At 40.3% G+C, this 144,179-nt stretch overlaps 1 protein-coding gene and 1 long non-coding RNA gene across 2 annotated transcripts; one reads left to right on the top strand and one right to left on the bottom strand.

Moving 5' to 3' along the window:
• Positions 1-30,404: 30,404 nt before the first annotated feature.
• On the bottom strand, positions 30,405-121,320 carry MME (membrane metalloendopeptidase). Its single transcript, NM_001289066.1, is given in 24 exon segments — positions 30,405-31,383; positions 38,658-38,734; positions 39,063-39,158; positions 42,306-42,371; positions 43,183-43,316; positions 44,789-44,908; positions 50,447-50,505; positions 67,870-67,973; positions 69,283-69,363; positions 71,685-71,783; positions 72,547-72,675; positions 73,827-73,920; positions 74,030-74,166; positions 75,753-75,854; positions 77,861-77,995; positions 88,831-88,896; positions 90,835-90,953; positions 91,071-91,166; positions 91,254-91,334; positions 92,336-92,497; positions 120,174-120,209; positions 121,162-121,202; positions 121,204-121,259; positions 121,261-121,320. Coding segments are annotated over 24 exon segments (2,250 nt in total). The 3' UTR covers positions 30,405-31,283.
• Positions 121,321-128,601: 7,281 nt separating this feature from the next.
• Positions 128,602-141,675, top strand: LOC111092003. The gene is made up of 3 exons (XR_005377239.1): positions 128,602-128,681; positions 139,990-140,101; positions 141,149-141,675. It is a non-coding gene; the product is annotated as an uncharacterized LOC111092003 (long non-coding RNA).
• Positions 141,676-144,179: the final 2,504 nt, after the last annotated feature.

Below are 144,179 nucleotides of genomic sequence, written 5' to 3'. Positions count from 1 at the left end.
GGAGTATCCGCACACCCATCAAGTAGCTAACAGGTGAAAGAGGACCATAGCCAAAGCTCTAATGGAGAAATGAAGCTTGGTAGAACCCAGAGTAGGCAAAGCTTAAGTTGACCTGAGGGTATTAGAGAAGATGTCATAGAGGAAGGGACATCTGAGTTTGTGTTAAAGGATAAGCAAGATTTTGACTAGTAGAGAAAAGTAGTAGGTAGGAATTTCAAGTTTAAAAGAAGCTTCACTCAACAAGGAGTAGTGGGATTTGCAGGTGGTTAAAGGTTATATCTCCAGCTGAAGGATGCAAATCTAATTGAAAGGCAAAACAAAACACAAACACATTTGTTTCAGATTCAGCCTATGCGTTGCTAGTTTTCAACCCTTAGGTTACAGATCAAAGGGCATGAGCCCATGGTCAACAAATCCCGGCTTCAACTCAGGTTTTTCTCTTAAAAGGTGAACAGATAATTAGGTTACCTGAGGAAACAGCATAAAAGACAAAGGCTAAAAAACACACAAAAAATAGACAACTTGAGGAAACCAAAACCATGCAGAAACATGAGAACATTGAAAGGAAAACTATCGTTAGTAGCCTTAGCGAGATTAGAAAAGACATCTATCCCGTCTTTGAAGCATGAGCAAGATGCTATTATAAATGGAACATTAAAAATCCTAACTCTTAGAAATTAAAAAGATACTCTTAGAAATTAAAAAAATATATAGCATATATAAGATAATTTTAAGATTAATGTGGTAGAGTGGAGAAAACTCCTAGAAAGCAGACTTCGTTTGCCAGGGCTGCCATAGCAAGTACCACAGTCTGGGTGGCTTTAACAACCGAAATTTATTTTCCCACACTTCGGGTGTCCCGAGGTTGAAGATCAAGGTGTCAGTGGGATTGGTTTCTTCTGTGGCCTCTTTCCTCAGCTTGTAGATAACCACTTCATCTTCACATAGCATTCTCCCTCTGGGTGTGTCTGTATCCACATTTCCTTTTCTCATAAATACTAGTCACACTGGATTAAATCCCACCCTAATGACCTCATTTTAACTGACTTATCTCTTTAAAGACTCTATCTTCGCATACAGTCACATCCTGAGGTGCCAGCCAGGAGGACTTCAACGTATGAATATCTGGGGACCACAATCAGCCCATCACATAGACCAAAAAGCCTTAGAAATGGAAAACTGGAGAGAGAAGTAAAGAATAGTAGAGAACTAGGAGAGAAGATCCAATATCTGAAAAATATGAGCTCCAGAATAAGAGAACATAATAATAATAATAATAATAATAATAATAATAAGTCATTAATGAAGAAATTTAGGAAACATTTTAAGACCCAAGTTGCAAGATTAAAAGGTGTTTTATAGCAAGACAATGGATGAAAATAGACTCACACCGAAGCAATTACCAACAAATTTTAGAATACCAAAGGCAAAGGGAAGACCCCATACAAATGTAGAGGGAAAAGCACAGATCATATATGAAAGACTGGGAATCAAAACCCTTTCAGATTTCTCAAAAGCAACACCGAGAGCTAGAAAATAGTGAAGCAATGAAGCAGCACCTTCAAAAATTTGGAGAAAAAAAATATTTCCTAGTATGAATTCTACATTAGGCAAGTTATAATTTGAACAAGCAGAATATAAGCACGTTTAGATAAGTGAAGTCTCAACTTTTTATCTTTTAAGTACTCTTGCCCAGAGCTTCTGGAGGATTTGTGCCACCAAAATTGGAAGGCAAACAGAAAACTACAGTTGGAGCAATTGTTCTCATTCTTGACTGGAATTAAGTGGAACGCTTGATTGGTTTTTGTGTTCCACCTCCAAAAGTTCTGAATTAATTGGCCTTAGACAGGCCCCAGGCATCAGGATTTCCTAAAGTTCTCCAGACAATTTTTATGTACACTCAAGGTAGACATAGAAGAAACAAGAGACAGGAAGGGAATCCCCATGGTAAGAAATCAAGATTTAATGGTTAAAAAAAATTTAACCATTTTAGCCATACAAGTGTGCTATTTAGAAAGCCAAAATTTTGACAGCGTTTGCTTCTGGGGAATGGAAAGTAGGTTGGGAGGGTGGAGGATGGTTGTTTCTCATAACAAGTTTCATAAAAATATTTGACTCAGAAGCCATGTACATTTTTTTGCCGTGTACATTTTTGACTTTTATTAATATAAAAATGAAAATCTACACACACCAGAAGGACAAGAAAAGGACAAAGTAAACTACTGAGAGATGACAGAGACAAACATGAGAACAGACAGAAACTCAATCCTGCCTTGATTTAAACATTGGTAGTGGAGAGATCAACTAGATCTTTCTACAGAGAGCTCTTTGAGTTGAGATACCAATATGAAGGACTTATTTCATTATTTTAGGATGAAAGAACTGGAACTTCTTTCAGGGAATAGATCTGTTCCAGATTTCCTTTAAGGTCAGGGAATTTTATCAGAGAGTAGAGCTATCTATGACTTTTTATTTCGATTTTACATATAAGCGAAACCATGGAGTATTTTTCTTTCTCTGGCTTATTTCACTTAAGTATAACACCCTCAAGGTCCATCTGCATTGTTGGAAGCTACAGGATTTCCTTCTTTCTCACGGCTAAATAATATTCAATTGTGTATGTGTATCACATCTTTATTCGTTCATCCACTGATGGGCACTTAGGTTGTTTTTATATCATCTGTACTTTACCCAGAGAGAAACAGGGAGACATTAAGAATTGTATACAGAACTGCTATGTATGGAATGGATTAGAAAGGACAAGGATGGGTCAAGAAAGGTTTTTGGAACAGTCATGTAACAGAGGCTTCAACTAGGGAAGAGGGAGAGAAATGGTGAGTTGTAGATGGCTATAGGACATATTGGAAGGAAAAAATCCATGGGACTTAGGACTTCATGAGTGATTGGATGTGGGCAGTAAGGGAAAAGGAGGGGGGGGTAAACGTGGTACAGTGTGGGTACAGCAAGCTGAATGGCAGCACCATTCTCAAAGATATGAAGAGGAACAGATTCCAAGGAAAAATTTTAGTTCCATTTTGGGTGCATTGAGTTCCCTGTGAAAGTATAATAGCCAAGTGAAAATGTATGCTCAAAACATTTTTAAACCTTTTTAAAAAGATTTTATTTATTTATTCATGAGGGAGAGAGAGAGAGAGAGAGAGAGGCAGAGACACAGGCAGAGGGAGGAGCAGGCTCCATGCAGGGAGCCCGACGTGGGACTCGATCCTGGGTCTCCAGGATCACGCCCTGGGCTGAAGGCGGCGCTAAACCGCTGCACCACCCCGGCTGCCCTGTATGCTCAAATTTATGTGATTAGACCTCTAGAGAGAGAAGTGTATAGGTGACATAAAACTGAGAGTCTTAGATGATAGTTGGAAGCATAAATGTCAAAAAGGTTGTGAAAGGAAGGTATAGAGAGTAAGAAGAAAAGGCACTTAGAACCATGAGGATCAGCACTTAAGAAATAGAAAATTAGGTGGCTGGAAAAAGAAATGGAAAGAAGTAGCCCAATAGACAGGAAGAAAACTAGAAGTATTAAGGAAGGACCCAATTAAGAGGGACAGAGAAAATATAGAAGAGTGGGAATGATTAATAGAACAATGTACTTGAGGAAATGAGAAGTGGGCTTCAGATAGAGGAGGAGGCATGCTAGCTCCTCCAATTCAATAGGAGAGAAGAAGAAAAGGGTAGATGCAAATACGTATAAGCTTTTGTTTAAGATGGCAGTAAGTAGACTTGAGTCCGAATCCGGTCCTTTCTTGTCTTTAAGTAGGAACCTGGTCATCTGCTGAGAGTGAAAGAACATAGTAGGTTTGGAGGTCTGAGGAAAAGAGAGAAAGTTTGAAATTCCCTTGGTGGAAAATGAGAAATAAAGCTTATTAAGAAAATGTCAAAGGATTCCAGATACCTTTGAGGGCTCTGGTGCTATTGGAAACTTGGCAGTCTGTGCTACATGATTTTCTCCAGCGGCCTAAATCTAGCATTTAAATCTACCAGGCTTTAAAAAGAAAGAAAGAAAGAAAGAAAGAAAGAAAGAAAGAAAGAAAGAAAGAAAGAAAGAAAGAAAGAAAGAGAAAAAAAGGAAAGAAGAAGAAGAAAAAGAGAAAAAAATATATAAATAAATATATAAATCTACCAGGCCTCACAACATGCTGCCTTTAATTTCCTTGTCATTCTCAATCCACACTGTCACTTCCAAAGCATGCGCCATTTCTATCCATTGCTTTACTACAAAAAGTCCTGCCCCCTTCTATAGCCAGGGCTGGGGCGGAGGTGGGTGTTTACTCTGGATTTGCCTGAGGGATTTCTTCTTGTAGATGGAAAGGGAGGCTCTGGTAACTAGAAATAGTCGGTGGCTAAATTTTATTCTAAATGACACATATACATAAAGTTTAGAAAGTTGGGAATGATAACTCAGACCTCCTATGACAACAAGACTATCAAAACCTAAGTCAACACGATTTTATTGTTTGTTCCAGAAAAACTTTGTCTTGCAAAGATAAACCAATATTTAACTTTACTATTTGTTTCAGAAAATTCCTACAAATTAATTAAGTGGAGACAGTCCTGTCTGCTCAGCTGGGCAACTCTTACTTACAAGCAACTGTTTATGTATTAAGGCTTACTTCAAGACCGTTGCCTCATAGGGCTCACCGATTCTAAATTACTGTGTTATAAACTTTGTTGAATTTCAATCTTTTCCCTATCTTGAAAGATCTTCCTTAAACCACTTGACCTCAGACCCCAAAGCCTTATAAGTATCCCACTTCTGACTTTCCCATTGCTAAGATTCTGTTCATATTTGGAGGTGTTCAACTAGGGAAAACGTAGAGATATAGCAGAAGACAAATCATTGAAATTTAGAACTTCTCAGCACTTCTTAGTCATAAAATATGTCCTCTAAGGACCAGGTTAAACTATTTGCCATTCTCCAAACTCATATCTACTCCTCTTTGATGGAAGCTTGTTATAGAAGTTTCTCCCATCTAAACAATCTTCCTGCCAAATTCATTGTTCTCTATCTTCACCTCCCACAAAAACTTGATTACAAACATCTGTTAGTTTTACCTCATAAATTGCTCCCAAGTTCATGTGCTGTTCACCATCACCACAGCCACACTCTCATTCAGCTACCCTGGGCCTCTGCGACCGTGTCCTGATCCTCTGTCAGGGTTTCCCACTATTGCCACAGAATGGGACCCACAGTACACTGATATCAAGGGAGAAGGTGCTTATGGCTGGAGACAGTTGAACAGATATTCTGGTTATCCTAGTTTCCTCCTAGTTGCTCCCAAGGCTGAAGAGATCAATATTTTGATTTGAACAGAATAATTATGAGCAATGAAATTGAATAAGTAATCAATAGGCTCCCCAAAAACCAAAAAATTTAGGATGCGATGGCTTCACAGGTGATTTCTACCAAACGTTTAAAGAAGAGGTAATACTTATTCTTCTCAAACTATTCCAAAAAATAGAAAAGAAGGAAAGCTTTCAAATTCATGCTATGAGGCCAGCATTACCCTGATACCAAACCCAGAGAAGTACACTACAAAAAAGAGAACTATAGGTCAATATCTCTGAACATAAATGCGAAAATCGTCAACAAAATATTAGCAAACTGAATTCAACAATACATTGAAAAAAATCATTTGACCATAATCCAATGGGATATATTTTCAGGATGCAAGGGTGGCACAATATTTGCAAATCAATTGAGATGATGAATCACATTTTCAAGAGAAAAGATTAAAAGTATATGGCCAAAAAAAAAAAAAAAAAGTATATGGCCATTTCAATGGATACAGAAAAAGCATTTGACAAAATACAGTGTCCATTCATGATCACAACTCTCAACAAAGTAGGTTTAGAAGGAACATAATAAAGGCTATGTATTAAAAACCCACAGCTAACATCATCCTCAATGGGGAAAAACTGACAACTTTTTCTCAGAAACGAGACAAGCATGTCTACTCTCACCACTTTTATTCAGCATAGTACTGGAAGCCCTAGCCACAGTAATCAGATAAGAGAAAGGAATAAGAGGCCTCCAAATTTGTAAGGAAGAGGTAAAACTTTCACTATTTGCAGATGACATGATACTGCATATAGAAAACACTAAAGAGGGATGCCTGGGTGGCTCAGTGGTTGAGTGCTTGCCTTTGGCCCAGTGCGTGATCCTGGAGTCCCAGGATCGAGTCCGGCATTGGGCTCCCTGCATGGAGCCTGCTTCTCCCTTTGCCTATGTCTCTGCCTCTCTCTCTGTGTGTCTTTCATGAACAAATAAACAAAATCTTAAAAAAAAGAAAACCCTAAAGACTCCACCAAAAAACTATTATAAACGACAAATGAATTCAGTAAGGTCTCAGGAGACAAAATCAATATGCAGAAATCTATAGCACTTCTATACACTAATAATGAAGTAGCAGAAAGAGAAATTGAGGCAACAATCCCATTTACAATTGCACCAAAAATAAGAAGATACTTGGAAATAAATTTAACCAAGGAGGTGAAAGACCTGTATTCTGAAGACTATAAAACACTGATGAAAGAGACTGAAAATGACACAAATGAAAAGATATTCCATACTCATGGATTGGAAGAATTAATATTGTTAATAATATCCATACCACCCAAAGCCATCTACAGCTTTAATGCAATCCCTAACCAAATACCCAGAGCATTTTTAAAAGAACTAGGATGAATAATCCTAAAATTTGTATGGAACCACAAAAGACCCCAAATGACCCCACTGTTTTTTGAAAAAACAAAACAAAACAAAACAAAAACAAGATTGGAGGTATCACGACCCCAGATTTCAAGATATACTACAAAGCTGTAGTAATCAAACCAGTATGGTACTGGCACAAAAGCTGACACATAGATCAATAGAACAGAGTAGAGAGCCCGGAAATAAACCCATGATTATACGGTTAATTAATTTTTGACAAAAAGGAAAGAAAATGCAATGGAAAATGGTGTTCAGAAAACTGGATAGGTACAAGCAAAAGACAGAAACCGGTCCACTTTCTTACCTGTAAACAAAAATAAATTCAAAATGGATTAAGGACCTAAATGTGAGACCTGAAGCCATAAAACTCCTAGGAGAGAGCACAGGCAATAATTTCTCTGACATTGGCTGGAGCAACATTTTTCTAGATATGCCTTCTAAGGCAAAGGAAATAAAAGCAAAAATAAACTATTGGGACTACATCAAAATATAAAGCTTCTGCGCAACAAAGGAAACAGTCAACAAAAGTAAAAGACAAAAAAACAAAAACAAAAACAAAACAAAAGTAAAAGACAAACTACTGAATGGGAGAAGATATTTGCAAACAGCATATCCAGCAAAGGGTTAGTATCCAAAATATATAAAGAATTTATACAGCTCAATACCAACCTGCCCCCCACCCAATAATCCAATTAAAGATAGGGGGAAGATATGAACAGATATTTCTCCAAAGAAACCATCCAGATGGCTAACAGACATGTGAAAAGATGCTTAATAACATCACTTGCCATCAGGGACACGCAAGCGAAAACTGCAATGAGATGTTATCTCACACCTGTCAGAATGGCTAAAGTAAGAAACAGAGAAAACAAGTGCTGACAAGCATGTGGAGAATAAAGGAGCCCTGGTGCACTGTTGGTGGGAATGCAAACTGATGCAGCCACTGTAATAAATAGTATGGAAGTTCCTTAAAAAATTAAAAATAGTACTTCCACATGATCAGTAATTATACTATTGGGTGTTAAAATATGCAAAAACACTACCTGGAAAGGATACACGCGCCCCTATATTTATTGCAGCATTACTTACAATAGCCAGATTATGGAAGTAGCTCAAATGTCCATCAATAGGTGAATGGATTTTATATATATATATATATATATATATATATATATATATATATATATATATATAACTTTTTATATTTTATACTTATAAATATTTACTTTTACTAAAATATATATTATATATATGTTTTGTATATATATATATAAAATATTACTCAGCCATAGAAAAGAATGAAATCTCACCATTTGCAACAATATGGAGCTAGAGAGTATAATGCAAAGTGACATAAGCCAGTCAGGAAAAGATGAATTCCACTCACATGTGGAATTTAAGAGACAAAAACAAAGGGAAAAAAAAGACAAACCAAAAAATAGAGGGTGCTGGGTGGGGAGATGGGCAAAATAGGTGAACTCACCATGATGAGCGCCGGGTAACGTATAGAACTGTTGAATCACCACATTGTACACCTGACACTGAGACAACGCTGTCTGTTAATTACACCGGAATTAAAATTTTAAAAAAGAGATCAGAGTTCTGATGCATTACGGATGCAAATAACGTGTCTGTCCTGAAACAGCACATGGGAAGCTCTGCCCTAAACTCTTTGCAGTATATGAGCACCGTAAGCATTTATTCATCTTGTGTCGCCGATTCTTGGGCACGTGTCTGTCGCATACTGGGTACCTAATAAATGGTGCTGAATTGGTACCAACTCATTTCTCGAGCACAGATTACTCACGTCCCACAGATCACTCATGTCAAAGGGCAAAGGCTTCTGGGGAGCCATCATGAAGCCTTACTTCCATGGACCGTCTTTCAAGATCCCCTCTCTCCCTCACAAGGCCCCTTTTCAATCTGACCAGGAATTCTGCTTGTAGATACCCGGGAGCCTGCCCTGCCCTCCTACCTGTGTCTAGCCTTTCTGCGGTGATATCCTCAACGCAGGATGTCCGTCATCTCATTTTTGGCCTGAGAACACTTCCTGATCCTTTAAAACCCAACTAAATATTCCCTTATCACTGAAGTCTTCTCTAAATGACTTGTCTCCTTTCTATGTTTTTTTCCTAAGTACTCCATTCTTAGTCTGCAGTGGAGATTTAAAAATATCCTGTTAACACTTGACAGTATTCTTCTTAGGGAAGAGATTGCTTTTGTTTGGATAAGGTCTTCAAAATCCCCCCGAAACAAATAAAAGGAGAGCCAAAGACCTAGCGATAAAATAAGTTGCCCAACTGCTGAGTGTGAGACATGAACAGGAGCAGGTGAGTGCAGTGGGTTGGTGGGTGAGATTGGGGCCAAGCAACACGGCCGAGTATCCTAATGGGTTAGGAGAGGGACTTCAATATTTCATTTTAGGATGTTATATCATTATGGTATTTTAAACAATTCCAGTGAAGTATGCCACACATTCAAAAGCCTCATGGAGGTAGGCTTTAGTTCACTGGTTTTGAGTGTGTCTTACACTCCTAAGACAGAGTGAAAAAATAAGCCAGTAGAGCTGAACACGGGGTCTGGGGGTGCTATGAGGACAAGGGGATTTAAGTCGACCTTCTCTAGATCTCCAGGGACAGCAGCAAAGCCTTGGCTGCTCTCTGGTTTCAAGTCAATGACGGCATCATCATAACCCATTGTAGATGATAGATGATCATAGGTGATGCGTGTAGGCCCTGGGGCTGGATCCCATTGAAGCGGCGGCCTCTGCTACAGTCACGGATCTGAGACAATTCACTGAGGGGGGTCTAGGCAGAGAAGCAACGTGTGCTGTGACAAGCAATAGGTTTCCTCTTACAACTCGGCAGGAATTGTCTATGTCCCCCGCTGGACTGTTAATCCCGTGTCGTACGTTGTATTGCTCTGAGAGATCTTACATACAGATCTGGCCGTCACAATACACCATAAACTTCTTGTGGGAATATTACACTTCTACGCACTCTCTTTGCACCAATGCAAGTTTACAAACAAGCTCAAGGGTGGGCTTCCTGAGGACCGACATTGTACCTGTTCCGTGAACCACTGTAGCCAAGGATAGTGCCTGGCTTGCTCTACAAAGAAAATAAATACCTGTTAAAATAATGAAAAAAAAAAAATAAAACAAGAGTTGCTCGATCAAATTTTTAACTAGTTTCTTGAATGATGCACATTCGAATGAGCTGGAACTGGAAGAAATGTGATTGGCCGCCGACGAGAAATAAGGCACAGGAAAATACAGAAAGTGATGATGTATATAACATATTTTTAAAGTTGCTTTTCCCTCTCTTGGTGCCAACTGACCTCACTTGATCCACGATGAAAGCGTGGTTATCTTAAATCCGTGTTTGATGATTTCCCAATTAGTTCGTAAATGAATTTCGACGTTTGCTAACAAATTGAATTGGGCCCACTAAAACACAAACTTATTTCCCGTGCTATTTGACTTCTATTTCCTCTGTGCTTCAAAGCAAACTAGAAATGCATGTGAAAGTACGGCCTGAGGTGGGGGGTCGTCAGAGGCCACTCCTAACTGTCGGAGGGAGGGAAAGGTACCTACGAAGCGCGTCGTTGCCTGTTGCTGTTCGTTCCATAGGTTTTCAAAATCCTAACCCGCCTGCACTTAGCTGAAACTGTGACTAAGTTTCAGTAGTTAAATACCTTCCAGGGATCCCTGGGTGGCGCAGCGGTTTGGCGCCTGCCTTTGGCCCAGGGCGCGATCCTGGAGACCTGGGATCAAATCCCACGTCGGGCTCCCGGTGCATGGAGCCTGCTTCTCCCTCTGCCTGTGTCTCTGCCTCTCTCTCTCTCTCTCTGTGTGACTATCATAAATAAATAAAAATTAAAAAAAAAAAAGATAAATACCTTCCAGTTTCTGGGCGGTATCACTTTTCTCTTGAAAACTCAGTGGTCAATTTTATAGGCACGAATCTTGGAGAAGACCGTTCTAGAAGACATTAAAATTACCTGCCAGACGAGAAGCTTTTATTTTGGGAGCAATTAAAGTGCTTGGTTACCCCTGAGGGCCTCATTTCCTGAAAACTGTGATGACCGGAGACCGGAGTAGAATAAATACATATGGATCAAATATTGCATTATTTTTACCCTCTGAGTTTTTATTTGATTTCTCGGAATAATTTTGTGTTGTATAACTTGCAGCTGCTCTCTTGTTGCCCTATATACTATTAGTGGTTACTGTTTTCGCTTCCAAGGACATCCATGACAAAGTACCACTAAGGTTAGAGGCTTCTGGGCGGGGAGGGCAGGAGAATCTGCTCCATGCCTCTGTCCTGGTGGGTCGCTGACAAATGTTGGTGTTCCCGGCTCATAAGTGAGTCCCTCCAACTCCACCTGCACCTTCATGTGTCGTCCTCCCTGTGTGTGTGTTTGTCTTGGTGTCCAAATTTCCCCTTCTTCTAAGGACTCCAGTCATGTTGGATTAGGGCCCATCCTAATGAACTCAACTTGATCAACCACAAAGGCCCTCTTTCCAAATAAGGTCACGTTCATAGGTACCGTGGGTTAGCACTTCAGCATCTTTTGGGCGGACACAATCCGGCCCCTTACGGTGGCACAGCATTGTCAGAGACTGGTATAAGGCAAGGTAAGAAGTAGAAATTTCTTTGAAGCTCTGAGCTGGGCCCTTTTGGGACAAAGTACGAGGCCTGGGGGGAGGGAGACGGAATGCTTCACAAGCCGTGGGAATAGATTTACTGGGATTCCTTTGATTGCTGTCTAACACCTGAACCAGACACAAGCGAAAGGTTTTTCTGAGAGAGATAAGTAGAAAAAAAAAAAAAAAAAGAGCTGGATTTCACTCCGACTCTGCTGTTTTTTTCAGCCAAGTAACCTAGTATAAGGAAATTGAATTCTGCAAGCTTCTCTCTCTCCTTGTCTGTAAATGGAAGATCTAATAGCTTCTATTAAATGAAATACTTTATGCAAAGTACCCAGAGCCACACCTATAATTTAGCAGAACTCCAGAATAGTCTTCCTGGGGTGCCTGGGTGGCTCCGTGGGTTAAGTGTCAGAGTCTTGATTTTGGCTCAGGTCATGATCTCAGGGGCATTAGATTGAGCCTCACGTAGGGCTCCTCGCTGGGCCTGGAGCCTAAGATTCTCTCTCTTCCTCTGCCTCTCTCCTCCTCCCTGCACACACTCATGCTCTCTCTTAAAAAAATAAGTAAATAATAAAAAGATAGGTATTCTCTACCCCTTTCCTCCCATGAGAAGGGGTGTCTACACAGTTCTATATATGAGAGCTGGTTGAAGCCAGAGGGAGGGTACTGAGGCAAGTCATGGGTGACACGGGTAGGGCTCCAAGAGCATCACTTATGCCTTCGAACATTCCTGATAGAAGGGGAAAAAAGGAACTAGACACAAGGCTAGACACAGGAAACAATGTGCTATCAAGGAAATGAAGAGAAAACTGTGAATCTAGGTCCAAGAGGCCTCAATCAATGGTCAGAAAGGAAGAGAGCCTGGCTTCCCTTGGGCTGTTTCTTAGGGTTCACAGTGACACACCGTTCCTCTTAGTCACGCTGGGACTTCTCAGCTCAGTGAAATACGATGTGAGGCTTTAGACATCGTCTACCCAGCTCCCTCCATTTAGAAAAGAAATCGAAGCATGTAGAGACCAGGCAGCTTGCCCAAGGTCACAGCCTCCTTCGTGACAGGTTCCCTGCCCTCCACTCCTATTTTCTTTCCTTTTGGGGTTGTTAACAAGAAAGGGCATTTTAATTTTCTGATCATCAATTTCTCTGTATATATGTTTAAGTGGGGCTTGATTTTCTGCTTTCTTTTCCCTGCTTCTACCAAAATTGAGTTGTTTGTTGGTGATGAGATGCTCTGTGATTTAAGCTTGGATTATCTGAAATAGAATTCATTACCTCGGGAAGCTTGAATTTTTTTCCCCTTCTCCTTGCAGGGATCCTTCTTTTTTCTGTAAATAGTCATCTTGACATGGTTTATTACTATGTATTCCAACCATTCCTCTAGCTATTTCTTACCGTTTGCTTTTGATTTTCATTAACTACCAGGTGTTAGGCAGCTGCTCTGCTCATTTTGGGTTCATCCTAATTTTTGAGTTCCTTCTTTATTAGCCTGGACTGTTTTGTATAGGCTATCTTTAATGGCTTGGCCCAATTTCAAATTACAAAATAGGTTTTAATTAGTTAGATGCTTGCCAAATCCAGTTGAGTTCGGAATGAACCATGGTTTTAAAATATTTTTCACTATTTTTTATTACTGGCCTTATATGATGACTTTATTTGTAATGTTGGATTTAAAAAGAAGTTATCTCATAATGATCTAGACTAGGAATGCCAGATAATTCTAAATTTGTTTTTCATGGTGCATAAGACACAGGCATTCAAACAAAGGAATTATTATGTTAGTTTTATATTTCCTAATGAAGCTGGTATCTTACAGGAATTTATTACATACATACCCAGTTTTATTAGTTTCCAGAAAGCAATAGCCTCTGTCTTCTCTCAGTAGAACCAAGTCATAAATAACCTTATTAGTTACCAGGTCAACTTATGATAGACATTTTGGAAGTCTGTGTTGCCACAAATGTTTTATTTTGACGGTTGCATAGCATGTTGGTAAGTCTATTAAAGATTTCTTGGATGGACAAAGTCTTCACTAGCCCAGTTTATCTGTATTGATCTCTACATGACTTATCAAGGAAGACCTGGAGTCCTAAAAAGTGGGCAGTGTAGGTTGGTACTTGCCTGGCTAGACTGAGTCTGAGTTAAGGGGCCATGCATTTTCCTGCTCTTTCCTCAGGGTCACAGGATTCCTGAGCATAAAGTCCTTTGGAAGAAGTGCTGTTCCTTTCACAAATCCCTCAGTAGTGTTGACAGCTGGATTGCCCTTCTGGGTAATAGAGCAGATATATCTACTTTAGCAACAATTCTGTGTGGGGAGCTCATGAAAGATAGTGTGACATATTGACTGAGCAAACTCCTTCACCCTTTTGTAGGAAGGGTTCAACCTTCCTACAAATTTCTTTGGATCGGAGACCAGTTAGTCTGATAACCCATGTAATTTTTAAGATGTCTACTTCCCATTTTCTTGTACCTCAACTAGTGTAAACAATGTTTCCACATAAAACTAAGTCCCTTTTCAAACCTCTAGACCCATTTAAATATGCCTAACTTGCTCCCACGATCACATTCAGAGAACACTCAAGAACCATCAAGGTTGCTGACCCACATTGCTTGAATAGCTCTTGGCTTCCTCATCATGGTAGGCTACTTTTTCTACCAATCCTATTCTAGCTTCTTTGGTTTCCCAAGTGAGTGTAGTGACTTGTATATTCACTATTTTTAAAGAGTAGAGTATTTTAATATACACTCCATTCTATAGGAGCTCTGCATGATGGAGCCCACAGAACCATACTGGAATTTCTTTTGTGAGAATTTGGAGAATGAGTCTTTTTTTTTTTTTTTTTTTTGAGAATGATTCTTTGAAGGACTGATACTCTATTGATACAGCGTTGAGGTCAATAAACTATTTTAGGCTTGAAAAATGGTTTTGGCTCCAAAATATGAAAGTCATACATAAATTATATTTCATGTGGGATCTAAGTATATTTTGATATGTTTGATATATGAAGTAGAGTGGGGTGTCTGAAAGTAAGAATATTCAAAGTCCAGGAAGCTTTTAAAATGCCTTGGTTTTGCCCCTGCATGGCTCCCACAGCCCAGCCAAAGCTGATGGACCAGCATCTCACTGCCGTGCCATTTCCATAGTCCCGCCAAAGCTAGTGAGTGCAGGCGGCTTGCACAGGGGATGCTCCTTGGGTGCCTGGCTGTGGTGGCTGGTGGGGTAAGTGTCTCTGGGTCCCATGTGTCTGAAACAATCAAAAGACAGCTCCGGGCAGGCTGCCATAGGCAGGGCACTGCACAGACAGCAGACTGAAACACACCTCAGCCTTCTTCAGCCTGAGGGGTGGACTCACATCTAGAAGCTATGGAGATGCTCTTAGGGAACAGAGGCCACGAGATGCCATCTTTGCACTGTCCTTTGGCCTCAGTAGAGTTTGTCAGCGCCTCACAGAAAGGAATTCATACCTTCATTCCAAACCCCAATTTGTTTTGTATTGAGTTTTTATTTAAATTCTAGTTAGTTAACATATAGCGTAATAATGGTTTCAGGAGTAGAACTTAGTGATTCATCACTTACATACAACACCCAGGTGATGCTCATCAAAGTGCCCTACTCAATGCCCATCCACATTTAACCCGTCCCCCCCAATCCCCACCCCCACCAATACTCAGTTTATTCTCTATAGTTAAGAGTCTCTTATGGTTTGCCTCCCTCTCTTCTCTTTTTTTGTTTTCTCCCTTCCTCTGTGTTCATCTGTTTTGTTTCTTAAATTCCTCATATGAATGAAATCATATGGTATTTGTCTTTCTCTGACTGACTTATTTTGCTCAGCATAATACTCTCTGGCTCCATCCACGTTGTTGCAAATTGCAAGATTTCATTCTCTTTTATGGCTGAGCAATATTCCATTGTATACTATGTCACCTCTTCTTTACTTATTCATCAGTCCATGGACACTTGGGCGGTTTCCACAATTTGGCTATTGCTGTTAATGCTGCTATAAACATCAGGGTGCATGTGCCACTTTGAATCAGTAATATTGTATCCTTTGGGTAAATACCCAGTAGTCCAATTGCTGGGCTATAGGGCACTTCTTTTTTTAACTTTCTGAGGTATCTCCATATTGTTTTCCAGAGTGGCTGCACCAATTTGCATTTCCACCAACAGTGTAAGAGGGTTCCCCTTTCTCTGCATCCTCGCCAACATCTGTTGCTTCCCGTCTTGTTAATTTTAGCCATTATATTTTTGATTTTGATTTTGGTTTTGATTTATATTTCCCTGTTGTTTCCATCTGTTGTTTCCCGTCTTGTTAATTTTAGCCATTATATTTTTGATTTTGATTTTGGTTTTTATTTATATTTCCCTGATGATGAATGATATGGAGCAATTTTTTACCCCAAGTTTTGCAACTGTCTCTAAGAGACCACCCCGAGATTACCTAGTCTGGAAGCTAGCAGGGTTTATGACCAATTAGTGTGATATTCCTACATTAACAAAATGAAAGATTGAAATCATATAATCATTTCAATTGATGTAGAAAAATTATTTGACAAAATTCAACACCTATTTATAGTGAAAAAACTCTCAACAAAGTGGGTATTGATGGTAAGTACCTCAACATAATACAAAAGCGGTATATGTTAAGCCTATAGCTAACAGAACATTGAAAAGCTGAAAGTTTTCCCTTTATGATCAGGAGCAAGGCAAGGATGCCCACTCTTTCCACTTCTTTGTGTGGAAGTCCTGGCCACAGAAATTAAGCAGAAAAAAAAGAAATAAAAACCATCCAAACTGGAAAGGAAGAAGTAAAACTGTCATTGTTTGCAGATGACATGATTTTATATTTAGAAAACTCAGAGGATCTGAATAGACATTTTTTCAGAAAAGATATACAGATGGCCAACAAGCACATGAAAAGACACTCAACATCACACCTCATCAGGGAAATGCAAATCAAAAGCATAATGAGATATCACCTCACACCTGTCAGAATGGCTATTATCAAAAGGAAGAAGAAATAACACCTGTTGATGCAAATGTGGAGAAAAGGAAGCCCTCATGTGTCGTTGGTGAGATTGTAAATCTGTGCAGCCACCGTAGAAAATATGGAGGTTCCTTGAAAAAGTTAAAAAGAGAACTACCATGTGCTCTAGCAACTCTACTTCTGGGTATTTATCTACACTCCTCCGCCCACCAGTGAAAATGCTAATTCAAAAAAATATATATGCTCCCCTATATTTATTGTGGCCTTATTTACAATAGCCAAGATATGGAAACAACCAAAGTGTCCATCAATGGATGAATGGATAAAGAAGATCTGCCACGTGTGTATGCAACAGAATACTAGGATGAAATCTTGCTATTTGAGACAACATGGATAGAACTTGACGGTGTTATGCTAAGTTACACAGAGAAAGGCAAATACCATCTGATTTCACTTAAATGTGGAATCTAACAAACAAATAAAAAAATAAGCAAAATAAAACTCGTAGATACAGAGACCTGGTGGTTGCCAGAGGGGAGTGCGGTAGACGGGTGGGCAAGATGGGTGAAGGCAATCAAGAGAAAACAGATTTTAATCTCTTAACTTTCTTAAAATTAGGGCCAGTGTTGTAGAATGAGGGCTAGTCTGAGCCCTTCCTATCTGGCATATGTTACAGTGTATACTTCACAGCGTATTTCACAGAATTGCTGGGCACTGGGAGCTTCAGGAGACAACAGATTCTTACTGATATGCTAAGGGCTGTTGCCTTCCAGAGCATTCAAAATGACTGCCGTGGAAGAGACAGTGAATACTCATGAATATCAATGAGCTCTCTACATTTTTCAGCTTGGGACTAGCTCTGGTCAATAAAATGTGAGTGACAATTTTGGGTCTCACTCCTAGCCTAGGTGTCCTGTGTGATTTCCCGGGGATTTCTCTCTATGTCACTCCCAATCCATCTGGTGGGACGCAAAGACTCGCAAGATGAAGAGTAAAAATGCTAGAAGGAGCCCAGATAACAGTTACGAGTCAAAGAAGAACACCGGGGAAATGGCCAGCTGAGCTGGTTATCAGGTGAAGGAGAACAAAACTTCTATTGTGCTTTCCAGTTTGGGGGAATGTTTGTTACAGTAGTTAGCGTTGGTTACCAGGACATACCCACCTGTCCTTTAAATTTTATCTATTTATTCATTTGACTGTGAGGGCCTGGGGGTTCATGTGATGGCTACAAAGGACACCAGAAAATCTCTTTATTTTGCTATACCTCTCTTTTGTCATATTCAATCCCGAATGGGATTGATTTCCATACCGTTGTATGGTTTGTGGTGTCCAACATCTGACATTTAAGCCCACGGTTTTTCTTCTCAATAGTCTCACAGTGGCTGCATGATCCCTGAGGTTGTATCACATAGTTTTTCTGGTCATTCATATACAAATATTCAAACTTTTGTTTCTTCCCAAGACTGATGACTTTGTCATGAGTCCTTGTATGTGTTAGCACACAGGTCGAGCTGCTGTAAAAGCTGACTCTGGTCCCCCTAATAAAACAAACTCAGACCTAAACCAGATCGAAGTGTCTATCTGTCTTAACTCCACCTGCCCAGACTGAAACTAGCTCATCAACACCACATTTGTATGTTCCAGGATGTACTACGGAGGGCAAGCAATCTCCTTAAATAATATGGTCCAGAAGTTGTATATTCGGCTTCTGTTCACATTCTACTTGCTGAAACATAATTACATGTCCAACCACCTCTGACTGGAAAATATAGTCTCTAACTCAGTAGCCATGTGCTCACAAAACTCAGAAATTCTGTTATAAAAAGGAAAAACAAGGAGAATGGGCCCTGGGCCACAGCAGTTTTTGCCTGACCAATCACAATGGGACATCAGGCCACATGTCAGTCTCCAGAGGGACCTGTTTGTCATATTCTGTACTACTATAGTAACTATCCTTGCAGAGGAAAAGCACTGACATCCCTTGAAATAATCATCAATACATTTACTATCATACGGCAACTTTATATTTTTCTCATTAAAGAACTGATGCACAGAAAATGCATTTTCCTGCAATATGTTTAAAGTGCCATTTTGTGAGCCTCCACTCTATTTGGGGAATAGGATTTGGGGAATCCAAAATAATTTCAACCAACCAATTCGAATGGGTGCCAGCTGTAAGCACGTGGCACACTCATCACTCATATAGGCGCCTACCAGCTGAGGAGCAGCCCTGCCTAGGCGTGGGGCATGGCCATCAGGAGTTTGTTTAGAGTGAAGTGAGGAACCTAACAAAAGGTAATCATCCTAAGGGACGTGAGGGTTGGATTTTAAAGTTCGGTTTAGCAAAGACAAAACAAAACAAATTAAAAAAGGGAAGAAAAGAAAGAGACAAACCCTGAAGCAGTCTCTTAGCTGTAGAGAGCACGCGGATGGTCACCAGAGGAGAGGTGGGGCGGGTTGGGTGATATAGTTGAGGGGGATAAAGGAGGACACTTGTGATGAACACTAGGGATTGTACAGAGCTGTTGAATCACTTTGTGGTACACGAAATTAATGTAACACTGTGTGTTAACCATGCTGGAATTTAACAACAACAAAAAAATTTAAGTTTGGTTTTAGAGAAAGGAGATACTGAGCTCAGTACATTATCACTGAGAATGCTGCCTCTAGTTCTAATCTGAGTCTTCCGTTAAGAGGTCTGCAATAACAACGGAAATAAACACCATATATGTGTATATTCTATGCCATATAGCACCATATGTTCTTTTTTTGATAGCACCGTATATTCTATAATTAAAGCATGTATATATAATATATATTATATATACATGCTTTAATTATACATATTATATATAATAATTATAATTATATGTAATTATATATATAATACATGCTTTAATTATAGAATATACGGTACTATCAAAAATATATGTATATATTCCCCCTATAAAAATAAAAATCATTTGGGATGTGGGAAGAACATAAGGTGTCAATAACATAGTAGTTGATGCAATGGAAAGAGTCTACGCTGGAATCTTTGGCAGTAATAAGAGACAGAGCTCACAGGTCGGATGACAGTGCCCTCGGTGTCTGGCACCAGCACTCTGGGAGCTGTAGCACGGGGAACCGGTCGTGACATCTGTCCCATGGGGAACAGCAGGGGTAGCCCCCTTTGTGAGCACTGGAGCACAATTCTTGCTTTGGGAATTGGCATGAATAGGAAAAGTTTCTGCAGACGACGGGCCGGAGAGGAGGGAATCCTTCAGTGGTCAAGCACACTGGCCTTGGTTTGACATGGAACATGTGTGTGGTCCTCACAGGACCCTCAGAAATATTTGGGAGGAAGTTGAGAAGATCAGAAATTCGTTCCTATCTAACGAATGGAAGTTAAAGCAGAGGGAAAAGGTTTGGGGACATGGACTGTGACACTTTCCCCACCACCAGTCCCCGCTTTATAGAGTGAATGCTCTTCACCCACTGCATCTAGTGCTTGTGGCCTTAAGGGATCCAGCTCCAAGCCTTGCTGCCTCACTGCTCTTGGACTTTGTCATGGATTTGCCCTAATTCCCAGAAGAGGGAGGGGCTCCAGCACAGCACACTTTCTATTCAGGGAACAGGTAATCCCGAGGCTGAAATTAAATGAGCCTCCTCACTAAAATATCCTCCCCCGCTCCTCATTCTTTTCAACTCTACTGTTTCTTTTGTGCTGCCTTGACCTCCCTTGGAGGGTACTATTTGCTGCCTCTGATTCAAGGCTCTACAGCAGAATGAGAGCCACACTAATAAGCAAGTGTCCCTTGTTCTAGTCTTTGGTCACCATTTTCTATTCTAATTATGTTTGCTTATCCTTAGTCTTGACTCTTACCTTTAATTTGTTAATTTTAATCTGGCAAAATGTTTTACCAGAGGAAAGGATATATAAGTCATTTTATAAAATAACTCAAAAAATGGCTTTGAAATTGGTTTAGCTGGAATATATTGGAAATATTTTGACAGGTGTGCTTGGTGGTAGAAGGACTAAGTACAATGACATAAACTCAGCTCATGGTCTCCAAACAGAAAAGAATTTGAGTGCTACAATGTACTGGATGCTGTGCCAAGCCCAAACGGTACGGTGGTGAAGAGGTGGTGAAGAAAACAGACCTGAACTCTCGTGTTGTTCACTGTTACATCAGCACAATCCCTTTTCTTTCTTTCTTTCTTTCTTTCTTTCTTTCTTTCTTTCTTTCTTTCTTTCTTTCTTTCTTTCTTTCTTTCTTTTTTTTTTTTTTAAAGATTTTTAATTTATTTATTCCTGAGAGACACAGAGAGAGAGAAAGAGAGAGGCAGAGACACAGGCAGAGGGAGAAGCAGGCTCCATCCAGGGAGCCCGATGTGGGATTCGATCCTGGGTCTCCAGGATCACACCTTGGGCCGAAGGCGGCGCTAAACCACTGAGCCACCCGGGCTGCCCACAATTGCCTTTCCTGACAGAGAATCAGGCTTTACATTTCAAATGCACTTACAACATGTAAACTTCTTAGCCTGGAAGTCTAGATCCCCACAATTTGGCCTCAAACTACTTTGAGAAGTGAATTTTCTTCTGGTTAATTTTAGACAACCCAACTGGCTCTTTGAGGAACTGTCCCATTTATCCACTTTGACCCAAGTTGTTGTTCTCTTAGAATTCTTGTCTTGCTATTTTCCCTTTAAAAATCTGTCCATCTTGGGGCATCCGGGTGGCTCAGAAGGTGAAGGGTTTGCTTTCAGTTTCAGTGTTTGCCTTCAGCTCAGGTCCTGATCTCCAGGTCCTGGGAAGGGCTCTCTGCTCAGCGGGGAGTCTGCTTCACCCTCTCCCTCCCTCTCTCTTCGGTCCCCTCCCTCATTCATGCTCTCTCTCTTCTCTCTCTCTCTCCCTCTCTCAAATGAATAAATAAAATCTTCAAGGGCACCAGGGTGGCTCAGTGGTTGAGCATCTGCCTTTGGCACAGGTCATGATCCTGGGGTCCTGGGATCGAGTACCACATCAGGTTCCCTGCATGGAGCCTGCTTCTCCCTCTGCCTGTGTCTCTGCCTCTCTCTGGGTCTCTCATGAATAGATAAATAAAATATTTTTTAAAAATCTGTCCATCTTTAAAACCTAGCTTAATGATGTATCTTACTGAAGCCTTAGCTAATGATTACAAGGGGATGTAGCCTCCCCATTTGAACTTCTTTATCATTTCCATCATGACCAAATCCTGTATCATAGTTATTCTGACTTCAGTTAACCCTCTCAGGTTAGCATTAGCCCACATGTTGCTGTTGTGTGAACTGGAGGAAGGCGCCCCTTTCTCAAAACACCTTATGTTCATCTATTGGAAAATTGTGACATGTCAGAATAAGAAAGCTACAGCCGTCCGTGAGCAAAGTTACAAATACATAAATCTATTATATCTCAGACATATAAGAAGTCCCCTAGATTGTGTTCCTTCAGGTGGCCACCCTGGTTTCACTTACCGGATTTCGAGTTGCCTTTGGCCATGGCCAGTGTTGTGCTGGTAAATGATGGAACACCTGGCTCTCTGGGAAAAACAAAATCAATCAACCAACCAATCAATCAACCAGCCAACCCTGATTTGCAGTGTTGGCTGATCTCAAGCTTCCAAAATGATATCAACAGGCTCTCAGAATTCATAAAAATTTAAAAATCAGCTCTCATGAACTGGTCATAGCTGGCTCTAGCATAGCACAGGCTGGGCTTTGTTCATTTACTTTTCTATCTATAAAACTCAGCAAGAATGAGGAAGCCCTGAACAATGTACATATGGAACTTAACAGGTGTACATTGAAAAATCGGGAACATTCTTGGTATTGCTACCAAGGACAGCACACGCTTGCCAATGTGACTATCTCCTCTTTATTTTTAATGTTTGAGCACTGGGGCAATATGTCTTTTTTTATGACACACTCCTGAGGCTGAAGTACAGAAGTTCCTGAGAACACAGCAATTCATTAGCTTTGCCCTAAGGTAAAAATAATACCTATAAATAACCTTTCAGGAAAATGCAATATGCCAAGTGCAGTAAAATCTCAAGGCTGCTTTATGATTAGTATTTCCATGGTCCCGGGTTTCTATTTCCTCAAAGCTTTGCCTAAACAATCTCTATTTTAGTTACTTTAGTGGATAAAGCTATAAATATTTTCCTGACATATTCGTGCTTATGCAGGGAGGCCCTGTTGGTAGTTAATTGGTTTGCATGCTAAGATGCAAGGTGGGTGACAGGCAGGGCTTGTTAGGTGTCAAATGCCTACACTCTATAAGGTGAATTATATTTATTTTATAAAGGCCAATGTTTTAGTGTTGTGAGTGAATCAGTTATGACTTCCGATTAGTGGAGAATAATGAAAATTCCTATCCATTTATTTCAAATGGATGTCATACCATCGCAGATGATAGTAATCATTCTTTGGTTTTATATAGTCACGTACATTTTGCCGTTAAAGGATAATGTCTGAGCTTAGCCTAATTTTCAAAATATTTGAATATTTCTGAAGTATTATGTAATGAATATTTATTTATCTCATGTATTTCCTATGGCTCCTGTAACAAATCACCACAAATGGTTTGTGGTTGAAAACAACACAAATCTATCATTTTACAGTTTGGTACGTCAGAAATCTGATAGGGGTCTCCTTGGTTCAAAACAAAGGTGTCAACAGCGCTGTGTTCCTTCCAAAGGCTCTAGAGGACAATCTAGTGTCCCTTGTTTCTTCCACCTTCTAGAAGCTGACTGCATCCCTTCCTTGTGACACTCTCCCTCCACCTTCAGATCAGCCACAGCTGGTGGGTCTCAGTCTGGCCTTTGCTGCCTGTTTTCATTTTTAAGAACCCTTGGGATGGCGTTGGGCCTGCCTGGATAACCCAGGATAGTGTCAGGATAGTCGCAGGTCAGGTGAGCGGCAACCTTTCATTCCCCTTGCTCTGTACCCTAACATAGTCACAGGTTTTGGGAATTAGGATGTGACCTTCTTTGGAGGACAAAGGCACATTTACATTTTTACTCTTAACTTCACAGCAGATAAAGTTTCAAGAGAGTTAAATATCTTCCCCAAGATCTCTGGGCCAATGCCTTTTTCTGAGCAAGCTATCTGAAGAGAACTTGACTAAAATTGTTTTCCCCCAAATGATCGTCTCACTCAAATCCTCAATTTTGTTCTGAGTGTGTCCTTGCTTTTGCTCTTTACTTTTGAAGAAATCCTCTGCTGTTTAAAATTTGCACGTTTTGCGCCTTTTCTGTTTCAACAACGTCTAGTGAGGAAAATGATTTCAAAGGGATCAAGTGAACGACTCACTCAGAGCAACACGAAAGGCAACAGAGTAAAAAGAAAAAACCAACCACCCCCCCAAAAAAAACAAAAAAAAAGAAAAAGAAAAAAAACCCTAATACTAGCCTTTTAGCTAAAAGCCTCATGTTTTTAAAGACCTGCGGGCTTAGTTAGTGTCAAGGAAAAGTCAGAGGTGCCCCGACTTTAATACCTCAAGGTATTAATACCTTTAATTTAATACCTCAAAGTATCACATCTCAGTGCGGCCCTTGCTGGGGCTGGTATGGTGTTCATCCCTGGGAGGTGCATGTGATGATGAGGAAATTGAGGCAGAGAGGAGCCCAACGCTTGCCGTGTAGACATTTGGCTGGTCTTTGCTTTGACCTTGTGTGTCCCTGGGGCTATCTGGCTCTCTCTGGATTCAGATTTTTCCATAACACTGTGCCCTCGTTCCTCTGCATGATGACATCTTTTCACCATCCCGAAGGAGTTTGGTTTGCAAAATATCCCCATCTGCCTGCCTTCTGGTTTTGAAAAGGCTTTGATCTTGATTCTGATTTTTAACTCTTAGACCAGGGAAATGCAGAGAAAGAGTTATTTGCTAAATGTAGTGATTTAGCACCAGGACTGGAATGAGAGGGGAATTCCCAATTTCCAGGAGTAGGAGCAATATCCTCAGCACACAACTGCTAGCAGGTGCAAGAAATGCATGGGACTTCTTTCAGAGCGGAGTGATAATGAGTCAACTCTGGAAATAGCATAAGACACCTGAATAAATAAGGGAGGCTTCTCTTTCAAGAAATGCTCACAAGACCCATCAAAAAGCCAACGGTGAGCAATGGGTAGCTGTGTCAACAGTCTCAGAGCACATATTCCCCACAGCTGTGTCTGTCATCCCTCCATTGTGGAATTGTGGACTTCTTCCTCTTGTTGACTGATTTTATTTTATTTTATTTATTTATTTTTGACTGATTTTATATTTGAGATACACTTAGCCAATATATTTTCTTGCCTCCTTCCCCAAGTGTCCAAATCCCATCCATATTATCACGTGCAACTTCAATGTTACTCCTTCCAGCAATGCCTGGGCAAGGCCAGGAAAGAAAATTTTTCTGAATTCTCGAATTTTGTTTTCTTATGTCTCTTGGCACATCACACATTCAGCTGCATTTATTTGTGTACATTTTGGATGTCTCTACTATATTTAAAGGCCAGTTGTCTTCATTTATTTTTATCTTCTAGTGGGCCCAGCAAAAGATAATCTAATAGGCCTTTGTAAGTGTGATATGGTGCATCACACATAAAAAAAGTGCCTGATGTTTCATCAATGTATGAGTGAAAGGATGAAGGGAACAAGTGTAGTTGCCAGCCAGAGACTATTACTTTGTCTTGTTCTTCTTTTCTAATTATTTTTATTTTTGCTTCTAATATAGTGTCTTGAACACAGCAGATATTTTAGAAGTGTCTACTGATATAACTTCAAAATACTTAATGTTCTTTTAAAAATCAAAATGGCTTCTGTAAAGTCCTAAGAGAAATTGGAAAATACATTATTTTTCATTAATTTTTCTTAAAGGATGTGTTTTGGGAATTATTAGCCACAAATGAGTTTATTTTGATAAGCTGAAATGCATTTTATAGTGATATAGAGAGCTTTGAGAGTAAATTTATGTAATTTTGTTTCAACATACCCTGGTTTGGTCCCTGGCCTTATCATTTACTACCTGTGTAAATTTGGGCAAATTAGTTAACCTCTGCGAAACTCAAATTCACCATCTCTAAAACCAACAGTACCTCAAAGGTTAGTTATATTAAGTGGAAACTGTACAAACAACCTACACTATGTGCCTTACGATAAATACTAAGTATTATTTCTCTTCCTTTCCACCTTCTTTTATTCTTGACTTTAAATTTTCTTAAATACTAATTCTAACTAAAATGAGTGCCCTCATTTTGATTCCACAGAATTAAAGTTGACACTTCTTTAAAATTTAATAAGCACAATGTAATCCAAAGTGAGATGTCTTGCAATGCATTAGGAAGCATCTAGTATTACTAGTGTTTTGGGCATCGTTTTGGCTTTCTCTCTTAGGAATATAAGATTTTTCTTCTTTTGGGGAGCTACCTTTCTCTGAGGACAGGGTAAGGGGATCAACGATCATAATTTCCTCAACCTCACCCCTTCCCCATGCCCTATCCACTGAGGAAGACAGGTTTCCAAAAAGGGCTTTTTCTCTAGGATTTTCACTGGGTTTTCTGTAGGATATGAAGTGTGGATTGTAATGAGATCCTGTCCTTCACCTGTGAAGGAAGCAGAGACTCATGGTTGACCATCATGGCTTTCTTTTGGAGAAAGGAAGTCTGCAACAATAAGGTAGACCCATGGAAAGAAGGCCCAATTACTCACACATGCCCCACATTTGGTACTGTGGATCAAAAGTCTCCAACTTTGGCTAAACTAGCATTGAGTACGATCTTCACATTCACGACCAAAGTCAAAAATAACCACATGTAAGCAGGGAGTTACCTGAGATTCATTGTATCCTGCTGCCTCCTCCCTGTTCAACCTCTTTAGTTTCTGACCCCAGGTAAATCATGGTGCCTACCAAGTGGAGCATTTGGGTCCAGTCACTGTATAGCTTACTGGCTACTGTTTCAGTCATAGGCTGTAACCGTAACCTTGGCCAGGATTTGGTCAATGCTAGGATTTTGTATTGGGGGGGGGGGGGGAGACCAGGTGGGAGAGAGTGGCAAGATTAGCATTTTCGGTGGGGTTGAACAAAAGACCTCTGAAGCATATGTTTTGTTCTCAGTGAACCACTTGGAGCACAGTCAGTAGAAGGTCCGTTAAATTCCTCTGCTCTGTGTGGACAGTGTTTGTCAAAGCCACCTTGGGAAACAGTCCATGCTGTGGTGAAAGGGCTTCCTGACCAAAATCAACTTTACTGGATTCCTTGGGTCTAAATTGCCTGAGCTACCAAAACCGAATAGCTTCTTAAATAAACACATCTTAAATTCAAAGGAATCAGGTTTCCTTTTTTGAAGGTCAATTTTCCCTTCATTCTTCTCCATTTCATCTTCTCTCTCTTACTTCCTCCTTTCTTCCAAATACCATTTTCTTTTTTTTAATTTATTATTTATTTATTTATTTATTTATTTATTTTCAAATACCATTTTCAAGATGACTTTTAAGGTTAACATTTTCACCTCACAGAAATATTTTTTTTCTCTTAGAAATATTTAAAATGCACGAGAAAAAAGGAAATAAGAATCACTACCCTAATCGTTCCTTATTAATTTTGGGCACATAGTCTTCCAACTCTTTCTCTAGACAACAATATTTTAACACAATTGAAATCATAATGCATATCTAACTTGCCTCCTCTTCATATTTTCTTTGGACAAATCTAAGCATTTTCTCCTATTTCGTTTCTTCCTTCCCAATGCTTTGATATTAAACGTAAAGGTGCCTTGAACATCTTAGCATCACATCTTTGATGCCATATTTCAGGAGACACAGAGCATGTCAGCATGTGTGTTGAAAGATTTACACCAAGGTGATCAGATAACTCAGATACTACACTTGACCCCATTTTTGTCTTCCTGCATATAGAGTAAATAAACTTTGAGGATGCATTATACTTTGATGTGATCAGATCAGAGATGACATCAAGTGCATTTACAGGAGTCGAATCAGATGTTAAGAGGTCTGATACCTGAAAAAAAATTATCGTTAGTTTCGGGGTAAAAAGGAAATCCATAAATAGAAAACTTAGTTGCAATTGCTAGACTTCCAGCCTTTTTGCACTGTTCAGGCTGAGGGCCCATCATTAATTCTGGCAAGAGTCAATGATCATTTTTCTGCCAGGCTTCTCTTGCACAACCTAGAGGATCTGCTTTGTCAAAAATAAAATAGAAGCACAGTAATTTGGCTATAAGGTTGACAATAACAGTAGTATTTCTCACTGTTTTAGAAGAAATGTAAAATACAAAGCAGTTAAAATTAAGACAACCTTGTTAAGGAAGAGATTAGAATGCAATATATATGTGGCACTTTGACAACAGTCGTTCGCAGGCTCCTCTCTTCACCTGACTAACCAAAAGTCACATCCGTTAGCCCAGGGATGATGTGCAAAGGCAATTTTAGTTTCTGCCTAAGTCATCTGGTTATGCCTGTGACTCCTTATAACATTTGGCAACCTTTTCACTGAACTTTTGCAAAGAAATCAGATCAGAAAGCTGGTATCTTTGGAAGAATGGAGATAAATAAGAAAATATTGGTGTAATAGTTTATATCATTCACATTTAAAAGACCTGATTTGAAGCCAGCAGCAAGTGTGAGATTGCAGAAATGAAAGTTCTGTTTGGTCTTAACATTTTTTGAGACATAAATGCTGTGGAGGTTGACATGCGGGACAGGGGAGGCTGGATTAGGCATAAGTAATACTATCAAAATGTTTGTTTTTATTTTGTATTTTTGAGACTGGAACTGATAAAACTTTCTGAATTTCCATCTTTGACAGGGTGGAGTTTCATTTCCAAACTAACAGTTATCTTTTACTTGGATAACTCCATCTGTGACAACGGGAATAAAAGGACTTTCGAGAAAACCAGTAAGAGCAGCATTGACCCTAACAAGATACAACTTCAGTCCCTGTCCTTTGGACTACAATGTGGTCTAATTGGACTCAGGCATTTACATGAGGGTTTGGAAATTATCTTACCCAACAGTTCTTAACTGGGGAACAGATTACAAGCAAAGTCTCTTTCTCTCACTGAGAACTACTGATAGAATCGAATTTTCTTTTATTTCAGGTGGGAAAAGAATGACCCAAGAGAATGGATCAATGCCCAAGGTCACTTCGTCATTAATGGCAGGATAGGACTAGAATAGAAGACTCTTCTTCCAATATAGCAGCCTGTCCACCTTATACCCAGAATTCAGATGGACATTGATTGCAGCATAGAGGCTGACTCCTTAGCTTTGGTGTTGAGAACGTCTTTCTATCCTCATCCCTTGAGGATATTGGCTCCCAGCCCTTAGTGTCTCAGTTTCTAAACTCTTTCCTTGACCAGAATTCAGCCACAGTGAAATTGGGTTTATGTGTGAGATTACAAGTGGGCCTTACCTGATGGAACAATACCGAATGATTGAGAGTGGTTGGGAGAGACCAGTACAACTCAGCAACCATGCCATATGCAGTTAATAATGTCCTCGTGTGCGAGAGGGGGAGTATCGGTCTTTTCACTTTGGGGTATTCCTTAGTCCCAGGAAGTTTGGTATTTCTAGACCTAGGAGAGCCAGGCATTAGAAAGGTTTTTTGTTTTCCAGAAAATTTCACTCAAGTCCTTCCGTAAGAATGGGATGTCTGACATTTTAAAGAGTAAGGAATCTAGTGTCTTTTTATAATTTGTACTAGTTGCCCTTCTGCTGCTCTGATAGGATAGAAATGACATGATTAAAAGATAGTTGTTCCCTTCAGAACTGGACGCCCCTATTGCTCCAGCCACCAATATTACTTACAAGTGTTTTCAGTTTATTTAAGGAAATATGCCCAGAAGTATACTTCGAATTATCCCTAATAATGGTGGTAGTGAGATAAGAAGAACAAGATAAGGATATCCATGGCTAGTTTTAAAACTATATTTTCAATATTTATAATAACTTTATGAAATATTTATAGAAATGAGCTCATTAAAATCTCAAAGTAAAAAAAGATGGTATTATGCAAGTTTGGATGCTCATAACTGCACCATTTGTAACAGCCCCAAACTGGAAATTTCTCAAGTGCCTACCAACAATGGAATGGATGAACTGTGGTGTAATCACAATAGAATATTATAGAGCAATGACAAGAAAAGATCCACAATCAAATGCAACAATATAGATGAGTCTCAAAATGTAACACTGAGTGAAAGAAGCCAGACGCAAAAGAAAACATGCTAATTGATTAAAACTGATGTATGCTACCAGGAGTCAGGGCTGTACTCGTCCGTGGAGGAGAGAAGGGGTGGTTGGAAAAAAGGACTTCTAAGGCACCGGCAGTGTTTTGATTCTTAAAGGTGCTGGTTACAGGGCTGTGTTCAGCTAGAGAGAGTTCACTTTCTGAGCTGTATACTTACATTTAATGGAACTTTTGTGTATATACTTTAATGACTTTTTCAACAAAGGTAAATGGGCCTTTTTCAAGAAGAAAACCCGCACTCATATTTGGAATAGAAATTCCTAATTTTCATTTTTGTTAGGAAATACAAGGATTTTGGAAGCACGCCCCTTTTGTAAAATGCCAATCCAGTAATGAAATTAGCCAAACCAGCCAAAAGGATGGGGAAAGAGAAGAAAAAAGTCTCAAGAAATGAGTTCCTATCAGGGATGAGACAGTCCCCTCCCAGAACTCTATGTGAGTTAGGATTTTAGAAGCAGGTCTGTCCGGGGAGGGGAGGCCTCTCATCTATCTTCAGAAATGCACTTTCCAAAGCTAGACAGCTGGCACAACAGGCTTGGTGAGTAATGAGCTCACAATTTCAATTTATTATCAAAAAATTTCCATCAGATGACAAACCTGAAAAGATACGGAGATGCAGAGCTACAGAGATGCAATATTGTCCTTTTATCCTAGCCACCTCAGGGACAGGGTTTATTTTGAAAGTCCTGCCTGTAAACCACAGGTCTCATATCTTTAGACAACTGTCCAATGGCAAGTTTTAACCCAGACTTTGTGCTTAAAGCTTTTTATCAATATGATTTATAAGTTGAAAAAGTCTCAAATCTTCATCTGTACATCATTTTACAGATCTTGGTTCGTAACTATTTATCTCTGTCGGAAATGTCAATATTCAATGATTACCTATAATAATAATTACTTAGTCATAAATGTAGTTAATAATTAAATATAAAAATTATTATTTATACATTACTACAAATCTCTTAAAAAGGTCAAGTTTTGAGAGAGAGCAAGAACAAGAAATTGCTTAGAAAATTGCAGGGAGCCTCAAGAACTTCAGTATCCGTGAAAGCAGGTACAATGAAAAACAGTTTCAAGACATTCATTTTAGCCCTAAGAGTAGCTTAAAATAAAATGATCTCATAATGAATAACTGGTGATCGGCAAAATTGGTTTAAAATTACATTAAGTCCCAAGGCCCCAACATGTATAAGAATTCTTTGGAAGAGTTCTGTAGGAGCGGAAATGTTGCAAATAAACGTAAAAAATAAGTAGTTAGGCTACGTGTTTTCAACCCTCATGCCACTGCTGTGTTTGGAGCCAACCGTATGCTTCAATCTCTTTAATCTCCCTTTGATTAGCAATCCCAGTCTACATCAAGTGGTTAACACTGTTTTCAAGAGACGACATCAAATTGGCAGATCATATGAGAAACAGAAATGAATGGTAATATCTTTAGAGATCAAGCATTATTTACACAGTGAGAAGTGATTGGATAGACGCCAGACCCCCCCCCCCCACACCTTTTCCAGAATAACCTAACTTCATTTCTAATATGATGCTCTCTCATCTCTGTGCACTACCCCCATGTAATTACAGTGACTTCTGTGTCCCATTTTCTCTTCCTCAGGGTCCCCCATTTCTGTGGTGTTGGCAAGTCTAGCCAAGGGCTACATTGCTTTTTCTGAAGATCACCAAACTCGGCATTTCTTTTCTGGATTCATGTATGAATTCTTGCGGCAATGGAAGGCCTCTGAAAACTCAGGGGAGTTCTGCAAAGTCCCAATAATCCTGTGAAAGAAACAAAAGTCACTGTCAGTGTTCGATCCTTCTGCCCATACGACGTAGGAGCTCTACAGAGTTCCTCTATGTGAGCCTATTGAGGGAATTTGGAAGTCACAGCTTGAGAGGAAAAAAAAAAAAAGTTCTACTCATTAACAGGATTTTTAATGGACAGGTAACAAAGGACAGGAGTTCAGAGCACAGGTTTTGAAGACCGTCTGGCTTGAATCCTGGTTATGAGTTGTATTTATCTAGCGTTTCGGTGCTTCAGGTTCCTTTTCTGTAAAATGCATATAATAATCGTGCCTGCATCTTACGGTTGTCACGGGGAGTTAACTCATAAACACCCTCTGCATGTTGTAAAATAAATAATTCACATTCCGAATTGCAGTTGTTATAAGAAGGGTTTGGTCAAAGATAAAATCCTGATTTTTCATTAGATCTTGGAAGGGCTCAGACAGTAACTTAAACATAATAGACTTTAAATAGATACGTGTTGATTTGATCTAATAAGGAAGATCATTATTTTCTTTCTTTTTTCCAAAAGAAACTTCACAGATATCAGAAACTGGATTCAGCCGGAGTAACTGGAAAGGACTGGCAAAAAGTCAATTTCTTCTTATCTCTGACCCCAATGGGCAAAAACAACACTGTCCAACCCACTGTCGGCACCGAGCAGTATTTGTGGGGAGACCTAGGTCAGGACAGTGATGCGGAGTTGATGTTTTCACATCCACCCCAAACCAGCTCCTTCCCTTCTCTCCACCACACCCACCTTCGGTTGGGAGGGAGGGCAGGGAGGCAAACAGACTAGGGAGGTGGGAAGCCCTCAAGCAACTGGCAGGAGAGTATGTTCCAATTACTGAGATCTCTGTACGTGGCAGGTGTGCTAGGTATAAATATTTGCCCTCTTATCTCCTCTAACCCATTCTCCACATGGCTGAATGATCTTTAAAATTTAAATCAAGTCCCCTAATCCCCTTGTTTGATGGGGCTTGAATGAAATTCACCCTCCTTTCCATGGTCTCCAACATTCTGATGTCTCCGGCCTACCCTCCCGGCCTCCTCATTGTACGTTTCTCTTCGTGTTTCTCATTAGGCTCAAACGACACAGACCTACGTTCCATTCATCCAACCAGCCGATTTCTTTCCCTCTTCAGGGCCTACTGCTCCTATAGACCCCACTCCCTGGAAAGATATTGCCCGGTGATGACATGATTTACTCCTCCTCAGCCTTCGTGCTTCTACTTAAATACTCCTCTTCAGAGGCTTTCTTCAAATAATGTCCCAACTAGGTCCTCCCACCTGTAGTAGTCCTATCAGCTTGCAATGATTTGTTTTTCTTTACTTCCTGACATTCACCACGCTGTAACCTGAGGGCACAGCTCTGTGCATCTCTTGTTCCCTGCTGCCCCCCGCCCCCCACTCAAGTCCAGCACAGTGCTTTGTATATTGTAGGGCTTGGGATATACCTACTGAATAAATGAGCCTGTCACTGGTCATGGTGATCACAAGTATAGGAGGGATGGGGCATTATAAAGAAAAATACTGGTTAGCATTTTTGTGTTTATTTGCTACTATGGACCAACTATGAGAAAAGAAAGCAAGCATTTCTTTTCCTCACCCCCATTCCAGGAAAGACAGATCCATATCTAATTTCTCAAAGGCTGACTTCCTAACGTGTCAACAATTACCACATCAACTATCTCTCAATCCTCAATATCACAACTTCCGTATCCTTCGGGGAGAATGTAAACTTTGTGTGTGTGTGTGTGTGTTTTAGTATTCCTAGAGGAGTCCTAAAGATTAAGAGATATCTTCTTGGTATGGGAGTGTTGAAGTGGGGTGGGGGCTAGCGCTGGGGAATTTACACCTATTAGTCCACCTGAGATGGAGAAAGCTGGCCTCCCCAGTGCTGAGGAGGGGCCCGGTATTGGTGGGTTGTGTGAGTGACCAAGACGTGCCTCCCACACTGAGCAGGGCCCTGAGAGGACCTCTGAAAGGATGGGATGTAATGTGGGGGAGCCTAAGCATCAGGAGCAGTGGTTCCTGAGGCCCTTACCCACAACCACCAGAAGGAAATGGAGCCACCTGATTTCAGATAGAGCCCTTGAACTGCAGGCATAGCAGGAGTGGCCACGGCAGACAGGAGATGAAGGCTAATTCCCTAATTTCTGGGTCTTGGGATTCCTGTATGACTCTAAAATGGAGTATACTTAAACTACTAAAATTAAACTTCTTACCTCTCTGCTTAGGGTGGGAACTTGGAATTGAATTAATTTTCTAAAATAATAATAATAATAATAATAATAATAATAATGTCTTTTCTTAAATCTGAAGGTTCAAGAACAAATTCACTTGATACTTGGTCAAAAATGGTCATATATGTGGGAATAAAAATATTTTATTTTTAGTCATCTCTATACCCAACATGGGGCTCTAATTCACAACCAACCCCAAGATCAAGAGTCCCATGCTCTACTGACTGAGCCAGTCAGGCGCCCCAAAGAATAAAAAGATTTTAGGCATCAGGTGTTTGTATTAGTCTTTAAGTTCCTAGGCTCATAGACTCTGAGACAGAAGCTTTGATTTATTTAATTTAATCCCCTTTCCACTTGAGGAAGCCTTATGTCCTGGCTTAGTGACAGTCATCATGGTGGCCTGATGGTTCCTCAAATTGAGCAGGAAGCTCCCTGATGGACAGGGAAGGCATCTGAGAGCCACTGACTGGAAGAGCTGCACTTTTTTGTTTTCGTTTCAATAAACTTTTCTTTTTTTTTTGAAGAAATGTATCCTAGATGTAATCATATGGAGACAAGTACTTCAGTAAAATGTCCAGACCCATGACTTAATTCTATAGTTGTCATAAAAACATTAGGGAAATGAAAAAAACCCAGACGCCTCAAAGAAGGGAAGTCTTCACAGAGCACCAATGGCAGTTAGCGACATCGCGACACTCAACCTAATGCGCACTCAGCTCTCCATTTCCATTTCAGCTCTTCTCTTTCCATCCAAAGGCTTCACTCAGATAATTTGGTTCTGGATAATTAGGTCAACGTTATACCAGGATTTCGCTTACCTTCCCAGCACTCTAATTAATGTCTTATAGTTCACATCAAATCTTTGGATGGATGATGTAAATAATCTATTTCAGAAAGCGGTTACATTATTTAATCAAATGAATCCCTCCTCTTAAGAGTGGGGTTATATTTCACTAATATTATATAAGCGACTTACTTGAATTCCATGGTATATGAAAACTGTGCAGTATTTTATTATAACTGAAGATAAATGGCTTTTGTTGATTATTTCTTAAAGTGATTTACTTGAAATTTTACTTTATTATATAAAATATTTTATTGTACTGTTGTTGTCTATTCCTCTGGCAAATAACCACTTGTTTTAAAAACATCTGAGCGATATGGGGTTGAACATCAGGTGACCGAGAAGACTACTCCTGCCTGCGCTTAACTGGATTTTTTAATTACTAAATGAGCTTTTTGCAATTAATAGGTCTTCTGACAACCCTTTGTTCCTTCTTTTCAATGAATGACTTGGTTACAAGGTTAACAAGCTTCATTCATAAATAAACTATCTAATCTTTACCGTTAACTGTTGTTCATGATTTTGTTAATTAATGTAAGGTCACATTGATCAGCATATGTCCCACTATAAATTCACAAAGAAATAAATGTCTGAATAGATTCCCAGATATGAAGATGAACAAGTGCTACAAGGTCCACCAAGATCCAAACTGACATTTACAAAATATCAGAAACCGAAGCTAATATTTAAGGGAAAGAGAGGAGACATTAGTATTTCAGAGGATTTAGCATGCACATACTAAATCATGGAATAGTAGGGAACAAAATCACCATAATGCTTGAAAATGTCTACATAACACACTAGAAAAAATATCTTACAAAAAGGACTAGGAATTAAGCTCTGGGAAAAAATGCCTTGCTTTATTAGTGGTGTTAGTTCTATAGAGCGTCCTTTTATTCTGACTGGAAGATGACGTTGAGCAAATTAAGCACCTAAATTAGCACCTTTTCTGTTTAGGTAGCATACACACTGATATCACTTTGTCCCTTTGGACTAGCTTTAAAAAAATTATCAGGTATATATTGTTTAGAAGTATGACATCTGAATAACTTTAAAGACGCATTTGCAGATTATATGGTAAATTTTAGCAGAACGGCCATTCCAAGCGACTGTGGATGGTTAACAGAAGCTGAATTTCCAAAAAAGAAGCCATTTAAATTGTGAGTTCAACTTCTAAAACATCAAGGGGAAATGTTTTTATTTTAAATACTAAAGTTTTAGAAATTTATCTAAAGTACATAAGACTTCAGATAGGAGGAATAAAACAATTACAACTCAGACCCAACAAGGTTTATGGATTCAGCTTTATATCAAGTATATTTTGCCTTCTATTTTAATACTGTGGTATTTAAGTATAATGTTACGAAACCTCCCTCTATTTCAGAAATGTTTCTACAGAAACCACTATGCACAATTTCTCAATAGCAATTCAATGTCTATCAGTTTTTAAGGCTCTTTATAAAAAATGTTTTACTTTGTACAGCCAGGAAGCAGCCTGTTTCCAAAACTAAATGTAACCTCAACCTTTTGCCAAGGAAATCCCTTTACCTCCAGAGAAAATAATAATTTCCTTGACAAAGGGTTGGCATTCCATTTACCCTTTTTAAAAAACAACACATACTTTTCTTACTATAAATGAAAAATAGTCAAAGAGGCATCTTTCACACCACAATAAAGTTGCGAATAATTTTACGTATTTTATAATAAAATAATGTGTATTTTTACAGATAGCAAATTTTACATATTTATAATAAAATTGTTTTCAGTTTAAAAGTGAGAGTAGAAAACAGTTATGTATTTACCCACATATCATTTAACCAGTGATCAGTTACTGACATTCTGATTTATCCAGACATAAGACATAAGCAACAAAACACCCTTGCCTCTCAGGTAATAAAAATTGTTGCAAAGTCCAAGTATTTACTCATGAGGATTCTTATTCTGTTCATACTTATCTAAAAATAATCCTAGTACTAATTTTCAAACACATATATGTAATAGGCACTTCTTCTATGTTAACATTAATCCTCTTAACAACTCTCATGATAATTTAATCCTAATTTAAAATATCTAGAAACTGAGGGGATCCCTCAGTCCGGGGATCGAGTCCCGCATAGGGCTCCCGGCATGGAGCCTGCTTCTCCCTCCTCCTGTGTCTCTGCCTCTCTCTCTCTGTCTATAATAAATAAATAAATAAACAAACAAACAAATAAATAAATAAATCTTTAAAAAAATTTTTAAAAATAAAATATCTAGAAACTGAGATACAGATGTTAAGTAACAGCTTATAAATGGCAAAACCATGGGTGGAACTCAAGTGTTTCTTACTTCAAAGCTTGAATTCATTTATTTTTTTATTTTTTAACCATGCAAGTCTAAGGATGTGCTTTCTGAGCTAATCAGAATGACGATATGGGATGGCAAAAGGCAAGCGATGTATTAACAGAAAACAGAACTAGGGAAGAAACAAACCAACAGGAAAACCCTACTAGAGGCCCTACTTCTAGAAGAAGCCAAAATGAAAAGTCGAAAAAGCATCACCATATCCTCATTGGTGGCTCTGTAGTGTAGGAATAAATAGCTACTCATACTGTAGCTTTTGAGGATTTCACTAAACTAATAAATGCTAAAATGTCAACCAATAGTCATAACAATAGTCTGTGTCATTTAAAAAACAAGGCTAGGTTTTGTTCAGGATATTGTGTTAATAAGGCAGTAAGGTAGAAAATGTGTTTTAAACAGAGAAATTTTAATCCAGTATTTAAGATAAAAATGTTAATGCCCGAGGGACAAATTTTAGCTATCAAAAACATTCAATTTGCAAGCTCCATTTTCTGAGAATATGCCAGGTGTACCAGGTATTATAATAATATTACTTAAATTCATTAGATTTTTATGCACACACACTTTAGTTCATGGGGATATGGAGGGTAGAGCTTTGACCTATTGGATTGTTATCATGGTTTATGTGAACTTATAATAATTGCCCTCTGTTGTCTTCAGAATTACATTCCTGTGTTTTCACTTCTGAAGACTTCAGGAAGGAAAAAGACAACTTCTAAAAACGAAAACAGAAAGTTTCTTGGATAAACTACCATGGGAATTGATCCAGTGACTTTTCCTGCTCATTATCTAAAAAGAAGTTAATTTGACTAGTCTAGCTAGACTGAATTTACCTTGGATTACAAACGTAATGGGCATACGATAAACAGTTGTTGAGTGAATGAATTTTGAAAGAACTGTTAAAGCAAATACTAAATGATGGTGATTCCCATGATGATGAACAAGCTGAGTAAACCCTTTAATTTGTAAATGTGCTATTTTTTGTTTCATAATTGAATTTTTTTTCCCCAGGCAGTATGATCCAGGCAGTATATTTATGTCTATTTTAGGAAGGGATTTTAAAACTCAACCCATTGATTCTCTTTTGTTCTCAAACTTTTCCAACCAAGTTTCAAAATTTTAACTTTGTTTTTCAGAGTTCCTGCCTGAGAAGTGTTGATCAGTAATGAAGTGTTACTGTATGTGGGAAGGGGAGCACTAATAATTCAGTGCTAAACTGGATATATAGGGATCCAGGATTTATCATTTAAATGCTAGTTAGAGTGATTCTCTTCCAGTACAATGCTCTCTTAGATTTTCTGATCTCAGGACTTTGGACTTCTCTCAACCTTCCACTCTACAGAGCATTTTTCTCCAGCATCCGGTTTGCTCTCCGACCTCCGCTTCAAGGTACTCTCCCCTGTAGATCTGGGGATAACTTTATGCTGGAAAGCCTCTAATTACCTCTAATTAAACCACATTTCTCTTTATGTTGAATGCAAATCTTTCTTTGGAATGGCTACTCATTGGTGCTAGGCCTAAACTTTTCATAGCCTCTTAAAAACGTCTTTGTGCTACCTTTAAATAGGGCCACTATTCTCTGGCATCATCTTGGAATCCATCAAGCACTAAGCATAGGTCACATGCATTCTGAGGATAAGCGCAGTCAAGGCTATGATCATGTAAACAGGACAGTTATCCTGCTGTGTTCTGTTGATCCTATCCATGACGCTCAAAAAAAAAAACAACACCTGGATTTTCACATTTTATAGTCAGAGTTAGAAAAAGCCATTTCCAAATGTGGAAATAATGGAGTCAATATTGGAGCACCTTGACTGCTGTTCAAACCCACGCACCTGAAATTCCCTGGACTGTGAACATCTGTTTTAATGGAGTTGACGGCATACTCTGGCCTGTAGGTCCCACACCACACCTAGGGATAGGAACAGAAAAAGGAAAGTAGTGTGCTTAGGTTCAAAGATTATTTGTATGGGCAGGCCAGCTTCCTACTGCAAAAATTAAATTGGAATTCTGCATTTCTCAATAATTTACTCTTCAAATAATGTTCAGTGATAGGCAACCAGGGACATAATTACCATTAATATGAGCTGATAGTCTGTTACAAACAATGAAAATCAGTCAAGTCAAATGCTCTGCCACAACTGATTAAAACAAGAAAACTCAGCATGCAGTATCTAACTAACTATGAAATTATAACTCAAAATGATTTTCATATCTATCAATCAAGAAAGGTACAATACCTGGGCAAAGTTGAGGAAGAACAGCTGTTTGTGATTTAGGTCAAGTCCAGGAAGTAGTTTTTCTTCACCGTTCTTTTTAACATAATTTTGATAGGCCTAGGCAGTTAATGAAATAGAAACATGATGTTTATCATTTCTAAATTTATGTATAAACCTGAGCAAAAGACCATGCAGTCCAGTAATTAACCTTTTATATCAGGATCACCATAATAATGTATTTACACACGGCAACCTACAACTATTACATGGATTAGAAAGAAAGCCAGAATTTATTTTACAAATGCTCTGAAAATGTCAATGGTCAATAAATGTCAGTTGAATGGATGGATGACTTAAATAAATTATTAAAAAAATTATCTAAATGTTGTTTTGTAGGTAGACAGGTAAGTCTAGCCAGTTGGAAGAATGGGTTGCCAAGGGAGTTAGTCTGGAATTGCCATATTTAGTTCAGTTACTACTCTTAGCAAAAAAGATTCATACCAGACTTTCAATGATTCATGCCAAAAGTGAAAGGATTCCTTAAGAGCCCTTAAAAATTAGTATCCTATGATTCTAAGAATAAAGATGAGCAATTATTGTGGCACCCTGGAAGACAGGGCAAAATAGACTGAACCTCAGTTACATTAGGAATTTAGGTTACCTGAAGGTCAGAGAAGGGTCTTAATTCTTAAGGCTTTATGAATACTATTGAACAATAGTTTTCCTCTACTAAAAATATTTAAGGAATTTATGACAAACTTTCTGACATGTGTTACTTCCAATTTAATACAAATGAAAGTGATCAATTAGATAAGCAGAAGATATATTTCATTTCCTCCTCCTTGCCATTAACATAGATTTATTGAGTCTCTATTATGTAAAATGTTAGGAACATGGGGAAGACCTGAGCCTGCTCCTTTCCAGAAAGCTTACAATCTAGCAAGGGGACAGGGTATTAGATGTTATGATTTCATTATAATAAAATATTTGCACACTTGTAATTTGCTTTATTATTACAAGTCTAAACTTGTCTCAGGTGAAGCTCTTCATGGAAGTACCATCATCCCAGATTTTGGCTGCATTTTCACATCAATGATTTTTAATCTGTCTGAATATTAGAATAATCATGGGAGTATTGAGAATGCCAATGTCTTCTACATCCAGGCAAGATGGAGTGAGAGGGATTGGAGTTATCTTCCTACTGAAACAATCAAATGATGGACAAAATATCTGAAACAATGGTGTGCATGGCACTGGAAATCAGGCAAAAAAAAAAAAAAAAGAGTGATTGCTCTGACATGGTAAACAAATAAAGTATTATTACCATAATTGCCCCAGCTTATTGCCTTAAGCTTTTCCAGGGTACAATCTAAAGAAGAGAAATTTAGTTGGAGCCTAAGGGACTGTCTGAGTTGAGGAGAAGGAGCTGAGAGTTCAAGGACACAAAGAACAGGGTCCTAAGGAGGAGAAAGCTACATAGAAGAGGATCTCTAGAGATCAGATGGGCCCCTCAAGTATCCAGCTGAGTATGTAGGATGCATATGAGCACAACACCAAACACTAGGGAAGGAATTATGAGAAAACATTAGAGATAAAAATACCCAGTACTCACACAGGACAAAAATAGAAGACCTCAAGATTCACAGAGTAGGATCTTGCCTCAGCATTGGAGAATAATTGTCCCTAGACTGAGCATTACCCAGTCCCACCTAACAAGTTGTAAAACCAAGGTCCAAAAGGATCAAACCATTTCTGAGGAATCTCGTTGTGTCCAAGTATAAAGCTCAAGTACCTTTGTAGGAAAACAAAAATATCTAGCACCCAAAGAGGTAAAATGCACATTGCCTGGCATCTAGACAAGTATTGCCACGCATTCAAAGAAGCAGCAATATATGACTTTGCTGGGACTCATTCTTTTGGAAAATTTTCAGGCAGTTTAATTTCCCAAGCCTCACACTTTGATCCTTGGTCACTGCCAAGTCACAGACCCTACCAGTCATCTCTCCCACCCTGCTCTGAAACTTCCCCTTTCCGGCCCAACCACTGAGGCCCTCCTTCTTCCTTCTAACCCATACATTTCTTTTTTTTTTTTTTTAATATTTTATTTATGTATTTGAGACAGAAAGAGACAAAGATAGCAAAGGAGAGCACAAGCAGGAGGAGAGGGAGAAGCAGGCTCCCCACTAAGCAGGGAGCCCGATGAGGGGCTCCATCCTAGGACCCTGGGATTATGACCTGAGCTAAAGGTAGATGCATAATCGACTGAGCCACCCAGGTGCCCCTAATACATGCATTTCTATGGTGGACAAATAATCCTACATTCTCATCCATTGCATACAACATTCCATTCATCTTTGTCTTAAAGAAGCCTGGTTCTATCCTGGGACACTTTGTCCCCTGTACCTTCTCAAGTAGATGCTGCTCATTGTCCCACATGTGAGCTACCTCAGGGTTGGGAGAAACACTCAAAATACTCTCATTCCTTCTTGTTGCTTCCAAGACCAGTACTCCTCTACTCTTGTGAAAAATCCCTACTTTTTCTTGTGTACATGGCATCAACTAGACCATCCTTTAATACCTGCTCTAATCATCAGATAATGACATATTTTATGGAGGATTCACACTGTATCTCTAGCTCTGAGAATAGTACCAAAAACACAGTAAAGTCCCCACCAAGTATTTGTTGAATGCAAGAACGAATGGAAGGCTAAATGAGATTCTAAGGGATGTTCCATCAATATGCTCCTCTGGGCATAATAGTCTAGATGACTATAAGGCCATGTGCTAGAGCTGTATCACTTCAGTCCCTCACTGAATCATTGTAACTGTTATGCTGATTATGGTTCCCAAATATTGCTTCACCTGCTGTGAAACAGCAGGGTCCTGAGGGTCTTGTTTACTACACCAATCAATGACTGAAATAATGCTTTCGACGAGACATCTTTTCTAAAACATTTACTTCAGAGCTTATTTCTTAAAAAAAAGTTGCTTCCTCTGTGGAACTTGCATGTCTCCTCATTTCTGCTGATATGGTTTCCTCTTCTCAGCTTCTCAGAAGCCTAGATTGTTCAGCTCAACCATAACCATGTTGCCCTTTCTAGTTAACATACCTACAATTCCCTTTACCCCCATGTATTTTCTACTTTCTATTTATTGTTCATTGCCTACGTTATATGTGCCTTTTGCAAAAGGCTTTAAATGAATAATTAAATATGAAAAATAAACGTTCCAACCACTAAAATGGGAAAAAATATTATTACTCACTCTGTATGCTTGGCCAATACCTCCATTATCAGCGATATTTTCTCCCAGTGTATTAATCCCATTGAGCTGTTAAAAAACAAAAGATGCGTAAAGGTCCTTACTTACATTTGGATTGTTAAGAAGGATCAACAATGCACTTAAGAGTGGATATATCTATTCTTCAGAAAATTAAAAATAGAAATATTATATGATCCAGTAATTTCACTACTGAATATGAAAACACTAACTTGAAAAGATATATTTATTTACTGCTGCATTACAACAGCCAAGACATGGAAGCAACTTAAGTGTCTATGGCGAGACGAATGGATAAAGAAGAAGGGAAATGTGCACACATACGCACAATGGAATATTACTCAGCCATAAAAAGGATGGAATCGTGCCATTCGAGGCAAAATGGATGGACCTAGAGGGTATTATGCAAGTGAAATAAGTCAGACTGAGCAAGACAAACACTGTACAGCTCCACACATAAATGGAATGAAGAAAATGAATAAACAGAAAGCAGAATCAGAACTATAAATTACAAAGAACAAACTGATGGCTGCCAGAGGGGAAGGATCCAGGGGGATAGAGAACCTGGGTGAAGAAGAGAGGGAGATATGGGCTTCCAGTCATGGAATGCATAAGTCACGGTAATAAAAGCGGAGCATAAGGAACACGGTCAATGACATTGTAATAGTGACGTAATGGGATAGATGGCAGCTGTATTTGCAGTGAACACAGCACAATGTATATACTTGTCAGATCACTAGGTTGTATACCTGGAACTAGCATAACATTATGTGTCATCTATACTCAAATAAAATAGAGCAGCAGCAGCCATAGCGACAACAACAACAAAGAGTAAATATATCTAAAACGTTCTAGCACATACATGCTGTCCACCTGCTAGGTCCCAGGAGAAGTTTCCATACTGGTACACCATGCATTGGGATTGGTCTTTAAAATTATTTGCCGACTGTTGAGTCCACCAGTCAACGAGGTCTCCATCCTTGTTAAAATTTCTGCCTGAAATATAACGATTTAAGTAAAAGGGGAACTCATTACATCAAGAATTACACTACGGTATCTTTAATTCAAAAGGCAAGGACTGAACTATGAGTGTGTGAGAGAACACTCGACTGGACAGGTAATGGGAGGATCCGCCCCCCCTTTCTCATCCTGCATTGACAAAACCTGGACTGTGAGGGTCTGCTGTGCTGATGCACCTTAATCTGGATCCCGGCATCATACCCACGTGCTTCCCGGTAGCTCAGCCAAGGCCACCTGCTCAACCACTCCTGAAACCATGCCTTGTTTCTCTTGGATGGTTTTCATATGGACCAAGTCTATTTAATTTGGTATTTTGAGATTGAAAAACACTATTTTTATTCTGAATTCATTTCATATCTCACCCCCCTCATGAGGTACTGTAGACTCATAGTTTCTCTCTACTTCGAGCACAAAGAATTACCATTCCTCCTGGAGCTTTCCTGCTCACCCTAAATACCTTGATCTTTCCTTTTTTTGAGCTACAGTGGTATTTGTTATATGCTATGTTTTAACACTTCAGTTTATCATCCTTTTAAATAGTTGCTTATGATGTGGTGAATGAGAAAAGGACTACAAAGACAAACTCCTTGAACTCACACCCCGATTCCACTAATTCCTAGCTTTGTAACTTCGAGTAAGTCATGTGCCTCTACTTTTTTCCATTAAAAAAATTGGAAGTGATCTTAGTACCTACCTACTTGTGAAAATTATTATATACTTGAATTGAGTTCATAGACACGTAGTAAGTCCTTTTCAAGATTGCATCTTTCCTGTCAACTTTTCTTTATATGGCTCTAAAGTTTAGTCTAGTGAAGGCTTAATTATTTTCTATTATTTTCTTCCTATCTTCTCTCCACTTGCAAACCAATTTTTGTCATCGCTTCAGCTATCACTTCTCTATGTATCTCGTATCTTTACTTCTATGCCTCTCAAACTTCACTGCAACTCTAAATCTCTTTTTGCCATTTGAGGCAGTGTACAAGCATTTAAGTGCCCACTATTTGCAAGGCCCTGAACTAAGTAAAGGGTGCAAAAAAAAAAAAAAATTCTGTCCATAAGCAGTTTAAAAGTCTTATAGGTACCTTAATTTTTGATCTTACATCTGATTTTTAGACATGGACCCTGTGCTCTAGAAGTCTAGATAGATAAGACATAAGCAACCATGAAATAAGACCACACATTATCACTGGTGCTAACAAACATCACAGTGTTTTCTCAGTGTGAATATTTGTGTCATTCTGTCAGAGTGCAAAGCACACATTGCTGAACCCCACCGCTAGAAATTTCTGGTCTTCCTGAGCAACAATTTAAAACGAACACTAAGAGTCGGATTATTAGCCAACGATCCCCTGATGACTAAATGTGTTCATGCAATAATCAAGTATAATAACTCCATTCAGGTCTACTAGGATGTGTCTCAGCCGAAGGAAGTGTCCACTGCACTTTACCATTGTCATCGAAGCCATGGGTGATTTCGTGTCCTATGACCATGCCGATACCCCCGTAGTTCAAGGAGTTAGACTGCTGGGCACTGAAGAAGGGGGGCTGCAGAATGCCAGCTGGGAAGACTACAAAGAAAGAAGATGGTTAAAGATGAAGTATGGCATTCTTCAGTGATGGCAGGCCTGGGCTGGGCTTTCTGCCTGCTAAGCTATTTTCCAGTATGTCAGTTTCACTTAATTGTACGCAAAAATCATCTGGGTGATGAAACAAATGCGGGTCTTTTATGATTGATGACAACAGGAGTTCATCCCAAAGCGGCACCATGATCTATGATTTATAATCACAATTCACTTTACAAACTCGGCTAAGATTATTTTTTGCTGTAAGGAGTTTAGAAGGAGGAGAAATCATCATCTTCATTCGGAAGGACTTTTCCCCACTGCAAATACTTGGGAGAAATGGTTATTTAATAACACAAGTATTCCTTTAAAAAAATAACACAAGTGTTCCTTTTAATGTCATCTCTAACATTTTATCCATCTACAATAGTTCGTTAAACAAACAGAACTACTCGATCAAAGGCATCTCTCAATCACATTGCCGTATGTTATTTTCAACAAGGCATCTATGTCTATTTATTTCCTTGTTTTTGATTGTTGTCCTTTTTCTTTTCTTATCACCCTTATCTGCTCCAGTGCCTCAAATATCAGACGTTTTGGAGCAGGGATTTGTGTGTCCATACATACATTTGTTTGTTTATTTGTTGAGTCCATTTTTTTTTTTAATTATCTCAAGCACCTAAAACTAGAATGGTGCCTGGAACAGAATAGTGCTTAGGAAATATGTTGAATAGGTGAATAATCAATTATGAATGAGTGAGCAAATGAATTTACTATGGTGTCCCAGAGACTTTACTAAATAAATACAATTATTTTTAGGACTACCTTGACATCTGGATTAACTTGCTAGCTTTCTACACTTGAATGTCACACAGACTTTAAAGTTCATGTGTCAGACATCAAAGTCATCATTTTCCCTTCTAAGCCATCACTCTCTTGACTTTATTTCTCCTAATGGCATTTGAAGGGTCTCAATCACCTGACATGAACATTTCATTTATCTTAGATAGCTTTTTAAAAATTTTTTAAATATTCATTTATTTGTTTGCTTTTTACAAAGTCTTACACAGGTCTACTTAGGAAAAGACCAGGTCATGTACCTTCCTTCCAGGAGCATCTCTTCCGATTATCTCCTATGGTCTTACTGCCATCATACCACTTCATATTACCATTCCTTGTCTTAAGAGTTACTTAATTTCCTACATGATCTTTCTACTTCCTGTCTCGCCCAACTATAACCCATCCTAAACCTAATCCATCCTCCAGCCTGAATTAAAGTACAACTCTGGTCATTATCACTCCCCTGCTCAAAAGCTTTCCAAAGGGTGGTTTTGATGCTTTCTAACTAAATACAGCATCTCCTTCCCAGCCTTTGACTCCATGGTCCTCTCCTCCTCTCATAATGCTCATAACTTAACAATTTCATCTTTCATGTTTTAAAATTCTAGTACCTACTGAATTATGTTCTGTAATTTAAAAAATCTTTAGTATCAACACCTATTGCAATGTAAAACCCTTAAGGAATTGCTAAGTGGGATTCCAGGAATACAAGAGAAGGGCCTTGACCTTACGAAATCTAAGATCTAGTTTACAGAGTAGCAAATGTTGTTTTTGTTTTTTGTTTTTTTAGGTGGGGCGAATGTGGCAGATCCTTGCATGGATTTCAAAGATAAATATTAGATGTTTACGGAGGAGACTTTAAAAAGATGCCGGACAACTTAAGTGCCCTCCAGAGCTTTAAAAAAATCTGGAAAGTTGCCATAGCATCCAAAATGACAAAATAATTAGAACATAAATACTTCTGTCCTTGGAGAATTTTGATGAAAGTTACACCTCACATGTAGCTGCCTGAGTTATCAACAGTGCCAAGAAATTATTTTTAGCTTAAGGTATTAAAATTATGTGCAGTACTTTATTAACTTAAAGTGAATACTATCTCCCACACTATGTACTTTGATTAAAATCCACCCTTTATATAAAATGCTCTTATGAAACGTGCTATCAAGACTAAACATTAACTGTAAAGATCCTACCACTTTAATTATACCCTGATATGTCATTCTTCAGGCAAGTGATAAGATTTTTATGGCTCATATTAAATACTAGTCTTCAAATTCAGCTTTGCAATTTATGATTTCTCCTTTTACACTGTCAGCCAAATCTCAATGATGAGGATTTTCCCATTAGCTTATTGCGGTTACTAGTAGACTTCACAACTGTCAATAACAACCAACTACTTAGTTGTACTTTTTTTACATTCATGATTGTCAACAAGTCAGTTAATTAAATAAGTCATTGATCCATGAAACAAAAAAAAAAAATGTGTTTCTCCCTACTCCCATGCCCTCCCTTCCCTGGTTTAGTTTTTTAAGGCTGCATGCAAGCAATTCAATTTCAGAAACTTTGATATAAAGTTCGATGACAGGTAAAATCAATTTGGGGTGGAAAAAGTTCAATATTATTATTTTTTACATTAAATGGAATATCAATAGGTTTGGAAACATTTACTCTTGATTTTTAAGTCTGAAAATAAGATTCCTAAGAACACGGAGGGTAACGTTAGAAAATTTAATTATTTCAAGGTAGCTATACACCACTCAGGCTGAATATATTAAATAATCCTTGGAAACTTTCTGGAACTCAATAGAGCAAATGTATGGGGAAAAGGAGACAGTGAATTAAATACTTTTGGATGCCTTCCTCTCCAGGAAGTTGATTTTTTTTTTTTAATTGACATAAAGTGGCAGGGGTCCATAAAACTTAGAATAGTCTGCCTATATGAGTTAATAACAAAAGGTTGCTGCAATTGAATTAAAAAAAAGAAATTATTAATATGAATAACTCCCTATATGATAATAAAACAACTCTTTTGCCATAACATAGAAAGGCCAATCCCAGGAAAAATTGTACATAATCTAATTTAAGATATTTGTGTGAGGAAGGGAGGATCATTTATGAGACACATGTTATTCTATACCAATTCTAATTCTGTAATGCATGGTACGAAAATCAAAAGTTGTATATCTATGTATGTATACAGACAGGCACACGTGCAAGCACACATACACACAAACACACCCACACACTCACTTCTATCAAGAAGAAGGATGGAGGTCTGGATCTCCAACTATTTTTAGTTAAGACTATCTCCACTTTGAAGATTTAAATGAATTGTCAAAGAGAAAATGTACACATGTCAGAGATTTCTCCTCTTGCATGACACTTTCCCTTCCTCTGAACTGCTGTTATTAGCAGACAAGCATATGAAAAGACATGAACAATTTTTCAGATTTTGAATTTCTATCTGATGAATTTACCTTGGGAGTCTTTAAAAGGCCTTTCTTATTAAAAATGCTTACTGTAGCCAATTTTTGATTATTTGGAAGATAACTATTTTGTGAAAAGTTAGGCCCTTTTTTACCTTCTTTTTCCTTTTGCTGTGTGCTTCTTTGGTTTGAGGATATTAAGTTCAAATTGAGAACATTCTTTGGTCTTCTCTGATCAGGGAATCTCCAAGGTGAATCAATTTAGAGCCCACTTAAGGGTTATGGAGAAATTCAGAGCCAAACAAGGTACTGTCTTGACCTAAACTCTGTGGATCTGCTCTAGAGAGGGGCTGAAGGGATGAACATGCCAAAGTGGTCCTACAGAGGGTCCATATGGGTCTTCTTGTTGGAATGAATCAGCACCAGATCTGATAGGATCCAGGGTCCTTCCTGAGCTGGTTTAAAATGAAGCTATATCCCTTAGAGTCTACCCGAATACAGAACAAAGGCCAGGCTGTCTCTATTTGCCTTGGAATTCCATTAAAAGGTCATTATCCTATTTAAGTTCACATCTAGAATGAGTTAGATCTTACACGGACAGAACTACTAAATATCAAAAACAGGTCTTCAAAGTTGGGGTTCCTGGGTTGGGGTGGTTGATTAAGTATTAGACTCATGATTTTGGCTCAGGTCATGATCTCAGGGTCATGAGACTGAGCCCCACCATGCTGAGTGTGGAGCCTGCTTAAGATTCTCTCTGTCCCTACCCCTACCCCACACCTACATGATCATGTGTGCAGGCTCTTTCTTAAACAACAACAAACCCAAAAAACAAAGTGAAGGCTCTCCAGAGAAAGGCACTTCTAAGGGTCTGAATGGTTTCTAGGAATGCATTGCATTCTGAGTTGATCATTAAACAGACTCTGGTCTGAGCTTAGGTAATCATTGCACTAGTTAGGAAATGTATTAGCTTAGACTTTGAGCAAATTGATTTTAACAGGTACACATGCCTTACTTATTGTTTACATGTTATGTAAAGAAACTTTTCTGATTACTTTATATAATGTATTTTCATGTCACATACCAAAATCAATTCCAGATGGATTAAAGATTTACTCCAAAAATAAAGACCATAAAAATACTAGAAGAAAATGCAGATAATTTCTTACTTCGGCTCTTCCTGTATTTAAAAGCAATTGGGGAAACCTATAATCAGATTTTAAAATAAGGGTTATAATTTCTTTTAAAGTTTGTTTTTTAGCTAATGATAAAAATCTTGCAGTATTTTTCATCATTTTTAATCTAATTACTAACAGAATTCAAGGAAAATGAGGTTTAGGGCGGACTTTGAGAGGTTTACTTTAGAATAATGCTGAAATCATCTTCCCTTTTGATCCTTGACTACACTTAGAAATGAAGGGCTGGACTAGGTGCACCTGGAGAAGCTGATTGTACTGTTTGTTTAGTATGTCTCTGGTAGTACTGAATCTGTTGGGTGCCTTTCTACACATTTAAGATCCTTGGGGGGGGGAAATCGGTCTACTTATGTAATACTTAAGAAAGAATTTAAAGATCTCAAGGTCTTCTCAGGAGGAGAATCAATATATTTTTGTTATATTAGGCCATTTAGTTATTCATTATATCCTTCACTCATATATTTATTTCTACACATATTCCTAAAATATTACTAATAGTGAACATATTAATTTTTTTCTCTTTTGATTAAAAGTAGTTAAGTAAATGCAATTCCACATGGTTCAACCAAATATAACTGACTTTTCAACTTTCTAGACCATTGGAGTTGTCTAGAAAAATAGGTGATACAGATCAGGACCATCCCCACTAGAGTCAGCATACAGAATTGCCTGGAGAACTGGATATCTGCAAAGCTGGTTCTTGGAACCTTAAACCTCTTTAAGTTGCTGATGCTTAGAGAGTCTTAAAGTCAATATAACTTTATGAAGCTGTAAGAGATGTTTAAAAAGTATTTAGAAATAAAATAAAAGCACTTAGACATAAATAAGATAAACCACTTAGCCACGAATGAGAACATTGCAAAAGAAAGAAAACCACTTAGTGTAATTTGTACTAACTTAAAATTTGCTATTATAGTGAAAAGAGGTACATGGATGCATTTACTTTCAAGGAGTATATTCAATAAATCAATAACTCAGCCTCAGCTGTGCTTTTATGGGAACACTATAAATTGGTCATGCAATTCACTGTAAGCTGGTAACAACAGAGAAATATTCAAGAATTATTTAGGAATAGGCCTTACCTATCTGATTTCTGCCTGAAGAATAAAATGCATTGACTACAGCTGCTCCGCTTATCCACCTATGGAAAACATAAGAACTCGTTACAAATTATACTCTTATTATTTGATTCAATCTGCTCACCACAATAAAAACAGTATTACTATTCCAGGGTGAATATTAACTTTCTGTTTGAAATATGATAAACAAATTAAAATTAGCTCACTATGTGAGACATCTCACTTGAAAGTATTTCTACTTCTTGAAGAATCAGAATATATCCAGGTCTGCAATCCGTTACTTCGCTTGTACAAAACCCATTCAGATGTATCTTTCTGGAATTGCAATGGATTAATATTATATTGAAATATGTTTACCTTTGTGTTCCTAATACTACTAACTATACCAACAATTTTGGAGCAGGTGACAATACTGAAGTACAAGTTGTCAAAGCTTTAGATTCATGTATATTTAAATTTTAAAAAAATTTCCTAGTTTATTTTAACACTGAGATACCCTTTGTCAGGTAGTTTCAGGTAATCTGCCTCTGATTACTGTCATCTAAAACTATTTAAATGCAGCAGCATTCCAGCTTAAGTGATCAAAGGTATGCTTTCTTATGACCACTACAAAATGAAATCCAGGTGGTTCTTTAAGTAGATTTGTCTGTCTGTCTGTGGCATACCATGACTTAGTCTCTGTATAGAATTTGGAGATTCCATAAATACAATTCCTGACTTCAGAAGACTAATTTAGTTAAAGATGAAAAAGCATAAATACTATAAGCATAAATACTATAAGATGAGAAAATGGGGAAAAAATGGCTCCCAGGCAATAGTTTGAGGGTAGTAGTAAGCTAAAGAATAGGTGCCAACATTCCCATATCTTTCTGCTCAGATGTTATGATGACAGCATAACAATAATCATTGTTGGAATATTAGTCAGCTTTAAAAAAGAATGAGGTCATGATAGAGAGGAATTATGCTAAGTGAAAGATGCCAGGCAAAGAAAGACAAATATGAAATATGATTTCACTTTTATGTGAAATCTAAAAAACGAAACAAATGAACAAATGAAAAGCAAAAACATACTCATAAATACAAAGAATGAACTAATGATTGCTAGAGAGGAGGGGTGCAATGGGCGAAGCAGAGTGGGAGTTACAGACCAGTTATGGAATGAATAAGTCACAAGGGTGAAAAGTACAGCATAGGGAAGATAGTCAATGGTATTATAATAGGATTGTATGGTGACAGATGGCGGCTGTGCTTGTGGTGAGCACAGCATAATGTAGAGAGTTGTGGAATCACTCTGTTGTCCACCTGAAGCTGAATTAACACTGTATGTCAACTATACTTCAATAAGATAAAAAAAAAAATCATGGTTAAGCACTTTTTTTGCAACAAGAGTAATATCCCCCCAATCTTAATAGACCATTACATAAACCTTTATACAGTCATTGATAAATGGACAATGCTTGACTTCAGATAACCTTTCAAACATCAGCACACATGCATACACTTGAGAGCATCCTATATTATTAGCTAATGGCCTCACTGTAGTTATACCACTTTCAGGGCAACAATTAGTGGGCAATTATTATCCTACTCATGGAAGGAGTTTACTGTAATTAGTACAATGAGGTTAAATCAGAACTGTTTCCAGACCCTGCTTTGCAAGGTAAGCAGTACAAAGTCAGCTGCCCAAATCAGCATTTTAGCTACAATTTCAGTAACTATTGTGGGATGTCAGATGGGAGTCCTATTTTGATCTCTTAAAAGGAACTGAGAGAGGACCATATATAAAAACTGTCTGATAAATTCTAATTAAGTATGGGTTTTATCTCCAATAACATGACTAAGACATTCATATAAAAAATTGGGGAATTAAAAAAAAATCTAGAAAACATCTCCGTAACTTTTTCTTTAGAAAGAAATTCAGTTTGAAGACATGAGGGAGATTTAGTTTGGTGTCATTGTCATTTTAAGCAGAGAAAAGCATTTTAAAACAAGATGGTGTGACTGATATATCAGTTTGTCCTAAGTTCATCACCGCCCGAGTCATCAGTATTTTAATTTCTTGCAGGTTGAGGATTAGAAGCACAATAGTTGTATTTATTTTAACTCCGCTCCACTTGATTCCCACATGATTTGTGACAACTCACAAAAAGAACACACAAACCCAGGGGTATTAAGACTAAAATCAAGAGATCGGGAACTATATAAAACAAGTAGATTTTGTCTGCATGGCCAAAAAGTATTACAAAAGGAAATACTTACATAAGTAAAAATCATGATCAGGAAAAATGATTTATCAGGACCATGTTTACATATATTCACATAGCTATTACGACTTAGGGTTTAAATATGGTTCTAAGGTGTCTGGCAGGAGGGGTAAAGTGGAAAATGTGCTCACACTCCCCCTGAGGAGAAACACCATTCCTTACAGTGACTCTTTAGGAAAGCGTTCCTGTTGTGTCATCAACATTTTGACAGCAAATATGGCAGGAGATTTCATGTATAAATAGCTTAATATGATTAATTTTCATTGTCATAAAATTGATTTGCTTCCAGGTCTCTGTTGTTTTAAGGTTCACTTTCTCAGTTATGAACTGATTTAGTGACAGCATACGCTGCATGGACTTTTACAGGTAATCACAAATAATATATAAATTGTTTGGTTCTGAACTCAGGCACATGCCACAAACGAAAGACAAAATGTGCCTGCCCATCCAAAACGTTTTCTTAAAACAAGTATAGTACAGAGGGGAGGAGTTAGATACACGACACTAATGTTTCAGGTGGCAACAAAACTTGAAAGCAGGGCATAGATGAAGTTGATAAACCCTTCTCATGTTTATTCCTTTTGTAAAAATAAATGTCATACCTTTGTTCAGTGCTTTTCTGCTCTTCTGTTATATTACTTTGAGGTGCTTCAGATTGCTTTTGATTCATGTTTATAACTCCAGGAGGGAGTGTTTTACATATTAAAATGTCCACAGTGAATTACACTTTCAAGAAAAATAGATAGCTATTTATGACCACAGAACTCTCAAATAATACTGGAATTATGGTGGTTAGTTTCACAGAGCACTAGTACACTGTAGTGTTTGCCGTTTCTTCCTTGAGAACTTTCACGATGCATCATTAGACCCCCCTGGGGTGATTACTCAGATTCAAAAGCACAGGGCATACTGTTCCTGGGAATGACAGGAACTTGAAGTACTATGATTGAATCATTTTTTTTTTTAAAGATGTATTTATTTGAGAGAGAGTATGTGTGCACCTGGGGGAGGGCGGGGCAGAGAGAGAAGGAGATAGAGAATCCTTAAGCAGACTCCCCGCTGAGTCGGGGAGCCCGATGCAGGGCTCGATCCAGGGTTTGATTGCAGGACCCTGAGATCCCGACCTGAGCCAAAACCAAGAGTTGGCCACTTAACTGAGTGATCCATTCAGGCACTCTTGGATCATTACATCTTAAATAAAATGATGATAACAGCTCCAGGTTCAATGGTCAGTTATGAACTATCTCACTATGTTAACGTAAAGTTAGGGCAAAGAAAATATTTTTCAAGTCAAATGGTGACGTAACGAAACCTATGTATTGTTTTGATTTGGATGCAGCCTCAAAGTTTCAGGAAAAGCTTCCATTTATGGAACACAGTAAATTTGATGCTGAAGAGCAACACAGAAAAGAGAAAAAGCACAACAGAAGAGAAAAAACCAAATGGTGGTGATTCTTGCCCTAAAATAATGGATAGTGCAGGTTACCTGAAAATACCTTTCAAGTCCAGCTGGAGGCCAGACACTAGCAGCCACCTGGAGCAGGTGTCGGCCCTGAGAGATGAAGTAGTATCCTGCTCTTTGATTTTTCTTCCAGCCTCCAATGGTCTCTGTGTGTAAGAGTTCGTGTGTGTGTGTGTGTGTGTGTGTGAGTGTGTGTGTGTGGTATTCAGTGAAGAGTAGGAAAGCAAGAAAGAGGATTTTTTTTTTTTTTTTTTAATTTTGGAGTCATCATTTTCTCAAGTAAACTTATTCTTGTTTGGGGTCATTCAACAGAACAAAAGAAGGGCCACTCTAAGCAGCGCGGCCCTCGAAGCTGAACTAGCAGGGTGGATGGGAAAGATGACTGAGACGCCCTTGAGAGGGGCACCAGGTGTTTCTCCTCTATCTCTTATTACCCTGAAGAACCCAGGCGGTGAGGCAATGAATGCACAAAGACATCATTTTTATAGCAGGGAAGAAAGGCAGAAGTCAACAGCCTGATCCTGCTGCCTTTTGGGATGTAATAAATCCACTGGATTGCAAAAGCACCTGGAGTGAAACTCCTCTTTCACCCACTCATGTGTAACTTTCAAACTTAAAACAACAAAATTGTTAACACCTCCTTCCCTGAAAGTGTTCAGTTTCCCGGCATCTTGTGGTCCCAGAGCAACTCCTTTAAAGCCAGTAGTACAAAACAGTGATTTTCTCTACCTTCCTCAAGTACTCAAGGAAAGGAGAATTCTCATTTTGCAACTGCAGTAACCACCAGAACCCTTTACATTTATTAACATTCTCTCACCAAGACTTCTGAGTTTCCTATATGCCTTCATTCCTCTTTCAAACCAGTCATATAAGAGAGATGACATCTCCAGTTTGCGGGTGTAGAAACGAGGCAGACTTTTCTGACCTTTTCCTGATAGTCTTAAAAACTAAGCGACACAACTCAGAAAGGAAAATGTGAATGAAGGAGAAAGAGGGGCCTCTCCTCTTCCATTCCAATCCCCCACCCCTGAGCTGTTGATCTGTACGGTATATAAAATTTCAGTTATTACGACGAATACCATTTCCTTGCCAAACTCTAAAAATGCAAGCGCTCATTTTTATTTACTTATCTTCAACACACAAAACTCACTTTTACTCATATATACTAGCAATGAACAATCCAAGAATGAATTAAGAAAACAACGCCATCTACAATCCTACCAGAAGAAGAAAACATTTAGGCATCAATTTAACGGAAGAAGCACAGGATGTGTATGCTGGAAACAACAAAATGCGATTGAAAGGAATTAAGTAAGACTTAAAAACATGGAAAGATATACCACTTTCATGGATCAGAAAACTTAATTTTTTGAGATATAATTCACATATAACATTAGATTAGTTTCAGGTATGTAATACAATGCTTCGATATTTGTATACACTGCAAAATGACCATCACAATAAATCGAATTGCCATCTGTCAGCATACAAAGTTATGAAAAAAATTGTTTTTCATCTATTTTTGATGACTTTTATTCTCTCAGCAACTTTCATACATGCACAACACATGACTGACTATAATCAGCATGCTGTGCATTACATCCCCATGACTATTTTAAAACTAGATGTTTGTACCTCTTGATCCCCTTTACCTCTATCACATATTTAATTGGATTGTATATATATATATATATACACATATATATGAACAATTTATATATATAAACAATTATATACACATGTGTATATATATATACACACATACACATATATATACATGTGTATATAAGTGTTTATATATCTCAAATATATTCTCCCATTTAGTAGGGGACTTTTTTTTGTGTTTATGGTTTCCTTTGCTCCTTCCTTGGCAGAAGGCTTTTAGTTTGATGTAGTCCCACTTGTTTATTTTTGCTTTTGTTGTCTTTGCTTTTGGAGTCAGATCCAAGGAAATCATTCCCAAGACCAATGTCAAGGAGCTTACTCTCTAAGTTTTCTTCTAGGGATTTTATGTTTTCAGGTCTTATATTCATGTCTTTCATCTATTTTGAGGCAATTTTTGTGTATGGTGTATTTCTCTAGTTTCATTACTTTGCATGTGGTCATTGAGTTTTCCCAACACAATTTATTGAAGAGATTGTCCTTTTGTAGTATGTTCTTGCCTCTTCGGTCATAAATTAACTACCGTATTATATGTGTGGAGTTATTTCTGGGCTCCCTGTGTGTACCATTGATCTATATATCTGTTCTTAAGCTAATACTATACATTTTTTTTATTACTATTGCTTTGTAATACAGTTTGATATTAGGGAGCACGATGCCTCCAGCTTTTATCTTCTCTCTCAAGATTGTTTTGGCTATGTGGGATCTCTTGTGTTTTCCACACAAATTTTAGGATTGTTCGTTCTGTTTCTGTGAAAAATACCTTTGGAATTTTGATAGGGATTGCACTGAACTGGTGGATTGCCTTGGTAATATGGACATCTTAGCACTATTAATTCTTCCAATCCAGGAGCATAGAATATCTTTCCATTTATTTTTGTCTTCCTCAATTTCTGTCATCCATGTCTTTTCAGTGTGCAGGTCTTTCACTTTTATTTTTCTCCTGAGGTTGTTTGAACATCTTAACAACAATTACTTTTAACTAGAGATAAATTACTAATCTCCATTTCACTAAGATTTTTTTCCCTGAGGTTTTAACTTGTTCTTTCACTTAGAACATATTCCTCTGATTTCTCTTTTTGTTTGTTTCTATGAAAAGAGTGGACTTGTGGAAGAGAGGAGTCTTCTCTTTCAAATTTGTCCTAGGTCTCTGTTGTCTCTCAACCTTTGTAATTGTCAAAGCAACATGATTTATTCTTTGTAGGTCCCAGTTGTTGAGGGTGCGCCAAGACTCGTCAGTACTTCAAAAGGAGGAATCTCATTTAGTACCCAGGTTCAGGTTGATTGGAAGACCCTCAGGCAGCAAATTCTAAAGTGTGTAAGTAAATGTAATTTTGAGGGACTACAATTGTAAACCCTACTGGCCTCTAAACCAAGCGATCGGCAGGTGTCTCTGGGTTATAGCTATGAAAACTGGGACTTCAGAAGAGTGTATAAGCTTCTTTTTGGTAAGTACTGGAGAGATGTAGTAAGGCTGTGGGAGAGCACAAGGATAGTGTCCCCCAGCCTGCATTCTCTGAAAGCACCTCCAGAGCTTCTAGATTTGTGGTAAACCTGAAGTCTGCCCCTCAGACTGAAGCTTTAGGACAAGCAAATGGGTCTTTCTCACAGAAATACTGGAGGTGATTTTCAATCTGCTGCGTAGTGCCCTGAGGGTGGCTGCCTGCCAATACCCATCTTTCAAATTGTTACAGCCTATGGAATCCAGGAACACAAGCCCCTTGACCACCAGAGCCAGGAAATTAAGCAAAACCCCACATGTATACTGCATGTGCTCATTGATTTCAGCAAGGCACCAGAATAGCACAGCTGAGGCACTTTTGCGTACGTTCTCAAGGTAGAGAGAGCGCAAAATTGGCACCCACCCACCCCTCCATCCCTGCAGAGTCCCAACAGGCTCATGCCCTCTGACAGATGCATTAAGATCAGCAAATGAATTTCCTTCACATATAGTCCAGGCCCTTTTCAAACTGTTCCTTTTGTGCTGGTCCCTGGAGTGAACTGAGTCTGCAAACAAGCCCGTTAAGAGAATTATCCTGGTTCCCTCCGGCCCTTTGGGTCTCTTAGATTTAAATCATATTAGTTTTCACAGCCAACATCTCTCCATTACAGGTCCTACAGGTTGGGGCGCCTAATGTGGGGAACAAACTCCTCACTCCTCAGGAAGAAGCTCTGGATTTATGAAATCTCTACTGATGGTGGGTCACTGTACCAGGAATAGGGTTTTTGGCAACACCACCTATCTGTCTCTCCCACCCATCTCCATTTGGCCATTTTACTGTTTGTCATGAGGAAACTGCCCAGCTGTTTTTCAGGTCTTTATCAAAGGGAATTGTTCCCTACGTAGCTGTAGATTCAATGTGTCCATGGAAAGAGGTGGGTTCAAGATCTTCCGGGGCCACCACTGGCCCTTTGAAAGTGCTCCATCTAAAATTGCTTCACGCTCAGGTTTCCCCCTTACCCTAACACAATTGAGGATGCTGACTTTGCCACTACATGAAGTCATTCTAGAAGAGCCATCATGACCAGACTATAACAACAGCTGCTATTTGATGAGCACCTGAGTTCTAAGACAGGCACATTATACAAAAATACAACCCCACAAGGCAAAAATAGATGCTATTTTCCTCAGTTTATAAAGGAACCACTGAAGCTCAGAGATATGCAGGTTGTCTAAGTTTATACAGTAAATGGCAGAGCAGGAATCTTAACCCAGGGCCGCCCACTCTGTCTAACTCCCACTTTCCACCATCCACCCATCCCTTCTGATTGCAAAGCACAAGCTCTTTCCACTGTTCCACTAAGTGCAAAATTTTTACCCAAAGGTAAAAAAAAGCACAGTAGGACCAAAGAGCCCCTTTAAACTATTCATTGTGGTTGCATAAGAGTTGTTAACAAACGGAAGTACTGAGTGGCTCATCCGATTACCTGAGAGATAAGAGAGCCAGGACTCCTATTCTGACGTGAAATTGGGAAAATCCACTTCTCTTTCAACCAAAAGCAATAGAAATCACTAACCTGTGTGATATATCAAATTCAGAGAAATTCCCAAACTGGGAATATATAGGTGGGTGGATCGTTTCTGTCAGAATTTTCTTTTGGTGACTTTTTTCCTGATTTAGAATAATCTTGGGATCTTTCAGGAAAAAACAGAAACTTCTTCCATCCCATAGAACCCTTAGCAATGACATAACTTGACAGGATTGTCTGTCTAGCTCATTAGACAGTAGCTCCAGGAAAGCAGTGATGTTCTTTTTTTTTTTTTAATTGTAGTAAGAGCACTTATCAGAAGATCTATCTTTTTAACACATTTTACCACACTGAAGTATACATTATTGTAAACTATGGGTATGATGCTGTACAGAAGATCTCTAAAGGTTATCGATCTTGCTTAACTTAAACTCTACACCTGCTGATTAATAATTGCTTAAGAACCCCTCGCCTCCAGTCCCTGCTAATCATAATTCCATTCTTTGATTTTATGAATTTGACTATTTCAGATACTTCATATAAAGTAGAATCATGCAGCGTTTTTCTCTTTCTGGCTTATTTCACTTAGCATTTCACTTAGCATAACCTCTTCACATTCATTCATCCAGGTTGGTGTATATTGCAAGATGTCCTCCTCTTTAAACGTTAAATGGTATTTCATTGCTTGTGTACATCACCTTTTCTTTATTCATCCATCTGTCAGTGGAAACAGGTTGTTTCCACATCTTAGCTGTTGAGAATGGTGCTGCAATGAACATGGGAGTGCAAATATCTTTTAGGGATCCTGATTTCAATTCTTTTGGATATTGGCTATTGGATTTATATTCTAAATATAAATGTATATTTAGAAGTGGGCTTGCTGGATCACATGGTAGTTCTATTTCGAATTTTTTGAGGAACCTCCATACTGTTTTCCGTAGCAGCTGCACCATTTTGTATTCCTTCCAATGGTGTGCGGGGTCTCCAATTTCTCTACATCCTTTACCAATACTCGCTGTCTTGTCTTGTTTGTTTGATAATAACCATCCTGACAGCACTGATGTGTTAGCTTATTGTGGTTTTGATCTGCATTTCCCTGATGATTAGTGATGCTGAGCATCATTTCATGTGTCTGTTGGCCATTTGTATGTCTTCTTTGGAGAAATGTCTATTCAAACCCTTAGCTCATTTTTTTTTTAAAGATCTTATTTATTATTCATGAGAGACACACACGGGGGTGGGGGGGGGCGGGGAGAAGAGACAGGCAGAGGGAGAAGCAGGCTCCATGCAGGGAGCCCAACGTGGGACTTGATCCCGGGTCACTGGGCTCACGCCCTGGGCTGAAGGCGGCGCTCAACCGCTGAGCCACTGGGGCTGCCCCCTTAGCTCATTTTTAAATTGGCTTATTACTTTTGTTGTTGTTGCTATTGAGTTTTAGAAATTCCTTATATATTTTGACGATTAACCCCTTATCAGAAATATGATTTAGCAATATTTTCTCCCACTTCATAGGTTGCTTTTTCATTCTGTTGATTATTTCCTTTGTCCTTTGCTGTGCAGGAACTTTTTAGTTTGATATAGTGTCACTTGTTTATTTCCTGCTTTGTTCTCAATTGTATCTCTAGGATTTAGAACAGTGTTGGGGGATCCCTGGGTGGCGCAGCAGTTTAGCGCCTGCCTTTGGCCCAGGGCGTGATCCTGGAGACCCGGGATCGAATCCCACATCGGGCTCCCGGTGCATGGAGCCTGCATCTCCCTCTGCCTGTGTCTCTGCCTCTCTCTCTCTCTCTCTGTGACTATCATAAATAAATAAAAATTAAAAAAAAAAAAGAACAGTGTTGGGAACATGATAGGCACTCAGTACATATCAATGGGTCCTCTAAGCTCCAAGAGACATGACCGTTTCATCCTGGGACTCTGGAGTGGGGAAAGGCACTAGACTTTGGTAAGGCACTGCTACTATGCAGGCTGTAGAGAGCCAGGCCACTAAGAACCATGCACCAACTGAATGCCATCCCCTCAAGTGTGTACACTAGCGTGAAAGTTCCAGAATTCTTTTGCAAAATTCTCCTAGTTTAAAACTTCAACCTTTAGGGGATTCCTGGGCTGCTCAGCAATTTAGCACCTGCCTTCCACCCAGGGGTGATCCCGGGGTCCCAGGATCGATTCCCACGTTGGGCTCCCTGCATCGAGCCTGCTTCTCCCTCTGCCTGTGTCTCTGCCTCACTCTCTCTGTGTCTCTCATGAATACGTAAACAAAACCTTAAAAAAAAAAAACAAAAAACCAAAAACTTCAACCTTTAAATTATTTAACTCTCCTATTTCCCCTTCCTCTCTAAAAATAAAACAAAACAAAAATAAAATCTTCCTTGGATGCTAATTAAAAAGCAAAAATGCTTTTACCCTTATCATGAGGAGCACTAACTACTGTATAGAATTGTTGAATCACTATATTATGTGGCCTGAAACTAATATAACACTGTATATGTTAACTACACTGGAATTAAGATTAAAATTTTTAATTTAAAAAAAATAAAATAAAATTTTTAATTAAAAAAAAAGCAGAACTGTTTTTTTACTGATAAAATGTATTTTGCTCACAGCCCCAAAACACACTGGAAAAACACAAAGCCTGTTGGTTTAATGGGGGCATAAAAGATGGAAAGCTAACATTTTCATCTATTATAGCATGTGTAGAACATGAGTGTTCCAAAGCAGATACCACCATGGGGAACTAGAATGATCTGTCCAAGTCTGGTCTCTGTTGTTCTGTCTTTCTGGGTCAGTAATACTTGATAAGCCAAATAATCATTTTTTGTAAACCTTCCCCCTATACCTATGCTTCTGGAGACTCATTGTGTGTCAAGTCTCCAGCCCTCTGCACCTCTCAAGTGTCCACCCTGGACAGTTCTTGTCAACTGACCTCTGTGCCACCCTATTTCCCCAACCATATAGAATAGGATAGCCCTGCATACTATTTTTCTTTTGATAATCGAGCTCACTGATGCAGGACCTCATGAGAAAGAAGACTGGCTCTAGAGATATCAGTGAAGGGGAAGAAACATCCGAAGGGATATTTTAGAAAGAAGTGAGGTGCTTCCTTACCTCTGAATAGTATGTTCTTTTTCTCTTGAGTCACTGGATGTACAGAAGCCAAGGAGGAAAACTTGGCTTTTAGCAAAACTTCCCAGTTAGGGCGTAGAATTTTAATGCTGGAAAGAACCTAAGGGATGTTACAGAGTCTAAATCAACCTGCTCATTCTATAAGAAAAGAAGCTACTTGCCTTTTAAAAGGCCATGGGTAGCAAATGACAGCATTGAGACCCCGAGAGAGGTGATTCACTGCAGTGGCAAAACTACGGTGTCACTTCATGGGGTACCCATTCATTGGCTTATTACTTTTGTTGTTGTTGTTATTGAGTTTTAGAACTTCCTTATACAGTTTGAAGACTAACCCCTTAGCAGAAATATGATTTGCTCCCTGCGATTTTTGGTGGTGTTGGCTTCTCAGGAAAAACCCCCAGAGCCTCAGCTGTCAGGCTGTGGGCCTCAGGACTCCGCTGTTTCAGGTATCGCCACCACCCAATTAGCTCAGATCAGGAAACAACAGTGGGCTTGAAGGAATAAAGGAGAAGACAAGTGAACCAACCGTTTTGTTGTGTTTTGATTCTAGTGACTCCTCTGATCACATCAATATTAATTTAAATGCTGACTTGTTGTTTCCGGAGAACATTTCACTAAGAAGTAAAGGTCTAATTGTCGTTTTAAAAAAGTGCCATCTTTGTCATAGCACCAACCACACTCTGCCTTTTATCAGATTTAATTGTTACTCACTTGCTCCTTTCCCCCAGATTGTGAGCTCCTGGAGGCGGGGCCACATGTTATTCATCTGTACACTCTACAGTGTTTAGCACTGTGCTCTGCACGTGGCAGCCGCTCAATAAAAATGCTTATTGAACTGGTTCCTGTCAATGTCTCTGTGTTTTAATTTTGATGCATAACAGCGGGAAAAATAACAGCAATGAAATAAGTCTTTGTAGTTTCTGGTAAGTAACTCCGCGGCTCAGCGGTCATGATCTACAAATACTCCCCATCACAATCATATCACAGAAAGTTCTGTCCCGAGAAGCTAACAGAATAACATCAAGTATAAAAAAACAAGAAAGGGGATCCTTTTTTTGTTGTTCTTGTACATTTTTTTCTTTTTTGAGTTTTTGTGTTGTATTGACTCTAAGCGAATAATCATGTTACTGGAAGTAAATTACTATAGATCATATCTAAGTAATTTTGCCAATGGATATTACATCCTCAATTCAGCACTACTATTATCTGATAACATGACATATTTGAAATTCTTTACAGACGGGCACCAAAAGCCCAGAGAACATAATGTTTGAGCTAATTCTGGGAACACTACGCACTCAGAAACCACATGAACCAAGCTTTTTAAATTTAAATCGCTGCCCTTTGCAGTCGTCAGCTGCTCAACTGGGCAGAAGGCCCTTTGAGTGAAATGATTACATCAGGTGTATCACATACAGACTTTCTGACTTTCTCAATTTCTTGAATCTGTTCAACAGGAAGAGCAGCAGGTGCATAACTGGTGAAGGTGCATAACTTTACCAACCATGATGGTGAAATGGTTGGATGTGATGGTTTTTACCTTGGCAACTTAGTTAACCTCATCAGCATGGTCACAAACTAGCTATTGTCTCCTTTATGGACCCCATAAACACTGAGGAAGGGTCTACATTCCGTTCATCATGATTCAAGCTCTGGTGACACAAGCACTTGGTTTCTGCTTCCAACAAGAGCTAGTGCAGGCACGAGGTGAAGAGAAAAATGCAAAGGGGGTGTTATGATTAAGAAGTGACATCCCAATTGAGCCCAACAATCTGTAGATTTCCTTTAAATGGACAAGGGCAGAAAGGGTGGTCCAAGGTAAGGGACAAGGAGGAAGAAAAGATGGAGCAGTGACTTAAAGTACTTCCTGTGGCCAGAGCTCTGGGCAACACTGCGGGGTAGGATGAATCTAAAGGAATTCTGGAGAGCTAGGGGGAGGAATGCGGAGCCCTGTACCTGTTTCATGAGACAGGTAACAGGGATATACTGAAAGGTTTTCATCAGGAAATAATAAGACTCAATCTGTGTCTTTAAAAAAATTTCTAGGGCCACAGTATGGAGACTAAGCTGAAGGAAAGTAAGATGTTCGGTGATAAGATTAGGAAAAAAATTTGTAATAACTCTGGTGAACAATGAGACATGTTTGAATTTAGTCAGTGACAGTGGAGACGGTAAGACGGAGAGCCTCTCACAATACCTATATAATATTTAATTAGCAGGTGGTGGATATAAAGGTCTTTTTTTTTTTTTTTGAATGGGGATTTGAAGTAGGTATCACTATAGATGTCAGAGATGAGAGAAAGGGCTCAGTCTAGGATGATGAGTTCCTGATTTATGTCTTGATAGATATAAGGTGAAAGTTGCTGAAAGATATGGGGAAATAGGAGGATATGGGGAGAAAGATGAACAATTTTTTTGCCCAAAATGACAAATGCTGTGTTTGTAGGGTCAATGGACCACTTACACAGAAGTGTTCCATTTGTGTTTGAACATAGACATTTGTGTTTGAAGCTCAGCAAACGAATCTGGGCCAGGTACAAATAGTCTGTGGTCATGATGGTAGAAGGTGTCAAGAAGCATACACGTTTGCGCAGTGAGGGAAAAAAAAAAAAAAAAAAAGGTCCAGAAGTTAATTATTTGGTTAATTGACTAAACTAATTTAAAGTAATTGCTGCTTTGAAATCTTAATGCATCATTTTTCTACAGTACCCTACAATATAAACTTTACATAATCAATAGTTTTTCTAATCTTTGTCCCATCATTTGTGGGTATGGACACCTATTTCTCCTGCAAGACCATGAGGGCGAGGACCTGAGCATCTGAAAATATAATTCTCTGAGAGGTAACTACAAATTATGAGAACAAAGTACAAGCGGTGGATGTTATCTGCCTGGACAAGACACAGTGAGGATTTAAACTCGGTTCTACAGAAAAAAGTAAGGAAAACATAGTGGCTTCATCGCTGTTAGCCAGGTCCCAAACGGGCCCAAAGCCGTCGCTACAAGAAACCTCAAAAAATACAAGAAAACTGTACAGTCCTGAGGATTTGATGAGATCACTGTCAAAAGTGCTTCCAACAGTTAGGAAAACAAAAACTAAATTTTAAACCTAAATTGTCAAATTAAAGCATCACCCTTTAAAAAACAAAAGGTCACAAGATTAAAAACGAACAGTATCATTAACAAAAAGGAGCGAACACCAACTCGGGCTTTCACTTGAAGTTGGGGGGGTGGTAATGAAAGAGGATACCAGCACCGGGGTCCCCACCCACGGGAAGTCCATCACAGGCAGGGGTGGTGAAGTTGAGGCCTCGGTACTATTTCTAGTGCTCCCCGGGCGACTGGAATGTGCAGCCAGAGTTTAGAACTCTTGTGCTCAACCCACAGGGAGAAGAAGGGGAAGGAAGAGAAACTAGCCTGGCATGGCTGGGAAGGCCAACAAGCCATATTGCACTTGTGATTGACTATCAAGAAGCTCATGAGAAGGACTCAAAAAGTTCTACTGAGCTTTGCATGCTACTGATGAAATGTTCATTAAAATGCTGTAGGGGTGCCCGGGAGGCTCACTCACGCAAGCGTCTGCCTTCAGCTCAGGTCATGATCTCAGGGATCTGGGATCGCGCCCCACGTCGGGCTCCCCGCTCAGCGGGGCGTCTGCTTCTCCCTCTGCCGCTCCCCCCTGCTTGTGCTCTCTATCGCTCTATCTCACACACACATATCTTGAAAAAAAAAAAAAAAGTCGTACACAGCGCTCACTTGTGATCATGGTAAGGGAAGAGGACGCAGGAGAAAATCAACACATATGATGAAAGGGAATGAAAAACGCACAGTATATTATAAAATGATTCTAGAACTTGGGACTACATTAACTTCAAAAGAAAACATCAAGTAATAATTCAAGCACTATTTTTAAAATTACGAAACATTCGTCTGGTGTCACATGGGTGCAGGTGATCTTAGCTGTTTTCAGAGACACTGTCTGACAATATTTCTCCGTAGATATTTCACACAGTACAGAGAATTATTAAATGTAAGCATATGCATTTTTAAAGAGATGAAAATATTCAAACTTGTAAGAAACTTCTCAGATTGTAAACTTACCCACTGAATATTTCTTTTTTTTAAAGATTTTATTTTATTATTTATTCATGAGAAACACACAGAGAGAGAGAGAGAGAGGCAGAGACACAGGCAGAAGGAGAAGCAGGCTCCATGCAGGGAGCCTGACGTGGGACTCGATCCTGGGACCCCAGGGTCACGCCCTGGGCTGAAGGCGATGCTAAACCCGCTGGGCCACCCAGGGACCCTCCTGAATATTCTTTTTGATGACTTTTTGCGGGTTTCTAGACATAGGATTTCACAACTGATTCTAACACAAACCTACGCACCCATTGGCCTCCCTCCTTTGCTAGCTAGGACACTGCACATTCTCTGGCACTGGCAGCCCTGTTTTCAGAACCAGATAATGTGACATTTGCCACAGTACAGACCCTCAGGTCAGCCAAAGAAATCAGCCTCTCTTTCAGGGCACCTGACGTGTTCAAAATGCTCTGTAGGGATTGAAACGTATTCGCATTGTCATTTAGGAGTTTTGTCCAACCTGTACTTGGTTTCTCCGAGAACAGAACAGCCTGTCACCAAGCAGTCCCACATCACTTTGAGCCTTTCCTGGCACATTTCCTTCCTGGTGGTAGAGTGTACTATAGCGCGTCTTTCTTACCCTCTGCTGTTGTAATGTGATATAATCAAAGCTCACCCTCAATTCTCCTAGTTCCCAATGACCACTGGACTTAGTATTCTAAAATATTAATTTAATAAATGAATAAATGAAAGAATAAATGATTGCATGAATAACCTAAGCACCTCACTGTCCTGTTACTTTGTCCGTTACCACACAAATCAAGTTAGTACATTTATTTTTCATTTGCTCACTCATTCATTAATTCACTTTTAACTACAAACCTTCTTTTTTTTTTTAATTGCCAACATATAGCATAACACCCAGTGCTCATCCCATCAGGTGCCCCCCTCAGTGCCCATTACCCAGTCACCCCCACCCCCGCCCACCTCCCTTTCCACCACTCCTTGTTTGTTTCCCAGAGTTAGGAGTCTCTCATGCTCTGTCTCCCTCTCTGTTATTTCCCACTCATTTTTTCTCCTTTCCCCTTTATTCCCTTTCACTATTTTTTATATTCCCCAAATGAATGAGACCATATAATAACTATAAACCTTCTATCTGTTCAGCACTGCGCTGAACAGTCAAAAAAAAAAAAAAAATAGCCCCTGTTCTCTAGGAGCTAAGAGCCTAGCAAGAAAAAAGTCAACATAAGCAGTTCTAGGGATCTAAGTGCACAAACACACATCGATAAATATGTTAGCCGCACTCACTTAGTTGAAAACTGAAGACTGAATGGATGTTAAGGTTAAGATGAAGCACTAATGCCATTAATAAGCAGCGATTCAGAGCACGTGAAGGTGACCCTCATTATCTCCTATTTGGTTGCCACAAGGTTAAGGGAAGTGTTACGGGGCAGTCTAGGAAGAGGATGGAGCTCTGGGATGACTGGCCCACAGAAAACAGGTGACGCTGAGGGCACAAGGCCATTCTGAGTGTCACAAATGTGGCCCCAGAGAAGGCTTGCAGGAGCCCTGGGTTACTTAGGCCAAGGTGCTCTTGAAAAACTTGTCCACAAACAGAGTAGAGGAAATCAGTAGTCACTGAGAGCAAACCAAAGAAATGAGGTAGCCTGAGGACACCTTAATTTAAAAAAAATGTTAAATTTTGGTTAAATCTTTGACCCATCTCTAGTATTATTGTTTTACATGCTCTTGGAGGTACTCACTCCACTGAAGGACATGGTAATTTTTTCTAACATTATTCCAATTTTACTTCTTTTCCCTAACCCAACAACGAGAACGAACATATACGAAACAAATATACGTACTCATCCTTGTCCACTTTTTCTCGGAGCTTCTTGAGCTGTTTATTTTGGCTGAACTTCAAGTTTTGAATTATGTTTTCAAAGTATTCATCTTCCCTGTAGTTCAACTATATTGCATAAAATATTTTGAGAAAATTAGTCAAAATTTTGGCTGAAAATGTAGGGGATACGTTCTTGAATTCTATCAGTTGAATAAAGTTAACAGAGAGCATTAAAACTTATCAAAGAAGGATTTAACTTTAATTAGCCTCATTCTATAGTACAGGTCACTGCTGCTCTAACTGAATCACTACTTTAGTCTATTTTTCTGTGACTAATCAAATGAAACCAAGTGTCAGACAAGCTTCCTACATGGTATTAACCCTTACATGACCGGTGAGACTGGAGCCCATTCTTACTTAGCACTTATTATGTACCAGGCACTGTCCTCAGCACTTTATGTATTACATGTTTTTAATCCTTATAATCTTACGAAGATGGGCTGTTATCACCATTTTAAGGCTGAAGAAACGAAGGCAGACAATTAAGTCACTTGCCCAAGTTAGTGAGTGGTGGAGCTGGGGTTTGAACCCAAGTAGTTGTGTGTGAGTCTTTACTCTTCTAGATTCCTGACACAAAGGCCCCCAGGACTCACATGCCACAGGCAGTTCATTTACAAGAAACAGTCAAGCTTTCTACAAATGGAAAGAGAGAGGACACTGTGGCTTGCAAACCCCCATGGTAGGCCAGTAATCAATAGATTAGGAATCACCATCATCCCCAGTTGTAGGTGAGGATCATCTTGTTGTCACCAGGGTTTCAAAGTCATTGTGGGACCCATAAGGTTGGCAACAGGACCCTCAACTGAGTCTGAAATCAATAGTGTAGCGACTTGCATCAATTCTGTTCTCTTTTCATCGTTTACATGACCAGGGGGAATAAAATCGCTTCCGGTTTTCAAATAGTGGGTTTTTGTTTTGTTTTGTTTTTAAATACAGAGACATGACCTGGTTTTTAGCCAGGGGAGGAATAACTGGAAAGTGAAGGAACACTGGAGACATGACTTTTCAGGCCTGTACAGATGTGATAAGGAGACTGAGAGCTGCCTGGTGCTCGTCACTCTGATGTCGACCCCCTTGATGCACTTTAAAGGACACCAGATTTTTCCACTACTTTTCTTTCCTTTTTTTAAAAAAAGACCTTATCCACTACTCTTCAATGGAATATATGGAAACCAAAATAACAAAAACCAAATATGAAGCAGGCCAGTAGACAAAAGGCTAGCACTAAAACATAGTTTCAGTTTCAGTGTAAAAGGCTTTATATAACAAGACCTTTGGCTTTAGGCTACTTCACATAATTTTTGGCACCCCATAGCTAGAAATGACATTACCACCAGCCCCAGGTATGATTAGTGCAGTCTTCATAGAGACTTACCTCCAGGTATTCATTATCCAGTTTACTATCATTTGAAATGATGTCATCAGGATAGCCAATTCTTTCTTTAATTGCTAAGGCCTATGAAAGTTAAAACATTGAATGTAAGGGCAATTATATAACTTTCGAATGCAAACCTTATAATTGGTCCATGACTAGCAGTTGAATAACTTGATCCATATTGCTTACAAAAATAGCATTTGACAACACTTAAATAGAGATCTTTGGAATGACTTCTCCCTGGGGTTCAAAATAAACAAAAAAACAGCTCTGAAATCTAGTTTCTAATACCCTATTCTCGTAGACTCCAGCTTTCCCAAAATGAAAACTGACAAGTCCTTGTTCCACATATATTGTACTTCTATGAACTTTTTCCCTGAATGGCTTTTTTTTTTTCAATTTTATAGGAGGAGTAATATTTAGAACTTCCATTCAAGGAGCTTATTATTATCTTTCCACTTCACTGAGTTGGCTGAGAAAACAGATATGGGCTTATAGGTTTAGTGCTAATATTCTTTCTGAATATCGAGTCCTGGGGTTTGTATGTTCTCTTTTGGTCTCCGAGGCCAGTGTCCCTATCTTTCCACAGCTAAATGGATGGTGTTATTTAAATAAGTAGAGAGCAGGATTTTCCTTGTTATACCAGCCCACGGTTTCCACTTGCTTACTATCATTCCTAATTTTTACTTTTATTATTTTAGATGTGTTTACTTTTATGATTTCATTATTACTGCTTGTTTCCTATAATGATTTCTATTTGTATTTTTCTATTTCTCTCATTTTCCTCAAAGATATTTGAGTTTTGATTCTATCATATTACATTACATAACTTAATTATGTTACGAATCTGTTTCATAAGCACAGTATTTCGGCAGCGGATCAGACAGGGTGTGTATCAATAAATCAATTAGATCAAGCTCGTTTTCTTGTAGATTTCCACACCATTGCCCATTACAATCAGCCTCCTCTCGAAGGTTCCTTATTTTCTTGAAGACATTTCTCCGAAGAATATTTTAAGGGACACAAACTCTACAGAAATAAGTCTACATAAAAAAGGATTTATTGTCAAATACTTTGAGTAAATACTGTGACAAAAGCACCAAGCAGGCTTCTTTACTGCAGTCTAAAATGTAATGAGTATTATTAAATACGATGTCTTGAAATCATTCCCTAGGAGCATGTAATCTAGTCTAGGATGGGACCAGAGTAGCCTTCCTACAGGAACTGTTTCTTAAATTCTTGGAGGGTGGGACTCTTTTTCATGGAACTACTTGTGGGTCACTGGCTTATGATACCACCTTGGGAAATGATGGAGCGCAATCCAGTTGGCTACATCAAATAGAACCATGTCACACATAGCTAGAACATTAGAGGAACATATGCAGCCTGAACTTCTGAAGACCTAGTCAGTGATGGAAAGATAAGTATACTTCAATGTCTAAATTCTAGATCTGACTCAGCCAAAGCTTTGGGATAGCCGAAAAAGACAGCCGTTCCATGTGATTTAATCCCAGAAAAGAACTAGACTGCGGCTTGGTTTTCCTTTTGTTGTTGTTGTTGTTGTTTTCGTATTATAATAGTTTCAGAAAATCTTTCTGTATCAGTTTGAAGAATGGTGTGTTCTTCTTGCCACCTCAACTGTGGAGGAATTATCAGGTTGCAAGTGAATATTGCTTCCAAAGCATATACAGTTTCCACTGAATATGTTCCTTCTAGTTTTATATAGTTATCAAGACAAATGATCGTAGTAAGTTTAAACCTAAGATTTCCTTAAACATCTGACACCTTTGTTCTTATGCAAGGTAGTAGAAGTCCCAACAACAGGTGCACAATGGGGGTAGATAGGAATAATTATAAAAAGGCTCCCTCAACATCTGTTTAATTGTAGATCACCATGTAATACTCAAGTAATGCATCACTTTACCTTTTCTTGACAGAAATTTATTATGTTTCTCCTTGGGTCATATAAAAATCTAAATAAGGCATGTTTTTAAAAACTGAGCTGGAAATCTGTGGTAAAAATTGAAAGGATATTTTTAGGCTTTGGTAGAATCCTTTTGGCTTTATAAAAAGAGGAAAAATATGAACCACTGGTAGTATCTTTCAGTTCTTTACTTGTTCATAAAAGATTTTCCTCTTGTTATCTAAAGACACCTTTTAAAAAAAGGAAAATCAAGGATCTTTCAAAGTTTTGAACTAAACATGGAGAGTAGGAGCTTTTTTTTATAGAAATAAATGTTTATCCATAAAAACTATTCTTGGAAACATGACATCTTGAAGGAGACTGCTTTCATTTTACGCAATCCTTGAATTTTTTTTTTCTGAATTTCCTTAAAAGTTCACCTTTTCTTATAAAGAAACTGTTTAATAGTTAGCTTCACCTATTCACTTATTTCTTTTACCTTTTCCTCAGCTTTCTTTTTCGTTTCAGCATCCATCCAAGTGAGGTCATCTAAAGTCTGAATAAAAACTGCACGGATCTGTGTAATCAAATCCTCAACCTAAAACCAAAAGAACAGAAAAGAAATTTAGCCATGAATTAATTTTTTGTAACACAGATTTTTAAAAAATTGGTCTATAAGCTGTCTTTGTAGGACTCAATAATATGTTAATATGTGCAAATTTATAGACAAACTATGATCTAAACAAATGGATATATGTGGATAATTATAATTTTAAAGGAATCTTGCCACTATCAACATTAATGATTAAATAGGTCTTACCTATGCATTAATTAAAAAATCATCTTTAGAATGCAGTGGTTTCCATGATCACAAAAAGAATTTACATAAAATAGTAATGTCATCACTGTTAGTAATTCAATTAAGCATGAAGTAGCATTTTAATAGTTTTTTTTCACTTTAAGTTCCATTTCAATAACAATGAAAATGAAGTACATTTTTTTTTTAATATTTCAAATAAACGCTAGTTTACTTTGAAAGTTTTTCAGAAAACACTGATTCTTGGTCAATCTTGCTAATAGAAGAAACTACAAATGTCCCAATCAACAGAACACATGAGTGGGTATTCTGAACACACTGCTTCTGGAAAATGGACAATTGGTTTTGCACTAGACAATATTAAAGAAAGAAACAAAACCAGACCCCTGGGGGAGTGAGGAGGAGGAAATTCACCAAGAACTAACAACAAGTTATGATTCTGAGAATTTCTGCCAATTAATAAAATTTAGCCAAATTATGAACTCTTGTAATTGCACACTGATGCAAACAACTAACTGTTAGAGAACCGTGCTGAAAATATTACCACATGTTTACTCTCTCCAGCAAATGCTGCTTCCACGTACAGCCTTCCCACAGCATTTTCCATATTCCCATTGACATAGTTCGCACAACGTCTCCATGTTGCTGTTTCTGATGTTGTGCCATAAAGGGCCTAGAGGTAAGAAAAAGGAAATGGCATCTGACCACAGGTAGATGGCCACAGTAGGGGAGAACATACATTCCACAGGACTCTGTTCCTTATGACCTCTTAACTTCTTGCAAATGTTCATTGCTTCTCCTCACAAGGCATATTGTCTATGCCTATGACAAAATGCAATCCAATTGGATTGTTTACTTATAAACAATCCAAAAACAAGGTATATTTTCGGTAGCATATCCCAGTAGAACTTTTGGCTATTACAGGTGAATATCCTTCCAGACAGCTTTAGAAGACAACAACAACAAAATGCCCCCACCCCCCCCGCCACCACCAAAACCAAACAAAAAAATAATAGTTCCAACTGCATAAACATAAATGTGAAGTAATGTTCAACTTATGTAACAGGGGAGAAATCTGGTATACAAGAAAACACATTCCTGGTTTTTTTTAATGTTTTAGCTGAACTTAGAAGAACTGTATGTGTGCAAATAAAAGTACTAACGAAGGGATTAGCTGAAGTACGGGAAATTGAGCAAAACATCATTTTTATATTGTGTAATTTTAAAAATTTGTCTACATTTTCTTTCAAAGGGTAAATGCTAAAAATTTCAAATAAATAGTTATTTCCTTCCTATAACACCAACCAGTACATTCGTCAAAATTACTTCTTCAATCCCTCTTGCCCTCTCCCCTCACCACAGGACTAATAGGATGACTGTTTAAATAATGAAGTTGCACCCTAATAAAAGCGCTTAAGGTTGTCCCCAGGTAGGTGTAGTCTCAGTGGGTTGTCTACATCAGTATAGTCCATCTGTCTGTATATCTAGCGTGCTACAAGCACCTGAAAGTCAAATGAATTGAGAGAGATACCCTGGCAATCACTTTCAACACAACAAACAACCAAGCCAGTATTCTCTCAAGAACTGCTCCAATGACCAACTGCATCTCCTCGCAGGGCAATTCAATCGTGGTGCCAGAGGTTGGCAAAGCCCATGAGAGCTGGCTTTCCTAGGCAACATGGCCTAAATACAGGCAAGTTAACCAACATTTGGCATGTTGACTCTTGGCAAAGTTCACCACATTCTAGCAGTGGACATGGCAAGCCTTCATAACCATGTATCTCTTTACGCTCTAAGTCTTAAGAAAAGAGATTTTTTCTTCACCTTGCGGAAAGCATTTCGGGACTCCTTGTAGTTTCGGCTGAGGCTGCTTACAAGATCCATTATGAACCGCCAGGACATTAAATTTTGAAGATCTCTGTATAAAAAAACCCACCACCCAGCAACAGAAAAGATGAGGCTGCAAAGCTTCTAAAGAGTGATATTAAATGCAAATTTTGAGGACATAGGCACTCTGACATACCCACCTGGAGGAATATTTGGTAAGAATGAGCTTAAGTTTGGTTAAATATTCTGGAGCATAAACGACCACTTCTTCCTCATTTGGAATATTAATATTCACAGTTGACATGATTTCATTTGTGAAATTTGACCAGCTGAATGGCTGAAAAAAAGCAGGCACAAAACATTCAGTAATTTTGGATTTCTCTTCTTGGTTCTAAGACTCAGTTATGGTTACGGAGTCAGACATGGGTAGGGTGTCAGGTGAACCACCATATAATTATCACAATGGTCAGTTTGAGATCCATTTTCAATTAAATCCAACTATTTAAGAGCAAAAGCAAAGCCTCCAAGCATAGACAATATACAGCTAGGAATCAAGCTCAATAGCATCTCTCTGGGTCTAACTCACATAAAAGAAAAAGAAATTTAGCTTTAAAATAAAGCTTCCAAAATAAATAAATAAATAAATAGATAAATAAATAAATAAAATAAAGCTTCTTTGTTTATGCAAAAATTTAAATGAGTAAAAAGTGTTTATCTTTTAAATGTGGATATAACAGGCAACCCATTCAAACATAGTAATACACCTCAGTGGCGATCCTGCTCTACATGAAAGCATACTGTTGTCATAGGAGAGGGACAGGAATGCTATAGACACAACACAAACGGTCCAAGGAAGCCAAACAACACATGTGAAACTATCAATATTGAGTCTGTAGGAATGCAGTTTTTGGACTTTGGAGGAGCTGCTAAAACATGATATCTTATCTTTTATTCTCTAAATGGGAATTATGGTTATTCAACTGCCCGTGGATATAAGAAAAAAAAAAAAGGCACAGAATGAGATTATGCAAATCTTGCTGAAATGCCACATTTCAGCATTTGAGAAGTTTTTACACTTGTTAGTATATAAATATACTGATCACTTATTAAGTGCTGTATACTTCTCTTGATTTCCCTTCCTGGTTTGGACCATTCTTTCAAAACATATTTAATGAAGCCCTTGTTATATTAGACAGCTCTATGTGACAAATTCCTAACAATAGGACATGCCTTTAAAAAGTGCCCCCCCCTTCTTTTACTATAATTAGTGCCAAAGAGAATTCTATCACTGAATGTGATAGTTTGTAGATCTTCCCATGGATCTGGCCTTATTTCCTAATACACAAGGATATATGCATAGTCCCCCAAAGAGACTATTACATCCTAGCTAATGAATTACTACTGTTTATAAATAGAATTTGTGAGACGGATCTTTCTTCTTATTTCTTGTGTACTATTTCTCCATCATTGCTTTCGACATCTTGATAGATGGCCTTGATGAAAATATGGCAAGTTCTATAAACAAATTATCCTTTTTAGGAGTTAAAAAGAAATCTAGTAATTTTATTATTTGACTGTCCAAGTCCAATGCCTTTATAATCATCTCTCAGGAGGATTTTCCATTTTAATGTTTTCCAAACCCTTTGCTACAAGAGTTTCTAGTATCATTGTATAGCTGCCTTCAAAGGAATTTTACCTTTGAAATTCACTCTAACTTTATATAATACAATGATTTCAAGTATTTTTTTTCACGTATTTTTTTCTGGTTTTGTCATGAAGTCAAATGGCTGGTGTCATCTAAAATCATTTTGAAGTTCAATTTATTTCAATAAATAAGTAATCCCTGAATTTTAACAAACTGTATTTCAATGTTGTAAGTTTAGAAATGGCACAATAACAGAGTACGTGGAACTTGCTACTTACCTTCCCATCAATCTCTAGTGTAAAGTTATTTTGGATCTGGGCTAATGTCATTTTGTTATAAAGAAGCATGGGATCATTTCGATCTTCAGGTTTAGTTGTAGCCTATGGATTTAATTTTCAATAATTATTTTAGGACTAAGAATACTTTAGAGAAATCTAACTCTACATGAAGGAAAAAGGAATATGGAATAAGTATAATTTAAGCGCTATTTTGCATACTGTTTTTATGATTAAAATAAATACATATCAAAAAGAAAAGTGAAATTTAAGAGATTTTAAGTATATTCAGTAATAATCATTAAGATCTGGCTGCTGTGTCAAGTATAAGATTCTTCAAAAATCTTTTTATACTTTCACAATTGCTGAACCACATAAGCAGTGTCCACAGGCCTCTTTCCTTCTAAGGCTTATGGCTCAGTTGTTTCTGCGATTGTTTTCTAAGATAACTTTCTAAAATACTGTCATCTGCAATGTGTCTCTCAAATACTGTCTCCCACGTGCTCATCGCCCCCATTCAGTATCCCAGTTAAGATCCAGACAAGAAAAACAGAAAAACCTAAAAAGCCACAATGGTTTCTGCAAGAATTTAAATAAAGCAAGTAAGAGAAAAAAATTCCTAGTACACATCATAATTATCTGAGGAGAGTGCTAGCACTCCTGCTTCTGTGACTGTCCTCCTATCCTGCTGCCTCACCAGTTTAGTATACTCTTACTCAACAGCATCCAGTTTTAATTACTTGCTTATTTTTTCACTGAATCAAAAAAAAAAAAAAAAAGAAATGCAATGGCAATTCCCTATCTAGGGGTGGAAATAGGAAAAGGCAAATTTAAGTCAAGAGAGACGAAAGGCGGAAGTTCAATATGGGAATTATTTCTCAGTGACGATGGCTGCAATCTCCTCTTTAGGTCACTTATTTATTCACTGCTTAAAAAATTATTCATGAACATGTGAATGGAATAATAAGCTGGATAATGCCAAAGATACACAGGTGATTCAAAGAAGACTAAGACCTCACCCCCACCTAAGTCTAAGAGAGGAGGAAAAACACAGACACAAATGATTTTGAGGTAAGATACAACTGTCAGAGAGCTATGGCTGATCAAAGGAGAACATGGTCTAGGAAGGTGCAACTGGTAGAAACCCAGGCCAGCAAACAGTTATCCTCTAATAATTCTGTTTCTGGCACAGAACCACATGGAACCCATCCAGCTGCCATTCATCCAGCTGCAGCTCCAAGCAAAGTCTGGTTCCGATTGGAGATTTTTGGTTTCACGTAGCTCCAGGAAAGCTCAAATGGCCCTCTAGGGTCTTTAGTCTTCAGGACTCTGATGGCAGTGGCAAGCGCACGGGGCTGTAGGAGCACAGACCGTCTGCAATGTCAGAGGGAGCCCTGCAGATCGTAGACAGAAACTGACCACGGGTTGAATCAGTAACCTTGATGCTGCTTAGACAGAGTTCACTCCTTGAGACTCTAGACTCTGTCGGGGGAACAGCAGACAAGAAAGTGCCAACTCAGACTCCAGGTTCACGTGAAACTAGAGGGAACTCAGGAAAACACACTATGGGCTTTGCTGCGAACAACCCTTCCTGCCGGGTCCTTTGAGCCAGCCTGACAGTCGGACCTCGGTGACATCGCGTTGCCATGTGGCTATGTTCAGGGACCAATATTTCTAAGCAGAGGGATGCTCAATCTTCGTGATCACCCTAAACTTTAAAATAAAACAAAGTAACACTATACACATCAAAACTAAAACAGCGTTGCTGAACACTTAGCAATCACGCGCGCCCTGAGTCTCGAGGACATCTCAACAACGGTTCGACTACAAGTAGTTGGGCTTTTGGTATAATCCACTTATCATAGGTAATTAAGCGTATCTTGTTTAATATTTGTCAAACTTAGCTATGTCTCCAGGATGTCAGAAACCTAGCTCACTACAAAACTCTACAGTTTCAAAGGTCCTCTTCATGTCAATGATTCATTACTGAGCTATGCATTTCTACAGGTTGGTTAAAAAGTTGCACCTTTGACCTTTACAGTATGATAGAGAGGAAAAAGAAAGAAGAGAGTGGCAACACCATGCGATGTATTAGAGGAATTGTGTTTTACACTGGCAATTTCTTTTTCCAATTCCATAACTCTGTTCATTTCCAAAGAAAGCTGGTTTTCATCGATGAGCAGTCCTTTCTCCTTACGAATCAATCTGGCCACAGAAATCATAAAATCTTTATACGCTGTGCAAGCCTGCAAGAAATAAATAGCAATGAATTGCTGGAGAACATTCTAAGTGTTTAATCATGTTAATTTAACTTAAATTTCGTTTACTAATTTTCAGTAACACATGAAACACAGTAAAGTAGGAGTCCTTTTCTAAATCCTAAAAGAAACGACCTGTACAAATTCTTAAAAAGTCATCATGGGTTTGAGTTAGAGCAGAACAAACGAGTATCACTTTGGAAATACTAAGCAATTTATAACCATTTGGTTTGGCAATTCTGTAATTTTCTATTTTTAGTCATCATTTTAAATTGCCTTACTCAGAATGCAGTTACAAAAAACACTTGATAAACAATAACCTAGCATTTTTTCTTAAATAATAGTAAGCTCCTTTCCTGAATTCCATTTCTCAAGTTTTCTCTGCTTCCATCTATCTTTTTAAACTGTTCATGAAGAGATGGCCACAAACTCACATAATATTATCAGGACATCTTTGTATCTTTTTTGGCCAAGCAGTTGTTTTTTGTTTGTTGGTGTGTGTATGTAAATGAGACTGTGTTCTCATGAGGTCCACCAACCTGGAGATTTTAATTAATTCTATAGCTGGCTCATGTTAATATAAAATTTCTAGATTTGGATATCGGCTCTTTTCTAAGAACTTAAGTTTTTCTTGTTTTACCTCCACATGCATTTTAGCTATGTGAGGTAAGCCATAAGCTGGTTATGTTATCAACCTTTTATGGAATATAGAAATGCCTTATTCAAATTCAGAATGGCGTCAACACCAGGAAACTGAATACCACCTCCGTAAGTCTCAACCCATCTAATAATAGATTATTATTAATTAATAATAATAATAACAAATTAATTAATAGAAATAATTTGACCATTATTATCCATCAGCAATTAAAATAAATTATGCTCTCACCTTGTTAAAATTTACTAAAAATTCAACTTTCTAGCACCAGCTTAATGACAGACAACCACAACTGGGGTAGTCATGCCACACAAGTGCGGGATTAATGGATTAATGGGCACTTCTAGGTTTCTAACACCATTTCCAGGATAAATGTGAAGGAAGGTTATACAGTGCTTCACACTTTGTAGTTTTGAGAGGGTTTTATACCCCCTACTCATCAATTATCACTGAGAGGGGCAACGCTATATTCACTGTGAGCACAAAGGGCACATCTGAATTTACAGTGACTCATCAAGGGATCAAACATAAAACTTACAGGGAAATAATTATTTTATCAAGCGAGGTGTATAGGTATTCTCAATCTGAAAATCGAGAGGACAACTGGAGGTAAGGTTTAGATACGGGCATTCCATAACTTTCAATAAATGGTAAATAAACAGTTCCCCAGGAAGAAGGTTTCCCTTTCCACAGATACCCTGTAATGCTGGGGTATCTCACTAGCATTTCTATGCATGGATCTGCTACTCAACTGAGCAAACTATTTTCAGCTGCGAGTCTGTATTAAGAACCTAATCACTAAGGTAACAGGAAGAAAAGGATGTTTTTATGTATATTCTCATCCAGTCCATTCTTTTCCCATTAAAAGGTAATCAGAATTCTTGTTTCACTTGGAAGTAAACAACATGTCTGAGCTCATACCTCATGGGACCAACTATTCCAAAGTATAAGCATGCGGTGTTTTGAATTAACTATATTTCAAATAATATAAATTCATCTGCATTCAGTGGGGAATTACTACCGGCTATGAAGGAAACGGCAATTTGAATTTTCCAATATCAGTCTGCTGAGATTTTTGTTTTTTTATTCTGTGGGATGCTTTTTTGTTAATGAGGTGAGAAAGCAATAACAGGAATGCTCTCCTGCACTTCACGGACTCTGCAAACTGGTTCTACTCCTACTCCTGTATCTTTATCTTTACAGGTACATTTAAGGACTATAGAACTTGGTAGAAGGCAAGCACAAGAACTTTGGATGGTGCTCCTAGTCACTGAGTAGGAAAAATTTCTCAGAAAACCAGAAGCCTGGGTTATCACCAGCTTCTGGGATGCCTGAATATTTAATACAGCTACGTGGAATGCACCACTTCTTTTAATGAGCTCCATTACTTGGCAACTATTCCAATGTGACTGATTAAAACATGTGTCTTCGTATCTTGATTATCTCTCCTGGCTTCTAAATTTATCTAGTACCTGTCAGAACCCAGGCTTCCTCCTGCTGTGAAATCCTTTCTTTTTACAAGATAGGATCCTACCCTAAGGTTTTCATTTTCTTCCTTGAGGTACTTTGTAGATATGTAATATGCCAAATGATAGTAATTGTCATGATTTGGGGAGAACGTAATCAACATGTTTTAACATTTAAATAGTACATCGGGTAGGATATTTTTAAGATTGAAATTCAATTTTCCTCTTTTGTCACCGAGAGGGCAATTAGTTACTAGGACAAGGGTCAGAGTCGACCATCTTGACAGTCATAAGGTAGCCTGGTTGAAGCCTTCGTGCGGTGATCCTTTATGTGAAAAGGAATCTACTGAAATATCTACGTAGCCCTTCTTTTAAAAAATAAAACATTGTAAATCCCAACTCCTATAACAGTAGGTTCAAAGATGATCATTGGTTTTACATGGTTTTATGGTAAAATCCATAAGAGCAATTTTGTGAGTTTGTGAATTCTGTGCTTTCAGTGAGATGATATTTACTAACACTTAAGACCACGAATTGTCACTCTAAGTAGAACCATCTTCATTTTGCAGGACCAACCATTGGCATTTATAAATTGACTGTCTTCGGAAACTGGGCTTCTCCTACTTGGAAAAAAGCTGGTATTTGTTGGTTGCCAGAGGGAAAGACAGCAATGACATGTGACTATTGTCCTTTAAACTTTAGTATCTTTGGGATCCCTGGGTGGCTCAGCGGTTTAGCACCTGCCTTTGGCCCAGGGCCTGATCCTTAAGACCCGGGATTGAGTCCCACATCGGGCTCCCTGCGTGGACCCTGCTTCTCCCTCTGCCTGTGTGCCTCATGAATAAATAGATAAAATCTTTAAAAAAAAAAAAAAACCAACAACTTTAGTATCTTTGTTTATGAATGACAGCAAGACCCAGCGATGAACAGATAGCTTTCCAGTTAGACTGGCTGATATTTTGCTACTTCAGTGTGACAACCACCTAAGGGAGGATAAGGAGTTTCACTTCCAAAGATTCTTTTCCAGGACACCCAGCTCCTACCAACTTTCTGCCTTCCCTTTTCTAGGGGAGGCATGTGGAGCATGATGTAACTGAAAAGCCCAAGAACCGTGCTATCCTCAGCCACGGATGTCCGGGGATTTTTAATAAAGTTACAAAGAAAGTTCCCTGAAGGAACCCACAGGGGACACCAAGCAGGAAAGATAGGTTTCTCATCAAAAAGATTCGTTCCAAAAAAAAAAAAAAAAGATTCATTCCTCCTCCCCCTTCCCCATTTAAGCATCATTGTCAGGGAGCGTGCAGCTGCCAGCAGGTAATGACTGGCTCCCCCAAAGAGGGAGTGCAGATACACAGAATCACACAGCCCCTCCTGGGGACCAGAATAGGGAAAGGGCATCCGATCTGAGCAGGAGAAACACAGGACACAAGAGGATCCACTGTGGACCCGCATGGGGATTCCTTGGGGCTTTCATCAGATTATTAATGAGGAGAGCCTGGGAACTGTGAGCACTTGTGTAACTTCTAAGGCCTACCGCACACGTATGAGAAGATGCATATAGTTCTTTTTATAAACCAGGGTCAATCCGTCTCAAAAAAATTCTCTTGTCAACGCCATACAACCAAGATGAGTCTTGTCATACTCGCTAAGTCTCAAGTTTCAAAGCTCCTTTGTGTTTTGTTAAATACAGGTACCTGGACTGGGTAAAACATCCTGACTGCTAGTCACCTGGTGCCCAGAGGGGACAAAATGAGGTCAGCAGTTTCCCTCGTAGGATCTGTTTTATCAAGTCAGCCCAGCAGCAGCCGGAGTGATCTTTTTAAAAACCAAAATCAAATTACATCTAAATGATCCACCTACCCCGTCCCCAGTCACTTACTTTGTACCACAGTACCTTGTTTTGTTTCCTTTCTAACACTACTGTCTGCATTCATCTTATTTCCTTAAAGTATTTACTGGTTTCTTTGTTGTCTATCTCTTTCCATTAGAACGGGAGTTCCAGGTGAACAAAGATCTTTTCTGCCTTGTTTCCTGATATCTCTATGGCTTAGAAGAGTAACTGTCACATAGTAGAAGCTCAATAATTATCTATGGTTTAAAAAAAAAATGAATTTAAAATTTCAGTATATTAAGTAAATTTCCCTCACTTTCTAGAAGTCATCAGACTTCTATTCTCAGCCCAAGTCTGGAACAGTTTCTTTCAGCTTGTATTTTGGATAAGTGGGCAAACAAAACTCTCTCTAGGTTTAACTCAGTCTCAGCTTGCACCTGCTCATCTAAAGGACTGCAAACCTCAGCTTGTGCTCTTTCCTTCTTTTCTGGTCTGCATTTTCTCTTATTCAGGCAAACAGATCCTGGATCATCTCTTTCTGGCTTCCAACCATCCTTGGCCAGGTTCCAAGTCCTCTATCCTCAACCCTCAAACATCTCCATTATTTATAAACTCCCGGTTTTTCTAAAAGGATTAAATTCTTCATGACTCTGAACTCCTTCTTCCCACCATGCCTCAGAGCACTATGTCCTACAGTTCTAACTTCCAGTTCCTGCCTCACCTCCCCTGGCTCTCATCTGCTACCCCAGAGGTTTTCTCACTTTTCTTTTTGCCCTGAAATGCTTTGTGCAAATAAATATTTTGTTGATGTACAAGCGCGTAAAATAAATCATGCTGGATTGTCTTGAAGTATGCAGACACGAGTGTGTGGCCCCACAGACCCTCTTCTGACACCCACGAAGAGGTCGTAGGTTTGGAAACCACCACTCTGGCTGATGCTAACATCTCAGGTGAACATAGAGCATAACCATAACTATAACCCAGGGACGCTCAAATATTTAGGGTTGCTAACCTACAGAGTTCTTTACAAAAGAGGATACGGTAACAATTAGCCTTGATAACCTACAGAGGTAAAGAAAGGGAAGCCTTGAAAACAATTCCAGTTTATGCCCAAATACAGAGTTCAGAGACTCTTCTGAAGGTGAGCGATTTCTTAAGAAAATTCAGGCCGTCATTCCATTTAGTCCGTCAGTCAATATACAAGAGCTTCCTCACATAAAGCTGGTTCCATTGAAAAATCCCAAGAATGAGATGATTACCTTTTTTGGGTAATGTCTATCTCTCCTATTGTTTTCCTTGAATAGAAATTTATACCCTTGGAAGGGCTAGAATTCTTTCAAATCTCACTACTCCTGTCCTTTGAGGTAGGGGTGTGTCATTCAAGTTAATCAGAGTAGGTTTCCATTGCTTCCAACTAATGTTCTTAACTGACACATGGATCTTTTAATCTGTGAGTTTAAGCAAGCCATTTAACTTCTTTGGTTCTCTTTCCTCATTTGTAAGATAAGGGTTAATGGTTTGGACCAAACTCTAATGTCCCATTTAGCTCTTCAAGTCTGCCTATGTGCAACCTTAATTATTAGGAAAATATGATCCTGGGGCACCTGGGTGTTGCAGCTTGTTAAGCATCTGACTCTTGATTTTCGCTCAGGTCTGATCTCAGGGTCATGAAATCAAGCCCTGAGTCGGGCTCTGCATTCACCTCAGAGTCTGCTTGAGTTCCTCTCCCTGTCTGCCTCTGCCTCGCTCCCCAGCTCTCCTATAGTTCTAACTTCCAGTTCCTGCCTCACCTTAAAAATAATAAATTAAAAAAAATAAATAAATCCTTTTTAAAAAAAATAAATAAATCCTTTTTTAAAAAAAATAAATAAATCACTTTAAAAATTAAATCTTTTTTTAAAAAGAAGATATATGATCCTGTCATGTAAAAAAAAAAAAAAAAATATATATATATATATATATATATATATATATATATATATGTTTCTGGTTTTTATTGCCTTAGGGTATGTTCCCTCTATGTGAGAGGGAAAACAGAGTAAACAAAAAGGAATGGAGGTATTTAAATTTAGAATAACCAGATGAATACAATATGCATTTCTCAAAATATAACATTTAAAATTGCCAGAATAAAAGCACATAATAAGTTGGAGAGGCAAGAAGGTCTTTTAACAAGAGAAAGAGGTTTTTCTCTTGGAGGAAGAAGGTAAGAAATAGATCTTGAAAAAAAATGCCTCATCTATTTTCATTACTTACTGGTGTAACAGCATAAGGCATTTTACTATTTTGAATGCCTTCACAACACAAAAATTCCATTTGGAGGGTATCAAAAGCAAAAAGCCCCACAAAAAAAACAAAACAAAATAAAGTAAAAAAAAAAAAGAAAAAAAAAAAGGAAAAAAAAAACAAGCTTCCACGAAGCAGAAGCAGCAAAAGCTTTCTTAGTAATTGTGCTGTTAAAAAAATAATAATAATAATTGTGCTGTTTGCATTGTTCATAAGAAGTTTGGTTTAGGATTGATTATCTGAATGAGCTGGATATCCCCAAAAGGGGGGTCAAGGAGGACCTAGAGAAATGGGCTTAGGTATTGATTTGATCAAGACCTATGATGAGGGTCCTTCTGATCAAAGAGGGGGTGTGACCCTCCCTCATCCCCAGCCCCTGAAGCATAATCTGCAAAACCAGATTCCACGGTCTAGTTTGAAAATCACTGGCTAGAGTGCCAGACAAAGAAGCCAGACTTCCCTAGTCAAAGATGGAGCACACGTCTTGGTAAAAAGTTGGTGACCTCATGTTGTACCTCAAAACTTTTCTTATTTATTTCCAATAAAATAATGTGGGACCCACAAGTCGAGGACCCACCGAATGCGTGAATATATCTCAGGCAAACTGAATATAGCAGAGGAAGAACTGGAGATTAAAAAGAGGAAAAGTGATACACGGTTTGTAAGATGTTTATAAGATGCTTGGGCAATAGAGTCCATCAGCTACTGATGTTCTAGAGCTCACGTCTGCCCCAAAGTCAAGGTTAGGAACTAGGACGGACCTCTAAGAAATGGGATGTTTCTGCCTTCCTTTTCTTTCCTCTCTTCTCTACCATCTGTCCCCTCAACCACTGATTCATCCTCTGATTCATTCATTCAGGATTCCTTTGATCATGAGTAAGAGTCAGAATCCAGGCTGGATACTGGAAATAAAACAACAAAATCAGTGAGACATGCCACTGTTCCCACTAATTTTACAGTTTCCTACGAGGGGTTGTGGGGAGGGGAAATGACTTAAAATAAAAAAGTATCCAGAAAGCCATGTGCTATGGGAACAAAAAGGTATCTTCATCTAGTTAAAAGTTCCAGGGAAGGCCTTCATGAGGAAGTACTATCTATCATCTATCTATCTATCTATTCATTCATTCATTCATGAGAGAAACAGAGAGAGAGAGGCAGAGACACAGGCTCCATGCAGGGAGCCCGATGCGGGACTCGATCCCAGGAACCCGGTTGAGGCAGACTCAACCGCTGAGCCACCCAGGTGTCCCAAAGAAATAAAATTTAATAGTTAATTTTAAAAGGTAAAGGAGACGAGCACCTGGGTGGTTCAGTTGGTTAAATGTCTGCCTTTGGCTCAGGTCATGATCCTGGGGTCCTACGATGGAGCGAGCCCCCAAGTCGAGACTGCTTCTCCCTCTCCTTCTGCCCCTCCCCGAGTTTGTGCGAGCTCTCTCTCTCTTTCTCTCTCTCAAATAAATAAATAAAAATCTTCTTTTAAAAAAATGAAAGGTAAGGAGAAAGGAAGGGGGATGGGCAGATCCAGGTGTGTGGAATGTTCCAGGCAAAGGGAACAGCATATATAAAGGGAGCAAATCAATGCAGACCAGTGATTCACTGATATAATCATATCAAGACTTCTTCCAGCTTTATGACTTCCACTGGATGTCGTTTCGTTAGCCTATCCTTTTCATCATTTTTTTTTTTTTCATGAAGCAATACCACACTGAGGAAAAAGTATTTAAGGGGGTTAACTTTTTTCAGAGACAGCAAGGCAGTGGGAAAACTAGAATCAACTTTTACCTGATAGCTGGCTAGGGATGCAGAATAGAAAATAAGTGTGGGATTACAGGTGGAAGTGACTGGGAGACGGGAGCAAATATCATGGGGGCAATAAGGAAAAAATTGGAATTTCTCCTGTAGCCACATACACTCCTCTAAGGGTCCCCCCTCCCCAAATAATGGATTTTAAAAGAGGAAGAGGGTCCTGAAGTATTCTAGTAATTACCCGTTTCCAGGATGACGAATGTCATCCCACATGCCAACTCCTTTCCACTGGCTGCTGGGAGCTAGAGCGCCGACCTGAGAAGCACCCCAGGGACCGAGGTTAGCAGGAAGGGGTACAGGGACCAGTAGCCCTCTCTACGGAAGCGGGGCAAGGCAGCAAGCATGCTGTGTGTCTGTGACTCAAATCCAGATCATCGAAGGGCACCTTATTTGAACCAATGACTTCTGGGCTGCAAATGCCAGTGCTGGGTTTTCTCTACCACTCGCTCATTCAAAGAACCCTCCTGGTAAAAAGTCCTACTCTCCGCAGTTCGGAATGAATGATCTGATGGGAGGAGCAACAGACAGGGACGAAAGTTCTAGCTCTGGTTCTACGGTTGCTTTGCTGATTGTTCCAGGGCAAACCTGTGAGCCTCAGATTCCTCTCCCATATTACTCATTCTAGATTTGATCACCGATGTGTAGTTTGGGTATAAATACCGTATTTCCCAGACCAGAGGATGCAAACTGTGGCAGGACTGCTAAATGCCTTTGGGGTCCAAGATTCCCTTTTCCTAATGAGTTTTTAGCAGAACTTTTCTTCCCCATCAACCAGATTCTAAAGAGGCACCTACCCCCATGGCCACCCACATTACGGCTACGTTCCCCAGCCTCCTCGATAGTTAGCAGTAGTCACACGACAATGTGCTAACCAATGGCCTGCACGCAACTTCCTCTGCATCCCTTATATAAAGAGGAATCTTTTCTTTTCCCTGTGGCATGAAATGTGAACAAAGCATTGGGGAACCAACTCTGACCAAATAGACTCACACAAAACACGACAAGAGGTTGATGTTAGCAGGAAGGTGGTCAAAGAAGCTGTGGTTCTTTGGATTTGGAAGCTGTAGGATAACAGGAGACAGAAATACTCTGTTGGAGCTTCACTATTTTTAGGTCTCTCCGTTACCACAGCTTAGCGAGGACCCAACTAACTTACAAACTCAAGCACACACAGGGACCAGGAAGTCCATATAAATCCATCATCATCTAAATAAAGACTGTTCGAACCTGGAGAACAAATGAAGCAAACACAACAACAGCCACGTCCAACCACTGCCGCTTGGGAATATAGGCCTAGAGTTTCCAGTCCTATGAAGTTATCGAGAGATCTGGATTCTCAAGTAAAATCTTACAATTTTTAAAATTACAGGCAACTGATCCAGACTTTAAAACCACAACACAACTACAGGTTAAACAAAAATGCCTTGATATGGACTCAAGCCTATAATGGGCCAGTTTGTGACTTGTTCTAGACTACGAGAGAGCACCGAGTATAAAATGCACAAAAATACACCATCATCTTAATGCTGCTTTTTGAGGGGAAAAAAAAAAAAAAACTTTATCACATTAAACGTATACACTGACTGCCAGGTAATCCTTGATATCAGAGACATTAAAGGACAAAAAAAAATGCACGTATTTTTAGGATTGGAAAAACCTGATGTCTTTAGGGCACAATCTTAAATATGAAAAACATTCCAGTTGATGATGCTGACAATGAAATATAATGAGTCAAAATTCCTCAATCACCCTCAACTCTGCAATAGGAAGTAGCTCGAAAACCCTATAATAGCTGCAGCCCACACAGTAACTAGGTTTATAATGAACTCAAATACCCCACCTCCATCTGACTGTCTGTGCTCCTAATTGTGGCCTTTTTTTTTTTTTTTATGACACATCTTTCCCTTCATTTCAATGCAGTGGAGCCCCTCAAAAAGATAATACAGTGAAGTTAGTCCCTGTCACTGGAACTTAATAACTATGCAAAATGGGTTTTGGCATAAAGGAATTAAGCTAACAATTTTAGCTGAGTGGGAAGTTCAGCCATCCTGCTCCACTGTCCCTCATGAGGACCATCACCTTAACTTCTGAGTTACAGAGTCGTCATGAGGACGGCACTGAGAGAACGAACACCTCTCCCAGACACCTGATACACCTCACAGGGCCGCGTGCATCCTGTGTTGTGTTTGACACCAATCAGCCCAGGCAGATGGACATCGTGTGAGGGCAGCAGGGCTCTGGGATACCACGCAGCCCTGCAGGACGTCCCGCAGTCCTGGGCGGAGGATGCCCCTTGGCCCACTGACCCGTGTTGGAGGCAGAGGCTTGCCTGAACCCAAAGTTTCCACCTCGGTAGTTCCCTGAACGTCACATCCATGAGCTCTGAAAGTGCACCGTGGGCCACGATGCGTCTCCCGGATCCTCGTGGCACCACCCGACACCATGATTCATTCATCTGCTCGCTTTTTCCAAGTGATGCCATTTATAGAGGAAATGCAACACTTAACATTCACTTTTCCAAGTGGGTCATGGGACTTAATGGACTTAAATGGTTAAGCACTGAGACCCGCACATAAGGAATTTCAAGCTTCCTTATTTCTCAAGAGCATTCCATTCATTCTGTTGAGACTATCCATTCAGCCAACGGAAGCTCAACGTGATGTCTTGGTTGGGAGTGAAGGACACAGACAGCTACGTTTAGGTCTGCCTTCATCTTTTTCATTATTTCTAAGTTCACACCAATTGCTCCTGTAGCTTTGTGGTTTTGTTTGTTTACCTCTTCATATATTCCAGTGCAGACATAGTAGTCTCTGGACGGGAGGCCAAGTCGAGGCTGGTCAATCTATAAAAAAAAAATATGCAAAGAGGAAAAGAAACGGTTCAGTTGATGTGGGACAGTTGGACCAAATACAAGCCCAGCTGTCTGTGTGCGAGCAAGATCCTAGTGTCCTTGCTGTTTATAGGGGTGACGATCAGACCATGAGTGAATGAATCCAGATGGGGCAATGGTTTCCCCACTACTTGGAAGGGTTCCACTGATGGGTAATTAGGTAATCTGGAAGATTCTGCTGCAGGTATTGGAGGAAAACCAGAGAAAACTTAAATGAAAATGCACTGGGAAGGATTTTTTTAATGCAAAACAGAAGGGACAGGTGGACAAAAACATGTTAGAATCTAACATCGGGAGTTTCTAAATGACACATTTACAGGACATTTGGCTCCCTGAGATTCTAATATGCCCTCCTGGGGGACGATCTCTTCGACTCCCACCCTTAACTGGGATGGAAAACAAAACAAAACCAAACCACCCCAAAAGTGGAAACGTCTATGGTAACTCTAGAACTGTCTGGCTGGTGGAAATCTTGCCAAAGATTTTTTTTTTTTTTAACATCCCCTACTGTAGGGGGATAAAGGAGACTCCTTGGTTCTCGCCTGCTCTGCTCAAATCCTGGCAGCTGAGCGAGTGAAGGAGGAAATGAGGCTCTGCTCCCGCGGCTCTGAGAGTCCCCGGGCCTCCAGTGAGAGCCACCTGGGCACACGCACAGCTCTGTGGGATAGCTTCCTGCACACTGCAGGGCTAGACGGGTTATGGGGCACCCTAGAGCACGAGCGGGTTAGCCTGAGAAAGCCGGCAGCTATAGAGTCCAGGACAATATGAAAGAAATAGAATCCAGAGGATGGGGATGGAAAGAGCCAGAAGGTGTCACCACAGGTAGGGCTCCGTCCATTCCTCTTCCAACCTCCCAACTCTCCCTTGGACATCTCTTTATGGTGATCGTGGAGGATGCTGGCACTTAAGAGCCAAAGAAGTGAATTCTTTGGAAGAAAGGGAGAAAGAGATCTGCTGTAGAAGAGAGCTGGGTTCGATCCCTTTTATGCTTTTCATAAAAATGGTCCTGAAGATTCATACAGTTGTGACATAAATATGAATCTGTGGCTAGCAACTTTTGGGGTACTTTCTTTTACAGGAAACCAAATAAAAGCTCTGTAAATTTCATTCCAAACATACTCACTAAGTATTCATCTCATCTTAGGTAGCATCTGCAGTAAACCTAAATGAATGGCTTATATGAAAAAAAAATCTAATAAGTCCATTTTAAAAGATTATTTTACTTACTTTCACTGGAAAAAAAAAGTTCAGACATTCCTAAGTAACAACCAAAATTGTATTAAAAAAATCCCTCTTCTACGTTCTTTTTGGAAGCAATTAGAAATATCTGGTTTCTAGACTTGCATTACTTATGTAAACTAAACTATGCTCCTTTCATGAACATACAGAGAAATCAAGTGCTATTTCTACATTGGAGGCCATTTCTTTACTTTATGACATGAAGGTGCAGCATCTAGACCTATGGTAGTAGAAAGGAGAGATAAATGTCTAAAGCACAACATAAGAAAATACTTCTGGGGTGCCTGGGAGGCTCACTCAGTCAAGCATCTGCCGTTGGCTCAGATCCTGGGGTCCTGGCATCGAGCCCCGCATCAGGCTCCCTGCTGGAGGGGGGAGCCCGCTTTTCTCCCTCTCTCCCTCTGCCTCTGCCCCCATGCTCTCTCTCTCTTTCTCTCTCAAATAAATAAATAAAATCCTTAAAAAAAAAAAAGGAAAGTACTTTCAAAATTGGGAATCCAGGTATCGGGGACAGAGCATGAATTTATGGCTCTACTGCTCATGCAATTCAAATGAGAATATGCATTATTTCTAAACATCAATTACAACAATGTGTGTAGACATTTTATTAAAATTTAAAGACGGCCTTGGCTGTCGGCCACACAAACTTACATGAATTATATGGTTCACAGAGTTCTTATCATCCGTGCCAACAAAAAAATTAAGAATGACTTTTTTCCCATATTTAGAATTCAGTTGTGCAATAGACTTCTCAGCTGTCCAAGAAGTACCTAAAGCAACAGAAGGTGAAATATGCTTTTAGAAGCTGTAGGGCATTAATATGATACTATCACAACACAGGTTTCACGTGGAAATTATTCTTTAAAAAAGAAGGAAAATTGCCTTACCATATGTTTGCTCCCAATTATCCGTTGCTACTGGCCAGTCATAGATATCTGGTAACAGACTGAGCAGAGGTTGTCCGCCTCTGCTATCAATAGCAGCTTTTGAAAACAATAGAAATAGAATTCATTATGAAGTCTTCACATATTTTGGCACACAGTTAATGAAATAAAATGGAGAGCACTTACATTCATTTATACAAGATCTGTACAACGTTTTTGCTTTCTGCACTGCTACTATATCCTCAGTTTTGGGTTCCTGAAGAACATCTGAAACCGAGCATTTAATAAAATACATCAATGGAACTGCTCATTTGCAGCTATAATTAACATTTTCAAAGTAGTTCCAGGAAAAAAGCTTGCCTTTGTGTGTGTGCGTTCAGTCCCTCCCTCACCCTAAAACCCTACAGGATAAACACCGCTCACCAGACCGCGATTCCTATATTCCTAGCGCAGAACTGGGAGTTGATTTCGTGAGCCAAGTTAGATGAAAGTCTTTTGGACAAGATTATCATTATTATTTATTTATTTTTGCGAACAGTGATGCGTACTGCTCTGTCATACATAAGTTACTTTTTTTTGAAATCGAGAGTAAAAAGAAATAATGCAGAGGAATATGGACTTTAATACGATAGTCTTCTTGATGGCTGGAAATAATGATCTTCGTGTGACTGTACTGCTCATGCTCCAAATACGTCGACCAAACTCTTCTACTTGTTTGGATGTTTGAAAAGTAGCAAAAAATTGTTTTTCTACAAAGTAACTGCTAGAAGAGGGGAACACAAGGTGAAGGATGGCGGACAAGACTTCCTCAACTTCCCCAGGGAGAATGTCTTAGCTGGGTTAGAATAAATATACCTATTCCGGGATGCAAATGTGAGTAACGTCTTCAACACGGTACCGACCTGATATTGACTTCACCCCAGAGCCAGGGTTGGAAAGACACTGGAGGTGGCATTTAGTGGCAATCATTAATTTCTTATTAATGTGAAATGGCACACAGAGGCCACCCCACCTCTAGGGATGACAGAGGTTTATCATGGGGGCATCGTACGTGCCCCCCCAAGTGAAAGGGGAAATGCTGAGATGCCAACATACCCACTTCAGCGTTACCACCCTCAGAGTGACTTGGTGGCGAGCCACAAAACCTGGAGGGGTTATCACCTTTAATCTCCTGTGACATTCTCTGTAATGGCTTAAGAGTTGCAGCTTTAAAAAACTGGGTATGTTAAGAGAGAAATCTTTGATGCATAGACACAAACTCCACTAACCTTTCAAAACGACTTCAAGTTCATCTCTTAAAATGTCAAAGTTACTGTAACGGGAGCTAGTCTCAGGAATGACGTTGCGTTTCAACCAGCCTCCACAGGCGTATTTAAAAAAGTCTGTACAGGGCTCAGCAGTGGCATCCATGTTCTGGATCAGTCGAGCAGGCTGAAAGACCAGAGAAAGAAGATAAAATGAAGGGGGGGGGGGGTGTTGAAGTAGTTTGGAAGGGGGAACAAGTGCTCTGTTGTTTCTCCTTTATGATCAAGTCAACTGGCCTGACACTCCCTTTCCTTACTTAATACAACCATCAATTGAAGAAAAATGATGACTATGCGGGTAAAGTCCTCCTTCCCTTTATCATACTTGGTTGGGTGTATTCCTGAGAGGTCTCGGCCCTCCCATGGTACACCTCACCCCCACCTTCAGATAGATGAGGTTCTTGCTAGTTCATAGTTCAAAATAAATAAACAAATAAAAGAATCCCAGGCCGCCTAAGCTAGCCCGAGCTTAGGGCTGACACAAGGTGACTCTTCGCCCGAATAACTTCAGCTGCTGACTCTACTCGTCAAGGTGCTGTGACTTTGGAATGTCTCTGAGACTCTCAGGGATGTGGGATTGTTTTTTGAGTCTTTGGTTTTTTGTAAGTAATCTCTACACCCAACATGGGGCTCGAACTCACAACCCTGAGACCAAGAGTCGAATGCTCCACCGACTGAGCCCACCAGGCCCCCCTGTGGGACTGTTCATGGATTTTGTCATTGTGGGAAAGATCTGAAGCTGCCATTATTACTTCTTGGACCTTGCTTACAATATTTTCTGCAATTCAAATTTGACATCCGATTTGCATTTGTTTATGTAGAGTCTGTCCTTACAAAATTGGCTGTAAGCTCGTTAGCTTTTCTTATGTCCACTCTTTTATCTTTGCAAAGTACGATGAAAATGCAAATGAGCCCACACTGAGTATTTCCACTGTGCGCAACTCTGATGTGTCCTAGGTGCTGCAATCAGGTAGAAGGATGTATAAAATATGAATTGCTGCCATTGAGGAGGATATTATGGAGGCCCAACGCCCACAGTTTCTACACCTGGAAGAGTGAGAAAACCTTCCCACTGTCCTCCCTCCTGTTTTTTTTTTTTTCTCACACAAGTAGAACTGTTTCACAGGAAAAACAAAAGAGCAATTGAGAATTCATCTGTATCAAGAGAGTAGAAGATCTCAAACGAGCTTTTGAAAACACTTCGCTTTCTGAATAAATAAATTCAATTAATTAAAAACTTCAAAATGTTGCTGAGATGTGTGGATTTTTTTTTTTTTTTTCAACTGTAAATGGTTAAGTCTATTTTCTGGTCAAATCGCAAGCCCCTACTTCTCACCACCTCCTGGAGGTGTTTTTGGCTGCCACCTCTGGCTCCGTGTCTTTGACGCTAAGCTATGGGTGGTCTCCAGACCACTCCCCTCCTTGTGGCCTCCCAGGTTTGAACCTTGGGTAAAACTCTGTATTTCCCTCTTCCCTTTAGGCTTTTGGGTAACTCTTCAACTTCTTTTCCATACTCTTGTCATGATCGTTTTATATTCTCACTCCCTTTTAACTACAAGTCACCCAACTCTGCATCTTGCTAGTACCATCTCCCTACTTGTCTATTCCAGACACCTTTCACAGATTAAACTTCCCCAAATGCACTTTTACTAGCTACTCTCTTACCGGAAGAATGGCAGTGGCTTGACATTGCCCAGGTTAAATTACAAAACTCTATGATTTGGCCTCTAGATCTTTCCTAGACTAATCAAAAGTCTCTTTCTACCTTCTCTCTCTCCACCCCCCACCCCTGTTTCTTGTTTGTTTTAAAGATTTTATTTATTTATTCATGAGACACAGGCAGAGGGAGAAGCAGTGTCCCTGCAGAGAGCCCGATGTGGGACTCGATCCCAGGACCCCGGGGTCACGACTTGAGCCAAAGACAGACGCTCAGGCACTGAGCCACCCAAGTGCCCCCTCTCTGCTGTGTTTTTACACAAACTCTCTGCTCCAACCAGATGGGCTTGCTCCATGTGCCACAAACTCTCCTGTGTTTCTCTACCAGGTGCTGTTGCTTCTCTCTCCCTCACCTTACCCTTCTAAGACCTCCTCCCTTTCTTCCCAAACCCTACCCACTGTGCAAGGATTGGCATATGTCCCATCTCTTCCCTGAAGTTCCCATGACTCTAAACTTCAGGGAGTATTTCTTTCTCTGACCTCCTGGGAGCTCACGACCATACACAGTACTTAATGCTCAGATGAGGTATCTCCCTGTGGACACCTACTCTGTCCTCCTAACCATGCTGCTGATGAACTTAGCCTCTTTGTATTCCCATCACCTCATAAAAGGCATGCACAAGTGGTTATATGTGATGACCGTACTGAGTCACCTGTGAGTCCTTACTCCCTCCTCCTACACATCCCCCCTCCCCTGCTCCTGCAGGTCAGACCAGTTCTCATTCATGGCCTCCAGTCCATCCCATCCTTGCAATGCCCACTGTTTCTGCTCTGTTTCGGGCCTTCCTTCTCTTAGGCTCTATCCATGCCCTTTTGCCCAAGTTATGGCCCCAGATCTCTCCCCGCTCCAATCCATCCTGTGTGCCAGTCCAATTAGTGTCGCCATAACATTTCAGTATGCCATTTCCACTCCAAGGTTTTCAGTATGCTCCGTCTGCATTTATAATAAAGTCCAGAAAATACATAAACATATACAAATATATAATAAAATCCACACCGGAAACTAGTATAACACTGTATGTTAATTATACACGAATAAAAAGAAAACAAGTAAAATCATAGATGGAATAAATGACTCTGGGAGAAATTAAGGAAAAAAAAGAAAGAAAATATCCAAATGCCACAACATATTCTCACTCTGATATATCTAGTGAAGCTTCTCTCTCCCTACTTCTTCACATGTGCCGTCTGCCCCCACTTAAATGACTGTGTTCAGTTTCTGCTGTGAACACTTTATAACTTTCTGCTCTTGTGACTTGATGATGGTGTGTTGACCCCTATTAAAAATACCCTTTTTAATCTGTTCATGTTTAGAGATTTCAGGCATTTTCAAGGCTCAGTTCAAATCCTCCTTCACGAAGGACTGTCCTTACAAAATCTGTACCAGCTGCCATCATATTCATTTTTGTTGTTTTTGGAAAAACCATTATCCCCTCATCTAGACTCTGTGGTTCTGGAAAAGAAGGGAATGCGCTTTCTAGGCCTCTTACAGAGCTTAATGCTGTACTCCATCAAGATTTGTCAGTAAAAAAAAACTCTAACTTGAAACATCAGGTAGAGATTAGGGAATTGACTTTAAAAAGACAGAAAAAGTAATTCCCTTAAACGTTGTAGGAAATGAAGATATGATGACAGGGGAAGTGAAAATAAAGACCTTTAAACACTTGGAGAATTACCATGTAAAGTGAAAAACCAGAAAATTGGAGCCTGAAAGAAGTGCTAACCAAAGACGTTCTAAGCATACATTTTTAGTAATTTTATGTAACTCTTGTCTTGTAAAATACTTTTAAGTATTTAAACTGAATGTTGTAGAGGCAACTGCCATTTTGGGAGCACTTCCATTTTCTTTCTCTCCCTGGGGAAATGGATGGTTTATGTCCTAACACTACGTGAAGCAATAAGCTCTGAGGAGGGAAGAACAGTGAACAAGTAATGAGTAAGTAGAACGAACAAGGACAGTAACGAACAAGCCTCACTGTCAATTTGGAAATATTGCTGCTCTTTCAAACACCTTCAACGAAAAGGAGGAGCAGTGGAGCGGCTCTATGCTCACGAGCACAAATCCACTGCCATGTGCATGCCTCTACACTCTTCACATCTCCCACAAAGGGAAAAAATGATCCTTCCCCTCTTAGGTTGAGTTTGTACTTGACACCCAGTTAAACTACGTGTGTCTGGAAAACAAACCAAAGAAGTGGTATTGAAACAATCTGTGAGGACTATGCGGGCCAGAGATAGGGAGAGGCAACCGTGCAAACTCCTTCCTGCGCCACTTTCTAAATTTCCCTTTGACCAGAGAGCTCATCTGAGCATGGGCGCTTCCAATCACTTCAAAGAGAGCTCGCTGTTCTGGTGAATATTTTGGGGCCATGGGCCAAGGCAAGTCATGGGCTAGCACTTTTATGCCGGGTCTTTGATCAGGCTTCCTTTAATCTCTTATCGTGGGTTTGATTCTCATTTTGCACCTTATCCTCCGGACCTCCTCTGTGCTGACTTTTCTTTGAAGTCAGCGGTAGACTTGTGGGTAGAAGGGCTGTAGGAAACAGACACACAACTGTCAAACTGGTTGTAATTGTTTTTGTATTTTGCACTTTGTTTTGAATTACTCAACCTCTCCACATAACCACACCTGGGCTCTTCAGATGTTTCCTTATCTGTGATTCTGACTTCTGAGTAAACAAATGTGGTTTAAAAACAAATAAAATTATTCACCTTAATAAGCAGACATAGTAAAAAAAAAAAAAAGAAACGACGTAGTAAAGGCAAATGTATTGACACAGAATGTTGTTGACTAGATGTTTGTGGAGTGAAAGAAACAGTATTTATGCCTTCTAAAAATCTACATAAAAGCACAGAAAGTCTAAAAGACATTTGTAGCAGTTCTATCTGGGTTGGTGGATTATGAGTGTGTTTAATTTTGTATTAGTTGCTTATCTTTATTTTCCAATTTGTATTAGATGAGCATGCATTGCTTTTGCAATAAGAAAAAAAAAAGCATTTTTAATTTAAGAAAATAGTCACATAAAGACAAGAAAAGTAATCTTCTATTAATAATGAGCTTATTTCTTATGAATGACAATTCCAAATGTTCTAGGCTGATAATATATGACACACCATTTTTTTCCCAACTAATCTTCTTGTAACATTCTCCCAACTTACTTGACTATCGGAATTTTAAAACAAGCTCAACTACCATCTGGGAAGTTATTAATTACTGTATTCATTACCAAGGGTCCGTTGTGTGGGTATGGATTAGAAGATGCTGTATAAGCTGGGAAAATGTTTGGGATCCTTAAATCGGGCGGTCCTGTTCTGAATCCTTGGGCTTCACCACTTTTCAGTTGTACAAGATTAAGTAATTTCCCCGAGATCAAGCAGCTAGTAAATGATGGAGCCCCAGGCCTTGCACTTAGGTTCCCCTGGCTCCCAGTTCACCACTCTCTTCCCTCCATATTTTGGATAGACCAGGTGGAGCTTTGTGAGAAGCAGTGATTTGCATTCTCCCTTTCTTCTTTCTCACTCTTTATTTTCCTCTTGCCCTCCACTTCCTCCCCTCCCAGCCACTCTGTAAGCACAGCTTTTCTCCTTCCCCAATGGCAATCGTATGACCAGGAAGTAGCTCTGGGTCAAAGGTAGGAGAAACATCAAGCCTAGGAGGGTCTGTAGTACCCAGGAAGAAGGAAGAGGTTAAAACAACAACAACAACAACAACAACAACGGATGAATTCTTCACAGCAGGGCAAGCAGACAGGCAAGAGGCATGGAGCCCATTTGCACTCAAAGGCACCCCCAGAAGCACATCTTCCTGAAGTGGGCATGTAGCAGGATTCCAGCCTAACTCATTTTTGGGGGTGATCCACTGGATCACGGAGAGCGAAACTTCTCAGGGACGCGTTTCAGAGCAGTACTTTTCAACTCCGGCTAACCATGTGAATGACCTCAGAAGCCTTTTAGGTATCCAGATGCCCAAAATTCACCCCTGATCAATTAAACCAGAATTTTTGAAGTGGTCCAGGCACTTTTTAAGGCTTCTTAAGTGGTTCTCATAAGCAGCCAAGGGAAAAATCATCAGATTAGAAAAAAGAGAAACATGGAAAGTGAGGACAAGAGAATCCAATATCAGAACATAAACACAGTCTCCCACTTAGATGAATCGGGCATTTTCTTCCTGCCTTTCCAGGCTGTGTGAATGGGCTCCCATCATGACAACAAATATTTCTAAGTGCACTTCGGGCCCTTATAAGGCCCCAGCACAGTATTGCAGGAAGTCACACGTGTGTCTCCTGTGTACAAGCGCACTCTCCCCAGGCCTCCACAACCTCTCACCCCAGCCCCCTCCATGAGCCAGTTCCTGGTGTAGGAACTGTGTGAAACTGCCTTTCTTTCATCTGCTATTGTCTTGGAGGCATCCCAAGGAGACTCCTGGTGCCTTCAGGTAAATAGCTGACTTATATTTTACCTCTATGCATCCCTCTCCCCAAAACCCCAACGACCAATAGGCCTGGTTCTGGGGAGACTATCATAGCAAAACTTGCCCTCTATTCAGAATTACTTCTCTGATGGGCAAGGCTTTGTTCAAGGGACATTTGTGCTGCGCTTGACTTTCTGTTCCTCAAAGATGAGCTCCCTCTAATCTCCAGAGCCTCCTAGGCCTCTCAGGCAACAGTCCAGAGGCACAGCTCCTCCACCAGTTGCCAGACATGATGAGACATGATGAAACTCCAGTTACATTGGAACTCCTCTACATGTCTCCTCAAGAAGAAGCGATCCTTGATCTGCCTTTGAATGCCAATGGCTTCCGTGCCACAAGATCCCTCTTTCCTACCTATGTGCCCTGTTTCTATTTTTTTTTTCAGATTTTTATTTATTTATTTATTTACTTGAGACAGTGAGAGAGCATGAGCATGAGCAGGGGTGGGTGATGGGTGGGGAGGGGCAGAGGCAGAGGGACATGCAGCTTCTCCACTGAGCAGGAAGCCTGATGCAGGGCCCGATCCCATAATCCTGGGACCATGACCTGTGCCAAAGGCAGACACTTAAGTGACTGAGCCACTCAGGTGTCCCTGTACTCTGTTTTCCAAAAACATCAATAGTTTGCTAACTGAAAATAAGATTTTTGGCACTAAGCACAAGAAATATTTCAGTGTTTATACATATACATTCCCTAGAGGCTAGTGCTCTGTTCGTGTGTGTGTGTGTGTGTGTGTGTTAAAGAAATTTCTTCATGTGTCAAGTGTTCCTGGGAAATTGTCAGTAAAATAAGAGAAATCTGAAATAAATATGATTGCTACAAGTAGCAAGTAAATAAACTGGATATCATAAAGCTCTGTGCTGTGCCATTCTACTGTGAACTTAACATCTTTTTTTTTTCTTAACATCGTTTAATAGTGGTTCCTATTTAGTATATCGTTGGTGCTTCTCCATGAGAACGAATACATGGGAATTATGAATATGGCCAATTCTTTTCATTTGATGGAGTTTGTTCTAAAGTCATAACTAACACTGAATAAGCAAGTACAGAGTCATTGACCCTTGGGGAAATACAGGGTTAGGGTCTTATGAGCCTCTGATTACACAGCATTTTCATCAACTAATCAATACATAATCTTGCTTTATGTGTGTTTCTATTTAACCAAAAGACATTTTGGTTTATATATATATATATATATTTGACTCATCAATACTGAACTCACAGCCGATAACACTAGAACTCATGACTGAACAAAACTTATCTAACACAGGGTTTTTTCTTCGTAAGGCACAACACAGCTTTCTGGTGCTCAGAAACACTAACAGCACTTCAGCAGTGTGTCTGGGAGCCATTTTAAAGTGGGAAATCACCAACAAAAAGCACACAAAAAATGAAGACTATGGCACTAACTAGACCGAGAAAAGGATTCTTATTTACAGTCCTTGTTGGACTGAAGCCGGGGGACACACATGTAGGGCAACTCCCCTCTTTCACCAATCTGCTCAGGTCTACAGATGACCTCAGAAACACTGTGGGGTTGATTCGGGGGTTACAAAAATATTTTAGCCCGTAGGGGAGTTAGCAAATAGGGAATTCGCAAATAACTAGGATCGACAATACTTTTGTCTGTTTTTCCTTTGAGATTTTTAAACTACCCAGAAAATGTACAAAATAGGCAACAAAATTAGGTGGGAAAGGATTCAAATGATTTCATCCTCAATTACTAAAATTCTATTTTAGTGTCAAACATTTTAGATAGGTTAGTTATCTATTTACAACCTAAGTGCCACACGCCCTACTCTACGAAAAAATGTCTGTCCTGACCCTCTTACTCTGCATAGAGCTAAAGTTTAGGGAATGGTACGTGACAAGACCGTTTCCAGCTTGTTCTCTCCAAATCAGTCTAAGCCCTTGGCTTTTCTGACCCCAACCATGCAACATTTTCATTTCGTTACCTTAAAATCACTATAATCAGCCTGACTTATGACTGTTCTGGGCGTGGCCAGAAGAGGTCAGAGAAATGTTGGGGTGCCCAGGAACAAATGCTCTTGTAAAGACCTTAGGACACCCGTTTCTGACCCAACCTCCTGTCCTAAATGTTTGTTTTATTAATAGACACTAAGCCTGATATTACTTATGAGGCAAATTTGACAAGTTAGAAATCTCTTTTGACAACATTCAGAAAGTATTGCTGACCTCATTCCCCTGCTGCTACCCTCCTCCCACCATCCCCCAGCCAAAATTAAGGCAAAGTCAGAACGTTTTGAAAGAACACAAGGAAAATGCAATGTAATCACAATGGGTCACAAAGGACTCCATTCAAAAGGCAGTAATGTGGAAACTAGAATCTAGGGGACCATTCCTGAAGGGAAAATGATTGAAAATTAGCAAGCACACAGACTAATGCTAATAAAAACCAAATGGTTTTTGTTACAAACATTCCGGATTCTTCCACGGTCCACTCCTCACTTTTAAATGAAATCCTTGTCTCCAAATTGCTTTTTTGATACCTTGGTTACAGAAAGTTTGGGGGTGAATGTAATCTAGATTGCTGGTTTATCATTTAATCAGCCACTCCCTGTCAACCACTCTTTAAGTTCCAGCTAAACCACGGTCAAATCTTATACTAGTCTGATCAGCACTAAGAAAAGCCATCACTACACATTTGTTCAGAAACTGTGGATTTATACAAGTAGATCTGAGGGAAGCACAGTGAATTTACTCTGTAGAGCTGCAATGCTCAAGAAAGGAGACCAACTGCAGTGCCTGGCTGGCTCAGTTGATGGAGCATGCAACTCTTGATCTCAGGGTTGTGAGTTCAAGCCTCATGTTGGGTGTAGAGATTACTTAAAAAATAAAAAGTAAAAAAAGAGAGAGAGAAAGGAGACCTATTATTTTGTGTTTAAGCTTGAGGAATAGTTAGTTTCTAACTATTTTATATGTGCATGTGACCAATTTACCTTAAATATATAGACAAAAACACACACGTGAGCATGCACATACTTATAAATGTTAACCTGGAATCCATTTGCTATCAGATTTACAGAAAAACTCTCTATCAGATTCACATGTAGAGTGTAAACTACAGGATCTTCAGTTGGGTTCAATCAGAGATGCTCATGTACTACTAGTACTACTACTACTACTAGTCAATGGTTGACACGTGTCAGGCACCAAGCACTTATGGCTCGAGAGGCATTTTTCTAAATTCTTTAAAAGTAGTTTTCATTAAACTGTATATAGCAACTCTGTTTTTGGCCCCATTTTAGGACTGTAGAAATTAAGGATGGTTGTTGAGCAACAAAACCAAGGTTTGACCTCAAGCAGTGGCGGCCAGAGTCTGAGCTCTTCCGTGATGTTAAATTGCCTCTCTGGATTTAATTTCTTTTCCTTATTAATTGCTCTACACAGTGAGACACATCTCCTCTATTTTAAGGAGATCTAGGCACAGAATGACTACGTGTCCAAGATCGCCAATATGACTTTAGATATGGCATAGATCTAATTTTAAGTTGATGTTTTTAATTCAGTAATATTCACAACCAAATAACATTAAGGAATTTCAGAAGCTACACAGACAGGAGGAGATAATCCAAATTAAATTACACAGCAACCAGTTGGTGGGGGCTTTTTGATGCCCAATTAAGGTTCTAATTGCTCTATAACATGAGTATAGCTATGTGAATTTTTTCACTTCATTTGGCCCTGACTTTTAGAATTTGTTGAGATAATCACAGAAATCTCAAGTCTTATGGACCCCCAATAATAATCCTTATTTGGCTCTCCCCAAATTAGTGAAATTCTTCAGCCTTGTCTTATAGCCCATTTAAATGAATGGCTCACAGCCAAGAGCGGACAGTCAATACTTTTCCAACAGGGATTCCTCCAAAACTCACAACCCAAAACATTCTGTTAACTGAAAGCCCTGAAACTGTGTTACAGTTAAAGTGCCATAGGTCTAAAAATAATTTTCCTTTTCCAGGTCCAATTTGCATTTTGAATCCTAAAAGATTCTTTGCTAGCAAAAAGCTATTAGACAATCTACTGCAATTTAAATACAATATATCGCTTAAAAATAAGTTATCAGGGCTGCATGTTGATCATAATGTTAATGAATAAAAATGATCCTTTGTGGGGAAAGAGATTGTAGGTGATGAAAAAGCCTCCATTGTGCCCTCAGAACCACCCCCCGCCCCCGGAAGCAATGAACTGACCTACCCATGCTTCTCCCACTTAAACTTTTTGTTATTTCAGATCATGTTACTGTACAAAAATGATCAGAGCAACTTCAATAATAGGTAACTACTGAGAATAACTCAAAACATTTTACCTTTGCATCATGTTTAGTTAGAGAGTGGTACGAAAAGATCACAGCAGGGAGATAAGCTGGGTTATAAGTGCTTTTAGAATACCGAAGTCAAAATCGGTAAGACAGCTCTTCTCTAGTGAGCGCTCTTCCGTTCAGTAGGTATAACGAAATAAGCATTTAGTTGACACGGGGTCAGGTTTGCCTCCACATGTTTATATTTTTTAAGGAATAAATAGCTCTTTTATATTACAAGACACAGAGGATTATGCTAAGTCATTGGCTTTCTCCAAAAAAAAAAAAAAGAAGAAGAAAAGAAAAGAAAGAAAGAAAGAAAGAAAGAAAGAAAGAAAGAAAGAAAGAAAGAAAGAAAGAAAGAAAGAAAGAAAGAAAGAAAGAAATTTCTTCTTGTGGAGCATGGAGACTCCAACACTTCTTTTTGTTTCATTTTAACAAATATTTTCGAGTACCCTTACATATCGGACACTGTTCGGAACTGAATACACAGGTGAATACACAGGTGAATACTCCCTGCCCTCACCGAGCCTGCAGGTTTTCCTCTGAAACAAGACTGTTTCTTGCATAACGTAAGCGAACTCCCCTAATGTAACTGTCATCTAGACACGCTAGCTTCTCGTTTTTGAATTGCTAAACTTAGCCAGTATCCCGGGGACGAGGAAACCTCCAATTTTGTGGGTAACCTCAGCCAAGGAGTCCCGTGCAGCGTTTCCGTGTGCCTGTGCTTGCACGGGTGAGCTGGCCAGGAAAGGAATGAGCACGCTGTGAATGAAGCAACCAGGACTAGGGAGCCTGAAGACATGGCAGGTGAAAAACAGCAAAGCTTAAGCTAATGCGGGTCGCCCCAGAGAACAACTGCACTGGGGCGTCATTGGAGAGGGGAAAGGGGTTATGGAGAGGGATGGAGCTCCCAGAGAGCCAGAGGCGGACAGAAAGCGCCCCAGTAGTGGTAATGTAGGTCCTCGAGAGCTGGAAATGCTTACCTGGGTAGGAAATGATTTGACCATTCTCCCTGAGACAGGAAAAGAGCAGGAGAGAGAAATACCTCCAGAAACTGTTTCCTTGCTGACATGATTCTAAGCTTAGGAGGGTAGAATTAAAACGTAAACGAAACAACTGGGAACCAAGTAACTGCCTCCGCTGCCAGCAGAGGAGACAGATGAGACAGAGAAGAGCTGAACTTAGGACCCTCCCTAGACAGACACAGAGACGAGAAATCTCACTTCCGTAAGCAGGACAAAGCCACCATGAGGACACTTCTTTGCTGCCATATTTGTGTATCAGGCGCCCTAACAAACCACTCGGCCTAGACTAAGCAGTGGTTTCGTGAACCTCGAGACAAGGAACACGAGAGTAAATCTAAGAGAATAAATAATTTATTTATTCAACCCACATGTATGGACAACTTACTATGTGCCCTGCACCACACTAGCTGCTGTAAACAACGATAACTAAGACAAAAAGAGTCAGAGCTTTTATTATATGGGGCAAGACTAGACACGAGGCGACTAACCACAGTTGATATGAGAGTTATGGGTGTAGAGGGAGTGCTGGGAGGGAAGGAAGAATTAGCTAGGCAAAGGTGGAGAGAAGAGCATTTCATTCATTCCTTCATTGGCCATTCAACAAATATCTGAGTCAGGTACCAGGCTGTGTTCCCGGTTGAGAAGGTGAGCGATGGCCTTGACAAAAGAGGGCAGGACTGTAAGAGGCTGTGGGTGTGAATAGGTAGGTCAACCTCTGAAGGCAGGATGCTGAATGGATAAAGGATGAAGAGCTACATTCCCAAAGCTTCAGCACCCCAGGAGGAGCCCTGCCTGTCTTTGATGGAAGCAGACGGGTGAGAACGACTTGGCAGGGGCTTAGCCTTTGTCACCTTGGCCGGTGAAGGGTAGGGATATGATCATGGGAAAGAGGATTTACTCTTGCTGAGGCTGCAGGAAACAGCCAGCCTAGTCCTGTAAGTCCTCATCACTGGGTGTCACGGAGACAGCTTTCCTTTATTTTCTATCTCTATGGCTGGTCACCAAGTCCTACAGCATAGCATCTCTTGGACACACGTCCTGCCAAACTGGCTTATGCTTCAAGAGCTCTAGCTTGGATGGATCTTCTCCATGAATCCAGAGACCTTGTGGACCATAGAAGTTCAGCTGCTGGCTGACCTCCTCCATGTTCCATACATCACATCACTTCAGATGATTGTACAGTTAGGGGAGAGGTGGATCGGATCACCGACAATGACTAGAGTTAGAGGTAGGAGACGTGCAATTCCTGAGAAATAACTCAAAGTACATTCCACAGATTATAAAAGCAGTAATAATTGTAGGTACGCTCCCCCACCCAGAGCAAGGGATCTAATCCTAACTCTTTGCACGATGAGTCAATGACGGACATTCCAATAACGGACATCCTTCTCAATTAAGTAAGCCTTCTCATAGTAAATTATCACCATCTGTTATTTAAAAGCTTTGAAAAGCACACATGTACTCTATCAGCATCCTAAAACATTTTGATGTCGGCTTCTTTTTTCTGTTACTAAACTTGAAATAAAAAAAAAAAAAAAAAAAAAAAGCAAACTTCTAGTGTTCATTGAAAGCCAGGTAGGCAAGATCTGAAAAAAAAAATCTTTTTTTTAATTTTTTACACATAAATTAGATTTCCTCGTATTAAATAAAACAAGACAAACACCTGATTCCTCCCTCTAAGTTTTTAAAATCAATAGGTGTGGTAATTGACGGGTGATGGAAATGGCGGATCCTTGGCTTCCTGTGTTGACGTACAAAATGAGTGAGCCATCGCCCCCTTGGTAAATGAAGAAACATCTTTCTTCCATGTAAAATGTTTGTCATGTACATAACCTGGGCTCAGGTAGAAGCAGCCTGAGCCGGTCCAGTGGGACTGGATGCTATTTTAGAGAGACTATAAGGGTCAGCAACGGGGAAGTTTCCAGCTAAGAGCAACGGAGGGATGAAACCCCACAGCAGGTGTGTGACAAAGGAGCTCTAACCAGCAGCGTGCTGATCCAAGAAAGTTCTGCAAGTTCTGGCAAAAGGTAATGAAGTCAAGAGCTAGGCCACATTTCAGTCCCAGAAGACAGGAAAGAGAAGCAGGAACTCCGTTTCCAGAAGCAGGAAATGAGCTGAGAGTGAGGTTCCCACCCCCCCAACACATACACACGTTAGGAGCTCACAGGACATGAGACTTGGAGCCAGAGCCACTGACCGTGGCCTTCATGAGGGCCTGGGCCTGCATGGAACCCAAACAGCTTGTCACCTTTGCAAATCTTTTCACCTCTTGGTGTTAATTTTGACAACCGTAGTTAAGATAGATCATGTCAAGTTTCATGGCATCTATTTCAACTATCTTATATTCCTTTTTTTTTTAAAGATTAATATTGGGACGCCTGGTAGCTCAGCGGCTGAGCATCTGCCTTCAGCTCAGGGCGTGACCCTGGGACCCGGGATGGAGTCCCACATCGGGCTCCCCGCAGGGAACCCTCTTCTCCCTCTGCCTGTGTCTCTGCCTCTCTCTGTGTCTCTCATGAATAAATAAATAAAATCTTTAAAAAATATAAAAAGCAAAAAATATATATAAAAGATTCGTATTTGCATGGATATGAGTTTATGGGGTCTTTCAAGGTATCACTTGTGCCATTTCTTCTTGACATAGTGTTATATCCTTGCTACGGGACAGTATAGATAGTGCTTTGAGAAATTTTCCATTCAGTTAATGACTTTTGCTGTATTACTTCCTTTACTTGATCCACTCAAATATAATCACATTATGTCTCTGAACAAATACAATTATTAATATTTTGCTTCTTGGCTTCTAAGTTAGTGAAATCATTAATTGCTACATACATATGTTTAGGGATAATGAATTCATCTGGCTTCAGACTGAGCAGACGTATCCAAACGTCCTAATTTCACTCAGGTAATTTCATCACACAAGAAAATTAAGCCCATGGATTTAACAAAAGCTTCCTTTTCTGGAAGTATTTTTAAGTAACTATTGCATCCTCGAGCACATCTTATTATAAGTCTTTAATGATTTGGGAGTTCTTTAAATAAGAATTTCTTTGAAGTTCAGGAAAGCCTTGATTAACAAAAGAAACTATTTAAATATAGGGTTTGGGGCATATCCATCATTTTATAGTTGGTTTGCTTGTTTCTGCTTTAAGCATCAAGCGCAGAGAAACAGATGCACGGCTGCTAATTGATTTTGATTTGACTTCTCAATGATCTGGTCTGTGCTGCGGACTGAATCCCCCCTTTTTTTTATTTTTTAGCTTCCCAGCTAAGGTCCCACTACAGTTAGATTCCTCTGGACTGAAGTTTTTAAGAAAGGTGTTTTGGGGTGCCTGACCAGCTCATTCGGTAGAGAAGGCGACTCTTGATCTCACGGTTGTAAGTTTGATCCCCAAGTCAGGTGTAGGGATTACTTACCTATGACATCTTTAGATAAATAAATAAAAGTTTATAAAGAGATTTTGATATTTAAAATGTGACAGTTCTGGGTTTTTTTTTTTTCTTTAATTTTGAAGGAAGATCGCGCCTCTAAGAGATGTTTAAACAAATATTTTGTTTTAAGGTAAGAAGTCACCGATTCACTCTGAGTGAAAAGCTAAGTAAAAACGAATTCATTAGTAATTCTATCAAATGGAGCTGGACAACACCATGCCAGACCATTTCCTCTTGCTGGTTGCTACTTACTCACCTGAATTATACGATTACATATGACAACACGTGAGCCAGAAGCCCTCGCCGGTGTGAACTAGTTTCTAGGTTAGGCGGCCCCTCCCAAGACTCTAGAATCTTACTCTTGTCAGCAAACATTTACCTGTATTCAGAAGGATATCTCCTGCAGACTTTTCTCTGGACTAGGAAAGGTATGGGTCTGGGATGTGAGATGAAACAGGGTTTCTTAACTTCTGGGGCACCTGGATGGCTCAGTGGTTGAGCATCTGTCTTTGGCTCGGGTCATGATCTCAAGATCTCAAGATCGAGTCCCGCATCGGGGTCCCCACAGAGAGAGCCTGCTTCTCTCTCTGCCTCTCTGACTCTCATGAATAAATAAATAAAAATCTTAAAAAAAAAAAAAAATAATTCCCTAACCTTCTGAACTGTCATGACCTTCAGCTCCACTCTCCATCAGTCCATGCATTTTATAGTAACATCCTGATGTTACCATCACCCAGAACAGTTCTACCTTTGAAATCTTCACCTTGAGTAACCTATGCTCTGACCTTCTGATCCTTACAAGTGTTTTCCTTTCTTTATTCCCTCTATCCCTGCCCTTGAACTTCCCTGAGAAGTCTCACCCCACGCCTACTCTATTTTCCCTTTGTCTTTTTTCTCTATCCAGCCTACACTGGATAGTGCCATCATTTAAACCATCATCTCATCGAAGTATTTCATTCCCTTGCCCCCTGCAAATATATCTATGCTGAGTCGATCCAGCTGCCCTCCTTTCTCCTCTAACTCTAGGCTAAGATACTTAATAATGTATTTTATATATTGATTGATTGACTGTCTCCTTTTTAATTGACCGTCTCCATTTTTTATCTTGTGAGCAGGGACTTTGTGTCACTCACTTCTACATCCTCAGCAACTAGAGTAGCGCTCAACAAGTATCTGCTGAAGAAGTTATTGGCGATGCTGGGAAAATCCCATAACTGCCTGGTTTAACACCATTTCAAATAACGGCCTTCAGTTTCAGCAGAGCGATGAGCCCTGTGCACAACCTCGCCACACACATGGCCCCGGTGAGCCTTCTTCCCCTCTACACACCGCCCGTTTCCAGCCTTCGACATTCCTGCTTTCTCCGCCAGCTCAGCCCCAACGGCAGATTTTGCTTTTTACTTTACAGTGAAAAGTGAAGTAACTGGGTGATGAGCAGCACACCTCCCTGTCCTTCCCAGCCTCCACATGTATTTGCATCCAGACCATTGTTGCCTCCTTCCCCCGGGTGAGAGAAGAAGAGGGGCCCTCCTCTGTCTAAGAGGAGTCCTGCCATCTTTCCCCTGGATATATCCTCTTGTGTGTCCCCAGGAACAAGACTTACCAATTTTTCCACCTTCTACCTGAAACTTCAACTTCTCTCTGCTTTCATTTCTTATCTTATCAACCACTCAGCTGCACTTAACTCCAGCAATCTAATTTTTAACATACTCTCTTCCTTTTCCTTTGGTGATTTTACACTGCACTGGTTTTCCTTTCTACCTCCCTGACTCCGACTCCTCCTCCGACTCCTCCTCCATCTCTTTTGGAAATCTTCATCTCCTTCCTGGTAAAGCTCAACCACATCGTCCATATGATGATTCCTGAATCCTTATATCCAACCCTAATTTTGCCACATGGGAGACTCATGAGTATCTTAAAATCTACACCGTCTCAAAGGGGACTTTTTTATTGCATGTGAAAATCTATTCATTCTCTCCACTTTGTGATCATTCACACCCAGGCAACCATTAGTTCTCATCCAGATGAGTGGGCAGGGGCCTAATTTCCTGCCCACAGTCATTCTTTAGTTATAGCCAGTGATCCTTCCCAATGGTTCTGATCAAGTCATGCTTCATTTAAAACCCTTCTTTCTGTAACTTCTTGGTGCTATTAAGTAGAAGGTCCAAACACTTTAACATGCACTACAAGATCTGACTCCTGCTTATCTCTGTGCCAACGCTCAACACTTCCCCTTCCCAACCTTGCTTTCACTTCCCCATGCACACCCTCTATGGCTTAGCCCTACAGCTATTCCCTAAGTTCCTCAGTCTTGCCAGGCTCCCCCCACAACATACGCACACATTTGGGACATGGAAATATTATTCCCTCGTATGGGTAAGTCTTTGCCTCCACTTTACCAGGTGTGAGCTGGATAGCAGGCAAGCTTGAGAACGCTACACCTCTGCTTCAAATCCTTCAGATTCTCCCTGTAATGTATCTATTTATTTCCTGTAGACTTCAGGAGAAATTACAACCCATATAGTACATGACCCAGCCCCCATTTGCTTTTCCAGTATCATGACTTACTAGCCAGGTGCATCCTCCGGCCGTCACGAACCACGTGCAGGTCCTAAGCTCACCAAGCCCTCACTGGCATGTTCCATCTAGCCCATGTACATGCTACTCTCTGCTCCACTGGTCTGGCAATCTCTGACCATCCCTTCAGAATGTAGTGGGTGATGTTTCCCCTTGAGAATGCTTTCCTGGCCCATTACCATCATTCTACCTGCCCACTCCCATGACTGGTCTGGCTCAGGTGCTCCTTTCTCAGACAGCCTATGGCACATTCTGTCCGTCTCTGTCATAGCACTTACCCAATCCATACAGTAACTTTGTTTCTTGGTCTTTCATGCTGACTGGCTTACCACTTTCCTAAGGACAAGGGGATACCTGGGTGTCTAGACAAGTGTCTAACAGTTAGAAGGTGCTCACTCAATGTTTTGGGGGAAAAAAATCAATAAATGAATGGAGAGATGAATGAGTAAATGAATGACTGGATGAGGAAAGAAGTGGCCCTGAAGTCTCTATGAAAACATTCATGCCCACATTATTCCTGGGAAATTCAGGAGGGCATTCCAGGTTCAGCTTCTCCATTACGAGCAGACAAACAGACCCGTGGCTCACCCACTCTTACTTAGTTTTTACTGGGTGGCACAGCCTGACATTGTACCTGTTAAAGCAATTCGTTGGTTAACATACACCTTCTTTTAAAAAAATGCAAACATCCATGTCATTCTCATGGACCTAACGTCAACTGATTTACTTAACATGTTTTTCTTCCTGACACCTCACAGAGACCACTCCACTGAAGGAACAGGAACTTTTGTGTGTCAGGGAGGAGAGATGGTTTGGCATGGGTATATTTTAAAAATCTTCCCAAATTATCCTAATAAGCAGCCACAGTTGAGAATCACTACTCTTCAGCACTTCTCAGACTTTATTGTGCATACTATTCTCCTGGGGACTCTACTAACATTGCAGCTGCAGATTCAGTAGATCTGAGGTGGGGTCTGAGAATGTGCACTTGATTTTCAAGTTGCCCAGCTGACGCTGATGCTGATGCTGTTGGTCTTAGACCAGACTTTGGGCAGCAAGGGTCTAGTTATTGTCCTACTTGCCGCAGGTCTCTGGCTTATTTACTTTTAGGGGTCGAACAGCGGTGAGGGAAAGGCTAAGGGTGAGGATGTGCGAGGGCAAGCATAGCGTAACCATGTATTCAAATCAGCGTACCTGCGGCTAGGTTTTGCTTTATAGCAAACATGGGTCTAAGTGCCCATTTCTGATTGTGCTCATTTTAACTTCTTCACAGGCTGACCTGTCATCCCCCGTGCTAAGATAGAGCACAGAAGTCAAGGAAAATGTTAATAAGGGATGACAAATTTTACCTGAGGATACACAGCATGTGCTACTCTCTTGCCATGTCTCCTTTCCCCCTCCTTCTCTCTTCTGACCCACACTTTCATCTCTAAAAATATATTGACTGCTTTTTGATTCTCAATAAGTAGCTTTAAACAGTGCGTCTGTAAGTTGCAGGAGAAAACACATTAAATGGAATATATCTGTGCATTATACCTACGGGGCATCTCCCTGAAGGATGTGTCATGTGAAATGGGCTGTCATTAGTCTTTGCTGTTTCTCTGTAAAATGAGACGCTATAATTCCAATTTTGTAGATAAGGAAAATAAAATGCAGGAAGCTAAACTGACTTAATTAAGATCACACGCTAACAACACAGGATGTGGCCAAACCTTGCAGCCTAGCTCCCCCATGCTATGTTGGCTTGGTGGAAAAAGAAGCAGTACTCTTTCAAAAGATTGGGCCTTAATTATTCATAACACTTGTATCTCTTTGAAATAAAGCTTACTACTTAACAAGCCTTTCTTCTACACGTATCTACTGCTGGAATTTGTCTATATTCTATTCATGCAATTACTAACCTATTGAAATGAATTCAAAGTGGCCTTATAAGGCCACATAAATTAACTCTTATACATTGAATGAGAAAGAAAGAAAAAGGACAATAGGAATAATGCTAATGGGCCAAACGGCATACAAAGAGGTCCTATAATTACAGGGTAAAAACAAATTTGACTCTCACTAGCAGTCAAGGTGAAAGAGGAAACATTTCACAGAACCCATACATGAAACCAACACTCTTCCAAAAGCAGGACTGTCCATGCCAACTGCTCTGCGGGAGAGACCTCAGTCTGACTTTCTTTCGATAATGGCTGGTCCACCGAGCCCTACGATACCACATGCATCTCTGCCTCCCTCTGACAGTGGTGAAACCCCAGCACCTGCAAACAACGCTTCCAACGTCCGATTCCCAAGTAATTTTAACTTCCTACTTGATTTTCTGTTTCCAAAGACTTTCATCAACATCACCCTCAGAAAATCCAAGAATAGACACTTGCTCAAATGGAGAAGCTTGAGTTATTCAGTGAAGATTGGGCAGGACTGAAAATGACACATAATTATTTTGAATTGCAGAAATGGGACTCAGCATTTAATAGCAATCAGAAGATCAAAATATAATGACTTCTAGGTGGACACTGGGGAGATGAAAAAAAAGGGACGGGGGGCGGGGTTGTTCCGCTTTGTTTTTCAACAGTTGTATAGGATTCCAATTTGCATACCATAAAATTCAACCGAGACTTTTTAATAAATGTATATGTTTGTACAAAACCACCACCACAATCCAACTTGAGAAAACTTGCACCACCCAAAAGGCTCCCTTGTATCCACTTGCAATCCCTGCCCTACTCCCAGCGCCAGGCAATAGCTATTTTTCCTTCTGCCTCTGTAATGTTGCCTTCTCTGGAAATTTCCTATAAACTGAATTGTATATAATATGCTGGTTCCTGCATCTGACTTCTTCTCCTTAACATAATGTCTTTGAGGTCCATGCATACCGTTGCACGTGGCCACTTTTTTACTGTTGCGTGGTATTCCCGTTTATGGCTATACCATATTTTGTTTATTTATCTGTCGATAGACATTTGTGTTCTTTCCATGTTTGGGCTATTACGAATAATGCTGTAGTGAATAATCACGTAAAAGTTCTTACGAGGACACGTGTCTTCATTTCTCTTCGGGAAATACCTAGGTATTTCCTAGGTGTGGAATTTCTCAGGTCGTACATAGAGAGTGTGTTTAACTTTTTATGAAAATGGCCAAATGTCTTCCAAAGTGATTCTTCAATAGTCACCTGCGATGTACTGAGGTATTTTCCATTCACACCAACAGTGTATGATGGCTCCAGGCCCCACACCCTCCCTGACACTTAGTACTATTATTACTGTTATTACTTTATCACAGCCTCTCTAGTAGGTAGGAGGTGAGGGCGTTTGAAGTAGAGAGAATATATTCCAGTTTTCAGATAGTCAAAAGTGGGGTCAGAAGCAGTCTGCCCCCACTCCATCACTACACTGTATCTCCTTTTCTAAATGATCGGAGAGAATGAAATCTTTCAGGATTGAAGGGTTTGAGAATTTTCCCCTTATGATTTTTTAATTCTCTATTTTTAAATTTCCCTTAAAATAATCAATCAATATTATCAACTTGATCTTCATATTCTATCAAAGGGTTGCCAGAAAGCCCCTTGCTGGCCCACGGATTTGGTGATGACCAGAACTCTATGTGGCCGAGTATGGTGCTAGGGTCCTCATCCCAGCCTCGGCTACTACTTATACCCACTCACCTTCACTTCTAGGTAATTTTCACAGCTGCAAAACAGACTTTAGGATTCCAAATGAGCTTACCCTGCTTTGCTATTTTTTTTTCCCCTTTGATCATTTCATTCAATTTACCTATGCTTTCCATGCCTTGAGAAATGACGGCGCACTCCTGCTTAACTTCTACCCAGCAGGTAAGAAAAATATGTTACATATGCTTGTATTTATCACCTAATTGATTCCCTTCTTGGAAAGGATTTGATTGACAGATGCTAAGTTTAACCGGAGAATTTTTAAAGCAAGTATAGCCAGGCAACTGTCGGGAGAATGGTGTTGGGAAAGCTGCCCAAAGCCAACTGTCACAGGCCACATTTACATTAACAAAGGTGTGGTTCAGCTGACTTGCCACTAAGACACCTGCTGCGTCCTTATTGCCCCAAGGATTTTTTTCAATCTTAATTACATAATGAAATAGCCCCATCTCCCCCTCTGAAGGGCTGCTGCGCACCTGGTGGCCCCCCAGAGCCGGTCTGCAGTCTGCCCTGTGCTGAGCCAGTGGTGCCATTTTTCTTCATGGGGACTATCTGGGCGGGTGACAGGCAAGAAAGGAGAGACCACGGCCAATAGTGAGCACCCAGCAAAAGGCCAGCAGGTGCCAAGAGACTTCACCTAGGGCGTTACCAGAATCTGACCCTCGCAAACATGATCAGGAATGTGAAGGTTCATATTCAGAATATGAATACGTTATCTCACTCTGCTGAATAGATCTTCCAAGTGAACGGAATGTCTCTTTTTCTTTTTTCTATGAATAATTAAATACCCACCAAAAGTTTGCCTCGTAGGAGAAAGAAAAAGGTTTACCTGGTGAGTAGAGAATTAAAGGGGAAAGGAAATAAACAGCTCTGAGAGGTTCCACGAACCAGTCTCTCGGGGCTACCATAATTATGCAGTATACAACCTGCACAACTGTACAGACGGTCTTTCTCTTGTGCATTGTATTGCTCGTGTATCTTAACTTGGCTTCTCTATCCCCTGGGGCATCTAAGCCAACACTGTTAGTATTTGCTTCTCTAGACCCCTTAATTCCAGGCTGTATTTGGTGTACTAAAATCACAGATGAAGATGCTCAATGTTCTCAGTAAAATAGCCGGTTTCTGGATGGATGAGAGATTTCATCTCCTCCGTCTCAGTGTGGATGTAATTATTTCAACTCTGACAGTCATCTAATGCCTCTAGCATTAGGTTCTAGCAAGAGGGGAGGCCATCTGCTTTCATCCGTACGGACACAGGGTATTAAAAATTTCATAGAGTCCTAGTCTCCCCCAGGCAACATGGAGAAGTCATGAATGTAAGTTCCAGAACCAGGCTGCCTGGGTTGGAATCCTAGCCCAAGTTTGTTCATCTGTAAAAATAACATAGAATGAGGGGCACTGGGTGGCTCAGTAGTCGAGCATCTGCTTTAGGCTCAGGTTGTGACCCCAGGGTTCTGGGATCGAGTCCCACATCAGGCTCCCTACATGGAGCCTGCTTCTCCCTCTGCCTGGGTCTCTGCCTTCTCTCTCTCTATCTTCCATGAATGAATAAATAAAATCTTAAAAAAAAATGATATAACGGATAGTACCTACCTCACGGGGTCATTATGAGAATCAAATGTGTTAATACATATAAACTGCTCACAACAGTGCTAGACACATATATATTCAATATTAACTATCATTATTTTATTATATTATATTCCACTATTTTTGTCCTGTATTCTATTATTATAATCCTCTAAAAATCTGTATAACGTTCCTTCCTGATACCTCCATATGACACACCTCAATGTAGTAATAAAGTAGCAGCTTCATTTATTTACTTATTTACTTTTATTTACTTATTTATTTATTTACTTATTCATTCACTTATTTATTTACTTATATACTCACTTATTTGCGTGTGTATGTGTGTGCATGTTTTAATTCTTCAGAGATAGCCTTAAAATAGGGAACTATGGAGGGTGTATTAGTTCCCTCTCATTGCTCTAACAAACTGCCCCAAAGCCGATGGTTTAACTGCCAAGGCTCACTGTCTTACAGTTCTAGAGGGGTTGGCAGGGCTGCATTCCTCCTGGATGCTATGAGGGCCACCCACTGCCTCCCCCTCCCGGCTTCTCAAGGCTGCTCCCATCCCTTGGCTTGCAGCTGCTTCACTCCAACCTCTGCTTCCCACGCTTCTGTGGCCACATCCCCTTCTCTTTCTAACCCTCCCTGCTCCCTTCCCGTTAAAAGAACGCTAGAGGTTACATAAGTCCACCCAATTAATTCAGCATAATCTCCCCCTTTCGAGATCAAATTTGCAAAGTCTCTCTTTTTTCCACATAAGGTAACACACTCACTGGATCCCAGGATAGGAAGTGGGTACCTTCAGGGAGGCATTGTTCCACCTACCACAAAGGGAAAAGCCCTGGATGATCTCTTGAGATCATTCAGGCCAGTGGCCACCTCATTAAAGATGATTCTACTGTCCCAAGGGGGCCATGGCAATATGTGGAGACATTTTTTGGTTGCCTCAAGTTGGGAGGGGAACGGTTCTAGACATCTAGTGGCTAAAAGGCCAGGGCTGCCACTAAACATCCTAAAATGTGTGACACAACCACTTCCCCCAACAAAGAATTATCCAGGCCAAAATGTCAACATGATGAAGCTGAGAAGCCTTGATTTATACCATGTGATTCCTTGAAATCCTCCAAGTGGGGAAGGTTATGATGCAATGGAAGCCAGTTTGAGGATTTAGATTTACACGGAGAAGTCTGAGAAATCAGAAGCAAGCTCTATAACTCTGTGTTTTTGATGATCTTATATGGTAAATAAGAGATGAATAATATTACTCATATTACTCAATATACTCATTACCCTATCCCTTAATAGTAGGGTTTTGAACACCACCTTAACTGGCTATTTGTTAAGTAGTGTTTGTTTTATTTTAGGTTTGGTGTAATCTTTCATGCTGCTGCGTCTCCTATACATGCAAATTATCCTTAAGCATATGTTATAAACATCACTTATGTATATTATAAATATTTAAATGTACAGATGCTCAGATTTTAACGTACCTAACACCAGATACATTTCAAGACGATCCACGGCCTTCTGCAGTATTTCATTTTTGGCTTAGTATGACTTGACTTTGACTTCAAAGGATCAAAGAGTTTGTTTTGGTTTTTTTCCTGGCTTATAATTTATTTATTTAATTTTTTTAGGTTGACTCTACGCCCATTGTGGAGCTCGAACCCTAAGATCAAGAGCCGCATGCCCCACCAAGTGAGCCAGCCAGGGACTCCCTGGTTTGTAATTTAAACAAATCTGGTAATCCTTCTGAGTGGCCCAGAGAGCAACAGGCAGGTAGACTGTGTGTGAGCTATTGCAGCGATTTCCCATCAGGTCACTCATATTCAGTTTACAGGGCTGGTTAGGCTGCTAGGAATCTTGTGAGTAAGGTAGCAGGCTCTTTTTCCCAGAGCTTTATTGGCTCCATAAAGTCAGCCATAAAGATGTCTGGCTATATGTGAGTCTAGGCATGTTTCTCTCAAATGTGACATTTCAGCCCAAGCCTGGGTGTCATAACCAATGTTTCCAGTCGTGTCCACGGCGGCCCTCTGAGGCAGCTGGGACTCTAGGAGCCGTGCAGCTTATTGATCACGAGCCACGGCCTCCTCATCCACCAGGAGAAAGATTTAAGTCAGAACCAGCCTTCACAGGAACGTGAGCACCTTGTCTATCAATACCTGCTTTTCCAATCCTCAAAAACGTCCTGTGCTTGGGTTGGAATCTTCTCCCAGTCTTCTTAACATTATCTAGAATTGTCGGTAGGAGACTTGCATCCTTTTCAACATCCTTTTTCCCCCCCATCTTTCTTTTCCTTTCCAGCCATTTACTCTGTCCTTCTTACCTTTCTTTAATACTTTGTCCTGTCCAAGAATTCCCCTAGAATTTTGTTAATTTGGAACAACTTCTGAGAGCAGTAGTTTTATCTTCTATGGCAGAAAAGGTTTACGACTCAGCAGGGGACTGTGGGTGTGTGAGCCTGCATGGGTGTGCATGGGTGTGAATACTGTATCCCTAAGAGTGAGTTTCATCTTCATTTTGTTCTCCCAGGAAGAACAGTAACTATAAATAATCAAAGGAGTCTACCAGCTTGTAAACAAACAGAGCTGAATAAAAGAAAACAAGACAAAACAAAAAAAAAAACGAGTTCTTCAGCAACTTTGTGTACCAGCCACACTATTTCTAGCCTATCCATTTCTCTGCTGAGAGAAACAGTGTTGGAAGGAGGTGTTTTACATTTGGTGTGATTTCTGACCTACGATGAAAGGATACACGTTAAATACGCCTTAATGAATTGAGATTTGCCAGACACTACTTACAAAAGCCAAAGCCCTACCCCTAAGCGGTAAGTCCCATATGAGATTCCAGATTCCAGATATCACACTGCTCTTGGGGGTCGGTGCCACTCGAGGAACCTGCCCAGATCTCTATGCCTACCCAGCCAAAGGATTCCATTTCCTCAAAAAAATAAGAAAAAAGAAAAAGAGAAAAACACAGTGAGAAGGAGAGAAAGAATGAAAGAGAAACTATAGAGTAAGAGACTTAGAAGACACATCAAGCATATTTAGGACAGAGAAACTTGAAGACAAGTAGAGGTCCATACATACCAACTGGGAGTTTCTGGAAACAGGACAGGGAATGAGTGCATAAGGGTAGCTGGTAAAGAGAAAAGTGGGGCAGGGTTTGGGGGAGGAGCAGATGGTAACTCTGACGGCCTGGGCACATTCGAACTCTGGCGCAGGGACCCAGGCCATCTCCTAGGCAGGCTATCTGTGTACATTTCCTGGGGGAATACAGCAACTTCTTTTGTTTCTGGGAAGGCCCGTGGATGGGCAAGTCCCTGCTAGTACGCCAAGCAGCCATTGGCCCATGTTCCCAATCAGGCCTCCCTCCAGCACCCCCCCCTTAATGTCTCAGGTGTCCTGCCAGGGCACATGAGATCCAGAATGACTACAGCAATAAAAATATCAAAGAGCAATACAGAAAAAGCAAAAGGCAAAACATTTGGAACATTAGACTTTATCACCTAAAATCCCAAGATATTTTCTCATCGTTATTTTGCAAAGGTCAATGAATAGCAAAAAACCCAGATAAAGCCATCTAATAGCAAGTGGTTCAAAATAATTAGGGACAGGTTATTTCTTGCAAGAAATGTAAACATTATAAAGGGGGCTTACAATCTCCTGCCGAGGGAGACAAGAGGTAGATACCTCGTCCGTATCCCAGGGTGCTGCTCAGCGACCACCTTTCTTCTCCTGGTCACAATGCTCTTCTTTTTCACACCACACGCTAACTGATGTGACATCTTACAACTCCACACGCTGTCTTGGTTCCCTTCCCTGGCTTTTCCTTTCCTTGCACTCTAATTCTCAACATCTTCTTAAGTTTGGCCCTTAAAAGCTCATCTCCGTCTGGGGAGCTCAAACACTCCTACGACTTCCCGTATCTCCCCCGGACAGATCCTAAATGCACCGCATGACAGATCTTCGTACACTCCCTGTCTGTCTTTCTGCTGTCTATCCCCACTGGCGTGTAACCCCGGGCTCAGACCCAACATGCCCTAATCCATATTAATCACATCTCTCCCTAAAACAAACCTACCTCCTAACTTCTCTATTTCTGTGCGCGTTGCCACCATTCTCCTGAGTCCCTTAGGTTTTAAAATTCGGCCTCATTTCCAAATCATTCATGTCCTTCATTTAGCATGTGCGTTCCACCGAGCCATCCAGTTCCCTCTTCACGTTGTCACCTAAGCTCTCTCACCCCACCACGGGCTGGCTCCTCGATGCACACCTGCGTTACAGCAGCAGCCCCCACCTGCCCACACTCTCCGGATCATCACTTCTTACTCAACCCACCCAACCCGGCATTTCTGGAATCACCTTTCAGCTTTTGCCTTATCGAACGATCTGTTCTGGAAAATATCCATTGCTCCTTCATTAGGACATCAAGGCTAACGTGGATTTTCAAAGGTCTCCATAATGGGTCCCTATCTATCAAGCCTACCTGTTCTCTGCTTCTCAACAACAGGATTTACTCCTATTGCTCTTTCACCCTGTATGGAATTCCCTCTTCTGTACCTCTACTTCCAAACCCCAGCCCTGTTTCGAGGGCTCCCCCAAATCTCCACTTCTCCTCCTAGCTTTACAGACTACATTTCACTCCCTTCTTAGTTCTTACCCCCCCGATGACCTGCATTGAGAAAATAACATAATGACAGGATGCTCATTATTTCAATGGGTTGATTTTCTTTCTCCAACTACACAGCAAGCTCCCTACGCTGGAGATATAGTTCTCTATCACCCTACCATACACTCCAGGTATGAAAAGAGTGAATTCTTTTTTAGGATAAACTAGCTAATTAATCTACTACTTAAATATTCTTAGATTTTCCTTGGCTATAAATAATGAGGTATAATGAATAGAAGTATAAACAAAGAAAAATGTAGAGATAGTTGCCTTTCAGCATCTGATTTACCAACGTTATACATTACTTGTAAAACTATTAAATTTAAAAACCATCTTCTTACCTGATTTTATGCAGTCTGATGACTTGCAAATACCATCTAGAAAAAGAAGGGTATATACATAAATATTTGCAATCTGGTTTTCTAATTTCTCCCTATCTTTTGTTCTTTTAAAAACTGCCAACTAAATAATCAATTCCTTAAAGCAAGAGCTAAAACCTGAGTATTATATATCATTGTCAATAGCCAGAAAAACCATAGAGAAATAAAATCGGCAAATTCTAAATTTAAATTTTTTTATTATGAAGAAAACAATGCATTTACTTTATCGTCTCTACCCACTAAGACCTAGGTCTATTAAATTGAAATAATCAGTCGTTTTAGTCTGGTAATCTTTTTTTTCTCCTATTAAAGAACCAATCTTTTCTAATCCTTATTGTGAAAAACTTCTAAGACTCAAATTAGACCTCTTGGATTCCTGTGAAGCCCTTTAGAATTTCAATGACACAACAAATTTCACTAATTGAAGTTGGCCATAAAATTGTGTACATTTGAATCAAATAAAATTTTACCTTAGAATTCTTACAGAATAAGCATGAGCGTGCTAAATATACTCGTCAATTAATATTAATAACTTAGCTGAAACATAAAAGACATTGTACTTTAGTCAGAGTTAATTGTTTCAATATATTGATGTTCCATTTTATTTTTTTAATTTATTTTTACTTTTTTAAGATTATTTATTTATGTATCTGTAAGAGACACGGAGAGAGAGGCAGAGACACAGGCAGAGGGAGAAGCAGGCTCCCCGCAAGGAGCCTGATATGGGGCTCGATCCCAGGACCCCGGGATCACACCCTGAGCCGAAGGCAGACGCTCAACCACTGAGCCCCCCATGTGTCCCAAATTTCCATCTTATAAAGGAATCTTTATATCACCATCTTTAAGCATTGCTCTCCTTCCCACATTCTTTTGATAGATGAAAAAAGGGTAAGATGAAGATTCTACTCTCTTGTGCATGTCTGTGTGCACAGGTATGGGAGTAACTCACCATCATAGGTTGCATAGAGTGCGATCATTGTCACGGCGATGAATGGTAAGGAGCAGGACAAGGACGGAGAGACTGATCTCCAGGGAGGTCCATCGTTGCTTTCTTTGGCCTTGGAGTGCTGATATCAGTTATATCCATCTGACTTTCTGATCTGCCCATCACCTAAAACCTGTAAAAAAAAAAAAAAATTTAGATAACTAATAATAACAAATTAATAAATAGATAAAAATAGGAGAAAAGAAAATGTATGTACAATTTTCTAAATGCTCAATGTAGCTAAATTTAAAAAAAGGTTAATTCTTTTTAGATAGAAATAGATTTTTGTTGTTGTTGAAAGTCAGAATTTTGATTCTGAAAACATAGAGGATAGACCCGATGAATCTGACACGACAAGCCATAATCATTTTTTTTTTCGCATATATCACTGAAGATACAAACTAAATTAGAGAGGAAGACTCCGCTAAATACTCACATAAGATTCCTTCAGCAGTTCATTAGCAAATAATTGCTGTTCCATCATAAAGCAAAGTTTTAAACTCACTCTTCTGAACTTTGGACAACGTCAAAGGTGAATTTTATATCTTGGCCAGTGACTTGCTTTACAAGCATAGAAATCAATGACTAATACTTTGAGGTTTTGACTAAGCAATAATTTGAAACATCGATACAGATAAAAACAAAAAGGAACAAATACTTGTGATAGTTTATTTTTAGTCCTAAAAACAACTTTTATCGTTACAGTTCAAAATTACAGCCACTGCCGATGTGGGTATCTATTAACTGGTTAGACAACATTCTGAAAATGGTCACTCACTAAACCAAAAGTCAGTGGTTTACACCCAGGGATGAAAGATATTAACCTTAATCGATGTTGTGTGTGTGTGTGTGTGTGTGTATGTGTGTATGTAATTGAAGAAAAAAAAAACCATACATGATTTAAAAAAATCCTACACTGCAGGTCAGGGTAGTGATGGTTAAGACAGGTATTTAATTTGTATTTAAATTAATATTAGTACTTCTACTAATAGCTGACATTTATTGAGTACTTCCCACATGTCAGTCACTAGTTCTTAGTGCTTTACATGTACTAATTGATTTAATCTTTGTAAGGTGGGTATAAATATTCTGATTCTATACCTCAGGAAACTGGGGCACAGAAAATTCAGGTAATTCGCCCAACTACACAACTAGTAAGTGTCCTTTACAAAGAACACACTTGGTCACTGTTTGAAATATATCATCACACAATAAAAGCTATTCTAGATCTTACTGCAGAAGTTTTGGGGAGGGTAGGGAAATCGAGGGTGTATAAGCCTAAATATTAAATTTCATTATGTTTCTCGTAGAGGCCTTGTGATTCTTTATTGACCGTCCACCAAAGCTCAGACTTCAGTTTTTCTGCATTTGACTGTAGAAAAGAGCATCATAAACTAACAGATTTGCTGTTTACAGCTCGATACTAAGTAAGCGTATAATTTAGTCCCTAGATGAAGTGACCGCTCAGAAATACTCTTATAGTTAAAGGTCTTTGTTAAATACCCACAATTCCCTGAGTCTGTTTTGTGGAAACTGAGGCACGGGACAAAGTAGGAATCGGGTCTATATTTAAAGTACGGCCTGGGAGATCCTGCTGATAACTAGGAATTTAATCTCCCCAGTGAGTTATTAATAAGTGAACCACAACTGGACTTTAGAGTTCTGGATACAAAGTCTTAAGCATGCTGTTCTCTTGATTACATGAGGCTATAACCAAGGACAGACTATCAAATAAAAATATTTTATTAGACCATGAAAACTGTGTCTGCTCAATAAAAGCGGAATGTAATGTACCTGAATGTTAAAATGTCTTACTTAATGGTTATGTAACTCATGTTGGCTTAGTCTCACAGCCCCTGGGGTTATGATATGGAATTGCATTGATCGTGGTCCTTGGAGTTTTAATAGGGATGGTGATTGGGGAAAGAAAAGATGGGACCAAATTTAGGACTTGGACACCACACGGAGAGATTAATAATAAAAAGAATAATTTTCCCAGTTTCCCCAGAAGAATTCAAAAGCGACCTAAAGAGCATCTTGAATATTAATCACCCCGTTCCCTTTCTGGAGCATTTGTCCTCCTGCTCTGATATTTCAGAAGACAACCTAGAGAAAAGTATTTCTGAAAGAATACAATTCACTTCTCCTTTTAGTTCTTAGAAATAACAATCGGTTCCTCTAGAGCTGGGAACCAGGGCAGCCACAGGGTTAAATTTAAGTGCTCTTTGGCACCACCAGGCTTCCAACTAGCAAGAAAACTAGTAGGCAGGCGTGCTTTCTCCTTGCTGGGTGACTCTTTCCTTCCTTCTCCTCCTTACCCTTGGGATTGGGGTACGGAGGCAGCTGGGCTCTCGATGGTTGTGCACCTAATCCCTGCAGAAATTGTTACGGGGGGGGGGGGGGGAAGGCAGTGACTAAAGCTGTTAGTCCTTTCACTGGCACCAACAGACTATCCTCTGAATCACCTGCACACTCTCCACCTGCCTCTCTTGCAAACGCTCTGCAAAATTTTAGTCTTCTGCTCCTAAGCAGCGCTTCTGAACGGCACCGATCGAAAACAGAAATGATGCAAGTGAAACTTCCTAGTAAACTTTGTCCCTCATGTCCAGATACCTCTGCTGGATTCTCTATGTTCTTGTAAGAAAACGGGGCTCAGAATCTCGAGCAGCAGGATGGAACCTATCACCAAGCCCCAGACACTGGAATATCCACCTCGACTACACACAACCCCATTTTAGAGAAGGGAGGGGAGGGGGTCATTATACAAAAGAATACAAAAACATTATAAAGTTGATACTTACAGCTCCGTATAAAAGTAGGATGTGCCAGAAAAAAAAAACACCTACACGTTTATAAACCGCATCTCAATCTAGAGACAGGGTCGGAAAGCTCACCCCAAAAAGCAGACGCTTCCACAGGAGAGGAGAGGACAGAGGATTAAGAGATCTGACCCAACAAGCAATCTGTGAACTTCAGCTGGACGACATCACCAAAAGAACACACGATTCCTTTTGCTTAGGTAGAAACTGCGTTTCAAAGCAACAGAAAGCAGCAATTCTTAACACCGGTTGAGCACAGGCATCACTTTCTGATAGAGTCAAATCAGAGCACCTACAGCACCACAGTTCTGTTCAAGGGAAGTCTAGAAACCAAAGCAATTTCCATCTTCAGGGCGCTTCAGCGCTTTGGCATTCCCGCAAGTCTCCGGAGGTGCCCTAGTAACACAGTGCGTGTGATGGAAACTGAGGCACAGGAAGCAGGAGAGGCGGGTTCGCATGGAGGCTGTGGCTGCAGAAGCAGAGAAGCCAGGTACTCAGGAGAAATCACCTCCTTCTTTTTTTTGGGGGGGGGGTGGAGGACATTAATCTGCAGGTGTCCCCGGGGTGGGGGGCCTGGGATGTGGGGGTGTGGGCCCGAGGGCAGCCGGTCAAGGAAAGTCACAGCAGCAAGTTCAAGGAGGAACCGGGGAGATGTCGGTTTGCACGAGGACCCAGAGCCACGGCAGGGGGAGGCGGGGAGGACCCGCAGCCTCCGGCACCTGCTGCCCCTACAAGTCAGGTCCCACCTGCATCACCTGGAGGGGTGGGGGTGGAGGGGCGGGGGAAACGCCGGGTTGCCCGCACCCTGCTTGCCGGGAGGGGACGCAGGGGGTCGGGGAACTTTCATCCCCGTAGGCCCCCCGCGACCGAAGACCCCCGCGTAGAGGGCATCCCCGCGGGGCACGGAGGTGGGCGCCCCAGGAAGACCTGGGGTCATGCGCGGCGCTTGCGGCTCGGGAGAGTCAAAGTGGCGAGAGAGTTCGGAACCGGGAGGAGATCCGACAGGGACCGAATGGAAACAGACCTTGCATTTAAAAAAAAAAAAAAAAAAAAAAGGAAACCCCCCCCCAGATCGGCGTGCGCGCTGCGGCTGGCGATCCCCAGCGCCCCCCGCGCCCCCCAGGTCGGCGCCCCCGCGGTTGCAGCGCGGACCTCCCCGGGGCAGGGGCTGCCCCCTGCGCGCCCCCCCCGCGCCCCCCCCCCGAGCCCCAGGGCGCCCCCTGCACCCCCTGCGCCCCAGGACGCCCCTCGCACCCTCCAAGTCGGCGCCCCCGCGGTTGCAGCGCGGACCTCCCCAGGGCAATGCCCCCTGCGCGCCCCCCCCTGCGCCCCCCGGGCGCCCCCCGCGCCCCCCAGGTTGGCACCCCGCTGTTGCAGCCCAGACCTCCCCAGGGCAGGGGCTGCCCCTGCGCGCCTCCCCTGCGCCCCCCCGCGCCCCAGGGCGCCCCCTGCACTCCCCGCGCCCCCCAGGTCGGCGCCCCCGCGGTTGCAGCGCGGACCTCCCCGGGGCAGGGGCTGCCCCCTGCGCGCCCCCCCTGCGCCCCCCCGCGCCCCAGGGCGCCCCCCGCGCCCCCCGCCCGCCCGGGACTCACCGCGGGGTCCGGGACAAGTTGCGGGCTCCGACCGAGGAGCCCCCCGGGCGCCGGGCGGCGGGTGCGTGCGCCCCCAGGGCACCCCGGGGTGCAGGCGGCGGGCGGGGGCGGGGTGGGGGCGCCCCGGGAGCCGCCCCCGGGCACTCACCGCGGCCTCTCGGCAGCTCCCGCGCGGGGACTCGCGGCTGCTCCCGCTGCGCCCGGGCGAGCTCGGCCGCGCACATCCCCGCGCCCCGCGCCCCGCGGCCCCCCCGCCCGGCGCCGCAGGACCGGCCGGCGAGCAGTTCCCCGCGCGACCTGCAGGGCTCGGCCGGCCTCGGCGCCCCGGCACCCCCGGCCCTCCCCGAGGGCTCGGCCAGAGCCCCCCGGACGCGGGCTCGGGGCGCCCAGCACGCAAAGCCCGGCCTCCCGCGCCTGGTCAACCCTGGGGCGCCCCGGGTCAACCTGGGCTGCAAACGATGCTCTCCGTCCGCACGGGCTCCTCCAGCTCCTCCTCGCTCCTTCCTCCCTCCGGCCAAGCTCCCTGGCTCTCTCTCTGGTTTTTTTCCCTTATGTTTTCTCGCTCCCTGCCCCCCCCCCCTTTTTTTGGGTTATTTTCTTGCTTTCTTTCCTTTGCTTTCCTGCCTTTCATCACCCCCCCTTCTCTTGCCCTCCTTCCTGTCTTTCACCCCCTCCCCACTCTCTCTCTCTCTCTTGCCCTCCTTCCTGTCTTCCTCTCCCTCTCTCCGCTTTCCCTCTCCTCTCTTCCTTCTCCTCCTTCCTTTTTCTTGGTCAGACCGAAAGGATGGCAAGAGCTGTGCTGTGTCCTGAGACGCCCCACTCCCGCCTCCTGCCTCTTGGGCCCCGAGGGGGTGGGTGGCCTCCTGCGGGCCTGCGGGTGCGGAGGGAAAGTCGCAGAAAAATGAGCTGAGGAGCTCGACCTACTGTGGAACCCGAGTTCTAGGTGTCTGCACCCTTGTCAGTGTAATGGAGCCAAGCAGGGCCCCATATTCCTGTAAGATTTGCAATTCCTTCTCAAGGAAGTTTGCTTGTTTGTTTGTTTGTTTGTTTTTTAAAGAAAATACTTTTTTTCCAAAGGCAATTCCTTGGTCAAAGCTGCGCCTTAGCAGCTTGAAGTGTCCAGGAGCTCCGGAGAACTACCCTCCCCTCACGGGTGTTTTGACTGCACTTAGTCAATGCCGAGCACCTACCAGGAGCTCTAACACCGATCCCTTTGCTCTTTCCAATCACGCAGAGACACACGCACACCCTGGGGAGGTCCCACCGAAATACAGGTGACTCTTCTTGAACTTGCAATGATCTGCTTTTAACATCAAGTGACTGACACTTTACATGGTAGAGCCGAAAGGCAAGGAGAAAGAGTGATGCTTGCTATGAAATAGTAAATGGAATACAATGGAGACACCTCAAAAAAAAAAAAAAAAAAAGGATAAAACAATCATTAAATAATTGGATTAATGTAGATAAAGCTAATATATAGGCTTCAAAGGTACTCTCTCCCTCTCTCTGTGCTTTGCTCTTTCTCGGTGCGTGTGTTGGATGCCACTTAATCCTCACGACAAACCTAAACTTCGATGTAATTGCCTCACAAATGAGCATAAGGAACTTGGCTAAGTTAAAACCACCGGGAACTGTTTCAGCTGGAATGTGAACCCAGTGCATTCTTTTGTTTTGTTTTACGATTTTATTTTTAAGTAATTTCTACACCCAGCGTGGGGCTCGAACAAACCCCAGATCAAGGGTCTAGTGCTCTGCCGACTAACCAGCCAGGTGCCCTTGACTCCTGGTCATTTTGATTCAAATGCTGAGTTTCTGGTATCCTCATGTTACAGAGAGGACTGAAGCATATATAGGTGATTCACTAAATTTACTAAAATTCATTGTGTGAGAAATCTAGATCTTCTAACACTCTACTGCTTAATTTTTATTACTGTTCAGCTAAATCACCAAAATGTTATTTCAACCTTATGTAATCAACGTGAACTAAAAAGGAGTCAGAAAAATCCTTTTTTTTTTTTTTTCCACGTAGCCAGTCCTCAGTTTCTTCATAGGGAGCCCCATGTATTAAAAATGTAATACTTTTCTTCTCATTAACATAATAATGAATGTTGGGGGGTGCCATGGCCAGAATAATCCCCAAATTTGCATATCAACGGGAAATGCAAGTTAAACTCATGCCTGATCTTAACAATTCTATTTAAACTTTTCAAGCTACATTTTGTTTTCCAATTTGCACAAAAATTTTAAACAGAAAAAGTTCTTTTGGAAGGTAATAGAATATCCTTGCAGTTCATGAATATCTTATTACCGGTAGGAAATAAGACAGTCTGGTTTGTATATAGTGCCTTTAAACTTATAGCTGAAAGTTGAAAATAAAGATAATCCATTTAAATTCTTTTAAACATTTAAGATGTTAATGAGAACTTTTTGGACTATTCAGTTATTAAGCATACATCATAGTTTTAGTTCTGTCTTGTTGCAAGAAGAGAAACCCTGCAGGAAGCCAATTCACCGATCCACTCTTGATAGGGGTATTTTAAAGGAAAAAAAGAATGAATATAGAGTATACAGCAAAAGAAAAATACCATGGTTAATTATTTTTAGACTCCTTTTCAGCCGATAGTCAAGTGTATTTCCCATAAGAAGTCTTAATCTCATTAAAGTTTACCAGAAGTTTAAGGGTTTTATCAAAAAAGCTAAATCCCTTCCCAGAAGGAAGTGATGCAAGTTTGAGAAGATTTCTCTTTTAAGGGATCTAATAAAGAGCCCCCAGGTAATGAAACTCAGAAAACTGAGATTTACAGAGGTTGGCCAAGGTCATGCAATTTGGTGAGTTATACGGATGGAGGAGAAAGCCAGTCCTCCTGGCCACCATGCAGAAGTTATTAAGAGTGGAATGCATTGGTTCTAGCAACTTGCAAAGTAGATCCTTAAAAGCTGCCCTTGTATGCAACACTTACCACTGCTTGATAAGTTTTTTTTTTTTTTTAACAGGTCCTTTAAATGTACCACTGAGCCAGCAAGAAGGTGAAGGAAAAGCCAAAATCAAAAAGCCAGGAATTCCTGAAGGCTTGTAAGTACTAAAGATGGCACTGTCCTGGGGGTATCTACCTGTCTCTGTAGGCCTCCCCAAACCTAGAGCTGCAATTGTAACAGGGCTTAGAAGTGCCAGGGACTCCTTAGAGAGCAAGGTGAAAAGTCAGGTCAGAGACTCCTGCGTAAAGCTGAGGCCACTGAAAAGAAACATCTGTAGTGCAAAGGTGAACTGGAAAAAAGAAAAAACCAGAAGTCAAACTATTCCCACCCCCGCCCTTCCCTCCCTCGCCATGCCAAACATAAATGTTTGCTTTTGTCAGCTTGACTCAGGCAGGTATATTTATGCCAGAAAGCTTCTGCTGAAAATTCATAATCAGGCCAGACTTCAGATGGGCAGTAGGGCTAGGATTTACACTAATTATGTGGCATGAAAATTCCCAAGTTAAAAATCTATAATAAAGTGGTTCCAGCTGGACTATGCCAAACAAAAATGGAGAGAATTATTATTACTTAACTCTCACTAAAGGAACTTACTGAAAATGAACTTATAAAACAAAATGATACTGAAGTAGGAAAGCTGAAGGGACTCCATTTTAGAAAGGCTCCATCTCTGCTGCTTTCCTGCTAGGCCCCGTTTGCTCACGTTCCATATTTTGCCTCTGAATATGCCAAAGAAGTTATGTTCCCACTTCAAGGGGGAAGCAAGAAAGTTAATCGTTTTCAGAATTTTGTCCTAGGCCCCACACACCTGATAACACCTAAGTTGAGCCAGATCCCAAACACGTTCCCAGACATTATTAACCTTAAACAAATCTCAGCTAATGCTGGCATCGATACCCCTGCCTTCAATAATTCATGGAATAATACCTATTGTTCACCCAACACTCACCTTTGATTAGACCCTACCATGGATTCCTGAAGAAATACATACTCTAGATCTTTTCCAACATAAACCCCTAGCCCCGGGCCACGATGAGACCCATTCTCCTTTCCTCTCCGAGTCTTGCAGACATTCCATCTGCTATTCTCTGTCAGCCACCCTATTCGATAAACTGTTCTCACTTTCTCTGGCTCACAGTTGATTTCTAATCGAAGTGAAGCCAAGGACCTTCTTGATAAGTCCTGTGGGACCCTCCCCTGTGTTCTTGGACTCAGCCTGCCTGAGTTAATACTAGATAGATCAGATATTAAAGGAGGGATAAGCAAAGAACATAGTAACAACATAGGTAAATCTAAGCAAACACTGGCTAAAAAAAAAAAAAAAAGTCTGGGTGTACAGATGGCCAACAGACCCGTAAAAAGGTATCACTCATCATCAGGGAAATGCAAATCAAAACTACAATGAGATACCACCTCAGACCTGTCAGAATGGCTAAAATCAACAACACAGGAAACAACAGGTGTTGGAGAGGATGTGGAGAAAGGGGAACCCTCTTGCTCTGTTGGTGGGAATGCAGACTGTGCAGCCACTGTGGAAAACAGCATGGAGTTTCCTCAAAGCTAAAAAATAGAACTACCCTATAATCCAGTAATTGCACTACTGAGAATTTACCCAAAGAATACCAAAATACTAATTCAAAGGGATACGTGCACCCCAGTGTTTATAGCAGCATTATTAACAATAGCCAAATCATGGAAAGACGTATTGGCCCAAATACGTCCATTGACTGATAAATGGATAAGGAAGATGTGGTATATGTATACAATGGAATATTACCCAGCCATCAAAAAAAGAATGAAATCTTGCCATTTGCAATGGCATGGCTGGAGCTAGAGAGTATAATGCTAAGCAAAATAAGTCAGTCAGAGAAAGACAAATGCCATATGATCTCACTCTTATGTGGAGTTTATGACACAAAGCAAACAAGCAGAGGGAAAAAAAGAGGCAGACCAAGAAACGGACTCTCAGCTATAGAAGACAAACTGCTGGTTACCGCAAGGAAGATAGATGGAGGGGATGGATTAAATAGATTATGGCATTAAGGAGAGTACTTGTGATGACACCAGGTATATGGAAATTTGAATCACTGTACTGTACACCTGAAACTAATATTACGTTGCATGTTAATTGGAATTTATATAAAACTAAAAAAAAGGGGAGTGGGGAGTAAAAAAGATCAACTAAAATACTAGACATAATGGTGTATAACTTGAGAGCTAATTAGACTTAAAGCACTCTAAGTGCTTACTGGTGTTGTTGGTGTTGTGCCCAAGATTGCGAATCTGAGAAACCACCAAGGAGCCGACACCGATGCAAGCGCACGCACGAGGGTTTATTAGGAAGCTCGAACTTGGGTCCAGGTATACCCGACACAGTGGAGCAGGGACTTGGACCCTCAAGTGGGTAACAGCTGGTTTTTTTATGGGCTGGTCTAGGGGATTTTCAGAAGGGGTGGAGGAATTTTTCAAGTTCTGTTTACATTCTGACATGGGGCTTTCAAGGGCCTTGAGCTCTGTTCTCATTCTAATATGGGACTTTCTACCACAGGCCTGGGCTCTGTTGTCTTTGATACGGGATTCCCTGCCGAGGACATTCTGCAGTTTTTCCTATAAAGTTCAGCTCTTATTCACAGGGGCCTAAGATGTCTGTACTTGTGCTAATGCTAAACTTGAGGTGGAATGGCCTTGATTTTTCTCGGCCTCCACAGTTGGAAAGGAGGATAATGATACTGATTAATTTTAGATTTTATTAAATTGATTATACATGCAAAAATTATTAGTATTAACCACTCAAAGAGGGGAAATACAGTGCATAAGGTCAACTGTTGCAGAGAGAAGAAAACTAGAATTAATAAAGGGCAATCTAAAGGAAAATAAGAAAAGAGAAAAAAATGAAATATTAGAAAACACATACAGAAAGTACAAAAATAAGATGACAGAAATAAATCCAGATTTATCAATTACAATAAATATAATTGGACATAATTCTCCAGTTATAGGGCAAAGATTATAGCACAATAGATAAACCAAATGCAGCTACCTTCTATTTAAGAGACAAACTTAAAACATAAGAGTATAGAATGGTTGAAAATGAAATGATGGATAATAAAGATATATCAAACAAATATTAACCAAAAGACAACTGGTGTAGCAATATTGTAATCAGACAAAATAGACTTAAATTTTACCAAAAAAAAAAAAAAAAAGGAGAGAGAGAGTACTCATTTCAGCAGGGTAATACAATTCTAACCTTGATTACTTCTGGGAGCATACATGTTAAATAAGACAAAAAATAACAGTACAATAGGAAATTGATAATTCACCATGATAAGGATGATTTTAATATGCTTTTCCCAATATTTCACAAATCACAAGCATAAATCAGTAAGGACATAGAAGATCTGAATATCAGTACTAACAATGTGTCTAATAGAAGTGTATTGAATATTTCACCCAAGAATTGGAGAATACACACTTGTCCTTGACAAGTAATTCTTATGGAAGGTGTGGACTAGATTTTGGGCAAGGGAGCTTCTACAGGAGGTTGTATGTTAAAGCCTCCCCCCTCTCTCTTTTTTTTCTGTTGAGATTTATCTCCCTGAAGTTTGCACTTCAAGGAATGGCCTAGATAAGGTGATAAGAGTTAGTTTAGCTTGGGGGAGAAGACTTGAAAAAGAAAGAAAAAAAGAAAGAAAATCCTATCAGGTTTTGAATATCAACTTCTAGTTTGGCCAAGAATTTTTAAAAATCCTTTTAAATATCTTTCAGTTTCAGCGGGGAAGCAGTATATATTTCTGGCGGTACTAAACACCACTCTGGACTTAAGCGGCATCCAAGAATTGAGTGCAAAAGCTATTTTATTTTTCTCTCTTTAATGAGCACTACAGACAGACCTAGGAGAGCTAACTCTGGTGAGAATCTCCACTCTTAGCTGGTTTCTGACGGTCTTCCTAGGATTTTATCCACGGGCTACAAGTGGGTTTAAAGCAGAGGGTGTATCTCCAGTATGTACCAGAATTTGGCAAGGTTTTTCATTAATTTTAATTTGAGTTTGTTTCCCTTAGCTGTTTAAGGGGAAAAAACATAGCAGTTTATCAGATAATTCCTCAGAGTCTTGTCAACTCTGAGAGGGGTCCGTACGGAGGTTCTCCCTTCACGGTAAGGCCACTGACTTGGTGGACTTTCATTTACAGTCTTGTAGTCTCTTTAGAGTGGAAGGACAATTTAGAGAGAGGATAAATGATACAATGAGTGCTATAAAAGAGGAAAGTAGGAGTTGGGTCCATCTTTGGTTTTAGATACTTTTTGTGTCATTTTTGTGTGGGTGATCTTTTTTCAATGAAGCTATTTTGGAATCTTGAAGCCTTCTGAAGCCTTCTGCATACCAATTAAAATAGGTATCTCATTCTGTTTGTTTAATTTGGGAACACTATTTTTAAGTGCACTTCTTAAACGATCTTATCTAATTGGAACATTCCTCATAATGGCCATTGTAATTTCCCTCCCTGAGGGCTGGCAGCAATTTTGTTGGACCCTTAACCACAAAACAGAGTTCAATCCACATTTCCGTCCAGCCCTGTTTTGGGAACCCCGACCTGACAGTTACTAAGTTCTCAGGAGACAAAACAGTGATGTCCGATTCCAGGGTTTCAGGGTAAGATTTTGTCATTTTTGTAGATATTTGTAAGTTCCAGGAGCATAGCAATTAGACTTCAAATAAGCAGGTATGCTGGAAGGTGGCACACTTAACGCCTTAGAATTTAAGGATCTCATTCTTTTTCAGCTAATCCTTTGAATCTCTTGGAGTCAAACTGATACCTAATGAAGATGTGCCACTGAGGTAGAGATCGTGCGGTGTTTTGGGGTGAACCTCATTGCACAGAGATTTTCTTAAGGTTGGCAGGTGACCTAGTGTCAATCTAACCTGTTCTGTGACCAACTTATCCTAACCTGGGAGTCTTTAGTGGCAAACATTCTAATAGCTTTTAAGTGCTCAATTCATGCCCATCAAGTTTTGTGGCTTTTTATCTTTCAAGATTCCCAGGAACACTTAGTGGACCCAGTCCAGCTTAAGCCACATCTAGTCTGATCCCAGATCCAGTCCAATTCTTACGTTGGATCCAATCTGATCTTGGACCCCGGCCAGTTTGTCAGCTGAACCCAGTCCAACTACCAGGATTTCCCAATGCGGAATCTAGGGATTGGGGAGAGAACCAATGGACCCCCAGTGAATGGGGATTGCAGACTGACTGCAAACAAATGGGGAAATACAGCTGCTGCCAGCAGTTCCCAACACGGAATCTGGGGAAGAATTCCAAACAAATGTGGAACTGCCAACTAAACTACCAGCGGTTCCCAATGTAGAATCTGGGGACAACCAAGGGCTGGGGTTCCTAATCAAATAGGGAACTGAATGGAAAGTCAATTAGTTTGGGACTTGACATAAAAAGAGTGGAGCCCAGAACTGAGAGAAACTTACCTACCACCTTGGAAATGGCGGAAAAGGCAATTGAAGGATTCTCAGGTTACCACGCTGGTTTTTCTTGTCATCTCTGAAGCTATCAGGAGTTCGCTTCTGATGTTTGCCACTGGTGCCACCAACTCTGTTTTAAAAAATTCAGCTGAGTAAATTTGAAGATCTAATTGGCTTTATTCAATGATTCATGAATTAGGCAGCATCACAGCTAGCAAAGAAGAGAAGAGCTTCAAAGAGCTGTGCAAAATGGGAGACTTTTATAGGAAGAGGGCAGGGACAATGGAAGAGTGGGTTATGTCATCTTCCGTTGGGAACAGAAAGGGGTCTATCCGGTGGATTACTTCACTACTGCTTAAGCCAGATTGACCAGTTTAAGATTACATTCCTGGGAGGGGTTGAAATCACAATTACACTAGGCATTAAGTCTTAGTTTGCTGAAGTGGGGCTTAGCACAAGTGACTCAATTTAGGACCTATTTCTTCTTTTTTTTAGCAGCATGTATAAGAGATCGTCTTGATGACCTTGCAATAAGGAATGATTTCAAGCCCCAAAAGTTCAAAACATAAAAGAGTCTGATAAATTTAATTACAAATTAGATTCTATTTGTTTGCTAAAAAACAAAACAAAACAAACAAAAAAAACCTTGTAGAGAAAATAAAAAGCAGAGCATTAAGGAAAGATCTACAACATAAAAAAATGGAAATTAATTGGAATATATAAAGGACTGCAAATAAAAGCCAGACAATTCCCCCAAATGGAATAAAGACAGACATTAAAACAAAGCCTAAATAAAAAAGACCATCGCGTATAAGAAGATACACAATCTCATTAATAGGTAAATGCCAATTAAAACTCCAATGTAGGGATCCCTGGGTGGCGCAGCGGTTTGGCGCCTGCCTTTGGCCCAGGGCGCGATCCTGGAGACCCGGGATCGAATCCCACATCGGGCTCCTGGTGCATGGAGCCTGCTTCTCCCTCTGCCTGTGTCTCTGCCTCTCTCTCTCTCTCTGTGTGACTATCATAAATAAATAAAAATTTAAAAAAAATAAAAAATTAAAAAAATTAAAAAAATAAAACTCCAATGTAGACCCAAGTTTTACTCAACCTGACTTCTTACACATCACTGGGAAGATTAATAATTTGTACAATCTGCCAGAAGAAAAAGAAAAAAAGTCATCCTTGTAAAAGGCAAACAATATTATGGGCTATCTTTTCAATGGGATTTTGAGCATCGGCTAGCACAAAAGTAGGAAAACTTGGTCTGTAAAGGGCCAGATAGTTAATATTTAAGACTTTGTCCACATACATTTGTTGCATATCTTTTTTTTTTCCTTTTAAAACTCCTTAAAAATATTTTAGTATCTTAGCTTGTGGGCTCTATAAAAGCAGGCTGCTTGACTACTACTGGATTTGGTCAGCCAGCTACAGTTTGCAAATTCCTGGTTTAGAGATCCTCCAGGATAATCTGACCTTATTGGAGCGTATACCCTGGGTGACTTTCTACTGACCATGCTATTTTGCAACTGGAAAAAGGGAGCCTTTATTGGAAACCAATAATAATGCAGATGCATTTGTTTGGGAATTTGTAGGAAAATGATAGCAACGGAAATGATTCTTGTTTAAACAATGCAAATAAATCTTTTCTGGCAAAGACACTAATGATCCCCATTGAAAAGATAACCCCAAACATAACCCCCAAAGATAATCCCTGTCTAAATTGACAGGCCAGTATAGATTTGGAAAAAAACTACACTTTAGCAAACTATTTTGGAAAACATTTGCATTATCTGGAAAGTTGAAAAAGCACATGATTTATAATCCAGCAATTCGACTTTCAGATATGTATTCTAGAAAAGAGCCTGCACATGGGCACCTGGAGATATGAGCAAGACTTCATCACAGCTTCATCTGTAATTAATAATAATAATAATAATAATAATAAAAACACTAGGAACAACACACAAGTCCATTGGTGGGAGAATGGGTAAAATATTGAAATACATTCAAAAGGTGGAATACTAGGGATCCCTGAGTGGTTCAGCGGGTTAGCGTCACCTTCAGCCCAGGGAGTGACCTCAGGTCCTGGGATCGAGTCCCATGTCGGGCTTCCTGCGTGGAGCCTGCTTCTCCCTCTGCTTGTGTCTCTGCCTCTCTCGCTTTCTCTCTGTGTCTCTCATGAATAAATAAAATCTTTAAAAAAATAAAATTTTTTAAAAAAGGTGGAATACTAGAATCCTACACAGAATGCAAAATAAGCAACTGCAGTCAAAAATCAGTGTGGATGATTCTGAAAAACAATGTTGAGCGAAAAAGCAAGCAAATCCTGGGCAGGATTGTATAGATACGAAGAAAAGAAAGGACATGATGATTATGTAATCAAGGAAGCCCTAGATGAGTGGGTCAGAGAAACGCAAACAAGCATTTACAATAGAACATGGTAATTTTCATAACTGAGTTATATACAAAGTTCATTTGATATGTGATAGGCGACTCTTCACCGCTGGGCCTATCCGATTACTTCATCACTTAGCACTTTTTTTTTTTTATTATTCGATTTGAGGAATTCGCTAGAGAGAGGAGAGGATAAACGCATTCATGACGGAGAGAACTTAGAGAACATTCTCTCTGTCTCGACTGGTGCAGGAGATGCAGTGTAATATTTTGATGACTTCAAATGGTTTGGGGTTGCTGGCACGGGAGGGATGGCGAGGGAGAGCCCACCGAAGAGGTCGGGCCAGATCATGCAGGACTTTGTGCCTGCTGACAATGGTTGACGCTCTGTTGCAGGCCGGAGGAAGTGGTAGCACTTGTTGAGGGGGCGGGAGGGGCCCAGCTGAGGACACCCAGGCTGCGCCAGGGCTCGAGGAAAGGTGGACGGGGAGACAACAACGCGGGCAGAGACACCTGCCAGGGGCCACGCAATGATCCCCAGGAGAGCTGCTTTTTCAAATAACCGACTGACCTCAGGCGGTGAAAGGTTTTTGAGCGGAATCCACAGCATTTGGTGGGTGTTTAAACACCGAAGGTAAAGAAGCAGCAGGAATCTAGTGACTCCCGCAGTCTGGGGCAACGAGACCAACCTGCCCCTTGCCTGAGACAGGAGACGGTTGGCGGCCAGCGGTGGGTAGGCCGTCGGGTGGCTTGCTGAAATTGTCGCATGTCTGACACGTGATAGAATCCAACAGGGGCAGGTTTGTTGCTTCCCTCACTCCCGCAAAATGTCTAAATATGTGTTAGGGGCCGGGGACACCCGGAGGCTCAGCATTGGAGCATCTGCCTCTGGCCCAGGGCGTGACCCCAGGGTCCCGGGATAGAGTCTCGCATCGGGCTCCCCACAGGGAGCCTGCTCTTCCCCCTGCCTGCGTCTCTGCCTCTCTGTGTCTCTCATGAATAAATAAATAAAATCTTAAAAAAAATATTTGTTATGGGCCAAGTGCAATCATTAACCGTGATGATGGGACAAAGAAGGCCCTGAAATGCCATAGCTTCGCGACCCTGTCACCAGGCCAAGTTTTAGACCATAACTGACTTGACTGAAACCTGAATTTCCAAATGTGGATGGAGCCCACGCTCCGGCTGCCCTGTCCCATGTGCTCCGATAGTGCGGGGCAGGACCCCCACAGGGACATGCGGCACTTTCCCCTGCATGAGGCCGTGACTAAGCTCAGTTACAGACCTGGGTCTCACCCCCACCCCCAGGTCCCTAAGCAGCCGGAAATTCCTCTATTGACCAGGTACAGAGAAGGGGGATGCACGCTTGGCATCCACAAGCCTGGCACCCGTCCTAGCTTGGCGGGAGGGCTGTCTGTGGCAGGCACTCGGAGGGGGCCACCGCCACACGCTAAGGACATGGGCCTGTCACCCGCCCGGGACACCTCTGGGCTGCGTCTCCTGCGGACATCCGAGGCCGGCCGGGAGCTGAGCACCAACCGGGCAGCCCCAGGGGGAACCCAGACTGGGGACAGCTGTTCAGCCCTGGCACCGGGCACCTCGCCAGCTCTGCTGCTTTCTGACTCTGACCTTGAACAGGGGCGCTGAGTGCAAGCAGTCGACGGGGACAAGCAAGATAAAGAAAAGTAATGTGGCTTCTAAGCAAACTTCCAGGTGGGAACACTTGCATCTCACCTCGATCCAGTCACCTTGTCAATATAATCAATTCCCAACCCCTCTTGGATCCGTCTTTTCCAGGAAAAGTGCCAAATGAAATAGAAATATCTTGATGGTACTCTTAGGGTTTTTGCTTTATCCCGTAGCATTTCATTTGTGAAAATAAAGCTGACCTTTAACCCCACCGTTCTTAATCCTTTCCACCAGACAGTCACTCTTACCAGTTCAGATTATTGCATTTACCCATGTTCTTTAAGTCCTAGGGACGCCTGGGGGGCTCAGTGGTTGGGCGTCCGCCTTAGGCCCAGGCCGTGACCCCACATCGGGCTCCCGGCATGGAGCCTGCTTCTCCCTCTGCCTGTGTCTCTGCCTCTCTGTGTCTCTCATGAATAAATAAATAAAATCTTAAAAAAAAAAAAATCCTCATGAAAAATCTTTAAAGTTCACCTTGATCCACACATGCATATGTACGCACACAGCGGCTTTCAGTGCACATTTGTATTATAATGTTTAAAATATCTGAATGCCAAATCCTAGGGAACACTCACTGCTGTAACTAATTGTTCTAAGACACGTTTTAATGTAAAACAACAACAACAACAAAATATTTTCCAGAATGGTGATGCGGGAATACTATTCCACAAGTTTGTTCAGTGTGTGTGACTACACTGCAACTTTTAAAATTAAGCCAGAAAAAAAATTAGAGGGATGAAGGTATTAATAGGATCCATTCGACCAGGGCAAAATGCATGGAACTGAAAGCTCCAAAAACGTTCAACAATGTGCTCGGTCTTGTTTTTGCTCCTATCAAACGGATCGTGTTATTATAGAAGAGTTTTTGTCTGTCCCCCAGCCCACCTGTGATATCTACGGTTATTGATGGAGGCAGCAGTTACATTCCCAAGGGAAACTAATCTCTTCCTGTTCCCCCTGGTTGTGCCCATTTCCTGCTGCCTCTCGAGCTGGGGAAGGGAGGCAAATCCCAATAAGGTATTTCTGCTGGGACTGTCTGACATCACAAAGATAAAGGATAGGTTTAGTCACATTCTTGCTAAATTGAGTCAGTATCAGGGTATTAAAATAGCTAAAGGTAATGGAGCCTATCCCTAGTCTGTTAAACTGACAGTCTTGCTTTTTACTCATTTGAAACTCAATGGGTTTCTTTCTGCTAAGGAATTCAGGGTCAGATTAATTTCCCCAGTAACTCTTTGAAGTGGGTGTTAATAAAATTAAAAAAGGTTTCTCCATAAAGTACGATTTTTCTCTTCCTCTCATATCTCCGATAAATTGCTAAGGCACAAGTTCACACGCTAGCAGGGAGTGATTAATCGTACTCTAAAGTCTCAAAGAAAAAGGGTCAGGTTAGTACTCTTCCATTACAAGGATGCTTACCTTCCGTCCAAATCAGTCTCTTGGGGGCTCAGCCTGGAAAAACCTCTCTGAACTCTGAGTCCCCACCCCGCCCCCCACTAATCCTCTCACCTTGCTGCGGAAAAGCCTTCCTTAATTTTCTCCATTTTTTCTAGCCCTGTGATTTTTTGGTAGAAGTCTTCAATACATATATTTCACCAACTTTCACTTCTCAGTTGCACAACACGGAGCTACCACTGGGCTCTTCCAACCTTTTTTTCCCTCCATGTGTCCACTGGACCAAGCATCTTTCTTCTCCTTTCATCTCCCTACCATTTCTTCCTTGATTGCTCTTATCCGTCCGTTTTTATAATTTCGTGAGGCTTATAGACTCATAACTAACTAACGAGCCTTCGTCAGTTCGTCCAGCCCGTTTCCTGAGCCGCAGACCTACTTTTGCTTCCATTCGCAGGACCCTTCCCAGACCCTGCTCCTGTGACCCAGCCAATTTTACAGAATCAGCATTGCCCAAGTTCATCGAGCCTTGGCACATCCAAGTGGTCTTTCATGACTTCTTCATTATAGTAAGTTCCCGCGTCCTAACATGTTTAATCTCTACAGGATCTCTTGGATTCTTTCCCTACGTTCCATTCCCAAAGCCAACATTAGCCAGCATGAATTCTTTTCTCTTATTTTTTCCTGGATTATTATATCAGTATTTTAACTATTATCCTTACAAAAAAAAAACCACCCACAATTTTCATCTTTTCCTTATCTCAATTCATTGTTTACTTTAGTCCCTGGTTGACTGCTGGATGAGGAAGGGAAGAATTATCCCCTACAAGTTTAAGAAGAGGCATGGCCTTATCAATGTCTTGCTTTTAGACTTCAAGCCTTGAGCTGTGAGACAATACATCTCTGTTGTTTTAAGGTGCCAGTTGTGGTACTTTGTTAAGACAGCCCTAGGAAACTAACACTGACATCTAAGGAGCTCATTAAATAGATTGAGGGGGGAAAAAAATCTTCCAGGTGACAGTACATTCAAAAGGGTAGAGAAGCGGAGGGGTACCTAGAGGAATCCTATCAAAGCAACTGAATTGCTTAATTTCAACAGGATCTGTGTAGTTCAATGAATAATAAACATACAAACAAACAGTGCGTGGTGTTCCATTATTTCACACAATGAATGTGTACCTCAGAATGAACAAAAGAAATGAGACACAAACCTTAGCCTCTTTTTTCTTTTTCCTGAGCCTGTCTCTTTGTACCTCTCCTCACTGAGTATTTTGCCAATTGGAGGATGCATACTGTTGTGAAATATGCCTTTTTAAAAACCAAAAAAAAACCAAAAAACAAAAATAAAAACAAAAAATCATGGCTTCTAAACATAAGCCAAACACTTTATTTGGTTTTCAACGAAAGAAACAGGTATCTCTTCCAATATGGACAAAATACTGCACATATTTTAATTACTGAGAGATCTTTTACAATTTGACACCTTCCTCATGGGCTTTCAAGGGTAATTTTGGCTCCACCTAATTTTTGCCTATCCAGATTTGAGGATCCGACTCTTTAGTAAGACTTAACTTTATTGTAAAAGGTTATCTAATGTCCAGTTTTCTGTTCCTAAGGCACCTCAAAGTTGGTCACTCACCACCAGGGAGATGCAAATGAAAACTACAATGAGATGTCACTCCACACCTGTCAGAATGGCTGGAATCAAAAACACAAGAAACAACAATGTTGGTGAGGATGTGGAGGAAAAGGAACCTTCTTGTGCTATTGTTGGGGGCACAGCCACAGTAGGACACAGTATGGAGTTTCCCAAAAAAATTAAAAATAGAATTACCCTACAGCCAGTAATCGCACTACTGGATATTTACCCCCCAAAACACAAAAACAACTAATTCAGAGAGACACATGTACCCTTATGTTTACTGCAGCATTATCTACAGCAGCCCAATGATGGAAGCAGCCCAGGTGTCCATCAATAGATGGATGGATAAAGAAGAGGCGGTGTATATAAATAATGGGACATTAGTCAGCCACTAAACATAATGAAATCTTGCCATTTGCAACCACATGGATGGAGCTAGAGAGTATAATGCTAAGCGAACTGAAGTCTGTCAGAGGAAGACAAATACTATGTGATTTAACTCATATGTGGAATTTAAGAAACAAAACAAATGAGCAAAAGGGGAAAAAAGAGAGAGATGGAGAAAGAGACCAACCAGACTCTTAACTACAGGGAACAAACTGATGGTCACCAAAGGGGAAATGGAGGGGAAGGGTGAAGCCAGCGGTGGGGATTAGGAGGGCACTTGCGATGAGCACTGGGTGTTGTATGGAATTAAAAAAAAAAAAAAAGACCTCAAAGTTGGAGGGTAGAGTGTAGGTCATCAACAGACCAGCAATTTTTATTTTCTTTACCAGGCCAGGGAACTTCTGAGACAGCTTAACAGAGGTTTTGTTTTGTTTTTTTGTTTTTAGTTTTTTTTTCAGAGCTTATTCACATATGACACTTTTAAGTATAAAAAAGAACTGCCCCATATATTAAATAGCTACATATATCATCCACATCAAACAACATGTGTATGGGTGTGTGTGCATGTGCATGTGTGTGCACCTACAGTGGGGAAACTGAGATGACGAGACATCGAGGAATTCTCTGAAGTCATAGAACTAATCATGGGAAAACTAGGATATGAATTCATATAGTCTAACTTTGAATTTAGCATTTTTCCAACTTGAGTATGATGATTGTTCTCTCTCTCTCTCTCTCTCTCTCTCTCTCTCTCTCTATATATATATATATATATATATATATATATATATATATATGATTTTCCAGCATGGAGTTTCTCCACAGGGAAAATTTTGCTTTCCGGGCTACATTTGGCAATGTTAGAAGACATTTTATTTTGAAGGGGTGCTGGTGGCATCCGGTGGATAGAGGCTAATATCTGAACGTCTTACAATATATAGGACATCCCCTCAGAAAAAAAGAGTTATCTAGTCCAAAATGTCAGTGAAACCGGGGTTAAAAAGATGTGATTAGGATTAATGGCTAATAATAAATATGATTATACCATATGCTAAGAAATAATTATTTCTAAGCAGCGTTTCCTTTATTCTTAAAATATCCTTGATTAAGTACCTAGTATTCTTAGGGCACCTGGGTGGCTCAATATTTGGGCATCTGCCTTTGGCTCAGGGTGTGACCCTGGGGTCCCGGGTTTGAGTCCCTCATTGGGCTCCCCGCAGGGAGCCTGCTTCTCCCTCTGCCTGTGTCTCTGCCTCTCTCTATGTGTCTCTCATGAATAAATAAATAAAATCTTTTTTTAAAAAAAGTACATAGCATTCTCATTTTACAAATGAAGAAGCTAACATGGAGAGATGAATTTGCCTCAGCAAGTGACCAGGGCTAAAACTCAAACATGGGTATATTTGTGGCTAAAGGCTTTACTTTTAACAAGACAGTCTAACTATCTCACTGACCGGAAGGTCATCATATGGTAAAATGTGATTCTAAATAACTTTTCTGTTAAGGATTATTTTATGCTTTGGTTGCCTTTGCCCGACAATAACTATTGTAACCTTTATAAGACAATGATGTGGTGTAAAATTTGCTGAGATCAATTTTAGTTGGCAGACCAAAATCAATCATATAATGAACACAGGATCATGTTATCCTGCCCGAAAAATAAATGTCCCTGCCTGATTTATACCTGGAAGAACAAGAAATGTAATTTTAAAATCCTTTTACCTCTTTTAAGATAAAATTTATAAGGTACTTCTGTGGTCACTTGGCAGCTTTTATCCACCTATATCATTGTTGAGAAATTCCTTTTTTGTTTTTAAATGACTGAGAGACCTTAAGAGTTTGAATTAAAAAAGTGGTCATCAATAATAGCAGGCCATGTAATTCAGAACAAAATTCCCACTGTGAACAGCAGAAAAACAAAGGAAGAGAATATGATAAAACAGTGAAAAGAACCATGGGGTCAAGATTCAGGAGAAAGAGGTAACCCAGAAAGTGAGTCCTCAATTTGGGGCTATTTTCCTCTAATGTCACATATTAGTTTCTTTCTTTCTTTCTTCTTTCTTTCTTTCTTTCTTTCTTTCTTTCTTTCTTTCTTTCTTTCTTTCTTTCTTTCTTTCTTTCTTGACTTTATTTACTTATTTATTTATTTATTTATTTATTTATTTATTTATTTATTTATTTATTTAGAGAGTGTGTGTGTGCAGAGGTGGAGGGGAGGGGGAGAAGGAGAAGCAGGCTCCCCACTGAGGAGGGAGCCCATATGGGGGCTCGATCCCAGGGTCCTGGGATCATGGCCTGAGCTGAAGGCAGAAGCTTTCCCCACCGAGCCACCAGGATGCCCGTCACATTATCAACTCTTGATGAGGTCCGAGAGCCTGAGATGGGCAGGGCTTTGACGATTTTGTACAGCAAGAAGGAATCAAAGGACACCAGAGCCCACCACAAGAAGGAAACTAGTAAATCCCTCTGTGCTTTGTCTTAAAACCTCAAAAGGATATAGCCTAAGGAGTTGGGTGTACTGAAAACCATCTGCCCCTTCCAGGACACTTCATACAGCTGTTTTCACCTTGGCACATCTTTTCCACATGTTGTTTGCAGAGCCATCCTTTTCTAAGACA

Source organism: Canis lupus, chromosome 23 (genome assembly GCF_011100685.1).
Source record: "Canis lupus familiaris isolate Mischka breed German Shepherd chromosome 23, alternate assembly UU_Cfam_GSD_1.0, whole genome shotgun sequence".
NCBI lineage: Eukaryota > Metazoa > Chordata > Mammalia > Carnivora > Canidae > Canis > Canis lupus.
Note: the sequence above shows the minus strand (reverse complement) of the source record. Positions and strands in the feature narration are given on the sequence as shown.